Genomic DNA, 144179 nt, shown 5'->3' with positions numbered 1-144179 from the left:
AAATGTTATTACACATATAATTAGCACTAGAAGCGTGGCAACTGAAGGTTGACACGTGTAGTGTGAAAACTGAAAGTTTGTCATAAGTAATAAATTTCGCTACACTCTGACTTAATTTAGCAAAAGAATTAATAAAATCGGAAAACTGTAAGTTAATTTAGTGACTGAAATTAATAGTGAATTTTGTTTCTGAAGTACTACGAAATTCAATAATAAGGTTAGTCTTGGGCTACCTCAACAATCATTTCAATAGCTACTTGAACCTACGCAATTTAGAAATAAGAGATTTAACTTCGAACTTGAATTAAATGATTCTGAACAATTAACAATAGTCAAATTTAGTACGTACCAAGCTGAGCTGCAGTCACAGGTAAGCTAAAAATGGTAACAAAACTCGCACTCTTAATTTGTGCTCATGTAATCTAAATATTGTAGCCAGCGATGAATACTTTAACTGAACTTTGAAATTAAAGCAGTGAAATCGAATTATATTATTTTAATGCAGGCGTTTGAATTTCAACGACACTCGGGTTCATTTTGGAAAAGGAAGGGACCCTGCTTGGCAATGCAATTGGGACAATGAGCAACAAAGGTTCATGCTAAGTTGCTGTAATTTTGTGATGCAACAATTTTAAAAGCTGAGGTCTGCCATACAATTCTAAAACTTTACGTGCTTCCAGTCTTCCTTGTTGGTTGATTGAAGGTTTGAAGCCGTCGATCGAGGAGGTGGCGACAGTCACTCATTGTCGGCCGTCGCTGTTGCAGAAGCTGGATGTTGGCGCGCCTTCTTCTCGACACGGTCTCCAGCCGAAACAGGCTCTTGATGTGTGCCAGCTAACGCTTCTTGTCCGCGACACCGTGTCAGAAACTATCATAGCAAGTCGAGTGCAATTACATGCTGCCAAACCCTGAAAGCGCGGCAACTCGCGGGAGCGTCACACAACACACCTGCTCAACCGCACTACTCCAGCCAGACTCTCTCTCTGCTCGCGCTCCACGCAACAGAGTTAACACTACCAAAGATCCTAAACACTTTCGTTCTCCACACGACCTATCGATGTATTCGTTCGATAGCATAGTTTTCCCTAGGCAAGACTCAGCGTAAAATACAAATAATATTTACAAAACAAACCAATTATACATCGACATAAATGCATATATATACAAATAGTAAAACAATTACAATATACAAAGACACAGAAATGTTATATCTTCAGGTAACAAAATAAGGAAAAAAAATTGCAGTGCAATAGATGGAAATTGAAGGATATGCATTTCCGGCGTTACATGCTGAGTCTCATCGCTTGCGCCATCGAATGGACGCCATCGGCTTGTGACGTAGCAAACGAAATCTTAAATGCAGCAGCGAGAAATAGCTCGCACCATAACTGCTATTGTAGTTTTCGGCATTGTCATTATCGTTGCTCGTCTTGAAGGTGAACTTCCAGAGCTGTTTATGTTTGAGTTAGACTTTTGTCTAGCAAAATAACAGCAAAAGATGGTTCTGTCCTCCTGCTCCTACTTGTATGGTTCTGTGACGACTACAACGCATTTGATCAAAATAAGGATTTTCATTGTGTACTGGACTACGATAAACATCATAAACCCTGTTCCTTTACTGCGTTTAACACTTTTTCTGCGTTGTGTAACTGATTATTAAGCTGAGACCGAAGATCCCCTCGCCACCGAGGCAGATGTTGTGTCAAGGTTTTCCGCATTCGTCCTAACTCATTAACAGCTTGTGCTGAAATGCTGTGTTCAGAGTACACATCAGGAACGATTTGTTGTACAGTCTGTTTAATTCTGTTTCTAATCTTTCTGTAATACGACATTCCTTTTATTTTAAAAATTCATCTACTCTCTTTTTGTGATTAGTGGAGAAATTCTCTGTTTGGGTTACGACCTGTTGAAGGGTGAATTTCAAAGCTCCTTGTTCTAGTTGCAGATTACTAAAGTGGGTGGGGACAATTTAAATCTAGATCACTTACTTGTTAGCATAACCCCTATCAAAAAGATTAAAGGAATATAGTTGCACAGAGACATTAAGAAATGCTTTCACCATGTACAGAAGTAGAAAGTGAACAACGGGCTGAGAAATTACAATTCTTGTATAGGCTCATATTGATTACTTGTTCATTTAGACAAAGCTGAATGCTTTCAAATTATGGCTGAACTAAGGCCGGGAGATACATGACGATTTCAGTAAGATTGCATCGTGGTGAGGCAGACACTCCGGATTCAGATACTGGATTGTAAGGCGTACCCAAGAGCAGATATAGACTCATATCACAACTTGGTAATGGTGAGGAACAGGGTGAAGTTTAACGGCTCCTGTATACTTTAAGTGTAGCATTGTCGGTCTTAGACTTTCAGTATTCCCTAATAGCTTTCTAATGTGAAGTTTAATCCTGTCGCTAGTTGTGATGATACACAGTTCTTCATGTCTCTTATTCTTGTCCAATGTGGCACTCTCAATATTAGTCTTAAAACAGCTGTTTTGAATCATTTGTAGAGTTTTAATATTCGACTGACATGCTGTGACCCAAGACGAATTGCCATATGTCATTGCAGGTTGCAGTAGTCCCTTACGAAGTTTAAGATTGGTGTTGAAGTTATTGTGCGTGCTACATGGTAGTGGATATACACCTAAGACGCGCAGTAATCGACTCATCTCCTCCTTTTATATCTGGATACGGATCTTAGAGATGAGTTTGCTGTCTAGTGGCTCCCAGGAATCTGACCTGGTTGGTCCACTGGATCTCTGTGTCGTTGATTGACAACCGGTCTCGCACATAAGGACTTGTTCGGGTGGACAATATGGCGCGAGTTTTGTCTGCATTTGACTTAATCATATTGTTTTTTGCCTACTGTTTCTCTGGTGTCAACCGTCTCCTTAGGTGGATGATTGCCCCATTTACTCGACAGCTGCTGGCAAGTAGAGCTGTATCATCCGCAAATTTGTTGCCCAGGAACGTGTTACACTCTGCATTTTCTTGATCGTTCGCTCATGAGGCGGCTGATCCTTACGTTACGCGTCTCAGACAGAGCTATAATTGTTTCTCTTTTCGAGCCACCGTTAGCGCCGTAGCGCACAACACGCTCTAAGTGTGGCAACAACCAGTCAAAACTCGACGGAGTGACGCAACGACGTGAAGACTCGTGAAACGAAGCGGCGGCTGCGTATCAACAGATAACAACAGTCGGCATCATTCGGCACGCAGATCGGGTATTAATTGAGAAAGAAACAACCTAATGGATATATTCCTCAGCATACGTTTAAACAATCTGGCAAGAGCTCGATATTAAACCCGCTTGTTTATTGATTAATGTGTATCTCAAGGCCCAATGCTAGGTGTAGCCATGCATAAACGAAAAAGCTCTGTTGGATAATGGTAGTTGATCATCTTTGTACTTTCGTGTCTCAGGGAACACTGACATGAAGCCTCGTTCACCGCAGCTGTTCTTACGTTAAATGGGTGTGAGACGTATCATTCTGGTGCCACGTATTCTCAGTGATGTAAAGAGCGACAGGGATTTGCGACGAGGAACGCATAAGATCCAATTTAAATTAAATTCCGTACCAAAACCAAGATAATCTGTCTGAGACTGACGTTGCCAAAACTACGTTCCCGTAGATATAAAGAAGAAAAAAACTATATTTGCAGAGTAAAGGAATGTGAAGACACTGAGTTACCTAAAATACCATTAGTTGGAAAAGTTCTGGCAGGTTTTCCAGTGATATTTCTGTGCTCTCGAAAGCGTCAGGAGTAGCTCCACTTTTACGTCTATGAAATAGAGATACAGAGATATGTATCTCATAGATACTCAGCATAGCGAGAAAGTAGATGATCGTCAGATATAACGAGGACATGTTGTGGAATCGATGAAAGCAATATAGACTGTTGCTAATGCATATCGTCATTTTCTTTCATAGAGATTAACGCTTCACCAGAATTTTTTTATCTTCAAGTTCTGTATATGTATGTACTGTGCCGTAGATTTGGTAGTTCTATTGCTGCGCCGTCTTCGCATTCTAAATCATGATTAAAAGTATTCAGTTGCTTATGAGTCTTGCGGGCTGTATGGCTGTAATCGAAGAAACTTTTTTGTTTCTGACGTTTCGTCCAGAACTGCGCTGGACTTCTTCGGAGGTGCTTATGTCGACGTCGTCTCTTGGAGCTTCGCTAGGAGCACCTCCGGAGATGTCCAGCGCAGCTCCGGACGAAACGTCAGAAACAAAAAAGTTTCTTCGATCAGGGCCATACAGCTCGGAAGACGCATCAGAAACTACAAAGGCCGGTCGTGAAAGCCTTCATTGTATGACCAAAAGTATTCGGTTTTGGCCTGTGTTAACCGTGTGTGCATGCAATCGAAGTCCATGAAAACAGAGTCGGACTTAAACACGCGAACAGGAACCCACATAGTACAAAATATTGGGCGATTTGTAAAGGTTATGTTTTCATCAACGGAAGTATGTCATCTAACCGCAAGTAAAAAATATTGGGCGATTTGAAAAGGTTATGTTTTCATCAACGGAAGTATGTTATCTAACCACTTTATTTGTGAGCTTATTGTCAATATTGTATGCGATCAAATACGCCATCTAGCGGGACTCGTCAACGTTGTCTTTGCTGCCTTTGGAGAATTGAATAATTAGCGGATTATTGATCAGTTGTAGTTGGTGTGTGCCTGTACATGCGAGAAGAGACAGTTTTTTTTGTAGATTTGACCAGTGCTACTAAGATAATTTGAACGTCTGACGTTATCTGAAAATGGCTCACACAGTTTCCCGACGAAGACAATATCTATCGTCTAGGAGAACGACTCGTTGAGGCTCAAGTGAAAGAGAAAGATAAGGTGTTCCAGAAAGTTTCCTTTCAATGGATAGCGCTACATTCTGTTCCGTAAATAAACATATAATTTAGAATTACTTTATAGTTGACAGTACCGAAGTGGATTTGTTATAAATAATATAATCGGTAGATCGTTTCAGTAAAAAGAATTACTGGATAAGGAAAGGTGCAACTAGCGATATTTTAGATATTTTCTCACTGCTTTTCATTAATTTTGACTATCATTACATTTTCTGAATTCAGTTTTTCTCACGTGAAAGTGGGGGTAAACGAATGAGAAACAAGTGTGTGCAACGAATGACGACCCTGACTATAGTTCCGTAACGATAATAAGGCAGCACCTTCATGAAAGTGGATAGGTGAAGGGTGGGGGGGGGGGGGGGAGGAGAAGAGGGGGAAAAGAGGGGAGAAAACAGTGGGCAGAAGAGGGGGGGGGGGACGAAGTGAAGTATGGCCAGTAGCACGCACATTAGCACTGAATTGCTCTAATCTCTCCTAACGTAGCTAATGTTAAGTGCACACATGTGGTGCGTGTTTCTTTCGTTAATACATAACCACTGAGTGTCCAATAAGAGCATCCAGAAGCTACGATGACCGTCTTCTTAACATAGCACAGACGAAATAAATTTTGTAACCATTGAACATGTAATTATCACTGGCTTTTTTCCTAAACAGTAAGGTGGACTTACGCTGATGTGTCTTTATTGCGGAATTTATGTACAGTAAAGCGAACTCACTATTCTCAGTGATTCATATCAGTTCAAAATTTCGGTTTTGCACTGATAGGAATATAAACGTCACGTGAACGTCCTAGAGGGCGAAACATTACGTCCGACGGCGGTAGCAGGCCATCATTCAGTTTCATATACCTTTTGCAAACGAATGTGAGCCATACCGTCTGGCTGTTGGTGGAATCTGAGCATAACCAGTTTAAAACCACTAACGATACATTTTAGCTTGTATGGTTATCAGAAAAATAGTTTTATTAAGGTCTCCTTCCTACTATGTGCCGCTTACTCTGTGTTAAGAAGTTGTTGGAAATGAAATATCGAATATCGGTGCAATATTAGCACCACATTCGTAAGCTCCACAAGTCAGTATTGTAATAGTAGAAGTAGTGATTAGGAGTTATTGGACGGTTACATAAGGCTGTGTTTACATGAGCACTTACCATATACATGAACTTAAAGAGAAAAGTCTTAAATTTTTTAAAACAGCCACGGTCGGTTTCCGTGCGATATCCATGGCGGGCTACATCTACATCCCATTCCAATTTATTTCTTAACGAAATGCGGTAGCAGAAAAAAGTACAAAGCCCAACTGGCGGTATCGTCATTTATTTATCTATTTATATTGCTATTTGGTTATATTGGCCATACAGCCACTTATGATTTCTTAAACAAATATACTACAATATGTATTTTCATGCTTATACTAAAGTTTTGTTTACATATGTATAAACATTCACCCAAAAATTTTGTTAATATTTTATACACTCTCATATCATTCGTGGATAACAAACAGTCAACAGCAGTCGGCATCTATGGTCCGGACTGTACTAAATGGATCAGTAAATTTTTTTGGCATCCATCGCACCCACTGGAGGATAAAAAAAAAGATATGATTCAGATATTCACGTGATGTTTCACGATAGTCATAGCAAGGAGACTCAGTTTATTCGATTCAAATGACTATCAGATGAATCGTGCTTGAATCCCTTCCTTTAAGCGGAGTAAACTAAGGCTTTCGGGGAATATCTGCGAGAACTCCTAAATAAGTTTTGCCTCTTATAATTTTACATTGATCGATAATTTTAAATTGATTGCACCTGCTTTCTCATTCTTGAGAGGTTCGTTTTTAAACGACACGGGATGGTCATATTAGCAAGGTCTCGTCTGTAGCCGACCTATGACCACTAGGTGATCCTGGCTGGTGACTACAGTAAGGACTCTCTGTCAATGCTGATGTTGCAACGTCGCGGTAGGAAAATGTTTTTCTGTTCCTCCTCCTCCACAGTGAGTTGCAGCATTAATTCTTGTCACAAGCAATCCTTTAGCGAAGAAAAATAGGCCAAATAATAACTCCTTTAGGTGCAACGAAAAACACATTACCGTCTGGTTTGTCACTTTCAATTCATTAGCGAAGACATTTATCGTGGCGATGCAGTGAAAATGCCCAAGTCCTTGAAGAGGTACCTACATGAAGATTGTGAGTGAACACTACAAATGACTGCTAGGTGATCATTTAGCCCAGAAAATTATTCCATAAGACATTATAGAGTGGAAATATGCAAAATATCTGAGGATGTTGATTCGTTGATTTCCAAGACTATTAACTGTACGGAGAGCAAAAGTAGCTGAACTTAATTGTTGGAGAAGTTCAGTAATATGCTTCTTCCATTTCACATTTTCTTCAAATTGCACAGCCAATATTTCGAGAAGTCTACTCTATTTACTGGCTCTTGTTCATATGCTACGTCAATTGCTGGTATGACCCTATTTGTTGTGCAGAACTGAATATAGCGTGTTTCTTCAAAATTTAGAAAGAGTTCATTTTCAGAGAATTACTTACCTGAAAAAGTTCATTAACAATCTCTTCTGTTTTCTGCCTAATTGGATTTATTATGTGCAAGGACATTGGCATATATGGGGAATAGGAGTGGATCCAAAACTGAACCCTTTGCTATCCCCTTTGCATTTTCTCCTCAATTACAAAAATTTTCTACTTTTCCAACAGTGTTTGAATTATTCAGCACGATGTCTAACTTTCTGTTTGATAAGTGTCGTTCGTAACAGACCACAAGAGGCATACAGATCTCTCATTGCAGCATTTCCTTCCAAGATGCAAAACCCCACGATATGTACTTCTTTGCGAGTATTAACGAAAAACTCCATCTATGTGTCTCCCTTTCCAACACCTCTGGGTAACTGCGACACCACTGAATGCGGTAGTACGAACTGAGCTCACGGTGTACTGAATAGGTGTTTCCCTGTTGTAGATGGTATAAGGTCATCAACTCAACTATGTCCCTTGCTCCTTAACTTTATTACGGGCTTAAAAACCCGTACCAAGATCTGTCGTATAATAATCAGACAAAGGAAATGCCACTGTAGTGTAGTGTGCTTTGAACAAAACGCAAACCTCATATTTTACAGCAGGATTCAGAACGGCACATTCATCGTGTGGAAAATGTAGTGCTGTGCTGGCGAATTGTGACTAATACAAACAAGGGGTACCTACAGCTGGCAAACGCGTCAAGTATGCACAAATCTCAACGTCCATATAAACTAAACGCCGTCCGAAAAGGCTTCGGGAGCCCCAGCGGTACCGGTACCAACCGACCGCCATTCCAATCTCAGCTGCCAGGTGTGTCACTGGATGCGGATATAGAGGACATGTGGTCAGCACACAGTTCTCCTAGCCGTTCTCAGTTTTCGTGAGACATGCCGCTACTGCTCAGTAAAGTAGCTCCTCGACTGGCCGCACGTGAGCTGAGAGCAACCCGCTTGCCAACAGCGCTCGGCAGAGCCGGATGGTGACAAATCCAAGTGCTGGCCAAATCCGACAGCGCTTAAGTTCGGTGATCTGACGGGAACCGGTGCCAGCACACGTGTCCATACTTTGCCGTCGTAATTCTGTTTCGTCACACAGTCCTCTCGTGCGTAACATCTGAAGCTGATTCATAAATTGAAAATAACTCTACTCAGTGTTGACAAAAGACCATCGTTCCGAAGCTCTGAAAAGATACTGGCAAGTTTCATTATCGTAATTCAAATGACCTTAAACGACATTTGTGATTAAAAGAAATGCTACGCATGATGATTATGGGAGAAATTGTAGGTGCTCTGAAAGGAGCCACGTATTCTGCTACATATACCACTAATAAGCTGACAGTAGACGTACAACGTAGTGGGAAACAACAAAAATTTCAGAATTATCTTTCTCTGGCACAAACTGCATTTGAGGAACTCGATATCCACGGTTGTGAAATAACCCAACGATCGGGTGGGTCTCAATTTCTCCATACGGCAGCAAGAGCTTTGAAAAATGAACCGAGAATAGTGAAATATTTGCTCTTGGCTATTTCCTTAGAAATACAAATTAACTGTCAAACGGGTAATCCAGTATTTCTATCTCTGTGGAGTCAGAGGTTATATCTGTGTAATAAGAATTAATTGTGAGTCACATGTTCTATTACTGGCCGGCTGGTTGTGGCCGTGCGGTTCTAGGCGCTTCAGTCTGGAACCGCGTGACCGCTACGGTCGCAGGTTCGAATCCTGCCTCGGGCATGAATGTGTGTGATGTCCTTAGGTTAGTTAGGTTTGAGTAGTTCTAAGTTCTAGGGGACTGATGACCACAGATGTTAGGTCCCATAGTGCTCAGAGCCATTTGAACCATTTCTATTACTGTTTCTTCTACGTCAAGAAACGTTGTTCCGACGTATATAAAGATACCAGAATCCTGTGTTTGAGGCTGTTTGGAAGTAACTGGTTAATTTGATGAACGTAAGATTGCCACTGTCCTAAGGTTCAGATAACAACAGTCAGATATTGCGACCAAGAGGTGAGCACTTCAGTTAACAGATGGCTCGCAGTGTTGGCCGTAAACGATCTGTGGCGTAAAGAGGATCTTCTACAATAACCTAAATACGTAGTGACCTGTTATGATGTAGACCATAAACAACAGTCGCATTTTTGTATGTCTTGTAAAGAAATTGCAGGGCCAGTTTTTTACAGGCAAAAACTAATTAGAGCCTAAAGAGGACAAGCTTCACCATATTTATGTAAACAACTTGCTAATGTGAATAAACCGAGAATTATCAGTAAATGGTCGTGGTTTGTCAAGAGTAAACCCATTGTAAATCCTCATTACAATGGTCACGACTTGCAGTTGGGCGAAAGAGCAGCGGTCGGGAGTTTCCAAGAAGTGTGTGGCCGGGCGAGTTACTCTAGCACCACTATTACACTCAAGTTCGTGGAGCATTTCTCAAAACATTCTAATGCAGTAAGAATGTGGTTCATTAGTCTCTCCGAAGGTCCTGGCATCTGAGAAACTAAAGCAGGCCGTTAGTATGTAGGATACAAGCAGTAACTGGATACTGGTATGTCTAGTTACACTACTGGCCATTAAAATTGCTACACCACGAAGATGACGTGCTACAGACGCGAAATTTAACCGACAGGAAGAAGATGCTGCGATACGCAAATGATTAGCGTTTCAGACCATTCACACAAGGTTGGCGCCGGTGGCGACACCTACAACGTGCTGACAAGAGGAAAGTTTCCAACCGATTTCTCATACACAAACAGCAGTTGACAGGCGTTGCCTGGTGAAAAGTTATTGTGATGCCTCGTGTAAGGAGGAGAAACGCGTCCCATCAAGTCTCCGACTTTGATAAAGGTCGGATTGTAGCCTATCGCGATTGCGGTTTATCTTATTGCGACATTGCTGCTCGCGTTGGTCGAGATCCAATGACTGTTAGCAGAATATGGAATCGGTGGGTTCAGGAGGGTAATACGGAAGGCCGTGCTGGATCCCAACGGCCTCGTATCACTAGCAGTCGAGATGACAGGCATCTTATCCGCGTGGCTGTAACGAATCGTGCAGCCAGTCTCGATCCCTGAGTCAGCAGATGGGGACACTTCCAAGACAACAACCATCTGCACGAACAGTTCGACGACGTTTGCAGCAGCACGGACTATCAGCTCGGAGACCATGGCTGCGGTTACCCTTGACGCTGCTTCACAAACAGGAGCGCCCGCGATGGTGTCCTCAACGACGAACCTGGGTGCACGAATGGCAAAACGTCATTTTTTCGGATGAATCTAGGTTCTGTTTACAGCATCATGATGGTCGCATCCGTGTTTGGCGACATCGCGGTGAACGCACATTGGAAGCGTGTATTCGTCATCGCATACCGGCATGATGGTATGGGGTGCCATCGGTTACACGTCTCGGTCACCTCTTGTGCGCATTGACGGCACTTTGAAGAGTGGACGTTACATTTCAGATGTGTTACGACCCGTGGCTCTACCCTTGATTCGATCCCTGCAAAACCCTACATTTGAGCAGGATAATGCACGACCGCATGTTGCAGGTCCTGTACGGGCCTTTCTGGATACGGAAAATGTTCGACTGCTGCCTTGGCCAGCACATTCTCCAGATCTCTCACCAATTGAAAACGTCTGGTCAATGGTGGTCGAGCAACTGGCTCGTCACAATACGCCAGTCACTACTCTTGATGAACTGTGGTATCGTGTTGAAACAGCATGGGCAGCTGTACATGTACACGCCATCCAAGCTCTGTTTGACTCAATGCCCAGGCGTATCAAGGCCGTTATTACGGCCAGAGGTGGTTGTTCTGGGTACTGATTTCTCAGGATCTATGCACCCAAATTGCGTGAAAATGTAATCACATGTCAGTTCTAGTATAATATATTTGTCCAATGAATACCCGTTTATCATCTGCAATTCTTCTTGGTGTAGCAATTTTAATGGCCAGTAGTGTACAATATGAATTAGTAAACAAGCGGAATAAAACTTTCTCGCAAGTTGAGAGAGACGGAGAGAGAAACAAAGAAAGTGTAACTTTTCGGATAACCTTCACCAAAATTTCGACAAGATGTAGGTGTGAAGGTCATATAGCTGCAATAACACGTAAGCCGATTCCAGAAATCTCATGTTTTTGTGATAAAATAAATAAAATTCTCGTATAACAGCCACACATCTAAAACCACGGAAGCAGGACTGGTGCGTCAGAAGCCACGACAAGTAACTGGTAGAGTCATCTGAAGCCGAATTGTAACAGAAAGTGCTGATACATGTTTGAGTAAAGCAAAACTAAGAAGCAGACGGTGTCTTGCGTAAGGCGGAACTACTTCCTCTTCAGTGTATTAACCTCCGCGCCCTTCCACTAGCTGAAGTACCAGTGCATGTTACACCAGAAACGTACACCGTTCGGCCAGGGATATTGGTGCCATAATTGCAAGGGTCAAGTGTACGTACACAATAGACAGTTAAGCAGTTGACACATGATCCACAGGTGTAACACAAAATCAGCTCAAGTGGCGTCCTGTCGAACACGTTCACATCCACTAAATGATTCACTCGACAATGTGGTTCAAATGGCTCTGAGCACTATGGGACTCAACTGCTGTGGTTATCAGTCCCCTAGAACTTAGAACTACTTAAACCTAACTAACCTAAGGACATCACACACATCCATGCCCGAGGCAGGATTCGAACCTGCGACCGTAGCAGTCGCACGGTTCCGGACTGCGCGCCTAGAACCGCGAGACCACCGCGGCCGGCACTCGACAATGTGACTGTCACCAATATTTTACTATTCGTATATAATACTTCAGGAAATCAAGGCACTATAAGTCAGGAGATATCAAATGAAGAACAGAAACTGCCTGTCCTTGAATTTGTTACCACCGCAGTGCCGTGATCGACATGCAGTTTCTTTCATGCCACTGTGTTCTATGGACTTTATGTATATGGCACTGAAGTATACAGAGTGGCCCATTGATCGTGGCCGGGCCAGATATCTCACGAAATAAGCGTCAAACGAAGAAACTACAAAGAACGAAACTCGTCTAGCTTGAAGGGGGAAACTACATGGGTCTATGGTTGGCCCGCTAGATGGCGTTGCCATAGGTCAAACGGATATCAACAGCGTTTTTTTAAAAATAGGAACATCCCATTTTTTATTTCATATTCGTGTAGTACGTAAAGAAATATGAATGTTTTAGGTGGACCACTTTATTCGATTTGTGATAGATGGCGCTGTAGTAGTCACAAGTTTAGACGAACAGTTGGTAACAGGTAGGTTTTTAAATTAAAATACAAAAAATGGTTCAAATGGCTCTGAGCACTATGGGACTCAACTGCTGAGGTCATTAGTCCCCTAGAACTTAGAACTAGTTAAACCTAACTAACCTAAGGACATCACACACATCCATGCCCGAGGCAGGATTCGAACCTGCGACCGTAGCGGTCTCGCGGTTCCAGACTGCAGCGCCTTTAACCGCACGGCCACTTCGGCCGGCTAATTAAAATACAGAACGTAGGTACGTTTGAACATTTTATTTCGGTTGTTCCAATGTGATACAAGTACCTTTGTGAACTTATCATTTCTGAGAACGCATGCTGTTACATTAATGCAATAAATTCTCAAAATGATGTCCGTCAACCTCAATGCATTTGGCAATACGTGTAACGACATTCCTCTCAACAGCGAGTAGTTCGCCTTCCGTAATGTTCGCACATCCATTGACAATGCGCTGACACATGTTGTCAGACGTTGTCGGTGGATCACGATAGCAAATATCCTTCAACTTTCCCCACAGAAAGAAATCCGGGGACGTCAGATCCGGTGAATGTCCTTCGACGACGACCAGTCCACCTGTCATGAAATATGCTATTCAATACCGCTTCAACCGCACGCGAGCTATGTGCCGGACATCCACCATGTTGGAAGTACATCGCCATTCTGTCATGCAGTGAAACATCTTGTAGTAACAATAGTAGAACATTACGTAGGAAATCAGCATACATTGCACCATTTAGATTGCCATCGATAAAATGGGGGCCAGTTATCCTTCCTCCCATAATGCCGCACCATACGTTAACCTGCCAAGGTCGCTGATGTTCCACTTGTCACAGCCATCGTGGATTTTCCGTTGCCCAATAGTGCATATTGTGCCTGTTTACGTTACCGCTGTTTGTGAATGACGCTTCGTCGCTAAGTAGAACACGTGAAAAAAAAATCTGTCATCGTCCCGTAATTTCTCTCGTGCCCAGTGACAGAACTGTACACGACGTTCAAAGTCGTCGCCATGCAATTCCTGGTGCATAGAAATATGATACGGGTGCAATCGATGTTGATGTAGCATTCTCAACACCGACGTTTTTGAGATTCCCGATTCTCGCTCAATTTGTCTGCTACTGACGTGCGGATTAGCCACGACAGCAGCTAAAACACCTACTCGGGCATCATTATTTGTTGCAGGTCGTGGTTGACGTTTCACATGTGGCTGAACACTTCCTGTTTCCTTAAAGGACGTAACTAACCGGCGAACGGTCCGCATACTTGGATGATGTCGTCCAGGACACCGAGCAGCCTACATAGCACACGCCCGTTGGGCATTTTGATCAAAATAGCCATACATCTACACGATATCGACCTTTTCCGCCATTGGTAAACGGTCCATTTTAACACGGGTAATGTATCACGAAGCAAATACCGTCCGCGCTGGCGGAATGATACGTGATACCACTTACTTATACGTTTGTGACTATTACAGCGCCATCTATCACAAAGCGAAAAAAGTGGTCCAACTAAAACATTCATATTTCTTTACGTACTACACAAATATGGAATACAAAATGGGGGTTCCTATGTAAAAAAAAAAACGCAGTTGATATCCGTTTGACCTATGGCAGCGCCATCTTGCGGGCCAACCATAGTGCCATCTGGTTTCCCCCTTCAAGCTAGACGAGTTTCGTTCTTTGTATTTTTTTCGTTTGACGCATATTTCGTGAGATATTTGGCCCGGTCACTATCAATGGACCACCCAGTACACTAATGCCAAAGCTAGGACTTAAGTGTAGACTGCGTAAACGCCTCGAAACATATCGATACGGGAACATATCAATACCGGTAAGCTAAGGATGAATAGACGATCTCCACCATGCGTGGCAGTCTCTTGAATACAGAGGACGAGTTCTAAGACAAAGGACGGTAACCTTGCCTTCTAAGAAAGCGGTCAGACGTCACTCGAGTCATCGGCTGCTTGCTATTCTGGACGGCACCCGCGAATTCCTAACAGGCAGCCCAAGGCGCGCGATGGGCGTGCTGCCGAGGTTAGCAGTGCGTCAGTGGTGCGCAACAAAGTTGCGGATGGAGGTCCTTATTCCATACACACGATTCCCAGTTCCGACACACCAACTACACACAGCCGTCCTTTTCTTTTTATTCGACTTGAGATTATTTCGATGATTTGTTTCTCTTTTCCTCTGGAACTGTATATGCAGGGTGTCCCATTTATCTTGACCACTCTAAATAACTGTTTTTCCAGATGCAAACTTCAAAATGTTTCAAGCAAATGTTCTTTAGCCTTCAGGGGGACATCAATCAGCATGATTGCCTTCGTTGTGGTTTCGTTTTTTAGAAAGATATGAACAGCGGTATGACTTTTTTAAATGGAACTCTGTATTTTTTATTCGGTAATTCATTTCCTCTCCTAAAGACCTAATCAAAAATGTATCACATTGCACCATTCACTGAAACACAACGTTATTAATTACATAACACAACATTAACTTTGAGCCCTGGGTTACGAACTCGTCCACTTGCTGGAGTTGTCAGGAAACAAATGAAAACCAAGTAAAAACATAACACAAAATTGACTTTGACTCTCCTGTACCAAAGGCGCTCAAAGTGGTGACCCTGGACATCCATACACGGGTGCACTCGTTGAATGAAAGAATTATTTACTGCTTCCAGAGTTGCCTACGGAAGAGAAGTTCAAAATGGCTCTGAGCACTATGGGACTTAACTTCTGAGGTCATCAGTCCCCTAGAACTTAGAACTACTTAAATCTAACTAACCTAAGGACATCACACACATCCATGCCCGAGGCAGGATTCGAACCTGCGACCGTAGCGGTCGCGCGGTTCCAGACTGAAGCGCCTAGAACCGCTCGGCCACACCGGCCGGCTGAAGAGAAGTGCAAGCAAGCACGATACGTTCCTGCATGTCCCCTGGAGCTGTTGGAATACCGCTATAGACAACGTCTTTAATGCATCCACAAAGAAAAAAGTCCAGAGGATTTAAATCAGGAGACCTAGCAGGCCAAGTAACTGTTACTCCTCGACCAGTCTATCTGGCAGGATACCTTCGGTTCAGAACACGACGTGCACGCAAGGTATTATGTGCTGCACATCTATCGTGCTGATACCACGTAAGCATTCTGGTTCTTAGCGGCACTACATCCAGAAGTAGGAGGAAGAATTCGTCTGAGGAAGTTGGCATACGACGTGCCGTTTAGACTACCATTAATGAAATAAGGGCCAATAATTCTAGCACCAAGCATCCCACACCAGACGTTAACTCTCCATTGACGCTGATGTTCCACCTGTCTAAGCCATCGTGGGTTGTCGCTGGACCAGTAATGCAAGTTCCCTGTATTTACTTGTCCTTTGTTTGAGATGGAACATTCATCGGTAAATAGAACACTGGAGAAGAAGTTCGGGTTGGAGAGGATTTGCTGCTGTGCGCACTGACAGAACTGTACACGATTCTGGAAAGCATGCCCATGCAATTCTTCATGTAGATGTACATGGTAAGGACGCAACCGGTGATGTGTAAGAATACGATGTACACTGGTTTTAGGAATGACAGCCTCGTGTTCAAGCTGTCGTGTGCTCACATATGGATTCATAGCAACGAAAGCGAGAACAATAACTTCGGCAGTTTCGTCTGTGCGAGTGCTACGACCAGTGCGTTGTCGTGCGTTGAAACTTCCCGTTTCCTGAAGCGTCGCAACAAGACGAGAAAATGTCCGTCGGGAAGGTGAGTTCTTGCCAGGATATCGCTCTCTGTACAGTTCCGCTGCCTGCGTAGCATTTCGGCTACCTTCAACAACACTAAAAGAAACGTTATCTCGATGCAGTTGGTAGGAAGGACAGCTGCGACGGATTTTTACGTGCGTGCCTGCGATGCACCTATTGCGACGGATTATACGTTGCTGCTGCTGCTGCAATGCAACTTCTTTTATAATTTTTGTTCACCTACCTCTTTATAGCCGTAGATCTTCGCACGTAAACTTCTGACTGCAGCTACTTACGAGATCACAGAAAAGCAGTGTTGAGGAAACTGCAACCTAATAGCTACACGCCGGAGGCCGCTATAAGTAAAATTTGCTGAAAATTGTCTATGTACTTTAAAGAAATGATTCGGAAAGGGGATGTCACTCGTACTTTAAACATGAAGGTCAAATTTAAACCTAGATCTTTATTGCCGTTAAGCAAGATCATCAACCCAAATTTACGAAAATTACTAAAGTTTCTGCTCACAGTTATCACCATACCTAAAACAGCCAGAACTTTTACCTTTCCAAATTCCGAAACCAATTACTTGTAACACAGTCAATGAGTGGTCAATTACTTCTGCACACGATATTCAGCGGTTGTCTTTAGTTAAAATACTCAGTAAGAATATACTCAGTACCGCCAGGCTATATAATTCAAAGTTCACTCGCGATTTTCGTCGGAACGATTTATCACAACACTCTAAAGTTTTCATAAACAGTTTCTGGTCACAACCAGATACTATTAACACTGGACCATAACGCGGAAGTCACCCCAAGACTTCATCTTACACATAATGCGAAAAGTCACATCCAGCATAACCGCCCCCAATCAAAGCTAGCTCGCGACTCCTTTCTCACTCTCCCACACTCAAAACTATATCTCCTCGCTAGGCGGCCAACCGTCTCGCTTCTCATTGGCTGTCAGCACTTACGACCAATGACAACTCACTTCTAGGGCGCTGCTCGCGCCAAAATCTAGCAAGCACCAACCACTTCTCTAGACTCATTGACGTCATCAAATTAAGTAACACAAAACTCTCTAATTAAATAAACAAAACAAAATGAACTATAAGCTTTACTCTACACCTGTAAATTTATTATGTAGTCGCGAATGTTCTGGCTGTCTTATACATAAGCATACATACTTGGACACCCGACATTCACTAGTAGGGGAACCACTAGTGGATTCGCACGTTACAGAGTTGGAACACTTGCCAGGTCCTGTAGAGAATTACATGAATGATTTTTAATAATGCCGAATGTCCCACATACTCTCACGTACGCATTCTCATTCACACGCACCCTAACACACAATACACATATTTACTTAGAATTCTTGAAATTATTATTATAGAAAAGTTACAGAGGTTTTCTGAAACTAAAAACTTTCCAAATTTATATATGAACACTGAAAGTGTTATCAGATCATCGTACATAGTCACTGAAGGTGAACTATTACATCACTGTATTTATTTAAACTCTTGACTGTCGGAAAATTACGTTTTTTTTTTTGAATTTTACTAACTTCCAAAATACATCTATTTTTGATCTCAGACTTTGACATATTGTTTGTTTTTCACAACAGAAGGATGTACATCAAATATGAAGTTCCTCAGGTTATTCCTTTATTAATTATTAATATTTTTAGTTTCGTATAATGTAAGTGGCCTGCCAGCGCTACTCCACTGCTTTCACACGTGCAGCTGCAACAGATGGTCGTGACGTCAGTCTGCAGGACACAACTCGCCCGTTACTGACCGTATAATACTCTAACGGCTTACATTGCAGCCCACATACATTCTGAAGTAAAGCTTTTAATAGACAAATGGGCGATCGCGCACTAGTTGCGACGCCACACAGCCTTTACTGTATGCCTACTCTACACAACAGTATTTAAAAGGACTAAACTACTGTACTAAATGTACCTGTACATAAGAAAACAATATTCCAATTGCTGTTCTGCTAACTTACATTCCCCATAGATGAGTAGCATTTCTACCTTCTCTTCGTTGGTGTACATTCTACGCATACAATCCTTCAACTGCCGATGGTTGACGGAATGACGGTTGTGCATTATACTTATGTTAACGTTTGTCCTCTGTGAACGTCGGCACGTGAAGGTGTTCCATTACTCCGAGTACACGAATTAAGCGCTGGGGAAGTGGTCGTGCGGTTCTAGGCGCTACAGTCTGGAGCCGAGCGACCACTACGGTCGCAGGTTCGAATCCTGCCTCGGGCATGGATGTGTATGATGTCCTTAGGTTTGTTAGGTTTAATTAGTTCTAAATTCTAGGCGACTGATGACCTCAGAAGTTAAGTCGCATAGTGCTCAGAGCCATTTGAACCATTTTTTAAGTGCTGGGAGCGTCAACATCAATGTTGTGTTATGTAATTAATAACTTTGTGTTTCAGTGAATGGTACACTGTGATACATTTTTGAATAGGTCTTTAGTAGAGGAAATGAATTACCGAATAAAAATACAGGGTGTCATTTAAAAAAGTCATACCGCTTTCTGTATCTTTGTAACAAACAAAGATACAACGAAGGCAATCATGCTGATTGATGTCCCCGTGATGGCTAAAGAACATTTTCTTGAAACATTTTGTAATTTGCAGGTGGACAAACAGCCATTTTGTAAGGTGCAATGGCCTTGCACCTTACATGAGTCCATTTAATGTGACACTTTAGGTTTTGTTGGATTAATACTCTAAATTACGGTGTAGGAAATCTGTGTGGAAACACATCGGCACGCGAGAATTCCGCGATTTTATAATGATAAGGTTTTGCGGAAAGGCAGTACGCGAGACAGATCTCGGCTACCTCCCCGCCTAGCCGCCGAAGGCCACAGCCTAACAGTATGAATGGTGAACTGGGGTTTTTTTGTAATCCGTTTAGAGAGGCCACAGCGGTCGCCAACCTCTGAAGGACGTGCAACTGCAGGTGTTCAAGTGTTTACCAAAACAGAGCAGTGGATAGCTGGACGGGCTTTCCTGTGCGTGCTCTCGCCTATGTCCCACTAATTTTACGCCTTCGAGTAACTCAAAAGTGGGGCAGGCCAGGCGTTCCCAATAACAAACTTTCAATGCAAGAATCTGTGTTCGCTACGACGGGGAATCTTGCCGGGAAAATCTCCAGTGATCTCTTGGGAGAAAACTTCCAGTAAACGTGTTATTGCCCACAGCTGTAGTTCTTCCCAGCCGGCGAGGGCGGAGTTTACTTGTGAAAGTTTGTAGGAATAAAAGAATGGGGGAAAAGAGTTTTGTTCCCAGGCCGTACATTGGTCGGCACTGGCAAACTGTGTATTTTGAGAGCTTCTAGTGATGTGATTCGCTCAGTAAAAGTTGAGGGCAGAAAACAAAGGTGAAGAGCGATCTTGCTGGACTCTCGGTAATGGTCTTCCGTTCTGGGCTCTCGTACTGAGAGGACGTTAGCCAAGTCGTCTACCGTCTTGGTCTTTCGTTCTGAGTGGACGTTAGCCGCGCCAGCTCTTTGCTGCCGGGAAGATCGTTGCAAATAGAGAAGTTTATGGACAGCGGTCTGTTGTCCGAGTAGTGTAGGAGTGTACTTTCCGAGACGCCCCACGCCACCCGCACAGCCGCACCGTCGCCGTCGGACACCGCCGCTGCAACAGGAACATTACGGTGAGATCGCTCCCGCTTCGGCCTGTGTTAGGACTAACGTTAAATAGATGGATCACGTGCAATTGCTGTTTCCACAGAGGCTTCACGGTATTTTGGGGTGTAGTGGTTCTTCGTATTTTACGTTTTGTGTCGATGTCACAGCCGGTCAGCCAAGTTATAAGAGATCGCGTTTTGGACCAATTTTAACACAGTTCACTGCCAATGCCAGTCAGGACGATAATTTTTAAATTGTTCATTGTGTTTTATTGAGCATTAATCTGAAGGTTATAATAAAATTATTGTGATTCAGTAGAGCCTTTACTTTCAGTAGTTGATCCTGAATTCACCCTTTTGCTTTATTTTATTTTGTGTATGTGTTTGATGTCATTGAAAACCCTAAGTGTTTGTGATCGTTCATGTTTGGAAGTAAAAACAGGTGTGATTTATCGTCAACGCTACCACCGCAGATTAATTAGGGGTGACAGGGCCACATTTAAATCTAGCGTTATCCATTTTTGCGTACAGTTCCACTCCCAGTTTCTCTTAAGTTGTTTGTCAGGGGTGAACACACGCAAAAAGTGGACAAGCAACGGGTGGGGTGTTACAATTTATGGTGATCAAGATAAATGGGACATCCTGTATATTTTCTGATCAAAAGAATCCGGACATCTGCTATTGGATACTTATCGCATCTGTCCGCCCTTTACCTTTATGACAGCTTGAACCCTGCTGCGGGCAGTTTGAATGGGGTGTCTAGACCTCTGTCAAGAAATGGCAGCTTATTCTTCCTCAAGAGCCGAAACCGGAGAAGGTAGTGATGTTGGACGCTGGGTTCTGGGGCGAAATTGGCGTTATAAATCATCGCAAAGGCCTTCAGTCGAGTTGTTGGGAATCTGAGCAGGTAGTCCTTTCCAAGAGCGTTTCTGTCCATAAACAATTGCCTCGCACATGCTGATGCAAACAGGCCGGCCGGTGTGGCCGAGCGGTTCTAGGTGCTTCAGTCTGGAACCGCGCGACCGCTACGGTCGCAGGTTCGAATCCTGCCTCGGGCATGGATGTGTGTGATGTCCTTAGGTTAGTTAGGTTTAAGTAGTTCTAAGTTCTAGGGGACTGATGACCTCAGAAGTTAAGTCTCATAGTGCTCAGAGCCATTTTTTGATGCAAACAGTCATCTTGTTCGAATTGTTACTCTGCTGTATGCAGCACACAATGCTGTAAAATGTGTTCTTATCCTGGCTTTTAGCTTTTTATCAAGCGTAGAAGTAGAACCGTATCTTAAGCACAGAGAACATCTCCATCCCATAACACCACCTCCATACTTCACTGTTGGCATTGCACATGATGGCAGGTAACGTTGTTGAGGCACTCGCCAAACCCAAACCCTTCCATCGGTTTGCCACATGGTACAGCGTGATGATGATGTCTGGTTTGCGGGCCGCTCAATTGCGCAGTCATCAGCGCCTGTACAAAGTCCCAATTTTTACACAGTCTAATTTTTTTTTACACAGTCCAATCTAGCCACTGTCACGAATGATTATGATGATGACGATGGTGAGGACAACGCAAACACCCAGTCCCGGGGGAGAGAAAATCCCCAACCCGACCCGGAATCAAACCTGGGACCCCGTGAATCAGAGGCAGGAACGCAGCCACTAGACCACGAGCTGTGGACGGGGTACAGCGTGAGTCATCACTCTAACTCATTCGTTTCCAGTCATCCACTGTCCAGTGTCGTCGGTCGTTACACCAGTTCAAGCGTGGCTCAGCACTGACTACAGAAGCGTGTAGCCCATGAGAAACTGCTCCATCATTATACTCCATTCTTTTTAATTCCCTAAGCGCAGTAGCTGTGTTAGCTGGACTGCTGGTAGCGCGTCGGAACTCGCGAGTGATTTCTTCCGCTGATTTCATGCGGTTTTTTACAACCACCCTCAGCAATGTTCGATAGTCGTTGTCCGTCAGTACATGATTCTTCCCTGGTCTTGGTTTGAGGAGTGGTTGTTCCTTCGCGTTTCCAGTTCACAATCACGTCACCAACAGCCGATATGGGCAGCTTTAGATGGGTTGACATGTCCCTGATGGATTTGTTACTCTGGTGGCATCCACTGACTACTCCACGCTCGAATTGGTTGAGCTCTCCTGAGTGACCCATACTAGTGTTACTGCTTCTCTAGTGACAGCACTATACTCCCTGCCTCCTTTTATACTTTACTCTTCTCTTGACATCTACAGTCAGTTCCGCATTACATAAGGGTTCCGGGTACTTTTGATCAGATAGTGTATATTGGCATACTATCTGGCCACCACTGCGCAGCAAATCTCAGGTGGCATCTAAACCGAGGGGAAAAAAAAAGAAAAAGAAAGAAACTGATTAAGTTGCAGTGACATATGTAACCATCATAAATCAGCGTGATTAAATTATATTTAACGACCGAGCGAGGGGGCGCAGTGGTTAGACACTGGACTCTCAGGTCCGGCGCACACTGCACGCAGCAGAGGCAGAGCCGCTTTTGTATATCACGTTGTCGCGAATAGTAGAAGATAGAATTAAAATCATGTAGGCTGTAGGCTGGAAAATCATTGCTACAGATCAAGCGAGGCCGACGTGACCAGACTATCTCATGTGTAATATGTAATGTGTACTCGACTAACAAGAGCGGAGTATGCAGTATCACGAGGCTCAAGCACAGTTAGTGGCAACCCTTGGACACAGCAAACAGTGGAGAATGGCTAGTTCATGACGTAGGCATCACATGCTGCCGCGTGACTAGTCTACTCAGGGCTCAAAGTTCGGGGGTGCTAGAACCTTCGCCGGCCGCGGTGGTCTAGCGGTTCTAGGCGCGCAGTCCGGAACCGCGCGACTGCTACGGTCGCAGGTTCGAATCCTGCCTCGGGCATGGCTGTGTGTGATGTCCTTAGGTTAGTTAGGTTTAAGTAGTTCTAAGTTCTAGGGGACTGATGACCACAGATGTTAAGTCCCATAGTGCTCAGTACCATTTGAACCATTTTTTGCTAGAACCTTCTAGAACAAGTGGTGCCGGGTGCACTACCCCGCTAGATCGAAGGACAGTGATGGAGTGAGGTACCTAGGACGCCGGTCCACGTTAGTCGGCGTCGGGATGCTGCAAGAGTTGCAGGAGAGTATTGAGCACAGCAACAAGTAGGGACTTAGGCTGAATCGACACAGCTGACACTTAGTCTGGTGCGCTCGCCTCTGCTGTATTAGGACTTAGGTTTGGGAAGTTAGGCATGGCAACTGCATAGCCAGATAGACAATCATTGGAGACTGTATATAGAATCTTATTTAAATCACAAGTGCCAGGGGTACTTGCAGTATAATCGTTCTATACATCGAGTGTTCATACATGAAAGCTTCCCTAAGATCCTATCCGAGTTCCGTACTCTAGCTCACCTTGCAGCCTTCTCTACCACGGATCAGTGAAGAGTTGGCGGCCCACACCACCGAGACCTCATGCCATGTAAGTTCTCTGACGCGCACCAACGCAGTCCTTCCACTCCCTCTCAGGACACGTCAGTGGGACACGACAACGCTTTCCAAGGAGGCACCGTATACTGCACTAGAGGTGGGCCAAACGGTTATTCTGGAGTAACCGCTATCACAGTTCCAGTTATTCTTTGATAACCGTTATTTTTAACGGGTATTAATAACTGTCAAGTTATTTTTCGCTAGTTACATAACGACATAGTTGGAATCCATCAGTTTAGTTATCAGTATAACTGCGAGTAGTGTGAAATGGCAGGAATGTCGTTTGAATCGTGTCATAACCTTAGCTAATTAACTCCTGGTACATTTTAGTTGATGTTAGAACGATTATTAGTGTTTCATATTGTATGTTTGTAGGTTATCGGTCGCTATTAGAAATATTAGCTTCGCAGCTGCAACAGAAAGTTCGCGGAACGTCGCTCGCCACAGCACTGTTTAAGTAAAATGTTAACAACGTGCGTTTTTAAGTATGAAGTAATATGTAAACTGAATACTGTAGGTTAAATTGGAAGCTTAATTTCTTGTGCTGCTCACTTAATAGAATAAGTGTACAGCCTTGTAATACAACAAAAAATATACGTAATGTGACAGATTCGTTTACAACTGTCCTGTAAAAGATAGTCCTATTGGGGAAAGTGTGAGTACGCTAATCCAAGTTTTATGTGAGATTTGGAAACTGCTCGATTTCTCCAGCTACAGCATGTTTATAACATATGAAGACATACAGATCGAAAAGGTTGACAGTGTTCCATTTCTGGGACTACAACTCTATAATAAATTCGGTTGGGAAGGGGATACCACAGAAATGATGAAGCGCCTAAACAAGTCTGTAGGAGACATAAAAAGAGAAAAGCTTACTTATTTTCACTCTATTATTTCATAAGGGAGCATATTCTGTGGTAACTCATCAAAAGCAGTAAAAGTTTTTCGCACGTAAAAGCGTGTAATAAAAATCGTTTGTGGTATAAATTTAAGAACATCATGTAGGAACATGTTCAAGGGATTTTGTATTCTAACCACTGCTTCCTAGTATATTTATTCCTTAATGAAATTGTTACAAGTATTTCCAACCAATAGCTCAATACATAATATCAGTACTAGAAATAGGAACAGCAATCTACATAAAGACCTAAAATCACTTACCTTGGTCCAAAAGGGGTCCAATACTCAGGAACATGCATTTTCAATAAACTGCCAGCAAGTCAGCAACCATTAAAAACTTGGTTTCAGATAAAGCACGGTTTACCGTGTGTTTGAAAGACTTTTTGATACAGAAGTGTCTGATTCCACCTGTCTGCTTTGACGTCACTACATACACATGGCAACAAACACGAAGATACATATAAATAATACAATAACATCTCCCACCAAAAATACATTCAAAACAATGGGACAGCTGCGGGAAGTTGGGGGTTTTTTTAGGGTGAGGACAAGCTAGTTAAAAAAAAAACCACACACACCCTGATCCCAAAACACAAAATGAAGAACAAAAAGAAAAAAAAATAGCATTCCGCTACACCAACAAAATCTGCACGAATCGGACACTTCCCTTTAACAATATAGGTCAACCATAGATGACCATACCAAAACACCAATACCCACAACTAAAAGTACGAAAATTGGAATCGCACTTTTCCCTTGACCTACATAGGTCAACCTCAGATGACGATACCAAAACATGAACACCTACAACTATGAAAATGGAAATCGGTCATTTCTGGTGACCTATATAGGTCCACCACAACTACTGATGCCAAAAAACCAACACCTACAACTGCGAAAAATAAAATCCACAAATCAAACATCCCTACATAAATTAAGTCACATTCAATACTCCATAAATAAACAAAACATCACAACTAGAAAAAAAAATTAATTACCACCAGCAAATTCAGGCACTGAAAAACTAGATCGGCCAGCCCCCCCTCTCCCTCCCTCCCCCCCCCCCCACACACAAACCAACTCATAAACACCGTGCCGTAATGACATTCACACACCACATCACCTTTACGTCAAAGCAGACGGGTGGAATCGGACGCTTCCATTGACCCCTCCTTCTACTCTGTAGATGAATATCGTAACAGAGACTGATAGACCAGCTTAGGTAAAAATTCTGCTGTATTTCAGTTTTGACAGCACTTGGTCGCAACAGTCAAGATCGGGTATTGTGTGTATGATAAATTTATTGAAAGTGCGTAACTGTGTTTTATTCTGACAGTGTATCAATTCTGTAAATATTAGCTGTTACTGTAATATATTCACATATTTTGACAATCTCCTCACAAATGACGAGGATAATAATTTTTATATTCAACTGTATTATGTTATTCTTTCTGGCATGTTATTTGTCATTCGCGATGGCCAGCGGCTATTTCCGAAGAAGTACGTAAATATTTGTTCGTTCCAGTAACTATCGTATCTGGAAATATCACCGGGGTCTAAGACTGGAGGAAAATACAGATCTCTGACAGTTATTTCCATAGTCGCTCGAATTCCTTATGGTAACTCTCTTTATACTACCCGTCCAAGCTAAATTGACATATAAGGCGGTGGCTCAAGGGAACGACCGTACCTGTTAATGCCTGTACTGCAGCTCCTATCAGCCACCGTTCGGACATTAACTTTATTTAATTGTTTGTGCTAAAAGTAACGAAGGCGCATGATATAGTACACAGTTCGTATCAACAGATGGCGCGCAGTCTCACAGTTATTCCCATGGCTTATAGAACGCCTTACAAATGGTCTATCCCTCTCCTTCGTACGTAGCCAGATCTCCGATGAGTTGACGGGAAAACGTAGTACGATCTTCGGTCAACAGATGGCGCGAGGCACTGTTGACACTAGACATTTATAGAAACAAATGCCTGTATCAGAGGAACGGTTATGGCAGTAACCGTTACTTCTCAGTAACCGGTTATTTCTATCAGTTACGTTACTTTTTGCCACCTCTATACTGCACGCAGCGCAGGCGCAGGGGAGGATTAGCTGGGTCAGCCCTCTGTCCCGTTGTCCGAGCCGCACAGTTTTGCTTTGCCTGCGGCCCGGAGGGGCCCGTTATCTCAGATCCCATCTCTGTCAGCAGTTCGCACCAGCACAAAGGAATTTTTGTCTGTGGCACCGCGCTGCGCTGGGCCAGTAGTGACTTTCCAGCAGCAGTGTGTGCGTCTGCGACAGTACCTCACTTTTGTTCGTGTACGAAGTCTTTTTGTTATGGAACACCTCATTCAGTTAGTTCAGTGCAACCCAGTGCTGTACGACACCCAGTCATCCAGACTACATGCGGAATAAATTGAAGGACGAAATATGGAAGAAGGTTGCAGAGGAATTACATTATAGCAATTGTAAGTATTATTTATTAATTGATTTATTTATTTTATATGCATTTTCACAGTATACATGCAATATTAATGACATAAGTTCTTCTCTTTAGTATTGGCCTCTTTTTATAGCTGCATACTGCCATTGAACAGAACCTTCTGGTGAATTAAAACACTCATTGAATTTTTCTCTCGTAAGAAAAGCTTCACTCGTGTTTCTGCATCTACTTGGAGCAGGCGATAGAAGCTTGTTGGTACTCAGTGGTTCCATGTCGTCCTCCTCGGCGAGATTATTTGACGTAATGTAATCAGTCCTCAAGTAATTATGAAGAACACATGTAGCTGCCACAATTCTATCTATAGTCTCTAGTTTACACTCAGAAGGTCGTTTAAACACACGAAATTGGAACTCATGATACCAAATGCACACTCTACAGTTTGACGGTGTGTGAGACAGTCTGTAATTATAAACTTTATTTTTGTCATTACCAGTAACTCTGCATTTAAGGTACGGTCGCACTAAGTTTTTTAATAATAGAAATGCCTCATCACCTACGAAAACGTAAGGGGCTCTATTTTATTGTCCAGAAAGCGATTTATCTCCTGAGATATTTAAAGTTCCGTCAGTCAGTTTTCTTCCTAATACTGAATTAGAAAAAAATATTTCTATCACTAAATCTGCCCTTGAATCGACGTCTATAGAGGTAAATCTGTAATGAGCATCGACAGTAGCCATTAATACTACAGAACAATGCTGTTTATAATTGAAAGATGAGGAATTTCCCACATAACTGTTGTTGGCTCAGATAGATAAATGGGTTGTAGATGCTTCCATATCGCTCCACACACATCATAAACTATCTTCGACACTGTCCATTGACCCATGTGGTAGCTTAGAGCGATGGTTTTAAACATGTCCTCCCTCATTAAATACCCAAAATGAAAAAAGACAACAATCCGTTTATGTCGAATAAGCAGAGTGGACAGAAAGTGACCAAGTGTTTTGACATTTATGGTACGAGTACACGAAATCACAGATTGTTTCTGATACTGCTGGGGGATGGGGCAAAACTATTCGAAAATATAACTGTTCACATTTCTTATGTCATTTTATACTGAAATATATGAAAAACTAAATTCAGGAATCCCTTGTTGCAGGGGAAACAGCGAAAGAAAATCGGAGAAAACTTGGGGATCGTCATCGAGATGCACTCCGTCGACAGAAAAAGAAGAGTGGGCAAGCAGCGACCTCTATCTGCCCATGTTGTTGTTGTTGTGGTCTTCAGTCCTGAGACTGGTTTGATGCAGCTCTCCATGCTACTCTATCCTGTGCAAGCTTCTTCATCTCCCAGTACCTACTGCTACCTGCCCATAGCTGTACCAAAATCAGATGGAATTTTTAGTTCCATATATGGCCAACAGAGGTACGGTAATAAATATGGTGGAAGAGGAAAAGGCTACAACGAGTGTTGCAAATGATAGGAGATGACGTAACAGACACACAGAGGAACGAAACACAAGACGACTTGGGGGCGCCGTTGTCAAGGAAGAGGAAGAAAGCAGGTGTCAGTAAAATCATTCTTGAAAGTATTAACAGCTATGAGGAGAGACCAAAGAAAAAAGACATTTTACGCGAAAGATCACTGCATCAAGAAAATGACGTCTTACACCAATTTTTCATGTTGATGTACCTATCGACAAAAGAGATACCAAAAGCCTACCAAGTGTTGATAAAAAAAGTGTTTCAGATAGTATCTGAAACGGAGGAGGAAATTTTAACTAAACCAGTGGCCCAACACCATTCATCAATATCATCATGCAGCACAGAAAATAGTTCGTCTACCACGTCAATATCTGACTCTCCTGGTATGGAGTTTGAACCTTCAGCACCACATTTACTCTAAACAGTGTTCTCATGTTCATTATTTTAACAAATTTACAGATGGAAATTGTTTCTCTGAACTTTAATAAATATTGAGAGAAAAAATACTTTATTTCAATTGCACTCCTTAAACATACAGCTAATTTTTCTTCTGTAGGTATGGGCTCCCGCATGTGACTTGGTTTTCCTCTTGTGTCTTGCGCTATCAACATATGAACCTTTTCAAACTGCAGTCTGTTTATTCGGAAGTTTTCCCTGAATACGTGATCAGGAACTTCCGTAGACAACATGTATTCGCCATGTGTTCTTTGCTTTTCCATGTACTTGCTTTTCCATAGAGATATTTCTCTGTTCTTGTATGCACAGTACAATAAAATAACACTTCTGAGTTCCGAATCAGAATCGGAATCTAACTCCATAGACAGACTCGCGGTGGACATTGCTGGGCATTGTACGTTTCGAGAGCGCTGGGACATCACTGAGCTCTGCCGTGCCTTTGCTGCGCGCAGTGTGCACTGACCGGCAGAGGCTCTGTTGCTCAGCTACGCCTCTGCTCTGTCTCTGCTGTGTGCAGTGTGTGGCGGCCCTCATTCGGGAGAACGACGGTTCAAACCCACGTCCGGCCATCCTGATTTAGGTTTTCCCTAAATCGCTTCAGACAAATGCCAGGATGGTTCCTGTGAAAGGACACGGCAGACATTCTTCCCTTATCCGATGGGATTGATGACCTCGCTGTTTGGTCGCCTTCCCCAAACCGACCAACCGGTCAACCAAGTTATATTTTAACCAAATGAAAAAATGTTGTTCCAGAGACCTTTTGAAGTCTCAAACGTCTATGATGTATGTATGCAGACCGAAGTGACAAATGAAAATTTGTACCAAGGAATTATACTCTGAGGTGCCAAAGAAACTGGTATACGCATGCGTATTCAAATACAGAGATATGTAGAAAAACCGAATACGGCGCTGTGGTCGGAAACGCCTATATACGACTAAAAGTGCCTGGAGCATTGGATAGATCGGTTGCTGTTGCTACAATGGCAGGTTATCAAGATTTTAACTGGGTTTTAACGTGGTCCTGTAGTCGGCGCACGAACGATGGGACACAGCATCTCCGAGGTAGAGATGAAGTGGCTCAAATGGTTCAAATGGCTCTGAGCACTATGGGACTTAACTACAGAGGTCATCAGTCCCCTAGAACGTAGAACTACTTGAACCTAACTAACCTAAGGACAGCACACACATCCATGCCCGAGGCAGGATTCGAACGTGCGACCGTAGCAGTCTCACGATTCCGGACTGAAGCGTCTAGAACCGCTCGGCCACAGCGGCCCGCTCACAGCTCTTTATAGAATGACAAACAGTACTACTGTGATATGGCGCGGTTGGTTTGTTCCGTCACAATACAGCATTACTTTTATTTTTAAAAGCCAACTATCTTGAGATGAGTTTACACGAAAATTTTGTGATTGTTATTTGTGCTCGTTAAATAATTTGTATCTGAACACCATTACATTTACACATAGCGGAGATCTGTCTTTTCACTGTTCGTTTCCACTTGGCAATGTAATTTATAGAACGACGGATGCTGTTAATACACAAAACAGTACTACCGATATGATTTACAGTTTTATATAAATTTATCTCCATTGACGTACAGCTAATTTTATTTCCAACAGTAGATGTGCGACACACTAAGCATGTCAAATGAAATTCTTTTCGCACTTCACACCATGCGTTCTCAAATCTCCTATTCCGCAGCCCAGAAGCTTATAAATGGGATTTTTATCGTCTTCCCGTGCAAATCTAATGTTCACACCCAGCTCATCCACCTTCACATTAAACCAATAAGGAGCTGTTCGAGGACACGACGCAATTCGAAACACTTGGCAACGTGGGCACCGAGTTGCTGCCAACTGGCTGGCTACACGTTCAAGTCACAGCGCAGTCGCGCCGTCTGCGGAGCCCTATTTAACCACACAGGAAATGACTCGCTGCCAACCCGTTACCAACTCACGTCAGCAACGAATTGCTTTTGAGTCGCTCCCTGTGCAGAGGGCCTGAATCTTTCAATCCCCGTCAGTATTCTTTATTACCTGAGTGAGGGCCTACATCTTGTTTTTGTTAGAGTAAATACACTAAAGAGCCAAAGAAACTGGCCTAATATCGTGTAGGCCGCCAACGAGCTCATAGAAGTGCCACAACGCGACGTGGATTCGATTAATGTCTGAAGTACGTATATGAAGATGGTATCTCTTCTTTCGGACATGTCCGGAAGAACAGGTACCATTGGTGATCTTGCAGCACTCGAAGAATGAAATTACAATGAAATCCAATAGTGCAAGTGCAGCACTTATCTCTGGCACGATCCCCGTGAGACACACATTTCCAACTTACTGTCCACATTTGTGGTGTCCCTGCCCACTATACTCATTACTCGCGGCAGTCAGTCTACCGATTCCCATAAGAATTCACCAATGTGAGTGGATCCGCAGTGAAGATCATTGACCAGTAAGCCTTATCTATATGAAGATGGTACCTGTTCTGTCGGACATGTCCACGTCAAAATCTGCAGCAGTTTGCGGAAGAGTTGCACCTCGGTCATGGTGAACGATTCTCTTCAGTCGTTGTTGGTCCCGTTCTTGCACGATCTTTTTCCGGCCGCAGCGATATCGGAGATTTCATGTTTTACCAGATTCCTGATATTCACGCTACACTCGTGAAATGGTCGTTCGGGAAAATCCCCACTTCATCTCCAACTCTAAGCACTATGGGACTTATCATTTGAGGTCATCAGTCTCCTAGACTTAGAACTACTTAAACCTAAAGGAGAAAGGCAATGGCAAATCACCTTCGCTAGGACCTTGCCAGTAGTGGGGCAACCTTCGCGTCAGACCACTCCGCATTGTTGCCAAATTTATTCAAGATGGCAACATCGCATGACGTCATCCAAGATGGCGGATTTTGGCGGGAAAATAGGCCAACTGTGCAATGTCCACTAACCTAACCCTCCAGAAAAATGGCGGGAAGTTCGAATTTTGGCGGGAAAATAGGCCAATTGGGCTAAGTCCACTAACCCAAGCCTCCAGAAGAAAAAATGGCAGCAAATTTGAATTCCAACAGGATAATGCATGCAAAACCGTACTTATCTTTATTATTATTCATTCTTATTGATTATCATTCATTAACATTCATTATCATTTATTATTATTTTTTTAGTATTGACCTGCCTCCACTAGAAAATTCCCTCCAAATTAAAATTCCATCACGATAATTACTGCAAAACCTTACTTTTGTATATTATTATTCATTATTATTTATTATCATTCATTATCATTTATTATTATTTATGTTCATTTATTATTATTTATTTTTATTATTGGCATACCTCCACTAATATAGAAAATCGCGCCAAGTTAAATCATTTATTATTATTTATTCAATACACCTGATTTTGGCAGCAAGAAAGCCATTTCCGTTACAATCATAACAAAAAAATCAGTCACAAATTCAAATTCCAACACGATAATCGGTCACACATACTAAATAGGACACCTCATCATTCTAAGTTTGAATTTTCTCGCAGTCACTTATTGTTTCACTCATAAGCTATCAAAATCTCGTCAAATAATAATAATATACGGCACTTCCACTAATCTAACTCAACTCCTGTGAATTCGTGGGAAATGGACTGAGGTCTTTATTTCAAACAGTACGGTCATCACTAGTTCTCCAACATCACATCTTCGGGATCGGAACAGCATCCACTGTGCTCGCTACGAGGTCTGAAGTTCAACTGTGTGTTAGTTCGTATCTCAGCCACCCGAGGACGTCGCCGTGACGTCATTTAAGATGGCGGCAAGAAAGCCAATTGGGTCACGTCCATCAAGTTTGAATTTTCGCGGTCAATTATGTTTCCACCGCTAAATTATTAAAATCGTGCCACTTGTACTAACCTATGTCACCAGGTGGGGAAATGACTCTTTATTTCAAGAATTACGGTCATGCAGGTGTGTCCCAACTGACTTCTCCACGCTCACACAGTGAACTCCAGAGCGCAGCTGACGTATGCGCGGCCGGTTAAGCCTGCTCCACTGGCAGCTCCCTGGCCGGCTGACGTCAAGCGACCAGCGGTGCCCGCACAGCCCCCGGCCAGCACGCCAGGTAGGCGGCGAGCGGTGCCTCAGGGTCCAGCCACAAACGGTCAGCCGCGCTCGCCTCAGAGTCCGGCTACGTAAACATCTTTCCGCGCCCGCAAGCACTTAACGCTGGACAGGATGGAACCTGTCGACCAGGTGCTAGACAAAGGACACGTTCCACCCCAAATTTATTTTTCTGAACAGGATCGAACCTGCCGATACCTACCTCACACAACCACCTGAGATGTCTGGAAAGTTCTATCACGTAACACGCTAAAAGCTATATCGGTCCTAAAGTTTGCAAATTCCCAGCACCGACGAACAGGCACCGACACGCTTGCTTTGTCCAGACCACCCTCACGCCACATACCGCGCCACCAGCACGTGTGATGGAGCACAAAGGACAAAGTACGCTCTCACTAAGTTAAATGATCACCTGATTCTCATTATTCAGACCACATGCTTCGATTATCTAATCCAGGATCCTGGCGAAAACGCACGTCCGTACAAATGAGCGATCACGTGCACCTAGCTTAGTACCTCCGCAAGTGAATGTAACAAAGACCGCATGACTATTTAATTAATCTGATCAATTAATTAACCTCTCTGATGCGGAAAACTCCCATGTCCACCTAGACTTAGAATCAATTTTCGCCACTGCCACTCCCACCTGGACTTGAAATGAAATAGTTAAAGTCCCTACCGACCACCATGTCCTTTTACCGACCCATGTTCGTTGGGTAACATGTACTAATGCTTGCTTCCGTTTACTAACGTGCACTAACCTACATTAACTTATATCACATTCTGTCTATACAAATAAGCCAAGCTTCAGTTCTGATGGTGTGTTTCGCTATCAAACACAAGAAAATTGTGGCAAACGAAGCCACTAACCTAAGTCACCTGTGATGACTCAAAATCGTCTGCTTTGCCTCTCTCACAAACCACGAGCGCGAGACCGCCCACATCACATTCTGGACCTTTATACTCGCATCAGACATACTCCTCTATGAATATTCTAGCTAAACTACGACCCTAATACTGTTGTTCAATCCACAAGGTCTAGTACATGGCCAGAGCACACCTCCAGTACCTAAGCCGAGAACATTGCTCGCCCCATCTTTAGTTAACCGCTCAGAGACGGAGATATGCTGCAACCACATCCCTCGCGCTCTCGTAGCTTCTTGCCTCAGCAATTCGATCTAACAAACCCTCCAAGTAGAAAAAATAACAACCAACTCGAACTCTCTCATATTATATATCGTCCCACGAATACTTAACGTACATTTTATTTACGCATCCAGTATACCTATCACTCTCATACAAAAAACACTCGCCCTGATATACCTGGTGTCATGTTGCACAGTCGGCAGACACGCAAACAGCTCCTAATTTCAGTGCACAATATCAAACTGCTCCTAAATAATGCAGTACACACAACTGTAAACACCATCAGTACTCGCAATCTGTCCAAATAACGCATAGCAAAATAACTCAACAGACGCGCGCAATCAACCTGTCCCACACTAAGTCACACATCCGACAGCTCTCAATTCGCTCAAAGGCCTCTGTTCTACCCCTCAAACATGACTTGATGACAGCTGCATTCACACCTGACACCTGAGAAATTCATATCACCTACATGCCGAACATGACTATCCAAGCCAGGCCACGCAAGTCGTGTGTCACCGTCCTCACACAGTGCGGTCCAACACACATGTTAAGGCCGCATTCTATTGCTTGCCGGCCTATATGCGACACATCTCCACCTTCACGTCTGTTGTCAGAATAGCTGAGAGCGAGTTCACACACACACCGTCTGCACACATCCCAGCGCTTCTCTCCCCTCACAATCTAAAACGATCATTTGAAAATTAAAAAATAAGCGCGAAGGTTGCCCCACTACTGGCAAGGTCCTAGCGAAGGTGATTTGCCATTGCCTTTCTCCTTTAGGTTTAAGTAGTTCTAAGTCTAGGAGACTGATGACCTCAAATGATAAGTCCCGTAGTGCTTAGAGTTAGGGATGAAGTGGGGATTTTCCCGTACGACCATTTCACGAGTGTAGCGTGAATATCAGGAATCTGGTAGAACATGAAATCTCCGATAACGCTGCGGCCGGAAAAAGATCCTGCAAGAACGGGACCAACAACGACTGAAGAGAATCTTTCACCATGTCCGAGGTGCAACTCTTCCGCAAACTGCTGCAGATTTTGACGTGGACATGTCCGACATATCCGAAAGAACAGGTACCATCTTCATATACAACCTAACCTAACCTAACCTAACCTAACCTAACCTAACCTAACCTGTAGTTGAAATGCCGCACCATCCTCCTGAGAATAATAGCACATCAGATAGAATTTGACTAGATACTGTACAGGTTGCATCTTCCAGTAACGCAAGCAATACTTTTGACACGCAGAATCTTGTTCACGAAAATTTTATTACTTTTGATGACTTCCGACAGAATCACAACGTATGTAGATGACATTCTTATGGCAGAAGCTAACTGGTCTGAACACAATCTGATTCTTGAACAACTGTTGCAAACTTTTCGTGCACGAGGACTCACAGTTAATCTCAGTAAATCGCACTTTGGTAAAACTTCTATAAAATTTCTTGGACATGTAATTTCAGCAGAGGTCAGTACGCCTGACCCGGAAAAACTTCAAGCTTTACGTGACATTACTGTTCCTACGACGAAGAAACAACTACGCAGTTTTTTGGGTTTCATTAACTTTTTTCGTAAATTTATTCATTACTCTGCTTTAGACACCCCTAGATTATGTCAATTGAGAGGTAAAAACACTATTTGGTCTTGGGATAAGCAAGCACATTCTGAATTTATGAACCTGAAACATGCTTTGTTGAATGCACCACTTTTATCACATCCAGATCTTACTAGAAATTTTTCCATTGCCACCGACAGTTCTAACACCGCTTTAGGCGTACATATTTTTCAGGAAATTGAAGAAGATGGTTGTACAGTAATTAAAAACATTGTCTTTGCGAGTCGCATTCTGTCACCTGCTGAACGTAATTATTCTGTTACAGAACTTGAAACATTATGTGTTGTTTGGGCATTTACGAGATTTCGGCATTTCCTTTATGGAAGACATACCACCGTTTATACAGACCATAGAGCGATACAGTTTTTACTTTCGGCTAAATTTACACACGACAGATTAACTTACGTAAACTTACGTATCTTATGAATTATTATGCAATTCTATCTAGTGACATATTAATTTTATTAAATTCTCTCTCCATTAAAGTCTTCAATTCTCGCCTCTATTAACTACACAACATACAAGCTGAACACAAAGAAGGTCACTTTTCTTGTCGTTATATATCAGACCGTGTACATTTTCCATTTTTCATGTATGTATGATTGTTTTCCTGTTTTGTTTGTATGCACTATGAAATATTTAAGATATAACAAACACCAGCTGACTTTGACATTTTGCCTTATGATATCTCAACATCGTGACTATTTTACACTTTTTTTTTGCTGCTACATTGCGATACACTGTGTACATTTTTGCCTCTGAACACCGTCTATGTTTTTGACATATTACGTTTTCTGTCATGCTATGCTGTATGCTCAGTTATGTTACTATAAACCAGTTTTTATTTAGTGGGTATATGATTTAAATGCAAGACATTAATCTTTGTTCATCATTTTCAGAAAGAAATAACGTGTAAAAGAAATAAATTAAACAGAAATAGGAACTTCACCTTCGGAATGAACGAAAGAAGATGCAATACCTCGTCACAAAGAGTAGATGGATCAGAATTAACAAGCATTAACAAGAATATACTATACACATCGTAGAATAGCAGTCTTAACTAATTTTTTCTTTCAGAATACGAGGCGATTGATGCAGGCTGTCAGACAGAACTACACATCTTAGTTTTAGTGATGAAATATGCTAGAAATAAGGAATAGTTGTATAATGAATAATGAAATGACTTTTTGCAGATGATAATGAATGATGATGAATAGTGATGAAGAATATAGTAATATGAATAATGAAGTTTTTCTTTACAGATGATGATAATAATGGAGTTATTGTGATATGAATTATGAAGTTTTTTCTTTGCAGGTGATGAAGTTTTTTTTCTTTGCAGATGAGGATAATGTTGAAGTTTATGTATTTATGCTATGTAGTTATTTAAGTATTTGTTGCAGTTCGTTTTTACAGTATGTCTTATGTCGCATGGTATGATGACTGAAGGTTTTGGAAAGGACAGCTGGAGAACATATATATTTTATACACATTTCACTACCTGTTAATTCGAAGTTCACTACTTTTCAACATAATATGCGTTTCTTCTTTCAGTTTAATAATCCATTTTGTATTTTTTGCAGGAGAAATTATTCATGAAATTAATGTGCTATAAGCAGTTGGTCATTAAACCTGTGTCATTTATGAATGTGATCACATATACTCTACTTGTTTCATAACCTTGCTACAGCTGACTCATGACGAATGACGTTACACATCTTCATTTGCAGCAATAACTCAAAAGCAAATATTGTTATGACCCAGTAATTAATTATCGATCTCAACGCAATGCATTGCTAGCACAAAAAAAGAGAGTTCTGAGTAATTCTGAGTAATGTTTCTAGTCACAGACGTTGAATAATAGTTACAGTATGTTACATTTTCAATATGTTCTATGTCACTGGAATGATCAGTTCTGAGTAATATCTCATTTGAATGATGAATTCTGAGTAATACTGAATACAGTATGTTACATTTTCAATATGTTCTGTGTCACTGGAATGATCAGTTCTGAGTAATATGTCATTTGAACGATGAATTCTAAAATAAATAAATAAATAAATAAAATAAATAAATAAATAAATAAATAGACGATGAATTCTTAGTAATACTGAATAATGTTTTCTAACCACAGACCTTGAATGTTACATTTTCAATATGTTCTATGTCACTGGAGTGATCAGTTCTGAGTAATACTGAATGATGCTTTGTAATAATGCATAAATGCTATGCCCATCATTTCTGTAAATAATATTTTGTTATACTCTATAAATGCCATGCCAATAATTGACTCTCATTTTGAATGATAACTTCTGAATAATACTGAATAAGGTTTTATAAAACTTTAAGAATACTTGCTATATGTTTTGTAACTGGCCAATGAGTGCCAATGATTACTATAACTAAGTGAATTATGTTAATACTATGCCATTCATTAGCTCTTGTTTTGAATGATGACATCTGATGGTTTGTAACTGGTCAATGAGTGCCAATGTTCTTTGTAAACAGATAATTTATGAACATTATTCTGTATTACTTCATACATGGTACAGAAATGTTCAGTAACTGGGCGATGAGTGCCACCAATTACTCAAATCAGTTGTTAGACTAGTGTAATTCTCAATGAAGACTAGTATGTGACTTAATGTCCTTCACCTTCTGACCTCATTACCAGAAATTACTGCAATATCCGTTTGTCCTGTCTATCCTCATGATCATGGAGCACTATATTTGGTTTTTGCACTAATTCTACGTTGGTGTACCTTACAAGAACGTGGTGTTGACACAACATGCTGTCCACCACCTTAAGCGATGGAGATGTTATTATGGTCCCACTGTTTGGTGTACCTAATGTACTACCAAAATGATAACATGGAATATTATTACGACATTTCAGTGTCTTGGCTACACTGATTAATACTTCAAGGAAAAGAACTTCGGATTGTCTCACTTGGTGTTGTGCTTCTGTAGAAAGATATGGACTTTCAGTGCAGCTGCGTGCAACCTGATGTGCTACAACCATGATGCAATCCTTCCCATTCCTTTCCTAGTTCTTGTAAAATGGTAAACACTTATACAATGCGTTTAAATTCTTGTAAAATGATGAAGACATATACAGTGCGTGTGCACTTCATTTCATTTGTTAACAAGATCAGTTGTCCTAAATATGCTAAAGACTTGTACAGTGCGTGTGCACTTTATTTCACTCCTTGATATGTTTATTTGTTGTAAAAATGCTAAAGAGTTTTACAGTGCGTGTGCACTTTATGTCATTTGTTAATATGATTTCTACTCATTCCGTATACATTTTGTGATTTGCTGATATGTTCTGAACTACAGTGCATGTGCACTTTATGTCATTTGTTAATATGATTTCTACTCATTCCGTGTACATTTTGTGATTGCTGATATGTTCTGAACTACAGTGCGTGTGCACTTTTGTCATTTCTCAATATGATTTGTACTCATTGCCTATACATTTGTGATTTCCTGATATGTTCAATACTACAGTGCGTGTGCACTTTTGCCATTTGTTTATATGTTTTGTACTCATTGTGTATACATTTTGTCATTGCCTGATATGTTCTGCACTCAGTGCATGTGCACTATATTTTATTTCATGTTCTGCACTTATATATATGTATATGTTTTGTGATTGTAATCTTAGTTAATTACGAAAAATTTGTTGCTCATGGCAAGTCCAACTGACTCACCACCGCTACCAAATTTTTGCCCCCCCCCCCCCCCCCCCCCCCAGTGGAGGGTTATGTAAGACGTATGCGTTACGCGTTGCCGGCGATGGGCGAGGCATGGCAGAGTCTCTGACCAGAGAGTAGTATGTAGTTAGTTGTTGCTTGTCGCGAGTCGGCGTCTGTCGGTTTTAGTCGGCAGTCGGCTTTAGTCTTCTGTCCGTGCTAGTCTGCAATAGTCGGCAGTAGTCGGCGCGTGCGTGCGCGTGTCGGCAGTCTGCTTGGGACTCTGGTCATGACTCTGGAGGATGAGTATTATTGTAGAAGGTAAAGAAGCAGCCTTGCGCATATCTAGTAATGTATATTAATTGTCATTTAATTTCTTTCAAAAAAATGCCCCAATAATAATTTTTATAATATAAAGTAACTTTTTTAAAGAAAAGCATTCATTTCAATTTAAAGAATATTTCCAATGCATGATCATTCCTTCCAAGAATCAAAAAAAAAAAAAAATTATACGCCAGCATTGCACGAAGCTGTGTCAAAAAATTTCTACATAAGAGCAGATATATTTGCAGTTTTTATTGAGGTAAGAATTTTTCCTTTTTTTATTCAGAATACAGGGCCGAAGGGCAGCGCTGCTGTCCTCATAAAATTTACCAGGTTATTGAATTTTTTATTATTATTTCGGTGTTTAGGAATAGCATTTTGTGGTTACATTAAATGTCAATGCATTTCTGCACACAGATTATAAATGGGAGCCAATTTTGTTCTGAGGTTGCAATATTAAGAAATTCATGTAATTATTATTTTTGTGGGGAGTTTACACTTGGTTCATGGTTCATTATTTAATTAATATATTTTTGTGGGGACGTTACACCAGGTTCGTGGTTTCGTAATTTAATATTTTTTGTGGGGAGGTTAAAACTTGCACTATTGGATTTCATTGTAATTTCATTCTTCGAGTGCTGCAAGATCACCTATGGTACCTGTTCTTCCGGACATGTCCGAAAGAAGAGATACCATCTTCATATACGTACTTCAGACATTAATCGAATCCACGTCGCGTTGTGGCACTTCTATGAGCTCGTTGGCGGCCTACACGATATTAGGCAGGCGTACCAGTTTCTTTGGCTCTTTAGTGTATTTAACAAAATCAAGATGTAGGCCCTCACTCAGGTAATAAAGAATACTGACGGAGATTGAAAGATTCAGGCCCTCTGCACAGGGAGCGACTCAAAAGCAATTCGTTGCTGACGTGAGTTGGTAACGGGTTGGCAGCGAGTAATTTCCTGTGTGGTTAAATAGGGCTCCGCAGACGGCGCGACTGCGCTGTGACTTGAACGTGTAGCCAGCCAGTTGGCAGCAACTCGGTGCCCACGTTGCCAAGTGTTTCGAATTGCGTCGTGTCCTCGAACAGCTCCGTATTGGTTTAATGTGAAGGTGGATAAGCTGGGTGTGAACATTAGATTTGAACGGGAAGACGATAAAAATCCTATTTTATACAATTATAAGCTTCCGGGCTGCGGAATAGGAGATTTGAGAACGCATGGTGTGAAGTGGGAAAAGAATTTCATTTGACATGCTTAGTGTGTCGCACATCTACTGTTTGAAATAAAATTAGCTGTACGTCAATGGAGATAAATTTATATAAAACTGTAAATCATATCGGTAGTACTGTTTTGTGTATTAACAGCATCCGTCGTTCTATAAATTACATTGCCAAGTGGAAACGAACAGTGAAAAGACACAAATATCCGCTATGTGTAAATGTAATGGTGTTCAGATACAAATTATTTAACGAGCACAAATAACAACCACAAAATTTTCGTGTAAACTCATCTCAAGATAGTTGGCTTTTAAAAATAAAAGTAACGCCGTATTGTGACGGAACAAACCAACCGCGCCATATCACAGTAGTACTGTTTGTCATTCTATAAAGAGCTGTGAGCGGGCCGCTGTGGCCGAGCGGTTCTAGACGCTTCAGACCGGAATCGCGAGACTGCTACGGTCGCACGTTCGAATCCTGCCTCGGGAATGGATGTGTGTGCTGTCCTTAGGTTAGTTAGGTTCAAGTAGTTCTAAGTTCTAGGGGACTGATGACCTCAGATGTTAAGTCTCATACTGCTCAGAGAAAGCGTAATAATAACAGAGAATCACATCTTCCTCTCATAAGTTTGAGTCTGTGCTCGACGTGCCGAGTGTAACCGAACGATGCTCGGGTGCCACGAAGAATACATACTACCTGTCCTCGACGCTCGTATCCAGTCGCTCCTTGTGCGGACTGCCTCATTCTCATACTGTTCCCTGTGGCCAGGTCGTTCATGAGACGTACTCAGTCGCTGAACTCTGGAATGACATCTGTGGTGTTTGGACAGTTAGAGGTTCTGACAGATTATATAGGATGTTTCAGATTCCTGTTATAAGCTTTTATAGGCCGTAGAAGAAACTTAGTATATAAAGTTTTGATAAGGTACTCCTTTTAAATCTCCCGCTTATAAAAAGCGCACACAGTGGATGCCCAAACCGTGCTGTCATAATATCACAATTTGCATTATAGTGAATCATTACTGTTTTGCAACATGAATAATAATAATAATAATATTGTGTGGCTGTTATATGTTTGTCAGTCTTATCTTTTGGAATGGCCCCGGGTTCCCGGGTTCGATTCCCTGCGGGGTCAGGGATTTTCTCTGCCTCGTGATGACTGGGTGTTGTGTGCTGTCCTTAGGTTAGTTAGGTTTAAGTAGTTCTAAGTTCTAGGGGACTTATGACCATAGATGTTAAGTCCCATAGTGCTCAGAGCCATTTGAACCATTTTTTGGAATGGCTGCAGTCGTCCAGGGCTAGACACAGTTTCTTCAAATGGCTCTGAGCACTATGGGACTTAACTTCTGAGATCCTCAGTCCCCTAGAACTTACAACTACTTAAGCCTAACTAACCTAAGGACATCACACACATCCATGCCCGAGGCAGGATTCGAACCTGCGATCGTAGCAGTCGCGCGGTTCCAGACTGAAGCGCCTAGAACAGCTCGGCCACATCGGCCGGCAGTTTCTTCAGGATCTGAAGCTATTTGTTTCGTCTCGAAATGGTTGAGAACGGTAATACCATTTTAACAAGACGATTTATTGCCAGATCTTTGTTTCAACGCTAGTAATATTTAACATCACTAATATTTGACATTAGTTTCAAATACAGTTGGCTGTTGATCTCACAGTCTTATGACAAGAAACAGTCATCAATTTTGGAACAATATGTGCAACTTCCTTTTCTTTTCAAAATCACTTTCTCTTTTCAAAACCAACTGCCAACTACTTGCAGTAAAGACGCGAATAACAGCTCCAAAGAGTCTACAAATCACAGTTATGTACCCGAGAATTTTCAGTAAAATAAACATTCTCTGTGTTTTACAACGTCGAAGAAGTTCTGATTTCGTGTGATAGTTTGTTACATTAAAACATATTTTTACTTCGTACAATATTATTCTTGTCATTTTCATTTAAACTGACTGTGATAAATAACAATATGTTTACCATTTTGGATCCTAAGAATCCGGCATCGAACGATTTAGCTTAGAACACTGAGGCAGCCTTGGGTTGTTAGACGCTTCATGGCACGCACGCAAGCCGAGAGGAGGGCGCCACTGTTGTTATGTCATCACATGCATTTTCGTCCGATTGTAACGACGGCTGCGAGAAACTTTGACTGTGGGGCTGCACGGGCGCACCGCACTCTCCAGTTTGAAGAGAGGTACTTCGTCCCAGAGGAGAACGGGACGATGAATACTCGAAACATTTTCCATGTCATAGACTCCTGTAGGGCAGAAGTATCAGAGTTCATAGGTACGTGTCTCCGCTGTGTGGGTATCGTGAAGCGGGAGATTTGCAGACGGTTCGATTGTTCAATCTTATTTTATATCCAAAGGCTACATTACCGGACATGGGTCCCTTATCAAAACTTTATCTGCTATTTCCTCTCCACAACCCCTATAAGCATGTAACACGAATTGTGAAACACACAATAGCTGTGAGATGTACCCGGTTCGCTCAGCTGGTAAGAACGCTATACTTGTAAAGCAAGGGTCTACGTTCGAGATCAAATCCCAGAGAAGACTTCAAACAAACTATGCAAGGCAGTCAGAGCCAACCGAACACAGAATTTTATGTCGAACGGTTGCAGACGTTTAGAGAACTAGTGAACAAAGACTCAGCCTGACCAACAGAGCCATTCTGACGTAATAGCAATCACGGCACCAGATTTTAAGTCATTCCCTGCATGCAAATCAGTCACCACTTGAATAGTCGCCTACACAGCGCACGTCACCTGCCACACATCTATAAGTTGCAAATTCTAACTTATCTACGGATCTCACATGAAAAAAAAGAAAAAAAGAGAAATTTTCAAATGAAAACGTCAGACACAGCTTTACAAACTGTGATGAGTATCACCAACCACGTCAGGCGACAGACTGTTTAACAACACCAAACGGAGTCTGCTACCCTGGAACAACCAACTTCTAGTAGGAAATTCACCAATGGGTAAGTGTAGCTGATGAACTCCGGCTGCGAAAGGATTTTGTTGGCGCCATCCTACATAGGGAGAAACGATTATCATAATAATATAAAAGAAATGAGCGCTCACACGGAAAGATTTGAGTGTTCGGTTTTCCTGCGCGCAGTGTGAGAGTGGGACGGTGGAGAAATTGCTGGAAGGTGGTTCGACGAACCCAAGGCCAGGCACTTAACTGTGAAATGCAGAGTAATTATGTAGACGCTGATGAAGATGTACAGCTTGGAAAATTCGCATAACTGAAATCGAAATTTCTTTTTTTGATTTACTAATTTGTTTCTTTCATAGTATCTATCTTATTACTTCTTTTAAGCCATTGACGTGCCAAAACATTCCTATCACTTAAGTTTAAAATGTCAAATTCACTGTGTAAAATTCGTAAAATAGCAAATTGAAGTATTACATGTTTTTCTTCTATATTGCCGTTGGTCTTTAAAGAAACATGGCAGAACCCCCACAGTTAGTCGCTAGCGAAGATGTGCAAAATTCTAAACTTTGCTTCCCAGTTATATTATTTTCCGTAATGCAGCTCATTGCGGATAAAATTCTAAGACAATGGATTAACACCTTAGGTGCACTACACGTATAACACATTCCAAAAGCATCCCATAAAAATGCATTACCAGATATATAAATTTTAAGACAATTTAACTTTCGATAGACCCTCTCTCTGTTTTCGAATTACATTGCATTTTTCCTACTACGAGAAATCTTTGCTCAGTTAAACTAGTAACTGGTAAGAACACTTTCATGTAACGATACTCACTCATTCAAACGTCGTGATCCGTAAAAGTCATAAAGAAGAGAGCGCGTTCAGGACTGAGTCACGTGACAGAGGCAACCATTGCTGGACACTTGTTAAAGCATAACAACTAACAATGGCCACGGCCAATGTACTCCCCTGAGAATTTACACAAAGTTCGCACAGCGCGCGTGCGCTGAAGCTTAGGCAGTTCTGTAGGCCACTTTGACATTGTTTTCCGGCTTGACAGACCACATGTGTCCTGCACTAAATTGTCCATCTCGACTTCCCCCACACCACTGTTTTACGATGTGAGCAGTTATCATTTACACTCTTTACATGCTACTGTGCCTCCCGTTTAAAGCTTTTCCTGTGTGACTGTTGTCCTTTGATACAAAATTTTTACTTTGTTTTTATCTGGAGAAGCTTGAATTTGTTCGTGCTGGTGAGTTCTTTGACGATTTTCGTCTTTTTGTTTGTTTTATGGATGAAGTGATACGGTTGTCCCATTATGGACTGTTTTCTTCTCCACTGTTACTGTTTTTACCTGTGTCACTTTCAAGCCCTCTCTGGGTACTTACTATTCTGTATGTAGGTCGCGTACAGTTTTCCTGTTACCTTTTACCAATAACTTCATGACAGCATAACAAAGAATGAACCCAAATGTGTAAGAAACAGCATAAAGAGAAGGAATCTAGAAGTTAAAATCCACTGGATATTTCCGTCGAGGCCTACTATTAGCAAAAAATGTCAAATGAGAAAGTTATTCTGCAACATCGTCATACGTAATAGTAAATTTTTGGAAAAGAGAGGACGAAAACGTGAACGTTTCGGGTGTTTTCGCCTTCGCGCCAGTCCCAACAACTGTTCCGACAAGACAAAGATGTTTTTTCTCCTCTTGTTTCAATTTTGTTGGAGGTGTACACAAAATTTTTAGGGCATGGTACTATCGGTTATTTTGGAAAGGGCAGTTAATAGTAACGAATGATAGGCGGATTCATGAAAAGGCTATTCCAATGTATGGTTAAAAAACCACTCTGTTTTATGGCTTGCTTTCAAATAGGAGGGATTTAACTGTACACGGTTAAAAAAACATTGATATTTCTTCACATATTGACTCTGTCTCACAGTTGGTAGCGGAGAGATGTTTTGGAAATCTATTTTCGTCACTGAAAGGACTTATTGTAAATAATTAGACACCCTGCATATGCAACTAAGTAATATCAGTAACCTTCTCTGAAATTAAGGTGTACTAAATAAGTTAGTTGGGTAGTACTGAATAATCTAAAATAAGTGACGGAGAGAAAATTTTAGTGACTTGGCAGAAATGAAGCGCAGTTATACAGAGTTCGGATTTCGGTCGGCTGCTAGTTGTACCACATGTGAATGACCTTTCACTTTACACACATGGAGAATACATGTAGGCGACACAAGCGTTGCTATTAATCGTGTAAGATGCACGACAACAGAAGAGACTTTCAATAACGTTCAAAATTTGCAAACTGTTCTCTGCAGATGGACTCCATATTGATTTCATAAAAACTTGTGTGTGCTAGACAGAATAAAACCAGCAATTCATTCATTCATTCATTCATTCATTCACGAACAGGAGGCAATGAATAGTGTAGGATTTTCCGTACATGTTGATGAAAGCTTGAAATAATCATATATGTACAGAAGCAGAGTTTTCGAAACAACTAAGTTACACAATTTTCATTCCCTGCGTAATCGTATGCCTCGGAACCAAACTAGTTTTGTGGGGTAACTCAGCCGGCCAGAGTGGCCGAGCGGTTCTAGGCGCTACAGTCCGGAATCGCGCGACCGCTACGGTCGCAGGTTCGAATCCCTAAGTTCTAGGGGACTGATGTCCTCAGAAGTTGAGTCTCATAGTGCTCAGAGCAATTTGAACCATTTTTTGGGTAACTCATCACTTGGAACGAGTGTACTGAACGAAAAAAAGGGCAGAGCCATCTTGTCAGTAATACAATCACAAAAATCTGTGATCATATGTCCTCTAGTACAAGAAGGTATTACAGGTAGCTAAGTAGATATAAATCCAATCTCAAGTGGTTTCTTCTGAGGAAACAAACTTGTCAGTTATCAGTGGCCTGTAAACTGATTCTTTCCACATAATTTCGGCAGTAATTGTGCAAGATTATGGAAGATTGAATTAACTAACAAACTAACGTTTGAGAATCACACATAAATATTTTGCAAATCAAGTAATTAAATTGCCATCACAAATTGATTGTAGCAGTATATGTATCCAAGGTCATGTGTACACCGACGTTTGACAAAACAAGTACCGTCGTCCCCCAAAATGTTTCCACCTTACACTAAATATATCTGGTGAAAAAAAAAACCTTCCGATCGCACATGCTCGAGATTGCGAAGTGTACAACTCTGCTGGCCGCAGGCATACCTTGATCTGGGCCGGCGAGGACGTTGCGGCTTCACATGCGCGCTGGCTAGGAGAGTCCTGCAAATGCATCGGTCATGCCGGCACTTGCGTGCACATTTCTAGCTAAACCAGACACTCAGAGAGACTGTCACCGTGACTGCCAAAGAGTCAACTGATCAATTTACATGGAGGGAAAGATGGTCCAGCACAAACACTCATCATACTGAATCAACACACTATGTCCGCTTCTGTCACTGTGCAACCAGTACACTGGCTAGTTCGCTATTCAGTTGTCCAGGTTGCGCCCCCACTGGGACTTGTTCCCACGGCTGCGAGCAAGAGCCGACAGGTCGAAGGATTCTTTGTAACTAAGCAGTCATCACGGACTAAGCCGCAGCTTCTGGTCGGCCACTGACCTGAGACACTGCGAGTGAAGAAATGAGTGTTGGATGTATGGCTCTAACTGCAATTTCACCCTTGACATAGACTGTCCCCAGTTTAAAAAAAATCAACTATATCCAATCCAAGACTTGGATGTTGTCCATACACCTCGAATTTGTCACCCAATACGTAGATTCGTCCCTTTTATACGAGCTATTTCCGAAGACAGAAGTAATCGGAGCATACACGCGTTTCCACATCGCTAAAGTATCGTTATTTGTTGTGAAAACCCTGTATAGCAGTACGGCATAAAGTGTATTATCTCTTTTCCTCATTAGTTAAAAAAATTACTGTTCTTATAAGCTTAATATCTCCTATGTCCTGCATCACAGGACTAGAATATTAAACTCATTTTTGGCTCATAGCGGAATGCTAAGAACGTACTCCGCCTCTGTCAGAGGATGCCTCCTCACTTTCAAACTCTCTTAAAGTAACCAAACGCTTGGGCACCTAACAAGTCTCTTAAGGTAGCAGCACAGACAAGTTGTAAATATCCGGTTTATACTACACATCACTTTGTAAATTCGGTAAGATAGCTGGTTTTATTTCCATGCTCATCTCTTCCTGCGCAGGTGGGAGACTGAAATTTTGTTAAAAGATCACACCGCAATAAAATAAAAAAAAACACCTGATTACCACTCCAACTCACGAATAATATCCATGGTTATTTTCAGCCATAATGGCTATATTTGTGAACCGTGACTGTGTGGGATAATTATTTACTTGTATTTACTGTAGCTGTGTAGATGTGGCCACACCAGCAGCTACAGTAAAAACAATGGACAAAGTGTTCTAAATTAATCTAGTTTAAAACTGTTTATTTTTAAGTAACATTTCTCTATGTATGTATGTATGTATAAACGCTTGAAGATGAACAGAACATGTTCGAAACGCGTTGCATTATGTTAGATTAAGCATAAAATAAAAACTGACTGGTAGCAGAAACTTGAAATACATAATTACATATCCATCGTGCTTTGGCCCTCGCTTCCACCCGCCCAGCGGCACGTCGCTGATATAAAACCGAATGATGAATTAATTAAATTGATCAGGGGGGCCACTTTGCATGGTGAGTAAATTTTTACCTGCCGTCGGATTATACCCGCCAGGCCTCTCAAATGGCAATTTCTGTAGGGATGGCGATGTTGTTTCTGAGGAGCACCATTGAGAATGACTGCAGAAGATTTCTACTGTCGCCAACATACATTTCGCATGAGGACCACGAAGATAAGATGGGAGAAATTAACGCTCCGAAGTGGCCGAGCGGTTCTAGGCGCTGCAGTATGGTGCCGCGCGACCGCTACTGTCGCAGGTTCGAATCCTGCTTCGGGCATGGATGTGTGTAATGTCCTTAGGTTAGTTAGATTTAAGTAGTTCTAAGTTCTAGGGGACTGATGACCACAGCAGTTAAGTCCAATAGTGCTCAGAGCCATTTGAACCATTTTTTCTTCCGGTTTTCCCCCGGGCTGTATCAGCTGTGTTGTATAACTTGCGTTTGACTCGTATACAACCGCGTGTTCCGTGTGCGACGTAGAGGGCTATCTACCTGCAATCGTTAAAAGAAATCCTCCCTATTCCATAGTCAGTAGAGGTCTTCCAACGCATGTGCGATGAGTCATTTCCACCAAACCGATGAAAAACGTATTTTGGCTCCCTCCTCTAGACAAACGAAGACGTATGTGTAGTACTCCGTTTGCCTGTCACACCTTACACATACATCGAGACTTCAATTTCATTACCGCAATGATTCTAATTCTGTGATAGGTATTTGTGAGATACTACAGTCCCTATTTACACGTTTGCTTGACAGCTGTTGTGTGTGAAACACACTGTTTTCTGTTCATAGAGCTGGTGCAGCAAGGCATGTAATTTCATATGTCATACGACGTTCTAAGCATTTCTACATTTCCTCATAAATGGGCGTTGTTTCATGCGTTTTCCGTTACTGGCGATCATTTTATGGGACTAATGCAGGCACAGCATAATTTTATGAACCATAATCGGATATGACCAGTGAGTGCTATACACATCTCGAAAGTTAAATAGTGCATGTACCACAAAGAATCTGTTCTTTTCGTTTGTTGCGAAAGGTAGTAATTCTAGCATCTTAAAATTTCTCGCCATAATGAATGAGCTACAAAACGCAGGGTGGACATATGTCAGGCGTTGAAAATATAAAGAACACATGCAGATGATAAATGGGTATTCAATGGACAAATATATTATACTAGAACTGACATGTGATTACATTTTCATGCAATTTGGGTGCATAGATCCTGAGAAATCAGTACCCAGAACAACCACCTCTGGCCGTAATAACGGCCTTCATACGCCTGGGCATTGAGTCAAACAGAGCTTGGATGGCGTGTACAGGTACAGCTGCCCATGCAGCTTCAACACGATACCACAGTTCATCAAGAGAAGTGACTGGCGTATTGTGACGAGCCAGTAGCTCGGCCAGATGTTTTCAGTTGGTGAGAGATCTGGAGAATGTGCTGGCCAGGGCAGCAGTCAAACATTTTCTGTATCCAGAAAGGCCCGTACAGGACCTGCAACATGCGGTCGTGCATTATCCTGCTGAAATGCAGGGTTTCACAGGGATCGAATGAAGGGTAGAGCCACGGGTCGTAACACATCTGAAATGTAACGTCAACTGTTCAAAGTGCCGTCAGTGCGAAGAAGAGGTGACCGAGACGTGTAACCAATGGCATCCCGTACCATCACGACGGGTGATACGCCAGTATGGCGATGACGAATACACGCTTCCAATGTGCGTTCACCGGGATGTCGCCAAACACGGATGCGACCATCATGATGCTGTAAACAGAACCTGGATTCATCGGAAAAAATGTTTTGCCATTCGTGCATCCAGGTTCGTCGTTGAGTACACCATCGCAGGCGCTCCTGTCTGTGATGCAGCTTCAGGGGTAACCGCAGCCATGGTCTCCGAGCTGATAGTCCATGCTGCTGCAAGCGTCGTCTAACTGTTCGTGCAGATGGTTGTTGTCTTGCAAACGTCCCCGTCTGTTGACTCAGGAATCGAGATGTGGCTGCACGATCCGTTACAGCCATGCGGATATGATGCCTGTCATCTCTACTGCTAGTGATACGAGGCCGTTGGGATCTAGCACGGCGTTCCATATTACCCTCCTGAACCCACTGATTCCATATTCTGTTAACATTCATTGGATCTCGACCAACGCGATCAGCAATGTCGCGATACGATAAACCGTAATCGCGATAGGCTACAATCCGACCTTTATCAAAGTCGGAAACGTTATGGTACGCGTTTCTCCTCCTTACACGAGGCATCACAACAACGTTACACCAGGAAACGCCGGTCAACTATTTGTGTACGAGAAATCGGTTGGAAACTTTACTCATGTCAGCACGTTGTAGGTGTCGCCACCGGCGCCAACCTTGTGTGAATGCTCTGAAAAGCTAATCATTTGCATATCACAGTATCTTCTTCCAGTCGGTTAAATTTCGCCTTTGTAGCACGTCATCGTCGTGGTGTAGCAATTTTAATGGCCAGTAGTGTAGTTCCTGCATTGGAGTGTTAACAGCACTGCATTACATGCTACTAACACATCACAAACACACTGCTTTGACAATATAGCATATTTAAGTGCAGAACTGTGTAGCCTTAGGAGTGTGTGTTTATGTTCCGTGCGCATTTTTCTTTTTCCAATACCTTCTTGGTATGGAATCAAGCATCACAACAGTGCTACACAATGATAACCGAAGTGATTTACATAAAATGTTTCAAACTCCTTCCTTCTTGAGCTCCTTCATGCATAAGCCATACATTCCTTCTTCTTCTTAATGATCTGTTATATTACCACAATACTCTCAAAGGTATGAGGCTTGTAATTTCTTTACACCAATAAGGAGTTCTAATCTCCTCAGCATGGATGCATCGCGGTGCGGGGTAGCCGCGCAGTATGAGGCACCTTGTCATGGTTGGCGCGGCTCCCCCCGTCGGAGGTTCGACTCCTCCCTCGGACATGGGTGTGTGTGTTGTCCTTAGCGTAAATTGGTTTAAGTTAGATTAAGTAGTGTGTAAGCCTAGTGACCGATGACCTCAGTAGTTTGGACCTTAGGAACTTTCCACAAATTTTAAATTTCTTGCATGTATCTAGAGAGATCGTGTGTAATTGGTCGGGTGAAGTGAGTCAGACTGATACGGAACAATCTTCACAGAACTCCAGTTATAGTATCGGAATAAGAATACTGGCCTATATCACTAGAGTCTGTCGGAAGTGCCAGTTTCGAACACTGTTATGCTCTTTCCGACAGAAAAATATCCAAGTGTGTTGATTATGTGAAACTCAGCTTGTTCCGTTCCAACACCAGACGTCAAATGTAGCATGCGTAGTGCCCTCCTGCTTCTGGCCCCAAATTAAATCAGAGACAATGTTGTAGGGAGGGTTGGTTAAAGTTACAAGATGGGTAGAGAGACCATCTAGAGTTTTACTCAGGATCCACGAATGGTAGAATACATTGTGACTTCCATCCACACAGGGACAGATCGGTAATCGTAATAAAATCTTATCGAATATATAAAGCGTTTTGGCTAAGGAACATAGTTTTTGTAACCACTCTCTGTTGATGGCTATTCCCTGCACTAAGAAACAATATTTTTGTCATGTGATGTAGGCTGTGTAACAGGGTCATTATGTCCCTAAGCTTATGGCTCTCACAAAGTAATGGAGGGGGGTGGTTTAGCAATAAAATATAAACTGGGAATCATATTACCATGTCATTGGCTGATAGCATCGTGAGATCGATGCAATGAGGCGTTTGTGTTGAGGCGACAAATCATCGAGATAGATAGTTTGGGACTCGAGTTAACAGATAAAATGCATTTCAATTACGAGAAACCTGGTGAAATTACGAAATTTGACGGCAAATGGGTAAAACTGAGGTAAATACGACAAAAATGTGGATGAATGAGGGTACTTACATTCTCATCTGGGTTTATGAAAATCATTCCATTCCTCCATAGTGCAACTGACAACTGATGTGCATGCTATCCATGGTCTATGAGTTTACGTCCTGCAGAATATCCCCTTGCTCCACTTGTGATTATGCATTGCAAGTCAGGTAAGGAATGAGGAGGTTCTAAGCAGGATTGGAGAGGGAAAGAACATGTGGAAAACATTGATAAGTAGAAAGGACAGGATGATAAGACATCTGTTAAGACATGAGGGAATGAAGTCCATTGTACTAGAGGGAGCTGTAGAGGGCAAAAGCTGTAAAGGAAGACAGAGATTAGAATACATCCAGTAAATAACTGAGGATGTAGGTTGCAAGTGCTACTCTGAGATGATGAGATTAGGACAGGAGAGGAATTCGTGACGGGCCGCATCAAACCAGTCAGAAGACTGATGACAAAGAATAAACCATAAAATGAAAAACGCAGTGTCCAAGGACTTGGAGGTAATGATGACCACCACCCAGGACATTGAAACAGTGTTCATATCCTGGGTGCAATGTGCACAGCCAATATGAGGTATCAGTTTTGGTCTCTTCGAAAATCGAACACCGAGACATCTATACAAAGACAGTAACTTGTTCTCGAAAGAACAGTTATTGTTGATGACCGTGCAGCTTTTCCCTGAAATAAATGATGACTAACTGACAACCTCAGCTGCTGATAGGTGTTGTTGTTATACCTCGATGTGGACAGCTGAAAATGTGTGCCCCGACCGGGACTCGAACCCGGGATCTCCTGCTTACATGGCAGACGCTCTATCCATCTGAGCCACCGAGGACACAGATGAATAGCGCGACTGCAGGGACTTATCCCTTGCACGCTTCCCGTGAGACTCACATTCCCAACTGTCCACAATTCTACATATGTATTGTACCTTATAGACATTTGCCCACCCACTCATTACTCGCGCACGTATTGGGAATGTGAGTCTCACGGGAAGCGTGCAAGGGATAAGTCCCTGCAGTCGCGCTATTCATCTGTGTCCTCAGTGGCTCAGATGGATAGAGCGTCTGACATGTAAGCAGGAGATCCCGGGTTCGAGTCCCGGTCGGGGCACACATTTTCAGCTGTCCACATCGAGGTATAACAACAACACCTATCAGCAGCTGAGGTTGTCAGTTAGTCATCATTTATTTTAACCGAGACATCTGCTATTCAGTCACTGTGAAACATGAGTTTAAATGTAGAGGTCATCACCGTTGGTGAGATGTTTGGAAACGCTCCATAGAGCTGCAGAGTCTTCAGTTTCCATATGTTGCGATGTCTTCCACATTACTGTCAATAAGAAACACTACCTCTGTCTTTTATTTCAGCCATCCTGTGTGTTAAAGGAAACAGCTTACCCTTCATCATGCAATGTCCAGCTTTCTGTGAGAGCAGATGGATTGAAACATATTAATGTCGGTTGAAACTTCAAAGTCACAACAGGGAAACAAAATGCATGGCGGTGCTCAAAGCTGTAGTCATACATCGCTTGAAAATGTTGCAAGATAAAAGCAATGTTTCAAACCATTTATGAAAGAGGAACAAAGGAACCCTCTCTTGTGATTGATATTCTGTGGATTATGGACTTCCCATAATACGGGCAAGAAAACTTTACACAGGTCTGTGGAAGCGACTTAGATCATTGGCCTCCTGCTCCAATGGACCAGTATTTGCATATTTAATGGGTTTACCACAACTGCTCGATGGCAACGCGCAGACGATATTTGTTTCCAATATATCGGAAGCAAGTGATGCAGTAAAATCTTTTTATTTCTCTACTAGGTGATGTTAGCAAAGTTTTTGTAGTTCATAGTTTACTTACATTCAGTTAACAGTCACGGGTTCCAAAATATCCGTAACGGATAAGCTTAATCTGTTGTTACCACGCCAGGTAATTAGAACAAAGCGCGAATTTCGGCAATGTAAACTTAAACTAACGAAAACCATCCTAGCAATAAGATTCAAGAAAAAGTGTCTCTCAGAAAACATGACTCCAAATTATATCAGAATAAAAATAGCGAGTGAAAGCATGTCAGGCATGATAGCAGAAGCACGATGTGAAACTATTTGATTAAAAACTGAAATCAGATCTCATTACAAAAAGAAAGATCTTCTCAATTAAAAGCTGTATAATATGCACTTAGAATTAGGCCACAAACTTTTTGCTCATGTATTTATGATCTTTCTAGACTATGCCATTTCTTATGTCAACAATGAACGTACTATCATCTCATATAGACATGAGAAAAAGATAAATTCTCTGATTTCAAAGAATACAATGAAGTCCCCCAGTATCTCTTCTCAAATAGAACATAAGTTTTTTGACAGAATGATAAATACTACAGAAATATGCTTCAGTAATAATAAATTAAAGCTGTTAAACAAAGGCCTTAAGCACAATATTACGCCCTCACTAAATAAAAGAAACATAAAAGACCTAATAGTTAGCACAAAAATTGCATGCACAGCAGCTAAACTAATACACAATGAACAAAATGCTATAGCCCATAAGGCAAACAACATCATTATGAGAAATATTCACCAGAACAAAAGATACAATAAGATGAATAATGTACATAGGACATTATGTGACATAAACGAGAAAATTTCAACTGAGAATGCCCTCGTTGGCAGAGCAGACAAGGGCAGCACAGCTCTTGTCATATATGAATCTGGTGATATTAACAAAACTTGTGAATTCTTCAGGAAGAATAACATAAAAGAAATAGCATATGACCCTACCCCCAAATTCCAAGACAAAGTTATAAAGTTGCTTAAAAACTGCAACTTCTTGTTGACACCAACGGAAGCAAAGCACTGTATAGTGATGAACCCATCAGCACCAAAATTGAGGTCACAGCCCAAGATCCATAATGTCCAATACATCCCATTGTTAACCCCATATATAGTCCAAGCTGTATAATCACCAGGAAACTTAATGATGTTGTCCACATGGCATATGTATTTGAAAATAAGTCCTACTTCAAAAACAGTCATGAGCTCATCAGTATAAAAGATATCCCCATTCCAGCCCCAGCTAGATTTGCATCTCTTGATATAGTCAACCTATATACAAACATACCTGTCAAGGAATCACTAAGTATAATAAGAAATAACTTAGTCAAACATGGAACAATGGGTAGAGCTGAAATCTATGAACTCATAGAGATCGTGGAGCTAATATCACACAATTACTTTCTGTTCAATAAAAAGTTTTACATTCAGGAAGGTGGCTTGGCAATGGGTAGGATCTTACAGGCTTGCTAGCAGAAATATATATTAATAATCTTGAAAACAACTTTCTTAGATCCCAAGCCCAACTAAAAGATAAGCTGCTTTACTACTAACGCTATGTTGATCACACTCTCATTCTGTTCAATGGAACAACAGAAGAAATGGAAAATCTAGCCAAAGAATTTAATAAATTACACAACGAAATTCAATCCATAGTAGAACATGAAATATCAGAAGGCATTAACTATCTTGATTTAACAATTTCAAATAAAAATCAAAAGCATAAATTTCAATTTTTCAGAAAGCCAACAACCACCATTATTACCATACACAAGTCCTCTTTCCATCGAGGCCAACATAAAAAAGCCTTCTTCAGAACAAAGGTTAATTGCATGCTTAAAATCCCAATGGACACAAGTGAAAGACAAAAAGAAACATAAATTATTAAATCAGTTGCCTGCAGCAATGGATACAATCCTGCAATAATAGATAAACTAATCCATACAGCAAAATTAAACCAACCAACTGCTGAAAAACCACACACAAACAAAAAAACCACATTTATAATCCTGCCTTTCTTAAGGAGGATTTCTCACCAAATTGCCAACCTGTTCAAGACATACAACATAAAAATAAGCATCTTCACCAACAACAAAATACAAAATGAAGTCACACACAGTACCAAAAGTACTATACAACAGTATCAAAAGCCAGGTGCATACAAGCTCAGTTGCAACCCATGTCCAAGCTTCTACATTGGACAAACTGGTAGAAGCTTCACAACATGCTTTAAAGAAATGTAGATGCACTCCGTCTTAACAACCTGAATAAATCCAGCTTTGCCTCCCATCTTGCCCAACTAAATTATTCTGCAAACAACATAGAACAAAATCTCCATATACTCCATTTTGCCAACAAAGGCACAACATCTAACCTTCTTGAAGAAATTGAAATATTTATCTACACAAATACAACATTGACTACTTACTCAATGACCAAATTGAACTGAGAAACAAATTTTTCCTTCAGAACTTTGAAGATTAACCAGGTCAAAAGAAGTAACTACTCAAATCAACCCTTCACTGCCTCCCTGTCCTCCTCCCCCCCCCCAAATCGCTCTCCTTAGATCCTAACTACACTGGTTCATTGTAAACATGCTACCACAGAATAAAACTTGAACTATATCTCTAAATGGTCGAGCCCTCTACTGTTAAAATAAACCAGTACTTTTATTCATATATTGCTTCTAGCTGGAACAAACAGAATATGCCTTTACCAATATTCCAGATCACGTTAATGTAAGAACAAAAATAAGTTAACAGTTCACTTGAACTTTTAGGCTTTTATTTTTAAATATAAAGTGCACAGTTATACAAACAGCTTTAGTCAATTACAAACACTGTAACTTTTGTACATATTACCATAGCTAAAATAAACAGAATCTACTCTTACTAATATTCCAGATCATATTAATGTAAGGACAGAAATAAGTCAACATTTCATTTGAAGGTCTGTTATTATTTAAAATTTAAACTTAAATATGAAGGTCATAATCATACAAACGGCTGTACCCCGTTGCAAATACGATAACTCTGTATTATTGACTCCTGGGCATTCATGTTAATGCCAGTCTTGTTTAAAATATATGCTATAAACTGACTGTATTATACGTTAATATACGAATAGAAATAAGACATCAGATCACTTGAAGTTTATTCCTGTAGTAATCATTCATTTATTTTGCGCTCTCACGTTATCGCCAGTCTGATTAAAATATTGGCCCTTATATCGACTTTAATACATGTAAAAAATAAGAAATTACATCTCTGTGAAAAGTAGACCTTTGCCATCTCTTTTTGTCCCGATCTTTGTTACAAGCAACAGTTATACAGCACATGCTGGATGCTGGCAAAGTTTCGCTGTCATAGTGTAAATTAATACATATTGTGTTAAAGTGTGCGAAGTGATACACCAACTGACTATCAAAATGGAGGCAGACATATGGATACTAACGAAGAAAGCCGCCCATACTGTCGCAGATAAACACGTCATGGCGATACATTAAAGCGTGTTCCACAGAGCCAGCACCCAGCAATGTGCTAAAAATAATGATGTAACCTCCAGAAACCATCTCAACCAGTTCATCGAATAAAACATAATCATTCAAAAAAGTGACTGGTCGCAATTTTATGTAGCTTACTTACGTTCGTAGTTTTACGCCACTGAATTTTACAAAAATAATGAGGAGGTGGAGGGAGAGAGAGAGAGAGAGAGAGAGAGAGAGAGAGAGAGAGAGAGAGAGACTGTGCTTTCAACGAAGACTCTGACGCCCTCACGCTGTCGTATTTCTAGTGTAGTAATCACAGGAATAGATAAATGAGATTAGGTCATGCACAGGGACATATTTATAGACAGTCATTCGATCTCAATGATTGTAGGTGTTGTTCTTGTTGTTGTGGTCTTCAGTCCAGAGACTGGTTTGATGCAGCTCTCCATGCTACTCTATCCTGTGCAAGATTCTTCATCTACCAGTAGCTACTGCAACCTACATCCTTCTGAATCTGTTTAGTGTATTCATCTCTTGGTCTCCCTGTACGATTTTTTTTACCCTCCACGCTGCCCTCCAATACTAAATTGGTGATCCCTTGATGCCTCAGAATATGCCCTACCAACCGATCCCTTCTTCTAGTCAAGTTGTGCCACAAATTTCTCTTCAATTCTATTTAATACCTGCTCACTGGTTATGTGATCGTCCGCCTCTGGTAGCTAAGTGGTCAGCGCGACGGAATGTCATACCTAACGTCCCGGGTTCGATTCCCAGCTGGGTCGGAGATTTTCTCCTCTCAGGGACTGGTTGTTGTGTTGTCCTTATCATCATCATTTCATCCCCATCGACACGCAAGTCGCCGAAGTGGCGTCAACTCGAAGACTTGCACCAGGCGAACGGTCTACCCGACGGGAGGACCTAGCCACACGGCATTTCATTTTTTTAGTAATGTGATCTACCCATCTAATCTTCAGCATGTTATACTTCCGAATTTCTTTGTGCAGTCTGTGTATACTCTGCGTGACTGTGAATTTCCTCCTGGACATTAGTGTGCTAATTTTCTCATTGTGATAGATCTGATTTTAGCCAGTGATGGGAGGAGGATTAGGCAGTCTTCTCACTAATAGAACATTTCTCTCAGAACTTGATGGGATTTCTTGAGAATTAGCAGGGATTTGTGAGTTGGCAGGGGACGTCTCTCACTTGTCGAAATCAAATGGTTCAAATGGCTCTGAGCACTATGGGACTCAACTGCTGAGGTCATTAGTCCCCTAGAACTTAGAACTAGTTAAACCTAACTAACCTAAGGACATCACAAACATCCATGCCCGAGGCAGGATTCGAACCTGCGACCGTAGCGGTCTTGCGGTTCCAGACTGCAGCGCCTTTAACCGCACGGCCACTTCGGCCGGCTTGTCGAAATCGGGTGATTCAAATACTATATATCGAAGAGAGGAAGATTCGTGAGAACATGGCAGGCAAACATATTAAAACCTCTCACTTATGTCTCGTGAAGTGACTGCAGTGAGAAAATTAGGTACTAATGTGAAGATGAAGAGGAAACATTCCTCTGTGAGGTTTGTGTGTCTGTAAATTGATGCATTGACTCCACAACAGGTTAATTCTTCACAAGCCATTGTACGGTGTGTGGCAGAAGGTATCATGTGCTACTACTAATGATTTCCTTTCCTTTTCCACTCACGCATAGAGCGAGCGAAAAAGACTACGTATATATATCTCCAAATAAGCGCTAATTAATTCTCTCTTATCTTCGTGATCCTTACGTAAAACGTAAGTTGATAGCATTAGAAACAGCTTCAAATGTTGGTTCTCTAAATTTTCTCAATAGTGTTCTTCGAAAAGAACGTAGTCTTCCCTCCAAGGGGGTGGGGGAGGGGTATAGCTTCATCAATAAGATTCGTGAGTTGGAGTAGTTTTTTCGTTGCGACCTTACCTTTCAACGAAACTTCAATCTTCCGCCGACAGAGGAAGAGATGATCATCGTAAAACAAAAAAATTGCCATATTTTCGAATTTATAAAGTGATACATACTATGAACCTAATATTTGCAACTCCTCCGTGCTGCTGCCTTAGGAGACTTTGTATGTGTTGCGACATCTGACTACTTAAGAGAGTTTGAAAATGAGATGGCATTCTCTGACAGAGGTAGAGAGAGCATGCTCTTAGCACTCCATCGTGAGGCAAAAATGAATTTGATATTCTAGCCCTACAATGCAGGATGTAGGACATATTAAGTTGATAAGAACAGATCGCAAAGTAAATAGATTAGTTGACTGTTTGGCAGTAGAATTACAGTTACTCTCTGGACTCTGAGCATGTGGCATGGTGGGAGATGTGCACGCAAGTGCTGGTGTGATTGATGCATTTGCGGGCCTCTCCTGAGTGTGAGCTTGCAAAGACACGGTATTCTGGCTGGCACAATTTGTAGCTGGCACATACTTCGCAATTGTGAGTGTGTGCAATTGGAATGTTCCTTTCACCAGACATGTTTAGTGTAAGGTGGAAACATTGTGGTGGAGGAGCTTGCTTGTGTTGTCAAATATTGGTACATAGAAGATCTTGTATATATTTAGCGCTACGATCTATTTGTGGCGGAAATTTAATTCCTTGATTTTTCCAATTTTTTTGTGATTCTCAGATGTATAAAATATGTTTAATTATGAAGGAAAATCATTGTAAGGAGTTGGTGAGTGTTTAAAGTGTTCTATTTGATTCCTGTAAGTTGTTAAACAATTCATTTGACTGGGCAGGGGAAATGGACGATTTTCCACTATTTTTGATACTGCAGTTCCACCAGCACTCCCTATTCCCGCCGCATTAGCCAACAGGAACACAGCATTCTGAGGATGAGTGGAAACCTCTGTCAATGTCCGTCAATGTACTTGGAGATGTTGGTTCGCACGCAAGCTGGATGTAGCCACTTGAGGGAGACAGACAGAGGAAGCGAGTCTGAAGCTTCCAAATCAACAGTGCAGCTATCTGATGCTTAGTTTGAGGCCTAAAGATCGAAAGAGACCAACATCCAGTCAGTGGTCAGAGTATTTAATATCATGATCAGTAATTAGAATATAGGGCAGATTTTGACCTCCATGGTGACACCTAGATAACAGACATAATCATGGGCGATCACTCTTCATTCCATTCCTCAGTGCTTATGTCATGGGAAGTGGGTGTGGGCAGTGCAGATGTGAGCTGTTCACAAGTGGTGGAGCCCTATCTCTCACAAACAGTTTAAATAAAGAATACCGTATGCAAACTGAATTGAACAATGACTTGAGCTGAATTTTGTGTCTTGAGATTGGTCCTCTCCATCACAGATATTTTTCCCAATTTTTTTTCTCGGAGGGGTGGGGAGGGAGTGGGTGAGGGGTAAGTGCATGAGACATTCGCTGGTGGTGGCACTGTACACTAACTCAGTCGATCCTGGCATTTCAATGAGAGCACTCTCATGAAAATTTTCCAACAGGACAATACCTCTAATTTTCAGCAGTGTATTTATGTAACTGGGACACATAGTTGCTGGAGAGGGTAATAATGGCACCTTCCACAGCAACAGCTCTTCAGAGATGGAGTGATTTTCTAGCCTTTTTCTGAAGGGAAGGAAGAGGGAGGGAGGCTGGGGGATTTCCCAGGAGGATGACAAGTGGCTTAGAACTGAACAAGTGTCCCTTTTTCTGGAGAGGTAAGGGGAGGATTGGGGGGGTATCTCAGAAGGAAGGGTTAACTACAGGAAGTGGTCATAAATCAACCCCCCAGGGAGTTATAAATCAGTTAGCATAACAATAGGTTAAGGGACACCTGAGATGGGAATGAGTGGGTGTTACATGAAAGACCTCTTAGCAGAACAATAATTTAAGGTCATAAAACAATCAGCTGTCACAATTTAATTAATTTGCATGACAGTTTGATATCAAAAATCTGCCAGGACTATCTTTACCTTACTACTATTATTGTTTACCATGTTTCTACAATCATTATTATTCTGATGCATGCAGTTCTGCATATATTTCACTTTATATTCGTCAAAAATGTACGTACAATAGTGTAAATAAGATGATTATATTTATTGACTGGAAGTTTTTCTGTATCCGTTTTTTATTTCCAGACTCCTTACGAAAATAGTTTGTTCTTCTTTTTTAGGGTAAGTACTGGTAAATAATGAAGGAATTATTTATTATTGATAATTTGGAAAGTGATAATAAAGTCGTGGTTAGAATTATGTGGGAATGAGAAAAAGTGTCAGAAGGGAGATATGATACAGGGACCTTAGGCCTCTGAAACTGACCGACTACTCTCTCAGCTGTGGACTCCTTCGGCGCTAGTGTCCATGCAAAGTATGTAAGCATGCCTTAAATTTTCAAACTCTGTTTTCTCGGGAGCGGTTGAGAGTTGTGTTTTCCTGTATAGGCCTACCTGTGGTGAAATACCCTAGACACCCAGTTAACACGAATCAAATCAATGGGAGGAAGTTCGTACGTTCCACTTTTAAACAATTCGATGAAGAAGCAGGATGTACGCGATGACACTACTTGCGACAGAGAGAAAACAGTTCATCCACTGACCACTAGATAGCAGCATGTGTCAGGAAGGTTCGTCCTTCATGCAATTGCTCGTAGCTGTTTCGGCCAACAACGACTGTGCCTACTTACTGTTGTAACTACGAATATGTTCTGCAGCACGTTTCCGTAAACTTTTTAGAAGAGATTTTATATTATGTGCTCTTTCCTTACTTACATGAACCACTTTCAGAAGACGTTCTCAGAATTATAGATCGTTCTATAACGTTACGTTGTTTTTCATTACGTTGGAAAAAACAGACTGAGAACTGTTGAAATATTGTATTTATTAAAAACGTTCTAATGCTACCGTTTAATACTGGTAAGGCCCTACTTAATACCTACAGTCTACTTAAAAGAGAGAGTTTTATCTGTAAGAGGTTTGTAAGCCTTATTTCGCTGTCAAGCAGGTAAGTTCACACAAATGTATCACACATTTCATAACTTTTAACACTGACCGGTGACACGAGATAAAATGTTGCGGCGGTAAGGGAAGGTTTTGTAAGTCAGAGTCACATGGCATTTTCAGTTGCAAGGACGAAAACGACGAACTGGGAAGTAGTTTTGAGATATCACTAATTTGTAATTTCTGGGTAAATTTGTCATTAGTCAGTAGCTATTACATGTTCTGGTTTTCTTCAGACTAATGCTAAATTGACCTGTCTTTAAGTGGCGGTATAGTACATGAGTTCCGTTAGTGAAGTTCATATTTTTTTCCTTTACGTCTTATGATGAAAGAAGGCCCTGAACGCTGGTAGCGCTCTTGACACCTTTTAATTAAGAAGCACAAAGCCTTACTGGCGATATCGAAGCTACATGACTGAGAGCAATATTCCTGTATGAGCTGCTGCAACACTGAGACGTTGCCGTAGAGAAGTATACAAAATCGTGTTCCGTCGTTGGCTGTGATAGACGCGTGAAGCGTGCAGCGCCAAGTCAATGTGTTCGCCAAGCCCACGTTTCATCAGGTTTCTTCTCTCACCGTATGGATTATAAGGCTGATTCCGTGATGATGTAACAAACTTTGAGGGATGATGGAAGAGGGTAAATGTGTCAACTGAGTTACAGGACCCTGATCTGGAAGCGACCGAGTCGTAAACGGTAAGTGATACTCTCAAACTGACAGTGGAACACATGTACCGCTACTGTTGTTGCTAAGGTTGTAGGGCAGGCAACTTTCTGAAGTGGTAGTAGGACCAAGCAAGAAAAAATGTCTAGTAAACAAGGGTTTTAAAATGCATGCCTTAAGAGCTGTGAGCACATTTCTTCTTTGATACTGCGAAACACATCTCTTCTACTGAACATGTGCTGACTGCTCCTAAGGTACGAATTTTAGAGGCCATGTTTACTGGGCGCTTTTTACTGCCAGCCCTGAAAGTTGCCTACCCTGCATTTTAGCTACAGGTTTACATGAATGCTACTGTCAGAGATATCAGAGCGATTTTCACTAGTAACTTTCGAACATCTTGTTTAACAGCAAGTACAAATAAAAGAAAATGCGTAACACTGTGCTGTCTGTAATAGTGTTGTTTTATTTTACTATCGTTTTTGGTTCTGAATCATCATCAATGACAGCTGTACAACATACAGAAGTGGCCAATGAGATAATGTCAAAAGAAATAAGAATAACAGAAAAATTTAACATAGATCAAAATACTCATGAAAACTATCACAGGTGTATCATATGTCATACATGCTTTAAAATGAGTTATCACAGGAAAGCATAATTGCCAAGATAATATGAAACCGAAAATTGTAACACAATAAAAATATTATGGCACACTAACACAAATACAGCAAGTGATGTACAGCAATACAAGTCAAAGAACTTCGAGGACAACGATGACAAGCTTGAATACAAAGAAGTTACCATTAAATAATTGTGTGACAATCAAATTATAAAGCTGGAACATTAACAGTTTTACACTTGGATGAGATTACATAGAAACATCAATAAAAACGTGAAGTAACAGATAAACAAGACTGATAATGTAAGAATATAAAATACGAGGGATATTCAATAAAGAATGATCATAATTTGTTTTTGACAACGTACGTTTACTCATCCTGATAATTTTGATGGTTCTTCTCAAATGCATGGACCTTCGCAGCGTTTTTCGCAGTCTTCAAATACATGCCGGAAACCATTTTTTGAGAGGTCCTTCAAAATCGCCTCTGCAATTTTCACCTTCCACAAAGGCGTTTCTTCGTGTTAGGGAATAGAAAAAAGTCACATGGGGCTAAATTCGGACTACAGGGAGGATGAGGGATTCACTACACGTTGATTTTTGTGAGACATTCAGCAACGACATTGGCAATATGCGGCTGGTGAAGCAGCATCCAGCCTGCTTCACAGAAATGTGGCCTTTTGCGGCTGATATGGAATAGCAATGTTTCCAATACATCCCTGTAGTATTGTCCAGCTACTGATGTGTGTGCAGGTACAACATACACACAGAATGAAGTGACCATAACTTTACCAGCAGACGCAATCACTTTTGCTTTTTTGGGGGTTGGTGATGAAGGAGGTTTCCACACTGAGCTTTACTGTTTGCTCTCAGGATCAAAATGATGTAGCCAAGTTTCATCAGCAGTGATTACATCTGAAAGAAAGTCCGGATCTTGCTCTAACATCAACTTTAACTGCATGCAGATCTGCACACGAATGTCCTTTTGTTTGGGAATCAACAGTCTTGGAACCAATTGCGAGCAAACATGTGTCATGTGTAATTATTCTGTAACCAACGTGTGGGTTGCACCCAATGAAATGTTCAGTATTTCAGAATGTGATCTTAAGGTAATTCGTCTGTCCTCTCTCACAAGGACAGCAGCAGTGTTGATGTTTTCTTCTGTAGGAGCAGTAACTGGAGCACTGGGTCCACCTTCCTTTGAAACTGATTGTCTCCCCTCTTTATACATTTTAAACCACCTTCGAGCTGTGCTGTAGGAAACAACAGACTTTCCATAGGCCTCCTCTAACATTGTATAGACTTCAGCTGAAGATTTGTTGAGACGAAAGCGGCATATTTCTCCTCGCATACCTCCATTGCAGCAGTAGGCGACACTGAACATGTCTTACCATGCCTACCTCTCACAGGTGGGCACCATGAGTCCCAATAATGAAACTACTGTAGTGTGGCTGTTGCACATTAAGCTAACAGAATATCATAAGATCAAATTTTAGGGCGAGAAATTATGATCATTGTTTATTGAACAGCCCTCGTATTTTGCAGCCCATTTAAATAACATAAGTATATGAAATACAAGCTGTAGATCAATACATGAAATGTAAGCCATGTAAGATAATAATACACATTAAATTAAAGTAATAAGAAGAAAATACAATTTCTGGGAATGAGGACAAATATGAAATGAATGTAGAATATATAGATGCAAAACATCTAAAATTTTATACATATGACATAATGTAACAAAAAACTTTGTGAGGAAATGCAGTATGCATGTAAACTTTAACACATTGGTTAGAAATCATTTCATCTGAATGGTTACACAATCATACTGAGTGAGGTGCTGGACTCACATTTGGGAGGGTGATGGTTCAAACCCACATCTGGCCATCCTGATTTAGGTTTTCTGTGATTCCTCTAAATCGCTTCAGGCGATACATATGCAAAGCCTTGATATTCATAGTTCTATGTTATTAACATACAAGAAAGTGTAAATGGGTGCCATCATTGTTAGGTGGTCACTGAGCAATATTTTGTAAGAATTAGTAGGCATAAAGCATTACTTAAGATGTCTAAGTAGAAATCAATATGCATTTCAGCATGTACAAGGATTTTGCTATGGCAGTTAGTGTTGTGTGTCGAGTGAAGCAATTTTTTTCCTTTTAGGTTGACATTTGGATGAATATGAGGATCATGTGATCTTGCAACATTTTGTAGAATCTCTCTCTGGTCAAAGGACCCAAAGCACTATTAGATGCTATAGAAACTTAATTGGGTGTACAGTCAGAGCATAAACATTATTGTACAAACACATATAGAATATGGATAAAAATATGAAAAATATGGGGAATATGCGAAAAAATACAGAAAATATAGGAAAAATTGTAAAAATTTGTAAAAGTATGGATATAAAATGGGTAACAGAATATTCTACATTTTTAAAGAGGGTGTAATTAAAATTTTTGGCACAAGCTGCAGATTTATACAAGATGAATGACACCACACATACACTTAGAAGAAAAGCATTGTACAGTGTATGTGGAATATGTGGTAGGACCACTAGACAGATTTAGAGACAGGATGATATCACATATAGGTGTTTTAATAGCGAAAAGATGGGACACTCTAGAGGCATAATATCATGACAAAATTGACATATTCCCCTACACATGGATTATACTGCACCAGAAATGGCCATAATGGAAAAAAGTTACCAGGGAAGAGCTGGAAACCATTTCGACTAAATATAAAAGAGATTCTACAGCTTTGTCATAGGCTGAAGTTAAAAGCATATTCTAGTGGGTAAAGTGTCTGGAGATGATCATCACCAGATGCATTTGTATATAAAGCAAGACTGCTGGAATTTTAAAAAATCCAGATGTACAATGTGAATACAGATTATTCTCTATAGTTTGCATTAGAGATCCTATCGTGGTGTTAGAAAATAATGTTGTATAATTACATATATGCCCAAAGGATGTTACTGTTTTTGTTAGGGTATGACACCACACCCATCGACCTTCTACAGTATATAGGTAGATAGGTCACCTCTTAATATGAATAATAGTTATCTTTACAATAACTTCAAAAAACTGATCAAGATTAAAGAAATATGATTTTAGTACTAAAACTTAGAACTGTCAACATGGATGTTGTTCTGCAGGGTCCAAATGACATCATGTTATTCTTCATGGAGGCTGTTGGCAAGACGTATGAGTTTGCATCATCTGTTAACATGTGCTTGATGATGTTTATGTAGCTTGCCAGAAGTTAGTAGCAACTTGATACTAACGTTTGGTTCTCTCTTCTTTTCGATTTTCTGCCTGTTATTGAGTAATTTCAGCCATTTTTTCTGTATTCTACCTGCATGTTAATTTACATGGTACTTTGGATGGGGGTGACCTAGAAATTACCTTTTTTATATTCTGTGTAGGTATACACGTTCACAGTTAATCAGGTGACATATATCTCAGATAACATTGCCATTCTAACGGAAGTGCGTAAACAGCCAGTGAGCGTTTGTCAATGTCCTAGGGCTTAACTGTATAACAATTAGTGCAATAAAAAATTTCTTTCTACAAAGCGGAACTGACCAAGGATTAGCTCATTTTGAGTATAAAAACATATATGTAGTGCTACTGTCATTCTGTCATTCTGCACATGAAAGTTGTAGCAGGGGCTGTGCCACACACAGCATTAGTCTACAAAAATATAGAAGTGAGAAGTATATTGTAAGCAATCTATAGGTAGCTATCATTTTTACAAATCTTATTCCATTGCTCTACTGGATGAGTGGCCATTCATCATTAGCAAATTTTCTTCCACCATCATGATGAGATATATATATATGCCATAGAGGTTGGTCTTTTAATAGAACATTTGCTAAAGCCAGCTGGTAGTACCACACACAGCATCGCTGTACTTAAAAATAGGAGCGACATATATATTGTCAATTAAGTGGAAATCCATGTTAGACATTAGATACCATTGCTCTGCTGGAGGACAGGCTGTTCATTATAAGCTATTCGCATTTCAAAATCACTATGGGATGTGTACACAATTGTAGTTTTTTAATTGAACGCTTGCTAATGGCAGTCGGCAGTACCACACAATCAGCACTATCCCCTTAAAAAAAAAGGAGACTGATAGTCATATTTTATACGATTTTCATCAACATAATCTCCAACACAGATGACATATGAAATCTGGGGAAACATATTTCATTGTAAACCATGTGGAAATCTTTGTTAAGCATGCAGTTCCACTGATATGATGGAGTTATGTCTATTCATTGTAAGCAACTTACATTTCAAAAATTGGAGGGGATGTATTTGTTGTACAAGACTGCATATTTTCAATGAAACATTTGTTAATGATGGGAGGCGGTAGGCAGCAGCAGACTGACATGTGTGTTATAGTCTGTCTTGGTTAATGCATTCTCCAGCACTGATATTCAGTCAGCTTACTGAGTTCAGGTCCTTGCTGGGTTGCTGACTGCACTAGGACTGGGTAAACTGATATTAATTGGAGAGATGTTTATTTTTAGTTATGCACTAGCCACTACTGTTGGCAAGAAGTTGGCCTTACCAGAGGTTTTTGGTACTGGTATGGACGATTATCATTAACAGGAAAAACATTTGCTTCAGGTAGACATTAAAGTGATAAATATTTTCCAAGTCAGAGAAGATTTATGGGTGAAAGGTGAACTAGCTAAAACAGCTTTATTTGCGAATGGAATTCTTCGCCAATTAGTTAACAATTCCTGTGTCGAATCACAATCACAGAAAAAAAAGAAAACTGTTGCAGACACATTTGGGTTCATACACTGTGTAAAGCTTTATTGCACAAGAATGATATATATATATATATATATATATATATATATATATATATATATATATATATATATATATATATATATATATATACCAAGCCAGTGAAAGTGGTAGCAACCCTAAAATATATAAACTAGGATTATGTATGTCCTGCGTGACACATTTTGTTTTTCAAGTACGTTTAACGTTGTATTTTGGCTGTTTCTACACCATATGCCACAATCCTTTGTAATATTTTATATACCATTCAAGTGTTTTGGGTAAAAATTAATTTATCTGATTATGCAGGGATATTAAAAATTCACTTGGCTGTTATTAAAACCATACAAAACTAACAAAAAGCAATAGTTGTTGCCTCTGTATAATTATATACGCAGAAATTAAAAAAGATATTTATACAAGAATATTTGTTTTTCTTATTGGCTAGCCTGCCAACAATTGCAAGAAGTTTCCTATTTACGATGCTCTGTGTGTACGTTTCTTGTATTTTTCTAGGAGGAGAGTAGTTGTTAGTTGGGTAATGAATCACGTACCATAATATTAAAGGCCAATTTCTCTTGAAGAAATGCGGTATTTTTTGTGGGATTTGATCGAATATTCCAGCTTCAGAGCCTATAGTTTCATGAAGTTCCGATAGGTGGCGGCGCTATGCGTAGCCTTCAAAATGGCGTCTGTATTGAAGATGTGTTGCCGGCCGCTGGTGGCCGAGCGGTTCTGGCGCTACAGTCTGGAACCGCGCGACCGCCACGGTCGCAGGTTCGAATCCTGCCTCGGGCATGGATGTGTGTGTTGTCCTTAGGTTAGTTAGGTTTAAGTAGTTCTAAGTTCTAGGGGACTTATGACCTCAGCAGTTGAGTCCCATAGTGCTCAGAGCCATGTGTTTCAAGCACAGTCATTGAGTTTAACTGGAAACAAAACATCAACCATGGAGTGGCACCACACCAGCTCCCTGTGGAGAAAAGATTCAAAACCACATCTTCAGCTGGTGAAGTCACAGTGAGTGTTTTCTGGGACTCTGAAGGAGATTCTCTTTAATGTCCTCCTGTGCAGTACAATGTTCAAATCTGTTCAAATCTGAAGTGAGTTGTGCTACCCTCAGGAAATTGAAGAAACAACCTCAGTGTTTTCATCGCCACGAAAATGCAAACGAACTTCTCCTTCTCCATGGCAACAGAAGGCCTCACACAAGTTTACACACCCGAGAGGAGCTAGTAAAACTTCACTGGAATGTACTTCCACATCCATTCTACAGCTCGGATCTTGCGCCTTCCGACTGACATGTGTTTGGCCCAACGAAAGGTACACCCCACAGGAATCACTACGTGGATGATGGGGAGGTTATTGGCGCAGCAAGACGTTGGCTGTGACGTCGACCTGTAGACTGGTAGCATGCGGACAAACAGACCCTCCCAGGAGGCGACCGCATTGGACATAGGTTACGCTGAAAAATAGGATTTTGTAGGCAAAAGAGTGGGGAATAATACGGTGTATTGTAATCTTGAATAAATCTAACCTAATGTCAGAGAAAAATGTGTTGCATTACTTATTGAAAACTCGTTGTATACGGACATCAAAGCATTTCCTACAGTACACCTCCTTACTCGCCAAGAATTTTCGGTAATGAAAGAGTTATGCTGCATGTGTACACGTGGCATACGCACGAAGTGTATCTAAATGTGTCTGATTGGATGTTGTTCACCCTGCAACAGAAGAGGCGGTTTCAGAGCTAGAAACTGATGGAATAATTACATCTAACAGGCAGTCGTTTCTAAAACTTGAAAATGTCAGGTTCTGTATGAAACTGCAGCATGAGTGTGTGGTGGGAGAGCCACCGGTGTACAAACATGAAGATGTGGAATGTCTTAGCAGCAGTGTTATGCAGGAAATAAGATGTAAAATTCAAATCCCCAGATGTTCTCGGCTAGAAGAATTGCAGAAAGGAGCGGAACTAATTGTTAAAGCCATAAAAGAGTGATTCCAGAGCAAAAAATTAGATAAATGTTGGAATTAGTGAACATACTGTCTTTGTACTTAATTACTAATTGGAAAATAATTAAATGGCTCAAATATTTATATTAAACATTAAAATGAAATTTTATGTTACTAAAATTACGTCAAGCAAACATAAAGAATGCGTATAGAGAAATGTGCATAAATTAATAAAGATTTTATGCGAAAATATTTATTTTTCCTACTCACCAGAATGTTAAAAATCCTAAGAAGTTTGCTATTTATGTTGATCTACTTGCATGTCTTTAATTGGGGGGGGGGGGGGCAGAGTTGGTGGTTGAGTTACAAAATAAACATCAAGGTACTGGTGTATATGCACATTGGAATGTTTTCGTTAACATACTCACTGAGAATACGAAAGACGGTAGGGGAGTATCATGATATGAAAAAAGGTTACAGATGGATGCCAGCAACAATATCTCGACACATACAAACCACAATGTGTGTATTTGAGAAGATGCCTAATGAAAGACAACAGAGACAAGAATTGGAGACATCGGGAAGAAAACTTGATGCCAGGCTAAAAGCGAAGTCTTACACTGGAAGACAGTATGGGCAAAGTCATCTGCTCACTCAATGATATACATGATGTAATACCAGCAGCATTATGCCACCACCAAATAAAAACTAAAGAGTCAGCCATACTACCAAGACTGTATTACTACTGACACAGTGATGTACCAAAATGTAGGTTGCCACAAAGTTACATGTCTGTGGAGATGGGTATAATTCGAATTTGTTAACCAAATCAGCGCAGAGTAATTAATATATGAGGACATCAAACTATTTCCAGCCTAAGAGATAGTACAGTGAGGATACTTTGTCACTTATGAAGTAATGATTTTAATAAACACTCATTACTGCAAATATTCTTAGAATTTAGGGAGAGACATGTACTAAAAAAGTTTTAGATCTTTTTAAGACAGCCTGCTGGCTGATTCTGACGGCTTGCACACTGGTCCAGTTCGAGTTATGTGGATGCTGTTGGTGAGAGGACATCTTTGAGAAGATAGGCGACGGTTGTCTAGGTGTGTCTTTCACACTGGAGAGTGGATTGAGTTACCATTACTGGGAGTAACACAGGACAGGGGAATCTTCATTTATCAGTTATGTAACTGACTTTTCTGGCAACTACTGGCGACCAGTGCATGTGTGTGTGTTATCTGCAACTTGCAGATATAGGTGTTACAGTACTTATCGACATTAGATGGTATGTATAAACACGAGATAGAGCGACATTGACTGTCTCAAGTGGACAGAACCAGCCCTGCAGAGCATTTGGTCGTGCTAGCACTTCCCCTACTGCCATCGTACATCGCTGTTCTACAGTTAGACTCGCATGGACTGCTGAGATTATTAAATGCGGGACTTCAAATCACATTTTTTAGTTCGTTTGTGTATTTGTGTGTATGTGTGTTTCTGCGTGTATGTATGTGTGTGTGTGTTTTGGAAATCATCTATGATCAGTCTTACTTAGTGACATTACTGTTTTAACACATTATGATGTCACATTTCTTGATATCAGTGTACATTTAGCGATGTGTTGTGGGCATACATACTTGAAGTTTTCTGTACATAGTCAGATAGCTGAGCCGGCACAGTAGCTCAGCGTGTTCGGTCAGAGGGCAGCTCGCCCTCTGTAATAAAAAAAAAAAAAATTGAGTAAAGGAACCAACGACCAACTTGAACGGATGTCTTGTGACGTCCGCCCAGACCAAACGCAACGAACAATACCTAACAAAAAAATAAATATATAAAATAAATAAATAAAAGTGGTCAGCGTGACGGATTGCCGTCCTACGGGCCGGGTTCGATTCCCGACTGTGTCGGTAATTTTCTCCGTTCAGGGACTGGGTGTTGTGTTGTCTTCATTTCATCCCCATCCGGCGCTCAGGTCGCCCAATGTGGCGCCGAATGTAATAAGACCAGCCTCAGCCTCAAACCCATTGCCGATGATATGCATTGTATCCACCGGAGGCACATTTGTAAAAAGCGAAAAATCGAAACTGACCAAAAAGTCTTTGTTTTCCAACCAACGCGGCGCAGAGTAAAGACTTGCAAATAGCTCATGCGCAAAGCCAACTGGACACACCATGTGCCGGCAGGATCTTAAATACGTGAACTCAGTGCCTTTCCTGTCAGAAGACTCTGCGCCGAAGTAAAGGGTCAGCGAGTTGCAGACATCCGGCAGTTCTCCCAAAATTCTACAACTACATCTACATCCACATGAATACTCAGCAAATCACACTTAAGTGCCTCACAGAGGGTTCATCGAACCACATTCAAAACAGTTCTCTACTATTCCACTCTCGAACAGGACGCGGAAAAGGCAAACACCTATATCTTTCCGTGCGAGCTCTGATTTACCTTCTTTTACTACGATGATCGTTTGTCCGTATGTATGTCGGCATCAACAAAATATTTTAGCGTTCGGAGTAGAAAGTATGCGACTTAAATTTCGTCAGAAGATCCAGCGGCAACGACAAACGCCTTTGTTTGAATGATCATATCCGTGACACTCTCGCCTCTATTTCTCGATAGTGCAAAACGTGCTACTACTCTGTGAACTTTCTCGATATACTCCGTTAATCCTATCTGGTAAGGATCCCACACTGCACAGCAATAATCCAGAAGAGGACGGACAAGCGTAGTGTAGGCAGTCACTTTAGCAGATCTGTCGCCTCTTCTAAATGATCTGTCAATAAATCGCACGCTTTGGTGATCTTGCGTTCGTTTAAATTTGGCGCGCTATTTACGTTGTTTCTGCAACTGTGTTCTGACGCGTTTTGTGTGCCAAGGAAGATCAGTTGCGTCGTTTGTTAAATTTCATGGAACAACCTGTACGCCGGGAAGGATTTGAATCTCACAAGAATGTGCTTGTTCGAATATTGTGTCGTGTTATTTGTTTATCACTTTAAGTTGGAACAAGGGCGTATTTGTTATCAATAATGCATTGCAAAATTACTTGACATGGTACATCGACAAAATTTGTTTAAATATTGCAAGCAAGCAAGCAAGAAAAGTGACACAAGTCCAAACACGGGTGTTTTTACTTTGTTACTGAAAAATACGTGATGTGCATTAGGGTGATCGAAAAATATGTAGGAATTTATTTGACAACTTGAAATTTAAAGGAAGCTTATATTGTTTCAGTATAAGTTTTATGGAATTAATTCTTGAAATCGAGTTGCGCCACTGTTCTTGCCGGGCTACGATATATCTTAGGATGGAAATGGAGATAAATGAAAAATCGGTAAAATTACAAGACTTTCAGAAAATGCCCAATATTTTGCTCTTAACTGTGTTAATTAAGATGTGAAATATGAAGGAGGCCATTTTGGACCTTTAATTATGTTAATGTTGGCTACCATTTTTAGGTAAAGGAGAATGAAGACTAATGTTTTCTGTCATTTTGTAGAATACGCCATGACATTAGTCAGTTAATTAGTTTCGTGTCCCTTGGATCATTTTCTGTGATTAATCGTAGTGGTGTGGAATGAGTCATTTTAAATTCACATTGCAAATTATTTCTAAGCATTTAACAGCCACTTTTTGCAGAGTATGCCATGATATCATTAATTTGTGCTGATTCAGCCACACACTCTAACGTGAAAGTGTCTTTCCTAGTAAATTATGATGGTATTCGCTACCGTTTTTAAGCAGGAGAAATCTGCTGCTGGTGATCGTTTCACTACAGATTATGGACCTTCAATATTGGGGTCCACGCAATTATTCTGTTAATAAAAGTATGAGGGGAGGAAGGTGCAGGGGGTGGGGGAGGGGAGCTTGAGTCTTATTGGCTTAGAGAGAAGGGGTGGAGGGGAAGCCATAGGGGGAGCTGGACATTGAATGTGGCACATAAAATTGTTGTAGGTTCGTTGGCAAGGCTACAAGGGCCCCAGGTGTATGGGGGGTGGGGGGGTGGGGGGAGGGGGGTGACCATGGAAACAGCAAACACAAATGCCTTCTAACATGACACTGGAAGTGTCCTTGAGTTAAGATCATTATCTGTTCTCGTAGCGGCACAGATACCCCTATTGACAATATTCTAATTAATACTAATTAATTAAAACATTGAAATAAATGCATCCATAACTTAAGGGATACTTTGCTACGGAAAAACACAAATCGAAATTTGTGATTAATGATTGAAATCTAATCTTTTGATGAATTTTTTGTGGGGTTTTGATTTTGATACGTGTGTAGTGACTTTCGTTTTTCTATGTTTTTGGCCCCTCTATCCACGTGTGAAATTCGTTTGGTCAATGTATGCCGAATGTGATTCCTATGCAAACAAAGGTGGCAGTCTGTAAGAGTCGCTGAATACTATTTTAATCCATTGAACGATATGGAAAATTGACCTTCGGTGTCACTACATATTGTAAAAATATTCACTTGATTCGTAAGCCACTTGGCAATTCTGACGTATGACATGTCAGACATCACGAGAATGACGTAACGAGGCACAGTAATAATAGGAACAGTGTCAACTGAAGGTAAGCAGTTGTGAACAGTTTTGGAGAGTGTTTAGCTAGTAAGGCCAGTTACTGAGTCTGATGTTTTAATTCTATTAACAGTGTGATGGCTACACTGAATATATAAGGTGGAAGTGGAGTAATATTTCTTCGTTTTGTTCTGAACGGTAATAAAAAAACATTATGGAATATTTTTCTTTGTTACTTCTAAATTTAAAATCACCATAACATAAACCCGCAGTGATAGCCGTGCATGTTAAAGCTGCACTTCTGGGACAGGGAGGTGCGCTGACCCAGAATGGAATCCGCCCAGAGGATGAACGACCAGTGTTGTGGGCTGGCCATCCTGGATGAGGTTTTTAGGAGGTTTCTGATATCCCATTCAGTGAATAACATTTAGAAACACATAAATAACACAGTATGCAGATAGTAGGTGTGCACATACTCCATCGTGGAATGAGGGACGGGGGAGGAGAGGGGGGGGGGGAGGGTTGGAACGATATGTAGAGCATCCACCCAATCCTTAAATTAATCATTTCTAATCCTTTTTAATAATGATGCCAACCATTCGCCCACGTAGGACAGGCACATGAAAAAGTAGAAGAAGAAAAGCAGCTTAACACGAAATGTATTCATGGACCTGCGATCTTGGACAAATTAACGTGCATAAGTGTATTCACAGGAGTTGATGATTTGAAAATTTGCTGAAGAGAGCATGCTTTTTGTATACACAACCACAAAGCATGTAGCATAGTCAGTTCTCAGCCGTTCCTGCACTGCCCTCCCCTTTTTTCTTTTTTAAAAGAGAAATAACAGAGATGATGGAACTGGCCTTGCAAGACAATGGAACCAAGTTTCTTCAGTACTGATGCATGATCCCCTTAAACATTACGCTGCTCCAGCACTTATCATAAGTGATGTGTGTGGTGGTGCTGATTGGATATTTGTATCTACCTATGGGGAGGTTACCTTGCTGCTGCCAGCACATACTGTAGAATATACAGAGGAGCGGTAAATATGGTAGCGTGCACATATTCCATCTCGGGTGATGCGACCAACAAGTAATAACTGATAAGATTATTGTGAGTGCAAGATACTTTTACGTATCTCTACCGAGAAATTCTGTTACGCAATGGAACGTGGAAAGCAAGTGAGGTACTGACATGTATACAGATCGCACTCAGTTCGACATCTAGGAAATGTTACAGAACACTGAGTGCTAGAGATATGGAACTTTTCCCTCGTTCAGTCTATGGCTAGCATCTGTATGTTGGCTGATGTAGAAGCTATAGTGTCTTCAACATGACTGACTGTATAAGGGGCGTTCAAAAAGAAACGACCCGGAGGCTTAATTTACAGAAACCAGTACCAGTATGTTAGAAGTATTGAACTTGGCTGTTGAGACACTTGTCCCAATGTGACACAAGGCGGTGAATGGCTCATAAAATTTCTGGGGCTGCGATGTTAACCAGTTCCGCACGTACAGCTGGACGTCGTCGCCCGAAGTGAATAGTTTGCCCCTCAGAACCTTTTCAAGGGGACCAAAAATGGCGTCATCACAGGGAGAGAGGTACGGACTGTATGGAGAGTAGCTGAGACCCACCCATTTGAACTTCTGCAGGAATGTCGCGACTGTGTTGGCCGTTTGGGGCTTTGCATTGTCGTGGAGCAGAATGACCCCACGGGTGAGATTGCCTGGTCTTTTTGATTTGATCGCCTGGCGAAGGGTGGTCAGGGCTTACGAGTAACGCTGGGCATTCATTGTTGTCCCGCGCTGCAGGATGTGAATCAGAAGGAGGCCATCTTGGCCAAAGAAGAACGTTAGCATAGGGGCAAACGATTCACTTCGGACGACGACATCCAGCTGTACGTGCGGAATTGGTTAACATCACAGCCCCGGGAATTTTATGAGACAGCCATTCACCGCCTTGTGTCACAGTGAGACAAGTGTCTCAACAGCCAGGGTCATTACTTCTAACATAGAGATACTGGTTTCTGTAATTTTGCCTTCGGCTCGTTTCTTTTTGAACGCCCCTTATATTTACGTCTAGCTAATAGTGCCAGAGATAAGAAACTAGTTTAAGGAAGTGGGGCGGCTCAGAGAACATTGTAACGGGAAAAAGAGGACAGAAATGCTGCTCTTTTTAGTAATAACAATACAAAGCATTATTTTGGTACTGTTGTGTTGTTGTGGTCTTCAGTCCTGAGACTGGTTTGATGCAGCTCTCCATGCTACCCTATCCTGTGCAAGTTTCTTCATCTCCCAGTACCTACTGCAACCTACATCCTTCTGAATCTACTTAGTGTATTCATCTCTTGGTCTCCCTCTACGATTTTTACCCTCCACGCTGCCCTCCAATGCTAAATTTGTGATCCCTACCAACCGGTCCCTTCTTCTCGTCAAGTTGTGCCACAAACTCCTCTTCTCCCCAATTCTATTCAATACCTCATCATTAGTTATGTGATCTACCCATCTAATCTTCAGCATTCTTCTGTAGCACCACATTTCGAAAGCTCAAAGTTTTTATTTCTTTTCCATGGATTTTAATACCTAATCCGAATTTTTCTTTTGTTTCCTTTACTGCTTGCTCAATATACAGATTGAATCACATTGGGGAGAGGCTACAACCCTGTTTCACTCCCTTCCCAACCACTGCTTCCCTTTTATGTCCCTCGACTCTTATAACTGCCATCTGGGTTCTGTACAAATTGAAAATAGCCTTTCGCTCCCTGTATTTTACCCCTGCCACCTTTAGAATTTGGAAGAGAGTATTCCAGTCAACATTGTCAAAAGCTTTCTCTAAGTCTACAAATGCTAGAAAAGTAGGTTTGCCTTTCCTTAATCTTTCTTCTAATCTAAGTCGTAAGGTCAGTATTGCCTCACGTGTTCCAATATTTCTACGGAATCCAAACTGATCTTCCCCGATGTCGGCTTCTACCAGTTTTTCCATTCGTCTGTAAAGAATTCGCGTTAGTATTTTGCAGCTGTGACTTATTAAACTGATAGTTCGGTAATTTTCACATCTGTCAACACCTGCTTTCTTTGGGATTGGAATTATTATATTCTTCTTGAAGTCAGAGGGTACTTCACCTGTCTCATACATCTTCCTCACCAGATGGTAGAGTGTTGTCAGGACTGGCTCTCCCAAGGCCGTCAGTAGTTCTGATGGAATGTTGTCTACTCCCGAGGCCTTGTTTCGGCTCAGGTCTTTCAGTGTTCTGTCAAACTCTTCACGCAGTATCGTATCTCCCATTTCATCTTCATCTACATTCTCTTCCATTTCTATAATATTGTCCTCGAGTACATCGCCCTTGTATAGACCCTCTATATACTCCTTCCATCTTTCTGCTTTCCCTTCTTTGCTTAGAACTGGGTTTCCATCTGAGCTCTTGATATTCATACAAGTGGTTCTCTTTTCTCCAAAAGTCTCTTTAATTTTCCTGTAGGCGGTATCTATCTTACCCCTAGTGAGATAAGCCTCTATATCCTTACATTTGTCCTCTAGCCATCCCTGCTTAGCCATTTTGCACTTCCTGTCGATCTCATTTTTGAGACGTTTGTATTCCTTTTTGCCTGCTTCATTCACTGCATTTTTATATTTTCTCCTTTCATCAATTAAATTCAATATTTCTTCTGTTACCCAAGGATTTCTACTAGCCCTCGTCTTTTTACCTACTTGATCCTCTCCTGTCTTCACTACTTCGTCCCTCAGAGCTACCCATTCTTCTTCTACTGTATTTCTTTCCCCCATTCCTGTCAATTGTTCCCTTATGCTCTCCCTGAAACTCTGTACAGCCTCTGGTTCTTTCAGTTTATCCAGGTCCCATCTCCTTAAATTCTCACCTTTTTGCAGTTTCTTCAATTTTAATCTGCAGTTCATAACCAATAGATTGTGGTCAGAGTCCACATCTGCCCCTGGAAATGTCTTACAATTTAAAACCTGCTTCCTAAATCTCTGTCTTACCATTATATAATCTATCTGATACCTTTTAGTATCTCCGGGATTCTTCCATGTATACAACCTTCTTTTATGATTCTTGAACCAAGTGTTAGCTATGATTAAGTTGTGTCCTGTGCAAAATTCTACCAGACTTCCTCTTTCATTTCTTAGCCGCAATCCATATTCACCGACTATGTTTCCTTCTCTCCCTTTTCCTACAGTCGAATTCCACTCACCCATGACTATTAAATTTTCGTCTCCCTTCACTGTCTGAATAATTTCTTTTATCTCATCATACATTTCATCAATTTCTTCATCATCTGCAGAGCTAGTTGGCATATAAACTTGTACTACAGTAGTAGGCGTGGGCTTCGTGTCTATCTTGGCCACAATAATGCGTTCACTATGCTGTTTGTAGTAGCTTACCCGCACGCCTATTTTTTATTCATTATTAAACCTACTCCTCCATTACCTCTATTTGCTTTTGTATTTATAACCCTGTATTCACCTGACCAAAAGTCTTGTTCCTCCTGCCACCGAACTTCACTAATTCCCACTATATCTAACTTTAACCTATCCATTTCCCTTTTAAATTTTCTAACCTACCTGCTCGATTAAGGGATCTGACATTCCACGCTCCGATCCGTAGAACGCCAGTTTTCTTTCTCCTGATAACAACGTCCTGTGGTGCTCTTAATATAGAGATTCATAACCTCTATATGTGATTACTATCTTGAATGACGTTGGGTATACAAAAGATTTCGACCAGTGCTGCAGAAAAATTTAGTGCAATTTTTCGTAAATCGCTGTAAGGTATTTTTATTGACGTTGGGGAAATTATACTCAAAAGATGGTTTTTTTCTAAAACAAACAAACAAATAAATAAATAAATAAATAAATAAAACGGAGATGAATAAAATGTAGTTTGGGGCGCTTAGCTATTGCCATAGAAAATGTTGTTTGCCAACATGATAACTTAAATCGCCCTCTTCAACATGCAGCTCTGTGATGATGGAATAAAATATATATGTACATTTTTGTTAGAGGACAAACAACACCGCTCCGGCTGCAGAAAGTTCCTTCATTAAAACTACGACCGGTTCTACGCGAATTTAGGCTCATCCTCAGCTGATCTAAACTGGGATTAGATAGGAATTATTTTACATTTTTTTCCCTTTATTCTGGTTTAGCAAGTATTGTTATATGTAGTAGAATAGATACGTACATAAATCGCTCAGTAGCTCGGTACGGGCTTTTGTTAAAGTTTCGCGAACATACCTTCACCGAAGAGTCAAGCAGTATATTGCTCCCTCCTACGTATATCTCGCGAAGAGACCATGAGGATAAAATCAGAGAGATTACAGCCCACACAGAAGCATACCGACAATCCTTCTTTCCACGAACGATACGAGACTGGAATAGAAGGGAGAACCGATAGAGGTACTCAGGGTACCCTCCGCCACACACCGTCAGGTGACTTGCGGAGTATGGATGTAGATGTAGATGAGATGTGGTGCTACAGACGAATGTTGAAAATTAGGTGGACTGATAAGGTAAAGGAATGAGGAGATTCTGCGTAGAATCGGAGTGGAAAACACTGATAAGGAGAAGAGACAGAATGATAGGACATCTGTTAAGACATGAGGGAATGACTTTCATGGTACTAGAGGGAGCTGTAGATGGCAAAAACTGTAGAGGAAGACAGAGATTGGAATACATCCAGCAATTAATTGAGGACGTAGGCTGCAAGTGCTACTCTGAGATAAAGAGATTAGCACAGGAGAAGAATTCGTGACGGGCCGCATGAAACTAGTCAGAAGACTGATGGCCCCCCCCCCCAAAAAAAAATCATTTATTGTAAAGAGCATATCACCACCATTCTCTCTAACGAATCTCCGCACCAAAACCACCACCATCACGAGATGGGGGTTTTTTTCATCAACAGCTTTTGATTGGGAAGGAAAGAAAAGATGGTTGTGTCAAGGATGAGAAGAAGAACGTGAAGTAACAGTACTAAGTATCCTTTGTCTTCCACTATAGAGTGATTTGACGAACACTTATATGCATATGTTAAATTCATGCAAATATTGCATGGGGTATGTGCAAATCTACTGTCTTATAATACTATATCTATTTTATGTAGAATTATTGAACATAGTTTTGTTTACATGTGATGACTTGGTTGAACACAGAGCAATGCTGATCGCGACATTAACAAGACGTCCTTATAAAGCAGGACATTCAAAGAGAACTGTGCAATGGAGCCGGGTTTGTTTGTTTGTTTGTTCTGTGCGAGTTCATTACCAAAACGATAAACCAACTCTAGTGGCACATGTTTCCTTCATACATTGCAGGTGCTTCTCTTGCGAAGCACGTCAAACATGGCACCTGTCCCAGGGACTACACGCTCTGAAACACCTGCTAACACACACTGATTTTCGACCGCTGCTGTCTCCAACTGCAGCTGTCAGCTGTACCTGGTGCATTAATCAAACGGTTTCTTTGCGGAAATGGACGCTCGTGAAATATTTTCGTTAACACTATTAGTGATCGTCGAAGAAGGGCGGAGAAAATCGCGAAGTGATTCTGGATTCATCGATGGCTCGAACAGCGGGTTGCTGGTACAGGAACAGTACCTATGCTGCACAACGATCTTAGATATGTACTACTGAAAGTTGAATTTCCATCACATTTACGAATTTTTAATTGAATATATTTAAAGTTAGTGCCTAATGTCAGTTTGCGCGTCATAATATCCATATTCTCGACGTTACGTTGACTACCAACACTCCGAAGTAACGCACTTCGTCACACGTGTTTCAAGATCGAGGTTCATTTCGTAATGGAAGAGGAGATTTTTTCGAAGCTAATCACCTTCATTGTACATCGACGGAAAAAATTCGCAACACCGAAATATAATTAATGTACAGTAATGAAATTTCGGGAATACGTTTGTCTACATAACAAATTTAAGTGATTAACATTACAAGATCAAAGGTTAAGTTAAGCTGGAGATAAGCTACTGCAAATGTGAAATGTTGGCAGATTAATAACCGGTGCAACCGAGCGAGGTGGCGCAGTGGTTAGCACACTGGACTCGCATTCGGAAGGACGACAGTTCAATCCCGCGTTCGGCCATCCTGATTTAGGTTTTCCGTGATTTCCCTAAATCTCTTCAGGCAAATGCCAGGATGGTTCCTTTGAAAAGGGCACGGCCGACTTCCTTCCCTAATCCGATGAGACCGATGACCTCGCAGTTTGGTCTCCTCCCGCAGCACAACCCAACCCTAACCGGTGCAACCGCCAGAATGTTGAACGTAAGCGTGCAAACGTGCATGCATTGTGTTATACAGGCGCCGGATATTAGTTTGTAGGATGGTGTTCCATTCCTGTTGCACTTGGTCAGTCAATAGAAGAACGATTAATGTTGGTTGTTGATGACGCTGGAGTTGTTGTGCGATGATGTCCTATATGCGCTCAGTTGAAGGCAGATCTGGTGATCGAGCAGACCAAGGCAACACTTCGGCGCTCTGTAGAGCCTGATAGGTTACAACAGCCGTAAGTGGGCGAGCGTTATCCTGTTGGAAATCACTCCTGGAAAGCTGTTCACGAATGGCGGCAGAACACATCGAATCACTAGACAGACGTAGAAATTTTCCGTCAGGGTGCGTGGGATAACCACGAGCGCTCTCCTGCTGCCATACGAAATCGTACCCTAGATCATAACTCCAGATGTAGGTCCCTTGTGTCGAGCACACAGAGGTTGGGAGCAGGTCTTCAGTTGGCCTCCTGCTAACCAACACAAGCCCTTCACTGGCACCGAGGCACAACCAGCTCTCATCATAAAAGACAACGGACCTCCAACGAGCTCTTGCTTGACACCTCTGAAGACGCAATTGGCAGTGGTTTGGGGTCAGTGGAATGCACGCTACAGAGCGTCTGGCTTGGAGCTGCACTTGAAGTAACAGATTTGTAACAGCTCGTTCTGTCACTGTGGTGCCAACTGCTAGTCAAATTGCTGCTGCAGATGCTCTAGAGTGATCCGCCGACCTCTCGGCAGTGCCACGTGACCTTCTGCAGCCCCTTCTTGTTGCGACCGTACATTCACGTGACCACCGCTGCCAGCATTCATGCTACATTCCTGCCAAGTCTTGCTGCTTCTCGTAATCCTGTTACACGACCTCGTTCAAACTCAGTGAGGTGTTGATAATGGCGTCTTTATCACTCTAAAGCCATTCTTGACTAACATCATCTCAGCACGTACAATCTCAAAGGCTAGTTGCTACGACGTGTACTTAGAGGTAACGTGATTTGCATTATTGTAGTGGCGTTATTAGCGCCACTATTATGCGACTGGTGTGAAATTTGAACAGACATCATTTTTAGACAAAGAACACGCCTTCCAACTTTCGTTTACGTCGTACAACTCCTTCCTGTGTTGCGTTTTTTTCCGTCAGTGTTTTCAAAGGGTGACAATTATTGAACTATATGAAAAAACCGTAACTTAGTTACAAACTACGGCGTGAACACACTCTATTCAACATGTAAACTTCGCTGCAATTATTTGGATGTAGGTTATGACGTGTTCGATAGGCCAGCCATGATTGGCGATGATGTGGCGCAGACGAATAGCAAAGTTCTGTATGACCCGCAGAAATTTCGAAACATCGATGCTGTCGGTGACCTCCTGAATGACTGTTTCCAGCTCAGCAATCGATTTGGGGTTATTTCTGTACATCTTGTCTTTAATAAAGCCTCCATAAAAAGGGAGTCGCATGTGTTGCGATCCTGAGAAGCCAGCCGGGGTGGGCAAGAGGTTCTAGGCGGTACAGCCTGGAACCGCGCGACCACTACGGTCGCAGGTTCGAATCCTGCCTCGGTCATGGATGTGTGTGATGTCCTTAGGTTAGTTTGGTTTAAGTAGTTCTAAGTTCTAGCGGACTGATGACCTCAGAAGTTAAGTCCCATAGTGCTTAGAGCCATTTGATCCTGAGAATGTGGCGGCTAATCGAGACTCATGCGAGTGGCCTCTGAGTACCCCAGAGCCAGAATGCGGTCCCCAAAGTGCTCTCCTGCTTCTTTGGGGTCGAGCTCCGTCTTGCACGAACCACCTCTTGTCGAAATCAGAGTCATTCTGGATAATGGGGATGAAATCATCTTCCAAAACCTTCACATACCGTTTGGTAGTCACCGTGTCATCAAGGAATACCGCATCGATTATTACGTGACTGGACACTGCATACCACACAGTCACCTGTTGAAAGTGAAGAGACTTCTCGATAGCAAAATGCTGATACTCAGCGCCCTAGATGCGCTAGTCTAGCTTATTGATGAACCATCCAAATGAAACAGGGATTCGTCGGTAAACCAAACCACAGAGAGCCTACTAATTCCCGTCCTGCTCCTCGGCATCTGTGCTGTCTGAAAGTCCTAACGCAAATCATTTGGAAGTTAGTATTCTATATAGGTCAATAATTGTCAGCCTGTACCAGAAGACACGAACACGGCCGGCCGAAGTGGCCGAGCGGTTCTAGGCGCTACAGTCTGGAACCGCGCGACCACTACGGTCGCAGGTTCGAATCCTGCCTCGGGCATGGATGTGTGTGATGTCCTTAGGTTAGTTAGGTTTAAGTAGTTCTAAGTTCTAGGGGACTGATGACCTCAGAAGTTAAGTCCCATAGTGCTCAGAGCCATTTGAACCATTTTGAACACGAACACGAGGGCGTCTATAAAACAAAGACATAGGTGTATATCTCTCAGACTGAGTTTCGCAACAGCAACAACTTTCTGTGTGTACCTAGTGTTTACTCTTTGACATAGACCGGCAGGTTCAGAAATCGAGCCTGGTGGCTTTGCCTTTTGTGGACACAATTTTAATCTGCAAGGGTCTTTAAAAATCAACGCACACTCCGGAAAACAGTCAAAATTCATTCGGTGGATGTCGTAATCTGCTCGCGATTCCACGGTCCTTCAGCCACTTTCCAGAGAGGCTCGCGACAGCAGACCGCGAACAGCGGACCAGCTTCGCCGTTTCCGAGATGCTCGTTCGCAGGCGCCGTACCATAACAATCTGTTGTGCCTTAAAGTCGCTTACGTCAGTGGATTTCCCCATGTGCGCACCTGTATCGTGGCTAGCGTGATTCCTCAATTATGGAAAAACGTTTGCGTTTGACTGTGGAACCACGATTGTACCCAGGCGTGCACCTTTTCTTCCGAAGCAAATCGACGGCCACTAAAGTCTTTCTACAGGGCACAAAAATTATGGAATTAGGAATTTCAATGAGTTACAAACATCAGCTGTGTACGGGGCATTGACAGAAATCAACGGGGAGGCTTGCAAATGTGTGGCCGGCCGGAATCTCCTGCCCACTAGGCAGCCGCTCTAACCCCCAAGCCACCGTGAACACTGGAATTAGCGTGGCGTCGCGGACTTATCCCAAGCACGCCCCCCCCTCCCCCCCGAGCACTCCCAATTAACTTACTCCACACACTACGAAAGCAGTGCTCCCTGCCCATTAATCTCAATCCTCATGGCAAGGCCTATTCCCGCGGCAGAAGCTTGTAATTCATTGAAATCCCATCCTTCACGGCTGTCACGATCCACCTTGGAGTCTGTTCTTTCGGACATGTCCGGAAGAACAGACACCATACATATATAATCATGGAATTAGATTGAGGAGTGATCGGGGCTGCATGGAGGATACGTAAGGGCTTCCCAGAGAAACTTCAGCAGCGTAGTCCAAACAACAGGTACGCCACTTCCACACATGGTGCCCTATCTTTTTGACTGCAAGGGTCCGCTGCTCATTGACTTTTTGGAACACGGCGCCACAATTAACGCACAGCGTTACGTCGATACTATGCAAAAATTGAAGCTAACTATCATGTTAAAACGCCCAAGAATGGAATGTTGACACGGACGGCATCATTCTGTTCCAGGATAATCCCCCCCTCACCCCCCCCCCCCCCCCCAAGCTCGACTTGACTACGCTCCATAAGTTGCCCTCGGAAGCCCTTACGCATCCTCCATACAATCTCAATCTCTTTCCAGGCCGTTGCATATTTTTGGAGCGCTTGGGTACTGTCAAGGTTCCGTAGACAATCGCAAAGATTTTTCCTTGGAGGCACTGACCGTCTTGTCTCACAATGGGATAAGTTTATTCACTGATGAGACGATTAATTGTGAAATAATAAGCAGTTTTTTTGAGCCGCCTCGTTTTCATTTGAAAGCTCCATATACTTTCCTTAGCGAACAACACCTCCAGGCGGCCTTCAGTGGTAAAACCCATCAAAAAAAGAATAAGAAGGCCCAATAAAAATGGAAGTGGAAACGCATACTTTTTGAGATCTGTACATTTATTCACAGTGACTGGAAACAAAATGTCCATAATTGGCAGATGCGCTAGTATACATCATATCGCGAAAAAAAGACATTACACATGGGTCCGAAAACACATTCTTTCTGTGATCTGTACATTTGTTCATAGTAGGGGTTCAACCTGACGGCCAGTCATGACACTTGTTGTAGGAGGTGTTCGACGAGACATCCGTTCCCGGCGATGATCCCTCTGCCCTTCAGCGTCAGGAATCACTCACTCTTGGAAATACACTCGATTGTTTTAAGTGCTGGCTTGTACTGAAGACGCGATCCTGTAGTGTCTGGATGTCGTTGAGTGGGGTGGCGCAGACTAAGTGAAGTGTCCTCATAGCCAAAAAACTAGAAGACTGAGGCCTGTGGAACGGTGAGGCCAAGGTGTGGGACTTTGCTGACCAATTCGACGGTCCTGAAATGTCAGTGTCAGGTTTTCACGCATATTACGGAGGAAATGTAATGGTGTGGCATCATGTATGAGCTACATCTGCAGTCTTTGTTGACGTGGCACATCCTTGAACAAGGTAGGCAACACGTTAACAATAAAGTGATGAGAATAACCTTCATTTGGTCTTTATGCTAGGCTGTATGGCACTAATATTTTATCACCAAAAGCGCCTGTCCATACATTGATGGAGAAAGGCAGCTGATGCGCTTCTTATACAATACCGCAGGGACTATCATCAGCTCAGACATGCTGGTTATGAAAGTTCACACCGCCATTTCTTGTGAATACTCATCGATAAAGAAATCTTCAACGAACACAGTGGATGTATAGCACACGTCTGTAAGAGCCACTGACAGAACTGCAGTCTGCTACGGTGGCCTTCTGGTCTCAGTGTCTGGACACGCTGAAGGTGATATGGATACAGCAACTGTTCATGTTGTACCACCCAGACAAGAGAACGATTCATGCCTTATGCTACTGCCAGTCGCCACACACTGGTTCCAGGTCTTGCGTCCAGTAAATGTAGAACGTGGTCCTCCATCTGAGATGTGCAGACTGACCCAGTTCACATTGTTGGGAGCTAGGTAACCTGTGTCGATAAGACGCTGAAAAAGTTGGTTGAACAGATTATCAAATGGTACAGTGCGATATGGATATTTTTCCGCGTAGTGGGCGTGGGCTTGCAGGCATTTTAACACCATACATACAGGGTGAAGAAAAAATGTCGCACTTGGCAGTCGGCATGCGCTTCTTCATCCCAGTTCAAGGCAAAAGTGTATCTATCAAAACCTGGTCCCGCCATAGGGTTTAATAGAAATGCGATTTAAAAAAACGAAGCTCTGACAAGGCTGTAACTGCGTGCAGCGTGGCCAAGAACAGGTAGTACGAACTCCACAACTGTGCTGGAGCTGTCCCATCATCTCAGTGAGGCGAGGCAATGGGGAACGGATTTGCAGATTCGCCGATGTTAGAGCAGTGTTCGCGCCAAACAGTTTTTTTAGTTACATTGTATGCAATTTACATCACTACACTGCGGTATCTGATGTAATTCTTTATGTCACTATTGCCTTTATTTAAACATTAAAATGTAACATGAATTTCCTACAGATATAAACGACCACTTTGTATCGTCCATGGCACAAATAAATCCAATAGAAAATAATAGTGGATACGGTAACATCGTCTGCATCCAAAGAGGTACAAAAACCACAATAAGAGGCTACAAGAGATTGCACATTATGCTCTTCATAATAATTCCATTCTGTACGTTTGACGTCCAGACTTATCTTCATAGAGCGGTATCTATACACACGAGCAACGTTCAGTTTAGAGAAGATCTTCAAAGTGACCATCTCGCATTTGCAAACACTTCGTCATTCCCTGGAACATATTTTTCTGCACCCTACGCAACACACCTGCATCCACCAATGCCGAAGTGGCATGCACTTGAGCTATTAGGTCGAGTATGTCAATGGGTGGAGTACTATACACTGTGCCTTTAAGAGTCCCCACAAATAAAAGTCTAGTGGATTAAGGTCCGAGGAATGCGGAGGACAGAACATTGATACTTCAGGACCAATCCATTTCTCAGGAAACCCTTCATTTAAGTTGTTTCGCACATTCATTCCGAAGTGTGGCGATGCACCATCATGCTGAAACCATAGCTGTCGCCAAACACCAAGTGGAGCGCTTTCTAATGCGTCAGACAAATTGTTGTAAAGAAACGTACAATACAGGGATGTATTGAACTTGTCCAGAAATAGGTAAGGGCTCAAAAGCACTCCCCTCGTGATTACAACCTACAGGTTTATGCCACAGCGTTCCTGAAAGCCACGTTCACAGGTGAAATGTGGATTGTGCTCTGACCAATAATTGCTGACGGGGAGATTGAAAACACCTTCACGACTGAAGCTAGATTCGGCTCTCCAGATCACGTTATTTATAAAATACTCATTATCTCCCACTTGCGCAAAAGCAATTGACAAAACTTGTTTAATATCCGTTGATAACCTGCACTGTACCTTTGATTCTGAAGTTGTAAGCTATATTACAGAAACTGTGTTTAATATGTAATCAATGTACTAGTGCATTTAATTTTGACTGTATGTAATTGATTGTAATTATGATGCAAATGTTGTAAATTGCTAGGTAACAGCCAAGGGAACTTTATTGAAATGTATCGATAGCAACGACGAAATCGTAGTAGCTGTGCCGTTGTTTACCTTTGCGCATGGAGAGTCTCTGTCGCGTTGCTAGCAGAGGAAGCAGGGCAGTCTGAGTTATGAAACAGTGCGGGTGTGTTTGTTGGGCGCTCTGTTGGGCGCTCATGCCGACGCCATGTGCAGCCATGCTCACGCCAATGTAGACGCTCGTGATTCGTTAAGCTGCGAGTATTGAGAGCAAGGTAGGGATGGAAAGGCGGAGGAAGCTGCAATTCCAACTACTGCCTGTCCCACAATTATCCGTGGCTCTGGAAATGACTCGGGGTTCTTCTTATCGAGCAGCAGCAGCAACAACAACAACAACAACAAGGGCAGCTCAGCATTGTCGTCGGCTACATTCTTCGTCGTCCGCACAGCTACAACGTTGTAAAACTGTTAACTGACAAACATAGTAATGTAGAGGCTTTGCTCAACGACGTTTCTTTCACAAAGTATGAATAACTTGAATAATAACTTGCAACAGTTAAAACTTGTAGGGCACCTGTGTTGTCATTGTCCTCAGACATTATTACCGAGCAGTGTCCCTTTTCTTTCCATGCAATCACCGAGTGTCGAAAGAACATAAAAACTGATTTAATTTTACTGCCAGTTTTGTGTATTTAGTACTGATTAGTTTCAGCTTAAATTTTCTGCCTCAGTAACTATTCATTCTTGAATTGCATGACAGAGTTTACTTAAAGTAAAGTAAAATGTCACTGGCAAAACTAATAACTAAAGATATGTGATAACTTAAGAGAGGGCAAATTCATTTATTCTGTATTTAGCTTTTCGAGTGACTTTTGTTAACTTGGTTTGTGTTTTACTGCTGTTAATTTAAATGCAAAAGCAATTGCTCATTTGCTTAAAGTAAATTCACTTCAGTCTTTCAATAATCAAAAAGTAAATTGCTTGCCTTTTTCTAAATTTTGCATTGCGTTATACTGAGGTTACTGAAAATATATATATATTTTTTTTACATAACAAAGTTTAATTTAAGCCAGTCGTTTATTTAACCAGTAACTCCATTTAATTTTACTTTTAAAATTTAGTATTCCAGAATGAGTAACTGCAAACTCAGTGCTTTCTGATTCATTTATTTTCTCGTGAACTGTTGTGGAAAAGCGTGAAACCTTCTGTTGCCGCGCCAGTGATTATTTGCTTAAAATTCTTTGCCATTACCTTTCTCAAGATTCTGAAGATGCATTGCCCCAGCGGGCTGGAGACCGTTTATCTCATTTTTAGCTAATCAGTGTTTTCTTTGCGTTATCAGTGATTTCTGTAGTAAATATTACGTAGTACCCTTTTTCTCCCCTGTGCGGTTCGTGAGCGATTGCACTATACTTCACCCATCTCAAAACTATCATCAGTGTTTAGCTTAAGTGTAGAATAGATTCTTCCTTCAGAAGAGTCTGTTGTACACTTTCCTCCAACTAGCGGTAACAATACCCTTACAAACTGCAAAATTTTGTTGGCATATGCGATCACGGTCAGTTATACCGCAGTCCAGTAGGCCGGTTAGGAAGGGTTAGGTTACTGGCGTTGAAATAACGCGTAATGATATAGATGCAATTTTTCGCATCGCAACACTTCAACAACCAGTCTTTGAGATATATGGATCTGCCTTGTTGTATCACTGGTAATTCCCCGTACGTCTAGTCCTTGGATGACCTCTTTCCATTATTTGTGAACGAAGGTTACCGGTTTCCCGAAGGTGGGGCTCCAGGCGACGAAAACCATTGTTATCGGGATGGCGCCTTTGAGGGTACCCTGTGTAGTGTTAGCAGTTAGCCAACACTACGCACACTACTTGGTTGAGGAGGCCGATATGCACGCGTTAACTCACGCAGGCTGGCGTGAGGTCTGAAACAGGATACGTAATGAATGCTATAAAGAAAAGTACGTAGCTGCTGGAATACTTAACTTTAATCCATCATTGTTGTACATCGCTCTTGACGATACAAGTGAGACTCTGTAGATACATGCAATGTAATACTAATGGCGCCTTGCTAGTTCGTAGCCATTGACTTAGCTGAAGGCTATTCTAACTATCTGCTCTGCAAATGAGCGAGGCTTCGTCAGTGTGCATCGCTAGCTACGTCGTCCGTACAACTGGGGCGAGTGCTCGTAAGTCTCTCGAGACCTGCCGTGTGGTGGCGCTCGGTCTGCGATCACTGACAGTGGCGACACCCGGGTCCGACATGTACTAATGGACCGCGGCCGATTTAAAGCTACCACCTAGCAAGTGTGGTGTCTGGCGGTGACACCACATTCCTCCCCCGCAAATCGGCGAACGGTCGTGTTATAAGGCTTCCGCCCGCCGTGGGGAGGACCCCATGTTGACGTATGCGACGAGGTGGGGAGCCTAACAACAGGCGAGGCTGTGCCACCCGCACCCTGCCATTCGGTCCGAGGGGAGCTAGGGAACGCCTGAAAACCTAGTCCAGGGTGCACGTCAACATGCGGTGTATGCGCCCTTAGAGATACAGGAGGGGCTGAAGGGTCGACCTCCATGTGGTCGGGGCACCCGACGGGCGAAGACGACATATGGTCCGGAGCGGGCAAGAGTTCCATGGCGGAGGACAGCTGGTCACGGGAAGCGATCGGCGGCGCGTGACCCAGGGACGCGCCAGGCGGTTGCAGCGACGCGTCCACTGCGGGCGGCGCCGGCGGGAGAACAGGCGGCGGCGGCGGCGCGTCGCCATGGGGCAAAACGGAAGGCAGCGTCGGTAACACCTGGGGATGAGGCGAGCCAGTAGATGGGTCCCCAGGGCGCTGACCGGACGGCACCATCGCTGAAAGCAGACGGGGAGCGGCAGATCCTGTGCGACGACAGAGGCGCAGCTGATTGAGATGCCAACGCACCTCACCAGAGGCCCCCAAAACCAAGTACATCGCAAGTACATCGCGCGGCCGAGGCAGCGAAAAATGCGCCCTGGGAGCCAACGCCGTGAACCTCGATAGTTGCGATAGAATACAACGTCGCCTGGAGCAAAAACAGGAGTCTGCCGCTGCACAGGAACCTGATGTGGCGGATGCAGCAAAGACATCAAGGTTCTATGAGGACGACCGTGCAACAACTCAGCCGGCGAGCGACCATCTCGTGGCTGAGAGCGATACGAGGACAAAAAGAGCAATAACGCGTCCTCCCCAGAATGCGACGCTTTCAACTGCAACATCTGTGACTTGAAAGTCCGGACCAATCGTTCAGCGGCACCGTTTGACTGAGGCGAAAACGGCGCGGATGTCAGATGTTGAATACCATTGGCCTTGCAGAATGACTGAAATTCTGCGGACATGAATTGTGGGCCATTGTCGGAAACAATAGTCTGTGGAAGACCTTCAATGCAAAAAATAGCGGATAACGCTTGGATGGTGGCAGATGACGTCGTGGAAGACGTCCGGACAACAGAAGGAAAATTACTGAAGGAATCGACCAGAACCAACCATCGAGCATTCCAGAATGGACCAGCAAAATCGATGTGTAAGCGTTGCCAAGGGGAAGTGGCTTTTGGCCATGCAAAGAATTTCCGCGGCGGTGCGGATTGTTGTTCGGCACACGCCATGCAAGAAGAGAACATATGCGTAATCGCAGCATCGATTTCGAACCAAGTACAGTGCTGACGAGCAAGTTGTTTCGTTCGCACTATACCCCAATGTCCTTGGTGAAGAAGCCGTAAGACAGAGGACTGTATCGAACGTGGGACCACGACTCTGGACTGATCATTATCAGAACGCAACAACAAAACACCACGTCGTACAAAAAGTCTCTCCTTGTGAGCAAAAAATCGACGAACCAACGGATCCTCGATCCGTGACTTTGACAAGGGCCATTGCGTAGCAACAAAACGCAAAACGGTAGCAAGGACAGGGTCAGCAGCTGTGGCTGTAGCTACACGACGAAAATCAATCGGAAACGACGCGACCACGTTATCGGTTTCCGTATCAATGAACATGCAAGCAAGTTCGGAAGAATCGAATGCTCGATCCTCAGCAACAGGCAAACGGGACAACGCATCGGCGTTTCCGTGCTTAGCAGTGGACTGATACAAGATATCGTAGCGGTACTGCGAGATGAATAGAGACCAACGAATGAATTTTTGCGCTGTACGTGGAGGTACAGGCTTGTTCGGATGAAAAAGCGATGTCAAAGGTTGGTGGCCTGTGATGATGGTAAAGGGACGACCATACAAGAAATCATGGAACTTAGTAACACCAAATACAAGAGCCAAAGCTTCTTTCTCGATCTGTGAATAATTTCTTTGCGCAGACGAGAGCAATTTGGACGCAAAGGCAATAGGGCGATCATGCGATCCATCTTTGTGCGCAAGCACAGCACCGATCCCGAAATCCGATGCATCTACCATCAACAGAAGGGGTTTCTGGGGATCGAATGGCGTAAGGCAAGTATTTGAAAGCAATGCCGATTTCAACTGGCGAAAAGCGCGTTCGCATTCCGTCGTCCAGACGAACGGAACACCTTTACGGCGTAAGCGATGAAGCGGAGCTGAAATGGAAGAGGCATGTGGGAGAAAGTTATGATAATAGTTAATTTTTCCCAACACACTCTGTAGCTGCTTCAAATTCTGCGGCGAAGGCAAGTCTTGTATGGCACGGAGGTGCTCTGGACTTGGATGTATGCCTTGTGCATTTATGACATGTCCCAGATACGGTAAGTCACGAGCAAAAAACACACATTTGTCCTTCCGCAAGCGAAGACCATTTTGTCGCAATACCTGAAATAATGTTCGGAGATTTGCTAAATGTTCTGCTGTCTTTCCGGAGATCACAATATCGTCCAGATAGTTCGCAGCAGTAGGGACCGACGCACAAACAGTTTTTAAATATTGCTGAAACAATGCAGGGGCGGATGCACACCCGAATGGCAGTCTTTTGAATTGGTACAAACCAAGATGCGTGTTAACCACCAAGACGCGCTGGGATTCTTCGTCCACTGGTATTTGCAGGTACGCATCCGCTAGGTCCAATTTCGAAACGTATTTACCCGGGCACAGTTTATCAAAAAGATCTTCCGGTGGTTTCACTGTTGTCTTGAAGTCCACACAAAGTCTCAGTGTTCCGGAAGGTTTTGGCAAAATTACTAATGGTGAGGCCCAGAGAGAAGCTTGCACACGTTCAATTACACCTTGTGATTCGAAATCGTGTAATGTTCTTGCGACCTCATCACGCAATGCGTGGGGAACATTGCGCGCTCTGAAAAATTTCGGTTGCGCGTTTACTTTCAGTTCCAAATGTGCTTCATAATTCTTAGCGCAACCAAGGCCCGGTGCAAAAATGTCTGCAAATTCTTCACATAGACGAGAAACACTGGCGGAAGGCACAGTCTGATTCACTGATAGGACCTGATTGACTATAGACAAGTTAAACAACTGAAATAAATCTAAACCAAACAAGTTCACTGCAGAAGAAGAACGAAGAACGTAAAATGACACAAGTTTTGTTTGTCCCTTGTATGTTGCAAGAAGAGTGCACTGTCCTAACACAGGGACATCCTGACCTGAATAGCTAGTTAATGAACCTGTGCGGCATGCAACGGAGATTTGCCCAGTTGTTTATACGTGTCGTGATTGATCAAGGAAACTGCAGCTCCGGTATCGAGCTGGAATGGGATCACTTTGCCTTCAAGGTCCAAGTATACAAAAAATTTATTGTCCTGCCGACGACAAGAGCGACTGTCTCGTGCAATTTGAACTGATACTGGTACAGAAGCACTTGCGACCGGACAAGATTTCCGTCGACGTCGACGCACACTATTTGTGGGACGAACACAGTCACTGTTAGAGAAAGTGGCACTGGACGGAGTGGAATTAACTACATGAATGTCAATGGGCGAAGGTTCACGAGCCTGATTATTCTTGGTTCGATTCCGGCGCGAAGCAAAGGGCCTGGAATGGTTGTGATTGTCTGATCTGAGCTTTTTCTGGCAAACACTTTGAACATGTCCTTTCTTATTACAGTAAAAGCAAATAGCGTGGCGTGACAGGCAATTGTCACGCGAATGTCTACTTGCACACCGCGGGCATGATTTCACTGCATTTGCATGCTTGCGCGGCACACTTGGTGGGGAGCGCGGCTGCAGCTGCGCGGACGGGCGCGAGGGCTGTTTTTCGTTCCGTGCAGCGCGCCCGGCGGGCCAGTTAATGTGACACACGGCTGGCAAATGTTCAAATGATTCCTGAGCAAAGTCAAGTGTGTCTTGCCTATCCAATATGTCTATCACTTGTTGAAGGGAGGGATTAACTAGTTTCAAAATCTGTTCCCGTATACGAACATCAGAAACGTTCTGTGCAATTGCATCACGTACCATTGTATCTGAATAAGGGAGGCCAGATTCACACTCAAAAGCACAATACCTAGTAAGGCCTTGCAAAGTTGCAACCCACTCCCTATTAGTCTGACTGGCCATACGTTTTGTATGAAAGAACGTATACCTTTTTGCAGCGACATTGACTGTTTCTTTGAAATATGCATTTAATGCCGACAAAATTTCTTCGTAGGATAGAGTTGCTACGTCGCATCGGGGAAACAATTTCACTATCACACGGTAGGTGGACACACCTACACAGGCCAATAAAAAAGGCTGCCGCTCGTTACCTTGAATTCTGTAGGCGGCGAGATGGAATCCAAATTGGCGTGACCACTCCGTCCAGCTTTCCATTGCCGGGTCAAATGGCCGGAACGGGGGTGCAACAGCATGTTGTGGCTGCGGTAGTGGTGAAGTGGCGGCTGCCACATCGTTTTGCATTGCACGTTGACCCTGGACTAGCTGTCCAAGGGTATCCAATAACGCCTGCGTCTGCTGATTCTGCAAGCGATAAAATTCGGACAGTACATCTGGAGATTGTGGCGAAGCCATGACATAAGCAAATTAATACAAACTCTAATGGCTCGTCGCCAAAATATGTAGTGTTAGCAGTTAGCCAACACTACGCACACTACTTGGTTGACGAGGCCGATATGCACGCGTTAACTCACGCAGGCTGGCGTGAGGTCTGAAACAGGATACGTAATGAATGCTATAAAGAAAAGTACATAGCTGCTGGAATACTTAACTTTAATCCATCATTGTTGTACATCGCTCTTGACGATACAAGTGAGACTCTGTAGATACATGCAATGTAATACTAATGGCGCCTTGCTAGGTCGTAGCCATTGACTTAGCTGAAGGCTATTCTATCGCTAGCTAAGTCGTCCGTACAACTGGGGCGAGTGCTCGTAAGTCTCTCAAGACCTGCCGTGTGGTGGCGCTCGGTCTGCGATCACTGACAGTGGCGACACGCGGGTCCGACATGTACTAATGGACCGCGGCCGATTTAAAGCTACCACCTAGCAAGTGTGGTGTCTGGCGGTGACACCACACCCTGCAGCATACGCACAAGTAACAGCAGCAGCTTGGTTCTCGGATGCACCCGGCACCATAAGCATATCGAGGTATTCATTGTTTGGGCAGGTTTAGAATGGTTATATTTCCATAAAGTATATGGACAGTTACGGAGTCCCCGCTTTCGGGAATCGTCCATCTACACTACTGGCTACAAAAATTGCTACACCACGAAGATGACGTGTTACAGATGCGATATTTAACCGACAGGAAGAAGATGCTGTCATATGCAAATGATTAGCTTTTCAGAGCATTCACACAAGGTTGGCGCCGGTGACGACACCTACAACGTGCTGACATGAGGAAAGTATCCAACCGATTTGTCATACACAAACAGCAGTTGACCGGCGTTGCCTGGTGAAACGTTGTTGTGATGCCTCGTGTAAGGAGGAGAAATGCGTACCATCACGTTTCCCACTTTGATAAAGGTCGGATTGTAGCCTATCGCGATTGCGGTCTATCGTATGGCGACATTGCTGCGCGCGATGGTCGAGATCCAATGACTATTAGCAGAATATGGAATCGGTGGGTTCAGGAGAGTAATACGGAACGCCGTGATGGATCCCTACGGCCTCGTATCACCAGCAGTCGAGATGACAGGAATCTTACCAGCATGGCTGTAACGGATCGTGCAGCCACGTCTCGATCCCTGAGTCAACAGATGGGGACCTTAGCAAGACAATCTGCACGAACAGTTCGACGACGTTTGCAGCAACATGGACTATCAGCTCGGAGACCATGGCTGTGGTTACCCTTGAAGCTGCATCATAGACAGGAGCGCCTGCGATGGAGTACTCAACGACGAACCTGGATGCACAAATGGCAAAACATTTTTTCAGATGAATCCTGGTTCTGTTTACAGCATCATGATGGTCGCATCCGTGTTCGGCAACATCGCGGTGAACTCACATTGGAAGCGTATATTCATCATCGCCATACTGGCGTATCACCCGGCGTGATGGTATGGGGAGCCATTGGTTACACGTCTCGGTCACCTCTTATTCACATTGACGGCACTTTGAACAGTGGACGTTACATTTCAGATTGTTACGATCCGTAGCTCTAACTTTCATTCGATCCCTGCGAAGCCCTACATTTCAGCAGGATAATGCACGACCGCATGTTGCAGGTCCTGTACGAGCATTTATGGATACAGAAAATGTTCGACTGCTGGCCTGGTCAGCACATTCTCCAGATCTTTCACCAATTGAAAATGTCTGGTCAATGGTGGCCGAGCAACTGGCTCGTCACAATACGCCAGTCACTACCCTTGATGAACTGTGGCATCGTGTTGAAACAGCATGGGCAGCTGTACTTGTACACGCCATTCAAGCTTTGTTTAACTCAATGCCCAGGCGTATCAAGGCCGTTATAACGGCCAAAGTTGGTTGTTCTGGGTACTGATTTCTCAGGATCTATGCATCCAAATTGCGTGAAAATGTAATGACATGTCAGTTCTAGTGTATTTGTCCAACGAATACCCGTTTATCATCTGCATTTCTTCTTGGCATAGAAATTTTTAATGGCCAGTAGTGTGTATCTCCCGAAATTGCCGTGAACGTTAGATGACAATAGTACACGGAGTACCTTCTTTCACAGAGAAAAAGCGACTTGTGGAATATAGAGAGTGATGGAGGTGTATACCGGGCTGAAACTATGTGCAGGACTATTACCGGTATGCGAATCATAATCGTTGTTGAGACCTTAAGCTCTTGCAGCGAATTAACTGTTTTTTTTTTTTTCCACTGGGATGCTCAGGCACGTGGCTGAGCTCTTTTTCCCATGCCTTACTGAGAGTGAAGCCACTGTCCCTGTTGATCAGACTGTCGGTCGCCCTTTTATCAATAGCCTCCTTTACAACAAAATCCTGAAACAACGAACAGAAAAAGTTTGACTGTTCTGCCAGTGGACGGCTGCAGACAACTGATTTCTAAGGATCTATGCACCCAAATAGCGTGAAAATGTAATCACATGTCAGTTCTAGTATAATATATTTGTCCAATGAATACTCGTTTATCATCTGCATTTGTTCTTGGTGTAGCAATTTTAATGGCCAGTAGTGTACATTACGGCAATATAACCATTACAAACCAGAAGATGCGTCTATACTGATGTGAGACCGATAGTTGAGAATAAAGTACCTTCATACAGCTGTGTGGCTTTTGGAAATACCTCATCATTCTTGACTTTTTAATTGTTGTAGTTCTTAAGATAATTTGAATGGCTATCGAGTGTTGAGTTTTATTATTGTTAATCATAATGTCTCTGAGCTGTGTTTGCCCTCACCAGAAAGTTGCTTGCGTGTATTGTATTTTCTGATGAAAGCTGGTTCTGCCTCCGTGCCACTGATGGCCGTTTGTTGGTTAGAAGGAGGCCAGCTGACGGCCTGTAGCTAACCTGTCTGCGTGCTAGACACACTGGAACTACACCTGGAGTTGTGGTCTGGGATGTGATTTCGTATGACAGCAGGAGCGCGTTCGATGTTATCAGACGCATCATGCCTGCAAATGTATACGTTGATTGGTGATTTGTTCTGTTGTGGTGCTGTTCATGAACAACATTCCAGGAGGTGTTTTCCAAGAGGATAACGCTCGCGCACATGCAGCTGTTGGCAGCCAACATGCTCTACAGAGTGTCAGAGTGTCGACATGTTGGCTTGGCCTTTTCCATTATCAGATCTGTCTCCCGTCGAACTCAGATGGGACATCATCGGACAACAGTTCCAGCACAAACAGTATTAATCCTCCCTGTACTGACCGACCAAGGGAAACATGCATTCAAGCCCATCCCTCAAACTAACATCTGGCACCTACACAAGACAATGCATATACGTCTGCACGCTGTCAACATTGTGGCACTTATGCCGATTATTAACGTACCTTTGAGATTTGCAGTGGCTTATCTCGCTGTTAAGCTGTGGTCTTGCAGCACTTAAATATGTTGCCTACACAAATGTATTCCTGGTACTTCATGAATTATTTTCTGTTGTTGCGACTTTTTTGTTAAAAAAAAGTGCAAATGTGTGTGAATTCTTATGAGACTTAACTGCTAAGGTCATCAGTCCCTAAGCTTACACACTACTTAACCTAAATTATCCTAAGGACAAACACACACACCCATGCCCGAGGGAGGACTCGAACCTCCGCCGGCACCAGCCGCCCAGTCCATGACAGCAGCGCCTTACACCGCTCGGCTAATCCCGCTCAACGCGACTTTTTTCGGTCAGCGCATGATACGGAGTAATCGAGTGATCTCACGAACAGTGTGAGGTGGAGCTCCATCTTGCATCAAACAGATGGATGCAGAGTACCTCTCTCCTGCAGAGCAGGGATCATAAGATGAATCAGATCACAGAAACGTGTGTCATTCACTCGTCCTTGTGGTCTGAGACAAAGAAAAAAAAAAGAAAAAGAAAAAAAAAACATGGACTGTACCGTGAAGCCACACCACACAGTGATGCGTTCAATGTGCAGGGGTACTCATGAACGTTCGGTGGCGGTGCTGATTCCGAAATGCAGCGATTGAAAGTGTTCACTGTGTTGACTGCTTCAGTGAACGAGTGACCGTAAAGGGTGATCCATCACTCCACAAAATGTTGCGAGGCCACAACCAGCACTTGTGAGAAACATAAGAGCAAAACCTACTCAAATGTTTCCGTCATGTGGCAAGAGCCGGTGTGTAAAGTGAAGTTTGTTAGGATATCATTTCACAATTGTTCGCAGCCCTTTCAGAACGGTCGACCGTGGAATGCTCAGTGTCGCGAGACAGCTGGTGCACTGTACATTGCGCCCTGCGTTCTTAGCCGTGGCAACAGTACCTTCTTCTACAAGTTGTGTATGGCGTTGGCACCTCAGGAGCGGTTCCCAAATCGCCAGTTAATTCGAACTTTCCACAAAATCGGTGCAAAAAAATTACTCCTCAGCATTTCTCTAATGCATCGATGTTCGCGAAGAGCAGCGGCACTGTTGCTGTTTTGGTAAAACAGCTTTAGGAGCAAAGCACTGCTCACCTTGTCTGGATCCGTCCGTGTTGACTGCAACAGCTACGAACCAGGGGCGTAGCCTAACGGCCAGTCATTACACATACACTACTAACAATGCAAGTCCTGCAGAACACTCTCTGAACAACATTCCTATGAAATCAAACACATGTACGGTAAATAATTTTCCGTCTACTATGGTAGCTGAAGTGTATTTTTAACGACGCGGTACATCTACGAGAAACCGCCTTTCTATCGCAATCGCGTATCGTTAGCAAAATCTCGAGTGCTTGAATGACTGTGTGTGAGCGAAAGCTTATCTGTTTTCACGTCGTTACACATTGCACAATGTCCTTGTGGGCGGTAACAAAATGTTCATCGACTCCTCTCTGAACACCGTTTCTCGGAATTATCCGAGTTATCTTTCCCGTGTCATCATTTTTCACGGGAAGTTTTCGAGCTTATGTGTTACACATACTCTAATAGAACTTGTAATGAAACGCGCGCAGGCAGAGGCATGGCAATTACTACTATGTCACATAACAATTTAAAAGCGGTATCAACACTGTATCTGCTTCCTAACCTAATGAAGCGGCATAGCGGTCAAGAAACTGGCCTCACATTCGGCGGGACGATTTCAAATAACTGTTCGGCTATCACGTTTTGAAGCGAATATCGGGGCAGATACTTCCGACCATAATGGAATATGTTGCATATCTTGAGTTTGTGTTCTGTATCTAATGATTTAGATCTGGACGCAACGTAAAACTCTGCGATTTTTAGGATCTGAGACATGTTGTTGTGTTTCCTTAAATCTTCGCCGATTGTAAGGGCCTAAGTACATAACTACTATGTCTGACGAAGGATCACAATATTGTGTACTCAATCAAACATATTTGTATTTTCTATCTCAGCTGGGCCGTGGCGGGCTCGCAATCGATTTCACGTGCCTGGATCTCGAGCATTTTTCAGTGGCGCCACTATCGGCAGTGCGAATCGATTGTAGCTTGTCGCTGACTGTCTCTGGCAGAGCGAGTCCTAACGTACGCCTTGAGCAGCGTTGGGAAGACAATACGAACGAGCCAGCGAGTCACAGCGGGAAAGAGGGCGTCACGTACCGAATTTCGGACACTGTGGGTCAGTTGCCAATTAGCTCTGTACATGTTAAGACTTGATGAAATTTGTGAAGTCGGAGTTAAGACATCGAACTGGATGCGGCGTCCTTTTGTCCATGGTTGCTGATTTGTCCGGCTTTGATATTCCATGCCGTGCGGTACTGAATGCTGTAATCCGCACTAGATATTTACAGGATAATCAAGGGCTCGAAAGGGAAGCAGTGGCTGGGGAGGGAGTGAGACAGGGTTGTAGCCTCTCCCCGATGTTATTCAATCTATATATTGAGAAAGCAGTAAAGGAACAAAAGAAAAACTCGGAGTAGGTATTAAAATCCATGGAGAAGAAATAAAAACTTTGAGGTTCGCCGATGACATTGTAATTTTGTCAGTGACAGCAAAGGTCTTGGAGGAGCAGTTGAACGGAATGGACAGTGTCTTTAAAGGAAGATATAAGATGAACATCGACAAAAACAAAACGAGGATAATGGAATGTAGTCGAATTAAGTCTGGTGATGCTGAGGGAATTAGATTAGGAAATGAGACACTTAAAGTAGTAAAGGAGTTTTGCTATTTGGGGAGCAAAATAACTGATGATGGTCGAATTAGAAAGGATATCAAATGTAGACTGGCAACGGCAAGGAAAGCGTTTCTGAAGAAGAGGAATTTGTTTACATCGAGTATAGATTTTAGTGTCAGGAAGTCGTTTCTGAAAGTGTTTGTATGGAGTATAGCCATGTATGGAAGTGAAACGTGGACGATAAATAGTTTGGACAAGAAGAGAATAGAAGCTTTCGAAATGTGGTGCTACAGAAGAATGCTGAAGATTAGATGGGTAGATCACATAACTAATGAGGGGGTATTGAATAGGATTGGGGAGAAGAGGAGATTGTGGCACAGCTTGACTAGAAGAAGGGATTGGTTGGTAGGACATGTTCTGAGGCATCAAAGGATCACCAATTTAGTATTGGAGGGCAGCGTGGAGGGTAAAAATCGTAGAGGGAGGCCAAGAGATGAATACATTAAGCAGATTCAGAAGGACGTAGGTTGCAGTAGGTACTGGGAGATGAAGAAGCTTCCACAGGATAGAGTAGCATGGAGAGCTGCATCAAACCAGTCTCAGGACTGAACACCACAACAACAACAATCAAATATCTGCCACCTCGTGCGTTTTTGGTCAGTATTTCTCATATTACGATGCGTCCACATGTTTTGCTTGCACTTAGTGGCTTGCTGAAGTATTTGAGTGTAATTGCTCAAGTCAAGGCTCTGTTGTTTCAGATTATTCGTATTTATGATTAGTGGAATTTGGCTGTGTATGTAATTGTACCTGTATTTTCAGTGTTTTTAAGCATTTTGCGTTTAGTCTTTCATTTTAACAAAAATTTTCCCGTATTTAATACATGTATTAAAATTGTGTTGCAGGTTTACATACCTCAGTACCAGAAAGGAGGCATTGTTTGCCTCGTAGGGGTAAGCTTGTCATGTTTCTTACATAACTTCTTGCTTCCCGCAAGGTTCTCTGCCGTGTGGTTTGCCTAAATTTGTCAGATCTTATTCTGAGCATTCATTAAGTTCCTCTGTATCAAATTTTAATCTGATAAATGCTTCAAGAGACATTACCTTCGCCACTCTTCCGCTTTTTGATAGTATGAAATTTGATTAAGGATAAATTTTTGAAGTTCTGTGGCGGATTAAAAGCCCTTATGCTGAGAATTTCTCGAGATGGTGGACATTAATATTTCCCTAACCTGTTTGTTTGGCCTATGTTTCGCCTAAGGTGCGTTTAACCGAGGCCTGCCAGAAAGACAGGCCGCGGCGCGTACGTCAGGGAGGTAGTCCTGCGCTCGCTCGCTCGCTCAACTCAGCAGACAAACTGAATTTCTACACCTCTTAACCTGTAACTAGGTGTGTGCTTACAAAACGAGAATTGCATCTATTACTGGAACCCGCTATTATGGAGTCTTACTGTTATTAGTCCTACAATGATGGAAAGTCCATAGGTACGCTTATAATTTGTTACGGCTGCACTGGGGTATAATAAAATTAAAATAATGCCAACATGATTATCAGTTGCATAAAGCGCCACTTCTTGTACGAAATGAGGACTGTTAAGCAGAAGAGACTAAATGATATAAGCAAGCCGTTATACCATTTATATCGAGTATTAAATTAAATTTTGTTGTAGTAAGGCTTGATAATAGCAGATTCCAGTAAAATACGCAATTCTTAGTACGCAGGCGCCCAGCTGCGAGTTAACAGGTTTAGAAACGCGTTTTGTCTGCTGAGGTGAGCGAGCGAGTTCAGGCCTACCTTCGTGGCGTTTAACAGTCCTACGCAGTCTTCTGAGCCTCGCGGCCGGGTTTCCAAGGGCTGGTGGCCGCGTGGGCTTGTTGCTGGTGATAATAACTTTGTGCAAATTCTGGAACTCACTCTTTACACGTAAATATAAGGTAGTTGGTGAAATCCCTAAACGCGGGGTGGGATAGGACAAGAAAAGGATGGAAGGGCTTCCGTGTTTATCGGCTGCCTTTGAGGCGTGTCGCCTTGGCCCGCTGGTTCGCGCTCCCTGCTAACAGATTTTATCTAGTGGCTGTATTACCAATTGATGGAGCCTTATTTAAATTTTTATATTTCATTTGGAATATGCTTGTATGGGATATTTTGTGAATTCCGGGTAGCTAAGTTTTTCTTAAACAAAACACTGTCTTGATTTTTATGTTCCCCGAATGTTTCCAAATCATTTAATCACGATTACTGTTTGAGCCTAACTTGATACTGCACTTGTCTCACGAGTGGACAACCCGAATCCATTTTGCTATTTTGGTACTCGATAAAATTTCCAGTAGATGTTATCCTGATCCTTAGCACTGTATTTGCTGTCCTGTGTGCCAAGGGCCTCTTGATTAAAAAAGTCAACCAGTTTCCCGAAAATCCTTCGAAGGTTTAATCACCTTTTCCTAAATTATTATAAGAGACTGTTGCTGCTGCACTTTCACTGGTTCCATTTTTATAAGAAAACAAGTTTTAAACATTTTTTCCTCTTTTGTATTTAGTCTGCCACTGAGTTTTGGGCCTTGTTAAGCTAAAATCGTTTGTTAAAGCAGATTATTGATGTAACCAACAAATTAGCTTTACCCTGTCACTCATAATTATTTGTGGTTGTTGTATCAATGTATTCATGCTATAATGTGGTGGTTAGATGTAAACAAACCTCAAATGACGCTGCTATTCTGGGTTCGCCCTTCTATACTTTCCTGGTCCTGCCCCACCCTGTGTCTAGGGATTTCACCAACGAGATTAGATTTACGTGTAAAGAGTGAGTTTCCAAAATCTGCACCAAGTTATCATCACCGGCAGGTATTACGGCGTTTAGAAATAGTTCCCATCTTTCTGTAAGTATGTGTCATTAAGGGACTATCTGACAGGTAGCTAACGGCCAAATGTGCCACGTAATTTATATTTATCTCGTTAAAAATGACGGTACTGTTACATTCCTGGAGCCGCACAATAAACAAAATTTTCTTCTACCGCTATTCACAACTGCTCTGCCCAGGATTGTCACTTATCAAACCGTGTACTTACCAGTGCAAAGCTTCCAAGAAAGATGAGGCAATTAATAATCAGTAATGTGTCCATATAATTACATTCGGGATCCTCTCCCCATGACCAACACACGGTGAATTTGTTTTGGAGCTATTAATTTTATTTCTAGCTTCTTAATATTTTTGTTGCATATTACACCTTAGTGAAAATTCCAGGTGGAGAGAGACCAGAATTAAGAATCCAGGGGTACTGAGGAACTGAATGACTACAACTGAAATTCGATATAGAATGAAGTTGGTAATTTGCGCGAGATGGCAGCAACCGTTAAAACGTACGTAAAATTTCAAACACTTTCTTCTCTAGCTAGTGTAAATGCGGAGATGTAAGCAACAATTTTCGATTGTTGGAGCTGAGGCAAGGTCATAAATCTCTAGCTGTAAAAGTCGCAGTCAGTTCCCCATACCACAGGAGGTAGCCCTTAGTCTCCACGCCTCACCGTGGTTGTCAACGGCGCTTTTTTTTTTTTTTTTTTTTTTTTTTTTAAGGATATGGAGGGTACTGAAGTTCGTCTCAGTATGTCGAAGTCTGGAGTGCTGCTGTTAAGTCTCACTCTCTCAACCACTAACTTGTATCCAGATCGTCCAACGTGAACACGAATTGCTCCTAGCATTTAACGACCTTGTAGCAACACTGTATCTTGGAGCAGAACGTCATCATCCCATTCACACTCTACCGCTGTTTTCACTCGGCAAGTACGACTAAAAAAAAGCACTACGGGACGTAACACCTGAGGTCATCAGTCCCCTAGACATAGAACTACGTAAACCTAACTAACCTAAGGACAACACACACATCCATGCCCGGGGCAGGATTCTAACCTGCGACCGTAGTAGCAACGCTGTTCCGGACTGAAGTGCCTAGAACCGCTCGGCCACAGCGGCTGGCATTTACGACTAAGTCGCGCCTCAGCCGAAATCTGACAGCGCCAGCTTTCTGGTAAGAAATTACCGGAGCCACTCCCTTTGTCACTTTGATCACGAAATCAGTGGTTCAGTAGTCTCAGTCATAGTGGCAACTGTTCGCTCTCTCTCTCTCTCTCTCTCTCTCTCTCTCTCTCTATCTATCTATCTATCGGACAGTAATAGTATACGTTTCGTTTAGGAAATCTCAGTAATATTTTGATGTATAGACTATCTTTGGTCCAGGTCCTCATTAAAGTAACTTGGGTTAAATGATATTCCCTGGGTTGAATGGTATTATGCTGAGGCTGCTCTTGCCTCAGTGGCTGTAGCTGTATTCTCAAAATACATCACATTGTTAACCATTAATCGCTTTTTTTTATCCGAGTTGGACGGAAATCGGTAATGTGAACGATATACAGAAACAAACAAATGACTACAATTTCAGAAAAACTGGATGATACATTTAAGAGAAAGATGTTCACAAATTGAGCAAGCAGTTATTCGGCTTGGCATTGTGGGAATTTTGACGATATAACACGCCAACTGGACAGCATTTGGCGAGATAACTGTTAGGACATCCATCAACTCTCAGTGGCATGCCAAATAACTCCTAGGAAAAGTGCCAGAGGTGAACCAGCGCGTTATTGACTTGCTCATTTTGTGAAGCACTTTCTGTGGTGTCACCGCCAGACACCACACTTGCTAGGTGGTAGCTTAAATCGGCCGCGGTCCATTAGTACATGTCGGACCCGCGTGTCGCCACTGGCAGTGATCGCAGACCGAGCGCCACCACACGGCAGGTCTCGAGAGACGGACTAGCACTCGGCCCAGTTGTACGACGACTTTGCTAGCGACTACACCGACGAAGCCTTTCTCGCATTTGCCTAGAGACAGTTAGAATAGCCTTCAGCTAAGTCCATGGCTACGACCTAGCAAGGCGCCATTAGTTACTTCATGAATCTAAAGAGTCTCACTTGTATCATCAAGAATGCTGTATACCAAAGGACGATATAAAAGTTAAGTGTTCTAGTAGCTACGTTCTTTTCTTTATCACATCCATCATGTATCCTGTTCCAGACTTCGTGCCAGTCGGCGTGTGTGTACGTGTGCCCTTTCGGCTACCCGTCTCTGTGGACTGGCTGCCTTGTCAGTCCACTACACTTTCTCTTGAATAGATCGTAGAATTCTTTGGAAACTGTCATCTTCCTTTGTCTGTAAATGTACATCACATCTACCGATTTCAGTCCTATTCGGATACATTTTTGCACTGCGTTTTCTTTTTGTTCTTAAAGTGTAATTTAAATCCCAGTGGAGTGTCAATGTTAGCTGCCCCGTTGGCCTGGGAAAGTTATTTAAAAATTGTGGTAAGGGCATGGCCGGTAACAGGTGGACGGTAAACTACGTGAGCCTATTGACTCAACAAGGACGAAGTTTCTTTAATGAGTGATAGCGAGGAAATGTAACATACTTGATTCATTAAACGACTGTGTTAAACGGTACCCAAGGCTTTCTGGAAGAACAATGATACAACTTGAACTCAACCAGCACTTCGTATCCCTCAACCTGTTACTGCACGTAACATACAGAAGAAGCGGGGTACAAGTCTCTGTCCAGTAATCATGCTGCACTCCTTCTTGACACAGCCAGGTGGTTGTGGGAATGGTTTCTTCTATAAAGATACAGCATATTTCTGGACTGTTCATTAAATAATGCAACACATTTTTTCTGAATGCGGTTTGCTTTTATCCTGGATTTCAATTCACCTTATTCTTCTCCACTCTTGGCTACCAAACCCTATGTTTCAACATAGTCTTCATTCAATTCGATGGCCTTGTGCCATCTTGCTGAGAGGGTCTATTTGCTCCTATGGTACCACTCTAGTGGTAGACATTGGAGCCAACATCTTGCTGCATCCATAACCTCCCCATCATCTATGTATTGCTTCCCACGGAGTGCATTCTTCATTAGGCCAAAGAGATAGAAATTGGAAGGTGCAAGGTAAGGGCTGTAGGATGGATGAGGATGAACAGTCCAATGTTTTGTTAGCTCCTCTCAGGTGCACACACTTGTGTGAGGTAGTGGAGAAAAGCTGTTTCTGGTGCATTCTGTTTGTGTGGGCTACATACATTCAAGGGCAAGCATGCATTCAGCAGCAAATTATCGCTTCCAGCACTCCCCTTAACCTGTTGTTATGCTAATTGATTTATGATCTCCTGAGGGTTAATTCACAACCTCCCCTCCTTCTGAGAAACCACCCACCCCTCTCTCTCCCTGTCCCCCTCCTCCTTCCCTGGGAAAAGGGCATTTGGCCCTTACATAGCTTGCATTTACTGTGAATCTCCTACCCAGCACAAAGTCCCAAGCAACTGGAAGAAAGCATAGGTGACTATGGTGTATAAGAAGGATAAGACAATGGACCATAGAATTACAGACCAATATCCCTAACTTGTGTTTGCTGCAGAATCCTTGAACATATTCGCAGTTTGATTATAATAAACTTCTTTGAGATTGAGAAGCTTACATCAGTGAACCAGGATGGTTTTAGAAAGCATCACTAGTGCAAAACTCAGCTCACTCTTATCTCACTTGATAGATTGAGAACTGCAAATGAAGGGCGACAGGCAGATTCCATATTTCTAGATTTCCAGAAAGCACCTCTCACTGTGTCCCACCACAGGCTGTGTTACTAGTGTTCTACTCGACACATTAAAGTCAGTTAAATACCTGGGCATAACATTGCAAAGCGATATGATTTGGAATGAGCATGCAAGAACTGTGGTAGGGAAGGAAAATGGTCGACTTTAATTTATTGGAAGACTTTTAGGAAAGAGGGTTTCACCTTTAAAGCAGACCACATATTGGATGCTGGTGCGACCTATTCTTGACTACTGCTAGTGTGTTTGGAACCTGTACCACGTCAGACTGAAGGAAGGCATCTAAACAATTCAAAGGCAGGCTGCAAGATTTGTTACTGGTAGGTTTAAACAACACATAAATGTTAGAGATACTTTGGGAAATCAAATGGGAATCCTTGGAGGGAAGGCAACATTGTTTTCGAGAAGAAATATTGAGAAAATTTAGAAAACCGGCATCTGAATCTGACTGCTGAAGGATTCTACTGCCGCCAGCATACACTGCACTTAAAAACCACAAAGGTAAGATACGAGAAATTATGGCTCACACAGAGGCATATAGACAGTCGTTTTTCCCTTGCTGTATTTGTGAGTGGAACAGGGAAAGGGGTGACTAGTAATGTTACAGGGTAAACTCTGCCACACACCACATGGGGGTTTGTGAAGTACTTATGTAGATGTAGATGGGACACTTTCTTGCCACCCATCCCCAGTTCAGTACAGAGACGCCTTTCCCTCTTGTGGGAGAGACCCCAGTCCTCCCATCCCCTCCTCCACTTCCCAGTGGCGTTATTGAGTAAGAAAGTGCAGCACCAGACCAAATCTTAGCTGAGTCACAATATTCAACGAGATATTTGTTGTTGTGGAGATGCTGAAGGCTACAGTAGAGTTCATGAATCCAGTCTATGTGGGGACATGCATACTAGACATCCTAAATTCCACATGTACCACTTGCATTATGAATTTGCCCATTTAGCTGATCCTAGGTTACTTTATATGGGTGTAGATAGCTTCATCTATTGCAGTCCATATGAAGTAGTGGGGTGTCATCATGAAGAATTTGACACATCTTCATACATGGCCAATAACCCTTATGATATTGTTCCACAGAACACGAAGGTCATCATCCTAATGAAACACTAGTCAAATGTGTCACCAATTGTAGAGTTTTTAGATCTGCGAACAAAAATGTATGTGTATCACACATTGGAAGACGTCACTCAGAGGTGGGCTAAGGGCATGCCGCATCGAGAGCCCTCTTGATTGAAGCTATTTGCAGTGTCTTTACAGTGTTCCACCACAGACACAGCGTAGGGTGTGGCAAACTAGTACTTGATCTAGAGGGCATTAAGTGTATGCTGTGCTGCAATTTAAAGATGACCTGGCACCTTATGATGATAAAGGGTCATTTGTGATGAGGGGATGAAACACTCCTGTATTCACACTATTCACTTGTTGAGAGAGAGAGAGAGAGAGAGAGAGAGAGAGAGAGAGAGAGAGAGTCAGAGAAGGGGGAGTGGTGGGACTCTGAGAGGGGTAAATTTTGCAGAATAGTAAGACGCTTTTATCATCATGTAAGTCTTCTCTCTCTCTCTCTCTCTCTCTCTCTCTGTGTGTGTGTGTGTGTGTGTGTGTGTTTATGTGTGTGTGTGTGATGTAAATATTTGTTTATGCACCTCATGTGGGTGAGAAATATGTACTACATACGCCTGTAAACACATATATCTGGTGAAAAATCTATACACCATGTTCGTCGACAAAAACTTGGACTTGTAAAATATCTGTGTACCATATGTGTCAAGAAAGAAACTGTACACCAAAAATATATATACCGACCTTGCAGGTCATGTAAATACAGTAGTTTAAGTTTCACCCGCCACTAGCCATCCACATCTGACTATTTTTTATGTGTATGTCTATATACATAGTTAACAGTCTTTCAGAATTGTTGTATTACAACCATATAACTACTAGTACTAGAACTGCTGTAGTGCAAGAACAGAAGTATCTCATTAATTTAGATTTATATATATGAAAACTAAATATTTCAATCAGAGAATTATTTTGTTCTTGTGTAAACAAAAGTGTCTCTGCACTGAATAGCACAACCAAATTGGACCTCAAAAGCCAAATTGTATCTCAAGAATCAAACTGTATCTGCAGGAATTGAATAAATGAAAAAAAACTCGTTACCCTACATCTTTGGTATTCACAAAAAACCAATCCTGGTTGTATATATAAAGGATGTTCAAGACACAAATGACATTTGTTTCGAACATGAAGGTGAAGTTTAACATAGAAGATAACCAAATACACAGAAATATTGCACGGGATTATACTTATGGGATCAGAAGGTAAGTGACTGTGTGTGCTTCCAAAGATGTATAGCAAACATTTTTAAAATTATATCACCGGTACTTGAAGAAAACCACAGATGTAGTATCTGGACAAAGTTGCACACTATTAAGGTGAGTGCAAGGCAAAAAGAAACCATACAGAGATTATGAGGTAAAAATTCATTTATTTCTCATCCAACTTAAAAGTAATTTCACATTTTCATAGGCAGACGTAACACTATTTTCACACGTCTTTCTCATCTCGACTCGGTGTAGAGCAGGACACATGTAGAATTCCATGTCTTGAATAGCAGCAAGCTTGAAGATTCGACACATCCCTGTGATCTTCTCCTCGCCTTTTACGTAGATGATGGTATCAGTGTGGTTGAATAACCGAAGCGACATCACCATATATTTATAGTTTGTACTAGGACCATCCCATTGAGTTCCATGGTAGAAACGTATTAACCAATTCGCACTCCATATTTAGCATAGTTCACATCTTTTCAAGACCTCAGTGATGCAATGTTTGTCATCTCCCGCAACATCTTTCAATATGAACTCAAAAAATGGTTCAAATGGCTCTGAGCACTATGGGACTCAACTGCTGAGGTCATTAGTCCCCTAGAACTTAGAACTAGTTAAACCTAACTAACCTAAGGACATCACAAACATCCATGCCCGAGGCAGGATTCGAACCTGCGACCGTAGCGGTCTTGCGGTTCCAGACTGCAGCGCCTTTAACGGCACGGCCACTTCGGCCGGCTCAATATGAACTGCCTGTGCTCATAATCATAGAAACACAAAGTGCCTGCAATGATGTTCACATCCTGAGATGCCATGCTCTGGGTATGGGTCTTCACTTGTTCAGCTCATTGCACAACACCAGTGAGTAGGCAGTAATTAATCATATGGTCATACAGAGCAAGAGCTTACGGTACAGTATGTTCTGGGAAATTTGCCAAGGATTCAGATTCAATTCATATATCTATAGGTACAGATTTGATTATCTCGTTCAGTTTCGAGTGAGCTATTACAATGATTGACGTCACCTCCTTGCATTTCTGTGTGCTGAGTAGGCATCATTCCTCTTCATTTTATGAAGCACGGAGCTTCACATACATGTCATATGCCAGACTATATACATTTTCATGCCACTGCAGATGTAAATTATCACAGGCAGAATTCGGAGTTCATGTACATTCTGGCATTCATGAACCTGCAGCTGCCAAATCTGGTAGAATCATTTGCTAGATTACCTCTTCTATTGGTCTGAATGCAGATATAATGAACATGGCCGTCTCCAATTGAGCAGAAGTTTCAATAGACCATGTCTGTCGGCCTGCAGTCGCTAGCAGTGGATTCTCGAAAACTCCCATGAACGAAAAGATAGCGTTAGAAATCACTGGCAATCAGAACTTTCAAAAGCTTCAAACGCCAGTCAACAGATGCAGTGATGTGTGGCATTTTACATATTTTATTGATGGTGATCTCGTTCTCCTCTTGAGTTCATTGAATGTACTAGTTATCATTTGCACTTCGTACCAGAATAAGTTCCTATTTAGCATTTACAACATTCAGTGCATGTCCTCAAAGCATCTCATAAGCAGTTTGAGGTATACATGCAGTAAATCTCTTGTACTCTTCCACTGTTCTATCCACTGGGTCATCTATGAACCATCCAGAATTTTCGAAATCGCTCAAATCCGAGGAAGAAGCAGACATACGTTTTAAGAGTTGATTTTAAGCCTACATTGTACGTACACTCAGTCTTTACCTTGTTAAGTTCAAATAATATCTCATGAAACAGGAACGCTGAAGCATTACATGTAAGGTTTGATGGCATTGTGGCAGTACCATCCCTTCTCGTAAATGATCCCTCAAGATACATGAAACTCGTGTGGGAGGGTTAAAGCGTCTTGGTGTTGGATGACAATCCTAATTTCATTGCTATTGTTAAATGTGGTTGATGCATAAAGTTTCTGCGAGAACTGTTCCTGGTGTATAATACGCTCATCAAATTCCATTGGGTTAGTTATATCGAATGACGACATTGTGTGATTTCAGATCTATTGATTTAAGGGGCTCCAGAACGCCCTATACTTGCAATGTTAAAATAACGCTTATAAATTACATCTTTCCTCACAAAGTATTTGAGGTAGGAAGTTGAACTTTTTACAGATTATTTATTGGAATATGGGCTACAACTTAACACAGGGATTTTACAAAATTTTTGTTCAGTTATTAAAGATGATTTTTTTTTCAATTATAATGAAAATTCACAACATTTTTTTTGCAATTTTTTATTTATATATTCAAAAATATACAGTTTTTTGGAAAAGGGCTGTGTTAAATTATGCAGAAGGTACTGTGTAACATTTACTGAAAGTTTGAAACAAATATGTTTGGAAGATCCTTAGAAAACATGTAATTAGTATGAGAAAATAAAAGTTTTGGGAATCGAGCGACAAAGATTGGATTAACTTTTTAGTGCATTCCAGGTCCATAGGATGGATTATCTTCATCCTCTGCAAACTCCTCCTCCAGCTTCCTCTTGTTCCTCCTCCTGTTTACTCTTGCTTGTATTTCTAGACTCTTTACAGCCCTGTCTGCAGCTCGAAGGCATTCCTTGTCTAAAGCAAGCATCGCTCGTACCATGTTAGAACCTATCTTCATTCCCATATTTCTAAATACCTTGCACCTTACAATGTTGCCATCATTGAAAGTCGCAACAGCATCATACACACCAAAGTGAAGTGTTTCTATTCCAACAAATACAGTCTTGGGGATTCTCGACCATATAACACTATTTACACTTTCATTGAGGTTTTGAGTTTTTCCGTGAATACACTTTTTCAACAGTTCAGGTGCTGCTAAGTCTCTGAAAATAGGTTTTATCGCCTCCATTATTGCATGAGGCAGACTATGCTTATGAGTGTACACTTCACCAGTTAGCAATCCTTTATTATATTTACACCAACTGTCTTCTTCTTTGGGACACAAGCTATGTTGGGGATTTTCATCGTCTTTATTGTTTACAGTAATAACACATACCTTTGGCTTTCCAACATTTCTCCTTTTCTTAAGAGCCTTCAGAGGATTTCTAATAACTTTACTTTTACTCATTATTCTACTTCAACAAAACAGAGACTCAAGAAACAGAATTAATTACGAATATTTTCGAGATAACGACAGAGTAAATAAACATGAAACAATCGACAATCACACCAGCGATATATATTGAACCATCACAGGTTAGCCACAACACATACTTTATCTCACATCACTAAAATATACCTGATGAACACGGACGTTAATAATAACACCATTTGACAGCAGTTTAACAGCGCCACAGTGGGTCACGCCCATGTAGAACACATTTCAAAAAAAAAATTTAAAAATAGTTGTAGTCTTCGGAATTGAATAAATTATATATCTATTAAAAGGTAATAGTCTGCAGATTCAGAAAACGCAAAAAAGTAAAAATTGAACTTTTCATGATTTTGAGCCTTTCCGGAGCCCCTTAAGAAACTCAGTTTCTGCATGCTATACCTTGTTCTGCCGTAAAGTGCTGTGCCATGTGTTGTAATGTGTGTGATTTCAGCAATCTACGCATATCTTTACAGAGTCATTGAATGACACAGTTTCTAAAGGGCGTGGTAAAAGTGTAAAATTCAAATTGTCTTGACATCTCGCTGAATCGGGTGTACTACCGGTGGTCTGCGTTTTTCTAACACAATATTTCGACGTCGTAACTCGGCGTCTTCATCAGGTGCCTCCCGTGACTGAACGACAGGCTGCTGCTGCTCTCATCTGTTACTGTACCCTCTTTGTGGAAGTGTGAGGGGGAATTTGTAGCCTTTCGGCTTTTACTCCCCTGTGTACGTATGTGTGTGATTATTTCTGTAGTTTTTTGGTGCCTGTGAAATGTGATGATTGTTCTGTTTGTGTCTGGTACTTGCCTGAGGTTGGCGGGATGACTGGTGTTATATGGGAAGGAGCAGGACTAGGGATTGGGTATTGGTATTTTCTCTTCGACTTAATCGTCGAAGATCGTCATGGGGCGCTTGTGCTTGTCGCGGGACATGTCATACCGACCTAGGGAGTGGATGAGGGCGTTTTCTGATCTGGAAGAACCTTCATAGAAGGCTCTTGCCAGATCTTGGAAACGCTCTCTCAGGAGTGGGATTTCAGCTGCGGCGTGCAGATCATCTATGGGGAATCGTAAATGCAATGCCCTCCCGAGGGAGCGGTTCCGCAGCCTCTGGAGTTTGTCCAGGTGCTGCTTCGCCGCATATCCCCAGATAGGGCACGCATATTCCATTACTGGCCGGATTAGTGCCTGGTACACATTTACTGCTACTGGGCAGGAAAGAGAGCTGGCTGAGTTCAGGATTGGGTATAGGATGGACATTCTGGCGCAGACCTTCCTGTGGACCTCGTCTATGTGGGTTCCCACGTAAGACGAGAGTCCAAGGTTACGTCAAGGTACGTGGCGGTTCTGCGACAGGGGAGTTGGGTTCCATTTAGGTGAGGATGGAGGGGGGGGGGCGTTGAGGAGGTTTTTGCCTTCTGAGCCTTCGGGTAATCAGCATAGCCTGTGTCTTTTCAGAGTTGATGGTGATACGCCAGTGACGGGCCCAAGTTTCTGTGTCATCTAGAGCCCTTTGTAGCCTACGGTAATCAGGTCCTTGTTTGCATTTATCGTATAGAAGGCTGTGTTGTCTGCGTACTGTGCAGTGTGCACCAGGGGGGCCGTTGGTGTGTCCGCAGTGTACAGACTGTACAAAACGGGCCCCAGGACTGATCCCTGTGGCACCCCAGCACGAATACGCCTTTTGGTAGAGGTGGCAGTTTCTACTTTGATGGAGAAAGTTCTATTCGTGAGATAGCTTTTGATCGGCTTAACTATGCTCTCGGGAAACCCTTGTGTGTACATCGTGTAGAGTAGCCCTCTATGCCAAACTGAGTGAAAGGCTTTGGCTACATCTAGTAGCACTATCCCGCAGTAGCCTCTGTGGTTGAAGCCCTCTGTGGCTGCTTCAACCACTATCATGACCTGTTGTGGGGCAGAGTGGTTCTGCTGGAACCCGAATTGGAAATCTGGCAGAAGTTGCTCTCTGGTAATATGTGCCTGTATGGGTCTTAGCAGGAGGCGCTCATAGATCTTGCTGAGAGTTGGCAAGAGGTTAATCGGCCTGTAGTGCTGCGGGAATAGAGAGTCTTTCCCTGGTGTGTGTATTGCGACCACTTCCTCATGTTTCCAACAAGTTGGGAACTCGCGGGATCGAGTAATCTCGTTGAGGACGTTCGCGAAGTGTGTGATCGCCGTGGGTGGGAGATTTTTGACTAACTGATTGGTGACACTGTCGTGTCCTGGCGGGGAGGGACCTAATTACTTTTGCCGCGTTCTCGGGACATTGAGGAAGACAGCCAGTTGACGATTGACTACCTCTTCATGCTCTTCATCCTGGGGTTCTGCCGCTAGAAACTGCTTCTCGAAGGAGTCGGCGAGGGCATTGGCCTTCTCAGCCTGGCTGTAGACCAGACCCTGCTCGCCATGCAGTTGTTGCATCCTAGCGCGTCTTTTTGTGAACTGTTTGGTTGATTGCCATAGTGTATGATCGTCTACTTTGAGAGCTGTGAGGCGGTTTTGCCATTGCTGGTTTCTGTGCTCATTTAGCGCTACCTTCAGTTCTCTCCGTAGACGATTGAGCAGCCTCCTGGTGGCCTGATTTCTGGTGATCTTCCACTCTTTTGTCACTCTGTTCTTATGTCGAATTTGAGCTAGCAAGTGTTCTAGGAGTTGTTTTTGCTGCGGTGGGCCATCCCTTTGTGCAGAGGTGGTCTCTTCCGCTGCCTGCAAAATGTTGCCTGTTAAGTCTTGTAGCGCTTGTTCTACTGTTTCGGCAGTAGGTGGCGGAGCGCGACCGATATCAGAGGTGACAGTTTCTCGGTACCGCTCCCAGTCTGTAAGTTTGTAAGACGTCTGGTACCGTGGGAGTGCTACCCATTCTCCCACATCGACCTCTAGAATCACTGGGTTGTGGTCGGAGGACATTGTGTTGATTGTCCTTGCGGCCACGAACTCTGCGATCCTCCTAGTGAGAGCTATATCTAACACGTCGGGCCTGCCTCCATTTTTTGGAAAATGTGTGGGCTCGACCGGATCCCATGTTTCGAAGTGGTGGATGGGCACTAGTTGTTGCAATTTGGCGCCTGCTCTGGAGGTTACTCTTGAATTCCAATCAGGGTGTTTGGCATTGAAGTCGCCCCCTATTGTGAGTTTGCCTTCAATTTGCCCTAGAGCAGCTATGTCTCCCTCATCTATCTGGTCTTGTGGGGGTCGGTAAATTGCAACAATTGTTAGGGGTCTGGTGGCAGTGGTTACTTCCACCGCCACTGCTTCGATTTTGTTGGTAGCTGGTAAGAATACCTGGTGGTGGAGGATCCCTCTTTTTATGTATATGGCCACTCCTCCACCTTGGGTTGGCCTGTCTTTACGGTAGCTAACGTATTTGGGAGCTGTCGCTTTTATTCCCAGTTTTAGGTGGGTTTCCCCCATCATGCATATGTCGATGGAGAACTCCTTCATGAGTTCTCTGAACTCGACCTCTTGATTGACAATGCCATCTGCGTTAAAGACGCACATTGTCAGGCCTTGGATATTTGGTCATCTATTCATGATGGGGTTTCGAAACTACTGAGGAAGTCGCTGTGGGGAGCGACTGCTGGGCTGCTGCCTGAAGGGCAATGAGGATCTGTGTGTTCTGCTTCTGGGGTTCCTTGAATTCTTTCATCATTTCCATGATGAGGTTCATGATCTGCACCATAACGCCAGCAACTGATCCACAGGGGGGGGGGAGGGGAGACTGTGTGTGGGGTTCCCTAGAGCTATCTCTGTCATGGTGGACCTGGTCGTTGTTGCTGTGTGTTTCCTGGTGTTGTTCTTGTGATGGTGTCTGGTGTTGTGGTGATAGGGCCAGGCTTTTATGGCTTCTCGGAGGAGAAACCACTTCCGCGTAAGTTGCCCTTGGTGTGTCTGGTCTTGGTTTTACCCAGGCCTCATCTCTGTGTGTTGTCATGTTTTGTTTTCTTGTGTGGCTGGATGGGTTAGCGGCGTTTTGTTTGCGTGTGTGTGGGGTGGCCTTTGCGCCCTTTGTCTGCTGTGTGTGTCGTTTATGGACCTCACAACCTTGGTAACCCGCTATGTGGTTTTTGCCATATAGCGCGCACCTTATTTGTGGGTCCATGTGTTTCAGGGTACATGTCCCTGTGTCGTGGGCCTCGGCGCACTTTCTGCATCTTACTGGCATGGTGCAGTGTGTGGCGATGTGGTTTAGACCCTGACACCTGAAGCACTGCACCATCTTGTTTTTACGACGCAGTGGTTAAGTGGTGACAGGCACAGCCAGGACCGTTTTTATCTCCCTTTTGTTTTGGGGGATGTCAGGGAGTGTGACCTGGTATGGTGGCCACTTGCTGTTTATGTTGCCCATCTGCTGGACCACCTTGACGACGTACCCCTGGGCAGCCAAGTCTGTTTTGATTGCCTGGGGGGACAGTCGTCTCGGGAGGTCTCTTATTACTATGTTTTTGTTGCGTGTTTTTGCTGTGGGGAACGTGCAGTGGGGTATGGTTATGTTGTTAAAAAGTGTCTTTACTGTGTTGTAGTTTTCTAGTGTGTGTACTGTAATTTTTATTTTGTCTCCACCGGCAGGTTTAGACTGGAAGCTGCCTCCCCCGATTTCTGTTTTCAGCAACTCGAAGAACTCTTCGTAATTCTGAGAAAACTCAGCGACAATCGGGGGGAGGTGGTGGGTGACTTGTTCCTATGTTTGTGCTTCTGTTGTGTTGTTTTGTATTGTCTCTGGCTCATCAGCCACCATCTGAAATCTGTTCGGGGTGGGTTCTACTCCCCGGGCCGCCGGAGGTCTCGGCTGGCGTAAGGTTCTCCTCGCCAGCACGAAACCCTCCGAGTCCTGCCCGGTTACACAGTTCCCGTCCAGGGCGATGGTTTCCTGGTTCCCTCCCAGGGCGACAACAGGTGCTGTCGGGGGCGCAGGCTCCTCAGAGGGTGTGGGAGTGGTTGGGGTAGGGTTCAAATGGTTCAAATGGCTCTGAGTACTATGGGACTCAACTGCTGTGGTCATCAGTCCCCTAGAACTTAGAACTACTTAAACCTAACTAACCTAAGGCCATCACACACATCCATGCCCGAGGCAGGATTCGAACCTGCGACCGTAGCAGTCGCACGGTTCCGGACTGCGCGCCTAGAACCGCGAGACCACCGCGGCCGGCTGGGGTAGGGGTGGTGGACGTTTTCTTACTTCTTGGAGTGCCTATCTTTCCGGTCTTTCCTTGCACGCCGCTGTTTAGAGGAAGTGGATTTGTGTGTGTGTGTGTGGGGGGGGGGGGGAATTTTAGGAATTTGGATCGGGCAGAGGGCTGGGTTGAGGCGGTGGGTTTTGGGAGGATTTCGATCGGCAGACGGGACTTCTGCTTGCCTTTACCGAGGGACGCTATGAAATCTGGGAGTTTGTTTTGGGCGTTGGTAAGCAGGAGCGGACTTAGGACGAGGGGAGGAAGGGTGGGATCGCAAGTACTGACGATGTATTTTGTTGTCGGCGTATTGTGTATTACTGCATTCGGTGTATTTCTCGTCATGTCGGGAGCGGAAAGGGGGGCTGCTGCCAAGCGGGTGTCAGTTACAGCCATCGTTGACTCCGTTAGGTGGCCCGGCTGCATTGCTGACCCTATTTTCCTGGTCGACGCGGAGGTCTGAACGGCGGCGGCGGAAACCTTCCTTGCGGTTCCGCGGTCGGCTTCCAGGTCCAGGTCCTGCTCGAAACGGCCGGAGACGCGGCACGCGGCAACAAAAAGACGCGCCTCTTGTCGACAGCGGTGGACCGCTTCGACCCCAAGGGACCACTGCAGCTCGACATCCCGCAATTCGAAGAAGAAACACGACAATTCTGCTGTCGGGCGTTGCCAAAAAATATCCTGCCGCCGTAATTCCTTACTGCAGACCTCAACTGAGTTTCCGCCTATGCTTTGATAAAAGCAAAGCCGAAGATACTCCTAGTGTGTCACCCGTACAAGCGGGGGCCTATGGCTGACGGTGCGCTAGTAAGAGGAGCGATGCTCTACCCTTCACTGCCACTCTCGGCTCTTCACTGCCACTTATGTCTGGACGGTGTCTGGCGTCCCCTACGCCGGCCGTTCCCTCTGCGACCACGTCGGTTGGTCTCCAGGCGTTCCGTCTTCCGTGCGCACCCGCTTCCGCTGTTTTCCTCGGTGGCGGCCGTTTCATGGCCTTCCCTACTAGGTCCGCGCCCGCCATGCGCGTCCCTCGCACTGTCGATAGGCTGAGTTTGCTGTTGGTAAGCGTTCCGACTTTCTCCAGAGCCCCTGTCATTCTCCAGGTCTCGTGTTTTCTTCCGTTGTTTTTGTAATAGGTCCAAAGCCGGGTTCCACGCTGTGCTGAGTTTGTTTCCAGCTTCCCGGTTTATCAAGTTCTCTGTCATCTTGATTTCGATCGATTCAGTGATGACGCTATCCCAAAATTTGGGGGGGTCTGAGATAAGAACCTGGTTTTATTATAATTCATGGTGTGCTCAAGTTCCACGCAATGTTCTGCTATTGCCGATTTAGTGGATTGTCATAGCCTGGTATGCCTTCGGTGCTCTTTACATCTTATGTCAACGGTGCTGGTGGTCTGGTCAAGGTAAGGCATACCGCATTCACATGGTATATGGTAGATACCATGTTCTCTCAATCCCAGATCATCCTTAACCGTTCCAAGAAGCGCCCTAACCTTGTTTGGTGGGCAGAACACACTGTTGATATTGTGTTTTTTCAGTATTCTGTTGATCTTAGCAGATATAGGTCGTCTGGAGGGATGTAGCGCCTTGCGGATGTCCCTTGTTATCCGCTGTCTGCGAACACTTGCTGTAGGTGTTCTACATCTACATCTACATCCATACCCCGCAAGCCACCTGACGGTGTGTGGCGGAGGGTACCTTGAGTAACTCTCCTGCCAAGCTGTCTGAGTCGGACAGTGTTTTGGCTCGGTGAACAAGTGTTCTGGTTCAAATGGTTCAAATGACTCTGAGCACTATGGGACTTAACATCTGTGGTCATCAGTCCCCTAGAACTTAGAACTACTTAAACCTAACTAACCTAAAGACATCACACACATCCATGCCCGAGGCAGGATTCGAACCTGCGACCGTAGCAGTCGCGAGGTTCCGGACTGAGCGCCTTAACCGCGAGACCACCGCGGCCGGCTAAAGTGTTCTCAGCACCACATTCTTCTGTGCTGATTGCAGCTGTCAGCCTGTAGGTATAAGTTGGTGTGTATAGGTTTTCTATACACACTATGACCTAATGTGCCGTCGTCTTCCTTTTCACCAGGACATCCAGGAAAGAAAGTTGTTCATTATTTTCTTGTTCCATTGTGAACTTAATGCTGGGGTGTTCCGAGTTCAGATGGTCAGGAAACCCGTGCAGTTTTTCCCGACCATGTGGCCAGGTGACAAACGTGTCATTAACGTATCCAAAGAAACAGGTCGGCTTGTAGGCAGCGGTCGTAAGTGACTCATCCTCGAATCTCTCCATAAATAGATTTGCCACTACCAGAGATAAGGGACTAACCATCGCCACTACTTCAGTCTATTCATAAAATTGGCCTCCATATAGGAAATAGGTCGATGTTAAGATATGCTTGAAAAGGTCCAACACAGCTCCACCAAATTCTTCACTGATTAAATCGAATATGTCCTGAAGTGGTATCCTAGTGAACAGAGACACAACATCGAAGCTGACCATGATGTCTTTGTTATAGATTCGTAGGTTTTTGAGACGTTCCTTGAGTCTGCCCGCATCTCGTGGTCGTGCGGTAGCGTTCTCGCTTCCCACGCCCGGGTTCCCGGGTTCGATTCCCGGCGGGGTCAGGGATTTTCTCTGCCTCGTGATGGCTGGGTGTTGTGTGCTGTCCTTAGGTTAGTTAGGTTTAAGTAGTTCTAAGTTCTAGGGGACTGATGACCATAGATGTTAAGTCCCATAGTGCTCAGAGCCATTTGAACCATTTTGAACCTTGAAGTCTGATTTGCGGATGTGGTGGACGCACTTTCTCACATACTGTGCTAATATCCTCTTAAAGTGGGTGGCTGTAGGATATGTGGCTGCACCAATATTGCTTATGATAGGACTTTGGACAATCCATATAATCTAGGTGGTACTGGTGCCTTAGCTTTCAGTTGCTTGACAACCTTCTCAGGCCATCCTGTTTCCTCGAGCAGAGCTCTGGTTTTCCTGTCCACTCTATCGGTGGGGTCGTTCTCTAGTGGACTACAGCAGTGTCCTCTAAAAGCTGACTGATCTTCTGGTCGTAGTCGGTCTTCAACAGTACGAAAGTAGAGTTCCCCTTGCCTGCCGGTAACACCACTACGCGACCGATAGACCACGAGCTGCGGACGAATGAAAAAGAAAATTTAGGGTCTGTTAGACGACGATCAGTTTGACTTTCGGAAAGCTAAAGACATCAGAGAGGCAGTTCGGACGTTTTGTGTGCAACTGTAGCAAGACTCACGTGAATCATATGCAGAGGGAAAACCACAAGACAAGCGAATCGAAGCGTTTCAGATGAAGTGCTACAGAATGACGTTGAAGATTGGGTGGTTGATAAGAAATGAAGAGATTTTCCTCAGAATGGATGAGGAAAGGGCCGCGCATAGTGGCCACGCGATTTGAGCCTCCATGTCACGAATTGCGCGGCTCATCCCGCCGGAGGTTCGAGTCCTCTCTCGGGCATGGGTGATTGTGTTGTTCTTAGCATAAGTTAGCTTAAGTAGTGAGTAGGTCTAGGCACCGATGACCTCAGCAGTTTGGTCCCTTAGGAATTCACACACATTTCAAGATTTTTTGATGAGTAAAAGAATACATTGAAAACTCTGACATGAAAACATGCAGGATGAATGGACATATGTTAAGACAGCAGGGACCAACTTCCATGGGTGTAGAGGGAGCTGTAGGAACTATGCGGAAAGACAGAAAACGTTACAGCGCGTTACATCGCGATTTGGAAAAGGTAGGGGATTGGTGTGCAGTTCCTATTTGACCTATGAACATGGGGTGATAAAGTCTTGGTTTAGCCCGGACCAGGGGCCATTTGTAAAGCCATTCGAACACCTGTGTTACTGTAGTTATGTTACAGTACATTAAGAATGGTTTGAGCCGGCCGGTGTGGCCGTGTGGTTCTAAGCGCTTCAGTTTGGAACCGCGTGACCGCTACGGTCGCAGGTTCGAATCCTGCCTCGGGCATGGATGTGTGTGATGTCCTTAGGTTAGTTAGGTTTAAGTAGTTCTAAGTTCTAGGGGACTGATGACCTCAGTAGTTAAGTCCCATAGTGCTCAGAGCCATTTGAACCAAGAATGGTTTGAACGTTGAACCGGAACTGGCGTCCATGCAGATTGTGCGAATCGATTAATTCCTTTTACAATAGATTTTAATTGGGCTGAAATTACTGGTCAGCTAAGAGTACTATTTGCGTGAACAACATTCGGACTTCACGCACAGAAATACTCACCCTTAAATAACTCGGACTGGAGCGAGACTGATGGTTCAAATTCGGTCAATCGGTGTGTCGAGCCTTGATCTAAGATAACTTTTAACCGTATGAAAAAAAAATTTCTTCATTTGAACTGTTCTTGAAAAAAAGAAAGGAAAAGTTTCGCGCCACTTCTACTCTTCAAGCGCGCCACTTCTACACTTCAAACTTGTAGGAATCGGTCAGTTTTTGTTATCAAATAATTTTTATCTGTTGTTGACATACGATGTTTTAACCTTTTTCTGGAAGATTTTTGACGCGCACCATTTCCATACTTTAAACTTATACGAATCGGTTCAAACTTCGTGCAAAGGTAGATAAATGCATAAAGTCAAAATGAATTTTTTTAATCTAATAATCTTCATCCTTTACGGAGATACGATGGTTTAAATTCGAGTTAAATGTAGCTCTTAAAATTCGTTCGTACGTGAAATGAATGCGTGGAAACGGTTTAAAGTGAAGAAAAAAGTATTCTTACGATAAAAGTGAAAACTCGCTCAAAAATTTAGCTAAACCTAATTTTAAACGCAAAAAACAAGTTTTTGTGAGTCTTTTTACGTGCGCCAATTCTATGTTTTAAGATTGTGCGAATAGGTTCAAATTTTGTAAGAAGGTAGACAAATACATTTGATTAATGGTCATCCTGTGTTTTGTGAAAGCTTTATCCATCGTCACGATATAAGCATCGTGGTTAGAAAGACAAAAAAACCTTTACCGGATCAGTAGTCGCCCGTGCCAACAAAAATCTATATCGGTTGCCAAGTTTTGGCGGTCTAAAGTCAAAATTATGGTAGAGTGAAAGTTGGGAAACAGAATGAAACATGTTCCTATTGTAGCACGAAAAAAGTTAGTGATGTAAAAGAAGAAAACGGTCTTTCCGACTCTTCTAGCAGCTTCAAAGATCTTTAAATCAAAACCTCTAGACATATTCGCGCTGTTTTACTATTTAACCCTACTTCCACAGCTCAATGAGTTCTCTCAGACCCATCCCATGTACGGTAGGAGGTGTAAGAACAAACAGACAAATTTATGCGTTTCTAGAAAGTGGGACGCGTCTGCAGTAGAAAGTATTCAAGAGTGGGGGTGCACCTGTAGTAATAAGTATACCAGAGTGTGGATGCATATATCCTAAACTTTAATATATACTTGGAAGGAGAAACAGCATTGGTCTCAGTTTATGTGATCGCTCTAATCTTATTTATACCAGTGCCTACCAATTTAAATTGTATATTACAGCACTGAGGATGGTCACTAAGGGACCGAAAATCGTTTTTGCGGATAATAAAACAAAAAAATACGACCAATGCTGTTCTCCTTCCAAGTATATCCATTACCTGGTCGTGGTGCACAGAACACTCCATGGAGTCGCCAATCAACTAAACTTTAATGACACTTTATGTCATATTGCACGACATAACAAATGCCATATTGGATGACATGATGGCATGTGTCATTATATACAACGTGACACTGCGTGTCTTGTTACTTTAGATGAGATGATGCATTATGTTACATGACATAGGTACTAATACTAACAAGTAGAAAAGTGGGATGTCAGTATGTTTTGATGTAAATGTCTTTGAAGCTGTCAGATAAGTCGAAAAGCTACTTCCCTTCTGTTTCATCCCTAGTTCTGTCACCGAGCGAGGTGGCGCAGTGGTTAGCACACTGGACTCGCATTCGGGAGGACGACGGTTCAATCCCGTCTCCGGCCATCCTGATTTAGGTTTTCCGTGATTTCCCTAAATCGTTTCAGGCAAATGCCGGGATGGTTCCTTTGAAAGGGCACGGCCGATTTCCTTCCCAATCCTTCCCTAACCCGAGCTTGCGCTCCGTCTCTAATGACCTCGTTGTCGACGGGACGTTAAACACTAACCACCACACCACCTAGTTCTGTCCAGAACATATTCGCCTCTTTTGTGTTGTAAGATAGGAGCATTCTTTACTCTGATTGGAATATATCCAAATAATTATTGAGAACTTCGGGTCGACGTGCTACTCTGAGATGAAGAGGTTCGCACGGGAAATGAAGACGTGGCAGGTTGTACTGTTTCTCCTGGGTGGTCTTGGGTTTAAAAAAATGTAAACTACATAATACGATAAATTTTATAAAGAACCGACAAGTTACGCCAAGCAAGAAGAGACAGAAGTACAATGGACATGTTATTCCATGGACTCTTGCGCTTCTATGCATGAACTATCTTTCCTTCGTCATTCGCTTATCTTATCTGCTTGGATTCGGACCTAAGAGGACGTTCTTGTGTAAAGCTCATCTTGCTGTACCAGCTAATAATGTAAGTTGTACTTAAAACTAGAAAACTGTAATGGTTAGTTTGTCAAAAGAATTTGTGTATGCGGTCAATCAATTTGTAATATTGATACCTGGGTTGTCCTAAGTAGATATGGTCCTTAACAAAGAATTTTCAATGTTAGGCGCCATCTTAGAAAATCTTTAACATTTTTCTTTTAGCTCATCTGCGAGACGTGCCGTAGGTTAGGACAATTAACTTTCTTGCAGATCCTTCAAGCCCGGCGGCCGCTGATAATAATTTAACAATTTTTACTTACAGCTTTTCTTTATACAATGAGATAACATCCCTGGCAGAAAAGGCCTGGTCACAGGATTCCAGTTCCATTGTAGGATTTCATTTGTAGATGCTACTCTTGTTATCTTATATTGGGGAATCGAGACGTAACCACGGTAAGTTACGTATTGCAGTAGTTTAGATCTCTGGTGCAATAAGCACACGACTTCTCACGAGCCTGGAATAATATCTGTGGTGTTGGGTAAAGAAGGAAAGGACAATTAACTATCGACGATTACGTAACTACCCCGAGAACTGAGCTAGTTTATTAATTACTGGTCTGTGTCGGGCTAACTTAAGATATTGCACTATTAAGAACATTCTTGTGAGTCATTTTCAGAAAAGTTGTTTCAGACGCTACTATTGTGTCATTAAGAATAAGATTACATGGTTTTTATATTTTTACATTACAAGGTTGCATCAAATCAGTTAGAAGAAGAGAAAAAAGGCCTTACTCCAGATGTACGATGGGAGCGTTATAACTCCGTCACAGCCTGTTTCACGTTTTCGTTTTTTCAGTTTTGACATCAGCGTTTTACGAAAATGAACTGTATTTATTGCAGTGGATTCTGTATATTGATCACTACAATCGCAACATTGGAATTCGGGTATAAATCTAATAGCGCATTTATTAATTACGTCGATCTCCAATTTTAGACACTCGCCTGTTAGGACAGCCAGTGAATTATTTCCTTACCAGATTATGTGTAAAAAAAAGCCCTGTATTTAGAGATAGTTCCTAATGTACTTCAGCTAATAAAACCGCAACATCTGCCAGAGCTCAGTTTATTAATCGTCCAGTCACAACTACATTCGTGACCATAAAGGCACAACATTGTGAAAAACAGGTGAACTTACTTTGTGATTAGTTTTTCACCTGAAGATAAGACTTCATGTTCAAGAAACCAGTAGTGGCTGAATGATTAATAAATCAATATTTGGCACCTGTTGCGGTTTTATTAGTTGAAATGGGTTACTACAGCTGTGGTTGCCCCACATAACAATTGATGTGTAGTTTATAATGTCTTTCCGTCCAAATTCCGATCGTTTGCCCTTAAAATTCTGTTTTTCTGGTTATCGAAACGGTTTTGAGTACATGCTGCTGAAATCAACCAGTTGCCCTGTATTCGAACATTTTATGATGGACTGTACAATAAAACAGTTTCTGGAATAAATCTTCGTACGCATATTAATAATAGTAATAACAATATTAATAATAATGTTTATCCTTCCTGTGATATTTTTGTACAATGATATCGACAAGTCACGTAGAAAGAAGCAAGAGGCAATTATCTAAAGACGGTACGTGCGTAACAGGCCACCTACAACTATACAGAAAAGTTTGACAAACTCAGCTGCAAAATACTCCAGGCGGCGTCGACTGGCTGCTGAATCAGGTCTCCGAATGACGTATATTAGAATGTCTCAAACGGCAGATGGCCATTGCTTCCGTATAGCTATCCTCATGGAGATTGATGGTTAAAAGATTTCTTGTTTCTTTTGTCCATGAGTGTCTTGATACAACCATTGATTCTCCGATCGAATTGCAACTGGTACTGTGACTGAGCTGAATTATTCTCGCAGAGTGTTAAACTCTTACCGCGACATCGCTTCCACTGAGCTCTAATTAAATTAACCTTTTAGTATTTTCCTCTGGCTATGTAATAGTGAACATCCTACCAACTCCATAGGACTTTAATCCCCGCCCACTATGTTCTTCCAGTCTTGTTCTTTCGTGAGTGTTCAGCTTTCTTAATCATACAGCAATAAAAGAGCTGCTCCTACATTAGAGGGTTTGAGCGTTATCTCTGCTTGCCCTTTCTGAGACTGCTCATGAGTCATGCAGATGCTGGAATTTTGATTTCAACGTTACAGGTGTAGGTAACGCAAGATTATTTATCGATCTGTTTTCTTTTGTTTGAATGTTGACCGCCCTATCCCGGCCTAGCTCGCCCTCCTTGAACGCCATAATTTTTATGTTTGTTCTAGAGATATTCAGATTCTACGCACGATCAGCTGCTTTGGAAAATCAATTATTTGACAATACCTACGGGGAAACAGTGAAGAGTTTGTGTAAGCGAGACATATTACATGGTTATAAACGATACCTCAAGTGAAAATCTCGCAGACTGAAATTGTGATACGGATTGGGTTTCCAACGCAGATGTTTACCTTACACGGTAACACTCTGACCAACAGAGAAATCAGAGCATACATACGTGGTAGTCAAGTTTCCTAGTTTCAACTTCGTACTGTCTAATCATTCGTTACTGATCTCCAACACTCCGCTATGACCGAGCGGTTCTAGGCGCTTCAGTCCAGAATCACGCAGCTGCTACGGTCGCAGGTTCGAATCGTGCCTCGGGCATGGATGTGTGTGATGTCCTTAGCTTAGTTACGTTTAAGTAGTTCTAAGTCTAGGGGACTGTTGACCTCAGATGTTAAGTCCCATAGTGATTAGAGCCATTTTTTTGAACTCGAAAACTAATTGCTTCTAGAGAATTCTGTTGAGACGTCGTTTTTATCCTATGTGCACTATCAGTTATCGGGTTCACATAATCCTGAGCTAACAACGATTATCAAAACGGATTCGGGGATCAGTGAACACAGCGTTGTCGTGGCGAGACTGAATATTGTAACCTCCAAATCTTCCAAAAATAAACAAAAAATATACCTAATCAGAAATGCAGATAAAAATTCACCTGACGCCTTCCTGAGAGACAATCTCCATTTCTTCCAAATTAAAAATGTAAGTGTAGACCAGATAGGGCTTGAATTCAAAGAAACAGTATCGACAGCAATTGAGAGATCTGTACCAAGTAAATTAACAAACGATGGAGGTCAGAACACCGTTGCAGAAACAACCAAAAAGCAAGCCAAGTTTAAGCGAACGCAAAATCACCAAGACTGCCAATCTCTTACAGAAGCTCGAAATTTAGCGCAGACATCAATGCGAGATGCTTATAATAGATCGCACAACGAAACTATATCTTTGAACCTGGCAGAAAATCTAAAGAGATTCTGGTCGTGTGCAAAGTATGCTAACTGCAAGACGGTCAATGCCTTCTCTGCGCGATAGAAACGGAAATACTATCGGCGACACTGCTGCGCAAGCAGAGTTACTAGATACAGCCTTTCGAAATTCTTTACCCAAAGAAGACGAAGTATTCCAGAATTCAAATAAAAAGCACGTGCCAACATGAGTAACTTAGAAGAAGATATCCTCAGAGTAGTGGAGCAACTTAAATCACTTAATAAAAGCAAATCTTCTGATCCAGACTGTGTACCAATTACGTTCCTTTTAGAGTATGCTGATGAAATACACTCCTGGAAATGGAAAAAAGAACACATTGACACCGGTGTGTCAGACCCACCATACTTGCTCCGGACACTGCGAGAGGGCTGTACAAGCAATGATCACACGCACGGCACAGCGGACACACCAGGAACCGCGGTGTTGGCCGTCGAATGGCGCTAGCTGCGCAGCATTTGTGCACCGCCGCCGTCAGTGTCAGCCAGTTTGCCGTGGCATACGGAGCTCCATCGCAGTCTTTAACACTGGTAGCATGCCGCGACAGCGTGGACGTGAACCGTATGTGCAGTTGACGGACTTTGAGCGAGGGCGTATAGTGGGCATGCGGGAGGCCGGGTGGACGTACCGCCGAATTGCTCAACACGTGGGGCGTGAGGTCTCCACAGTACATCGATGTTGTCGCCAGTGGTCGGCGGAAGGTGCACGTGCCCGTCGACCTGGGACCGGACCGCAGCGACGCACGGATGCACGCCAAGACCGTAGGATCCTACGCAGTGCCGTAGGGGACCGCACCGCCACTTCCCAGCAAATTAGGGACACTGTTGCTCCTGGGGTATCGGCGAGGACCATTCGCAACCGTCTCCATGAAGCTGGGCTACGGTCCCGCACACCGTTAGGCCGTCTTCCGCTCACGCCCCAACATCGTGCAGCCCGCCTCCAGTGGTGTCGCGACAGGCGTGAATGGAGGGACGAATGGAGACGTGTCGTCTTCAGCGATGAGAGTCGCTTCTGCCTTGGTGCCAATGATGGTCGTATGCGTGTTTGGCGCCGCGCAGGTGAGCGCCACAATCAGGACTGCATACGACCGAGGCACACAGGGCCAACACCCGGCATCATGGTGTGGGGAGCGATCTCCTACACTGGCCGTACACCACTGGTGATCGTCGAGGGGACACTGAATAGTGCACGGTACATCCAAACCGTCATCGAACCCATCGTTCTACCATTCCTAGACCGGCAAGGGAACTTGCTGTTCCAACAGGACAATGCACGTCCGCATGTATCCCGTGCCACCCAACGTGCTCTAGAAGGTGTAAGTCAACTACCCTGGCCAGCAAGATCTCCGGATCTGTCCCCCATTGAGCATGTTTGGGACTGGATGAAGCGTCGTCTCACGCGGTCTGCACGTCCAGCACGAACGCTGGTCCAACTGAGGCGCCAGGTGGAAATGGCATGGCAAGCCGTTCCACAGGACTACATCCAGCATCTCTACGATCGTCTCCATGGGAGAATAGCAGCCTGCATTGCTGCGAAAGGTGGATATACACTGTACTAGTGCCGAAATTGTGCATGCTCTGTTGCCTGTGTCTATGTGCCTGTGGTTCTGTCGGTGTGATCATGTGATGTATCTGACCCCAGGAATGTGTCAATAAAGTTTCCCCTTCCTGGGACAATGAATTCACGGTGTTCTTATTTCAATTTCCAGGAGTGTAGCTCCATACTTAACAATCGTAACAAGAGCTCGCTCGACGTTCGGTCCGTAGCTAAAGACTGGAAAGTTACATAAGTCACACCAATATTCAAGAGAGGTAGTAGGAGTAATCCACTAAATTACACGCCCATATCATTAACGTCGATTGTGGAACATTACCTCTACGAGAACGGTCTATTGACATACATTTAACACGGATTTAGAAAACATCGTTCTTGTGAAACGTGTTAGCTTGTACACACACGAAGTGTTGAGTGCTAATGACAAGGGATTTCAAGTTGAGTCCGTATTTCGAGATTTTCAAAAGGCTTTTGACACTGTACCACACAAGTGGCCTGTAGTGCAACCGCGTGCTTGTGGTATATCGTCTCAGTTGTGTGACTGGATTCTTAATTTCCTGTCAGAGAAGTCACAGTTCATAGTAACTGATGAAAAGTCATCGAGTAAAACAAAAGTGATATCTGGCGTTCCCCAAGGATTAGCGGAGTACATCAAGAAAGTTCAAAATTGTATTATGCGAAATAGAGAGTCTCACGGACATGGACATCACTGAAACAAAGGTGTTTTTCGTTGCGGCGGAATATTCTTACGAAACATCAATCAACAACTTTTTCCTCCGAATGCGAAAATATTTTGCTGTCGCCGACCTACATATGGAGAAACGATCATAACAATAAGGGAAATCAAAGCTCGTGCGGAAAGATATATCTGTTCATTTTTTTTTCCGCGCTGTTAGAGGGTGGAATAATATAGAATTATTGTGAAGGTAATTCGATGAACCCTCTGCCAGGCACTTATGTGTGATTTGCAGAGTATCCATGTAGATGTAGATGTAGATGCAGTCACTGTTATGAGTTTCATAATAGCATCAAGGTCCGATTTCGAACTGACTCGTCGGTGGAAATGAAACATGTAGGAATTTTGAGGCAATGTGGAAGCATGGCCATAAATGTTCATTTAAGTTACTAAAAGAATTCAAGAGCGTGGACTGGTTGCCCGTCTTACTGAACTCTGAATATTCCAGTAATTGTAATCTTCCAGGAGCTCACTTTGTTGTTGATATGAGGGTTGCAGTCGCCAACGACTGTTCCACTTGATCCCGTATAAATATTTATCACACCAGGGTAGCAGGATTGTCTCCACTGTCCCCTGCAGGCAAACGGAATCCTTCGTCTCAAGTCATTGCCTGCAGTTTTTAGGAGACTTAAATATTTCCTTTTCAGATATCTCTGTAAGTTGCAGATACTCTTGGCCAAAGAGGAAAAGAGAGAGCTCTAGAGAGTTAATACGAGGATCTTTATCTCCTTTTATCTTATGTGCAAGATAAACATTACGCGATCGCTTGGAAATTACGGGAGGTTTCCTTGAAAACGATACGACGCTGGGCAGTGAAATTATATCGGCTGGAGATAGTAGATACTGAGAAAGGTACAAGGAAACAGTAACTGCGTAATTTATTTTCCGTACCTTATACGTAAGAATATTTGTCTAGCTTATGTTTGGATGCAGCTCAATAAGAATCCACACGTAGATGTTTCCAAGTTTAAGACCCAAGATAAAGAAAAATGTTATTGTTTACATACATTTTACTACGCTGTTTATATTCGTATGATACTTTTGGCTTGCCGGCCAGTGTGGCCGAGCGGTTCTAGGCGCTTCAGTCTGGAACCGCGCGACCACTACGGTCGCAGGTTCGAATCCTGCCTCGGGCATGGGTGTGTGTGATGTCCTTAGGTTAGTTAGGTTTAAGTAGTTCTAAGTTCTAGGGGACTTATGACCTAAGATGTTGAGTCCCATAGTGCTCAGAGCCATTTGAACCATACTTTTGGCTTCATACTACATAACATTTGACATGCTAATGTACCACTTGCTTTTGATGTTTCTGTTGACCCGTATGACGCTGCCCTCTGAAATCCAATTTTGGAAAGAGGGAGCAGAAAGGAAGGAAAAGCGTGACGCTCCGTAGACTTCGAGGTCATTGAAGCTGGAGCGTACTCCCTTCTGGACAAGGGTGGAGAAGGGACCATTAAGACATTCGATCGTACTGTTGCGGGGAAATTGCGCTGCATTGGCAGACGCCTGAAGCCAGAAACCACCTATCCTGAGAAAGCCTACTTTCAAGAGCCAGTATCGAGTGAGGAGTTTAGGAGCGCACTACTGCCCACAGAGATCGGGAAGACGATATTAGAGTAACTACAGCGCATATAGAGGATTGTGCAGTAAGCAGTCTTTTCTTTACGCCGCTCCTTACACGAATGGAACCGCAACACGTAGTACAAAATAAAGTACCCACGGCCTCATCCTTCACAGTCGTTTGCAGAGTAGTGCACACGAATAACATATGATAATAGGTGAATGGTTAACTCCGGGAGAAGAAACTGTGAGGAGAGTGATGGAGGGGTCACAGAAGGGAAGGGAAGTCTGAGGCTATGTTGGCAAGTTCGGTCTTGGACCATTAGTTTTGGTACATATGAAAAGGTATGCACTTACTTACGATAAAAATACGCGTCGTAGTAGCTGCCGGTATTGCTGCAACATTCCGAATAAGATCTTATTTATTTTAACACGTCAACGCATGAGTCTACAAAGCAAGGGCAACTGCGTCGTGGTGTCGATAAAATTGGATGTATTTTCCGAACGGCGTTGCTCAACCCCATTGTAAGTCTTCCGGATGAACTAGAGCGTTGGTTGTGCGACAGACTAATGTGTACCAAATAACACGGGTCATCCCAGATGTATCCAGATTGAATCATATATCAAGGTTGCCGTTTTCGCCAAGTTATACGGACAATATGGCAAATTTAGTGATATTCGCAAGTAATTTTTATCATTTATAATAGCCGAATTACGACACTGACGGTTTTTACTAAAGGAACTATACAGGGTGTCCCAGCTATCTTGTCCACCCAAAATATCTCTGGAACAATAATAGCTATTGGAAAACGACTTTCACCGGTATCAATGTAGGACTGGGGCCCATGAATGTACACATTTGGAAACATTCTAAAACGAAAGCATAACCGTTTTTTAACACAAACTATTGTTTTTTTAAATGGACCTCCTATATTTTTTCTTCAGTAATCCATAGCATGACAAAGCACATACACAATGGCATTGATTGCATCGCAATATTCCCATTACATTCCGAGATATTAAGACGCGAAGTTGACGCTTGAAACACCCGACATGCGCTGCTAGCGCACGTCCTGAGGCTCAGGCGTGAACCCCATGCTGCCCGTAATCGCGATGTGATTGACATGCGTAATCACACTTCCATACTTATCAAGAGGTCCGAAACGAATAATACGGTCTGCTGCCATCCTGCATTAACGTCGTACATTCCAGCAGGTATTTATCCCATAGGCTAGGGGTAATGCGGTTCTGTAACATATATGTGTACCGCAACGTTAGTCACAAAGTTAACTTCGCTTATCGTTAATCCGTTACTAAAAAGGTAATGCCGTTCAACGTTAAAACTTGACTTTACTGTAGATCTAGCGCAAGTGACAGTTGATCATTCACTCGTAATAGTAAAATTCATGTTGATGGTTTTAGTGAAACGAGCAAGTGGACTAAAAGTTTTACCGTTGTTTAGGTAAAAATGTTTTGATTTGAGAAGTTCAGGTAGGACATAGAAGATGAATGTAAATATGTTTAACCAATTAGTTTTATTATCACATAATTATCACTGTTATGTTTATCTAATGCGTGAAATGACAAATTGTTGCAAACAAATGTTTCTTAACATCACTGGGTAAAATGGCCCTTTGTAGAAACTTCCACTGTGATACCAGCACTACATACTAAACATAGCGTTCACATCTCATGCCAAAGTGATGCCCATTGACTTGCATACATAGGGTCACTCTGCAGATGAAGGATGCCCTACTTCGTGCTACTGTTTTCTCTTTGATGGCTGTACAAGCATCAATAATGCGTTGCTTCATGTCCTCTGATGTTGTTGGTTCATGTTGGTAAACAGCATCCTTCACTGCTCCCCAAAGAAAATAATCCAGCGGTGTAAGGTCCGGAGATCGGGCAGGCCACCTAACTAGGCCACCTCGTCCAATCCACCTACCAGGGAACTTACGGTTCAGAAGTCGTCGTGCTAGTAAGGCGTTATGTGCAGGGCATCCGTCATGCTGATACCACATGACCATTCTCCGGTTCAGAGGTACGGTGTCCAAGAGAACAGAGGGATTGTGTCGTATAATTCTGGAGTATTGTCTGCCATTTTGGATGCCATTTATAAAGAAAGGTCTGATAATGGTATCTCCAATAATCCCACACCAAACATTAACTTTCCACGGACGTTGATGCTCTACCTGACGGAGCTGTTTTAGATTGTCTGCGGACAAATAATGCATATTCCTCATATTGGCAATTCCTTTTTTGGAGAATGATGCCTCGTCGGTAAAGAGAACATCTGCAAAAAAATTTGGATTAGTCAGAAGTTTTTGCTGAGCCCACCAACAAAATGTTACCCTATTGCGGAAGTCATTTCGATGAAGATCCTGGTGTAAATGAACATGGTAAGGATGAAATTTATGACGTTTAAGAATACGCTGTGCACTGGATTTCGACACACCAACTTCACGTTCAATTTGACGTGTGCTGATTTGAGGATTCACAGCTATGGTAGCGAGCACAGCAACTTCAGCACGTTCATCTGTGCGTGTTCTAGGACGATGTCGAGGTCTTGGATTTAAGCTTCCCGTTTCACGTAGACGAGATGTGAGATGACCAAACATCCGGCGCGATAGCGATGGCTTGCCAGGGAATCGTCTTCTGTACTGTCGTTCTGCCTGAACAGCATTTCGTCCACCTACAACAGGGTACAGTACAAGTATGTAGAGTAGGGTAGAAAACAGACATATTAACTTATTAATCACAATGTTCGCTAACAGTACTATCAACAAACAAGCAATCTCATAACGTATTTCCCGTCAACGTACATTCTCCATAGATCAGCAGCATTTCTACCATATCCTCATGTGTGTACATTATACTGTACAGTATAAGTTCCACAACACAACGTTTATTCACAATGTGTACTACCTCCGTGCCGTCACTAGATTACTCTGATGCACGACTACACTGACAAGCGGTGTACTGCACGCCAAAGCAACAACAAATGGGATGCTCGGAGGGTGGTGGAGTACAGGAGTTTGCATGGGTCGCAAATCATAAACGAGGCGAAGTGGTAAGTGTGGCAGTAGTGGGAACTACGTTGGACTCTTGACTAGGTAGAGCCAGGCCCTGCGCGACAGGCACAATGGGTCATATAACGCATTAGATAAACCTTATTTTGGGTGTGCAGGATAAATAAGACAACCTGACGGGTGTACACCGATCGGTACTGGTTCATATTGTGTACGTAGATACGTAAAACGTGCAAGAGGGAAACCATTATGTGCTTATGAGAGTTGATGGCAGCAGACCGTATTATTCGTTTCGGACCTCTTGATAAGTATGGAGGTGTGATTACACATGTCAATCACATCGCGATTACAGGCAGCATGGGGTTCACGCCTGAGCCTCAGGACGTGCGCTAGCAGCGCATGTCGGGTGTTTCAAGCGTCAACTTCACGTCTCAATATCTCGGGATGTAATGGGAATATTGCGATGCAATCAACGCCATTGTGTATGTGCTTTGTCATGCTATCGATTGCTGAAGAAAAAAATATAGGAGGTCAATTTAAAAAAAATATAAGTTTGTGTTAAAAAACACATATGCTTTCGTTTTAGAATGTTTCCAAATATGTAAATTCATGGGCCCCAGCTCTTCATTGATACCGGTGAAAGCCGTTTTCCAATAGCTATTATTGTTCCAGAGATATTTTGGGTGGAGAAGATAGCTGGGACACCATGTATATATTTTGTGTGTCAGTTGAAACTGGCTTCTAAGAGAACTTCAACGACATAACGTGTGTGCGATTTGATTAAATAATATCAAAACAACAGCGCCGCAAACCAGTGTCCCGTCGTCAGCAGATAAGGTTCCACAAACGCCTGCTCTGTTATACCACATGTATTATCATGGCTGTCATACCGAATGCTCAAAATGTTCACTTTTGGCATTATTACATACTATAAAGTGACTCTGGAGAAACAATAGCGCACGTTGAATTTTAAGATGATACAGATCTTGAAAAACATGCACAAAACGTTGATGGAACAAGATCGATGTTTTTATCCACTTCTCTGTACTCATTGTGAATTTTCGGCTGATGATCAGTGTATAGTGCGACGATTAAACAAAGTTTTGCTTAGATATACCGCATTACTGTGCTCTGTTCGTAGATTACGTTCGAAGAACAGTAACCAACTCTGGAAGTCATGTCCATCAAGCTGCAGATACAGCGATATGTGAAGAAGACGAAATGCTATCTAGTGTAGTGTTCGCAGAACACTCGTTTGGTTGAACCATCTCGTAGTTTAGAGATGCTCTTAGTGACATTTGCATCGTGTGTTATTGCTGCTAAAATATTGGTTTCATTTCTTTCATCAGTTGCTCTCCTTTTTCTTGGCGTATTTTATTCTCCACACTTTCAGTTTCTGAAACCTTCTTCTTATAATGTTTGCAAAGACGGATCGTGAGCGCTTGGCTCACTCTGGACACTCTTCAGCTTACAGATCGCGTAGCTACTCTAATAGTAAGCGATATTCACTTTTTCGACTATCGGATAATTTGTGAATCTCTCAATAGGTTTACGAGCAAATCATCTGATTGGTACAAGAGCAGAACACAGTCTCATGAGCTTCAAGCGCACAGCTAAGTACGAGAACCATTCCAGAGTTACGTGTTCGCTTGATTTTTATTTAATAGAGCAGACGTATACTATGTGATCAAAAGTATCCCGTCATCTGGCTGGAAATGACTTACAAGTTCGTGGCGCCCTCTATGGGTAATGCTGGAATTCAATATAGAGTTGGCCCACCCTTAGCCTTAATGACAGCTTCCACTCTAGCAGGCATACGTTCAATTAGATGCTGGGAGGTTTCTTGGGGAATGGCAGCCCATTCTTCACGGAGGGCTGCACTGAGGAGAAGTATCGATGTCGGTCGGTGAGGCCTGGCACGAAGTCAGCGTTCCAAAACATCCCAAACATATATAGGATTCAGATCAGGACTCTGTGCGGGCCAGTCCATTACAGGGATGTTGCTGTGTGTAACCACTCCGCCACAGGCCGTGCATTATGAACAGGTGCCCGATCGTGTTCAAAGATGCAGTCGCCATCCCCGAACTGCTCTTCAACAGTGGGAAGCAAGAAGATGCTTAGAACATCTATGTATGCCTGTGCTGTGATAGTGCTATGCAAAACAATAAGGGGTGCAAGCCCCCTCCATAAAAAACACGACCACACCTTAATACCACTGCCTCCAAATTTTACTGTTGGTACTACACACGCTGGCAGATGACGTTCACCGGGCATTCACCATACTCACACCATGCCATCGGATCGCCACACTGTGTACCGCGATTCTTCACTCCACGTTTTTCCACTGTTCAATCGTCCAATGATTGCGCTCCTTACACCAAGCGAGGCGTCTTTTGGCATTTACCGGCGTGATGTGTGGCTTATGAGCATCCGCTCGACCATGAAGTCAAGTTTTCTCACCTCCCACCTTACTGTCATAGTACTTTCAGTGGATGCTGATGCAGTTTGGAATTCCTGTGTGATGGTCTGGGTAGATGTCTGCCTATTACACATTACGACCCTCTTCAACTGTCGGCGGTCTGTGTCAGTTAATAGACGAGGTCGGCCTATACGGTTTTGTGCTGTACGTGTCCCTTCACGTTTCCGCTTCACTATCACATCGGAAACAGCGGACCTTTGGATGTTTAGGAGTGTGGAAATCTCAGGTGCAGACTTATGACACAAGTGACACCCAATCACCTGACCACGTTCGAAGTCCGTGAGTTACCCGGTGCGCCTCATTCTACTCTCTCACGATGTCTAATGACTACTGAGGTCACTGATATGGAACACCTGACGGTAGGTGGCAACACACTGCACCTAATATGAAAAACGTATGATTTTGAGGGTGTCCGGATACTTTTCATCATATATTGTATGTGTAACCTTTTCTACTGTCAGGGGGATAGTGGTCTGCGGCGTTGTTATCCTGATACTATTTGATCAAGTCCCATATATGTTACGTCATTGAAGCTATCTTAGGAGCTTCTTTCAAATGACAGTTCCGTTAGAAAGAAACAAAGTCGGTGTCGTTATTCTGTGAATTTAAACGATAAAAACAAGTTGCGCACGTCAGGAAATCCGCCATATTGTCTGCTATAACTTGGAGAAAACCGCACCTTCATATATTTGTTCATTATGGGTGTATTGGGATTGTCTTTCTCAAGGACGCAACCAGATTTTTGTCAAAGGGTGGGTCCCATTTATAAAGGATGACCTTTTTCATTTATTCTGAAAGTTTCCATAACGGACAGTAAACAATTTTTCTCGGTGATGATCTCGAAGTTCTCACCAAACATAGTTACGCTGAGGTGACAAAGTCATGCGACAGCAGTATGCGCATATACAGATGGCGATAGTATCACGTACACAAGGTATAAAGGGGCAGTGCATTGGGCGAGCTGTCATGGCCGCACGACGGCAGTTAACAGACTTTTAGCGTGAATAGTAATTGGAGCTAGACATTCCATTTCGGAAATCGTTAGGGAGTTCAGTATTCAGAGATCAATAGAGTAAAGAGTTAGCCGACGCGGTGCCGACGGCCTTCACTTAACGACGAGAGCAGCAACGTTTGAGGTGAGTTGTCAATGCTAACAGACAAGCAACACTGCGTGAAGGTACCGCAGAAATTAATGTGGAACGTACGACGAACGTATTTGTTAGGATAGTGCAACGAAAATTGGATTTAATGGCCTGTGGCAGCAGACGACCGACGGGGATGCCTTTGGTAACACAACGACATCGTGTGAAGCGTGTTTTCTGGACTTGTGCTCATGTCGGCTGGGCCCTAGACGACCTGATCAGATGTGTCCAGATTTCAGTTGGTAAGAGCTGATGGTAGCGTACGATTGTGGCGCAGACCGCACGAAGCCTTGGACCCAACTTGTCAACCACGCGCTGTGCAAGATGGTGGTAGGTACATAATGGTGTGCGATGTGTTGACATGGGATGGGCTGGGTCCTCTGGTCCAGCTGACTATCATTGACTGTAAATGGTTAAGTTGGGCTGTTCTGAGACTTCAAGCCATCCTGTTGGGGGAACATCCGCAACGGAGCATTATACCAGAGGTTGAAAGTACTGCTTCAGTTGTAAAGTTCTTTTATTATCACACGACCGGTTTCGGGCTCTTATAAGGTGATCTTCAGGTGTCGAACTTGGTGCTGTGGCTCCCCGTTCTGCGCTCACAGATAGCACACAGCGCCTGGTAGACGTCCACCTCGGCCTTGGATGGCCACAGCACCAACTTCGACACCTGATGAGCTTATGAGAGCCCGAAACCGGTCGTGTGATAAAGGAACTTTACAACTGAAGCGGTATTTTCAACCTCTGTTATTCTGAGACTATTTGCAGCCATTCATGGACTTCATGTTCCCAAACAACGATGGAATTTTTATGGATGACAATAGGCCCTGACACTGGGCCGCAAATTGTTCAGTCGGTTTGAAGAACTTTCCAGCGAATGATTTGGCCAACCAAATCGCCCAGCATGAATCCCATCGAACATTTTCGGAACATAATTTAGAGGCCATACAAAATCCTGGACCAAGAACACTTTCGCAGTTATGGACAGCTGTAGAGGCAGCATGACTCAGTACTTCTGCAGGGAATTTCCAACAACTTGTTGAGTCCATACCACGTCGAGTTGCTGTACTACGGCGGGAAAAAGGTCAGACAGGATGTTGATATCCTTTGACTTTTGTCACCTGATTTGATTAGGAGGGCTGTATTTTGGGAAACCTAGTTTACGTTCAACCTGCACGTCATTTTACATGCTTCTTCTTTCAGTCTTGATTTGAGCTGAGGAAGTGATCAAGAATGAACGAGTGCAGACTGTTTGGGACACTATGATCACTAGAGACAGGGGTTTTGTGTAAAGAGATCTCGATTCGACGGAGAAGCTAGAATAATTTTTGGTGCGAAAATGCATAGGATCCGATGTTGTTCAACCTTACACACACCCATTTCCTCATTTAAGTATGCATCTGCCACTTCTTGCATTATAAGAAAGATCATTTTCTGTATCGAAGAACGTCCCACCAGTCGAATGCATGAGCCTAAATCGGGAGAATTCGTATTATTATTTATTTATCATATAGCTTATCATATAACTTAGTCTCTGAAGAAGTGCCCGGCTCACCTTCGATAAAGCTCTTTTACATTTAAGTAGAGGAGCTGCATCTATAAGGGAACTGTAATCTGTCAGGAAAGAAAGGTATTCGGAAAGAATTGCCTAAGGCCCACAGAGAGGGACAAACCCCGGCATCAGAAACCACAGAAAACCATTTTAAAGATTGCCACCAGATGAACTCAATCCACATAGCCTCCCAAATCCAGAGGCTGCTACTTTAGCAGCTCAGTACGCAGAGATACCCGAGTAGGTGGAGAATTTGGAAAAACTGGTTGTTGTACATTGTTTTAAAATAAAATGAATCACAACGAAAGTCTGAATTCTGAAAGTGTATGTTTTTCCTTTAATCGTGCATGCTTTGTTATTTGATAGTGCATTAGTGCATCCATATTTTAAGATTTAATTGTGCTTGCTTCAGTTATTATAGTACTGCAAGAGCGTAAATAGATTTTGGACGAGAGAGGGACGAATTCAAGCAGTCCGCTGAAAAAATCTTTTACACGAACGAACTGTAGGATGTGCTATCAGCAAACACACCTTCCGCCCTCCACAAACCCCTCCCCATCGTTCCGTTCCGTATCGGAACTAAACTAAACGAAACTGAACGCTGTCCGAACAGGCCTTGAAGTCCCAACAGTACCGACCGACCGTCGTGTCATCCTTAGATCACTGGCGTCACTGGATGAGCATACGGAGGGGAATGTAGTCAGCAGACCGCTCTCCTGGCCGTTATCAGTTTTCGTGAGTAGTTGCTCCCTAATCAAGGAGCTCCTAAGTTTGCCTCACAAGGGCTGAGTGTACGCCGCTTGCGCTCGGTAGACCGAATGTTCACCTATCCAAGTGCTAGCCAAGCCCGACAGCGCTTAACTTCGGTAATCTGACGGGAACCGGTGTTAGCACTGCGGCAAGACCGTTGGCTTCCTTATCGGTACTGATTTTTATAAACGAACACCACTCAGGGGACCAGACTGGGCGATATTTTGCCATTTGGCCTATTAATTACAGAATATTGAGCAAATTAAAAAAAATGCAACCATCACCTTTCGGCCGTCATTTTTGTCGAACAACGCGGTTTCGGGGCCACATATATTCAAGTGTATTTTTATGCACTGATTTTAATTTAGTGTTTTGTAATGATATTTACCACTCCCTTGCCGTGTGAAATACTGAAATATTGCAACCACAAAGTTCTTCTAGCCTCCAAATAACAAATCCAGTGCTAACATTAAACTGCTGTAGACAGATACTTAGGAAATTATAGCAGTGCGTACATATTTTCAATTTACACGAATCAAAATCGGTTTTCCTCTTCTTTCTTGTTACAAACTTATCCATAATTAGAAACTATCGCAACTGCACACAGCACAGAAAGAATAAACGGTAGCACGTACATTAAATTCAGGTAAGAACTGACTTAATTAACAAAGAACTGAGCTCTCGGTCTAGGTTAAAATAGGTATGGGCGATAGCTGGTAGGCCGGCCGCGGTGGTCTCGCGGTTCTAGGCGCGCAGTCCGGAACCGTGCGACTGCTACGGTCGCAGGTTCGAATCCTGCCTCGGGCATGGATATGTGTGTTGTCCTTAGGTTAGTTAGGTTTAAGTAGTTCTAAGTTCTAGGGGACTGATGACCACAGCAGTTGAGTCCCATAGTGCTCAGAGCCATTTGAACCATTTTTGATAGCTGGTAGAGTGCTATGGATGTATAGATGGTTTAAATTTATCGTTGGCTTTGCTGACTATAGACTGTTTATAACCCTTTTTCGTTGTATTTCATTTAGGTGATAGGAGCAGGGAAGAGGTTGGCGGGGGGGGGGGGGGTCCGAACCTCCTGGACCCCACTTTGGCTACGTCCTTGCCTGTCTCAGCTGTTTCACCCTGTGTGTATCGAACACGTTTCCCGAAGTATACACACACTTTTTGAAATGAGAAGACATGATAGTGAAGAAGCTGCAGTATCAATAATACTGTCCTATGGTCGGCGTAATCAAACTATTTGCCAGGAACTTTCAGATTCAGATTCGGAGGTAGAATTCATTCTGGAAACAAGCTATGAGGGCGAGTCGTGAGTCCTGCTGGGGTAGGTCAGTTGGTAGAGAACATTCCAGCGAAAATCAAAGGTCCTGGGTTCGAGGGCCAGTCCGGCACATAGTTTTAATCTTCCAGGAAGATGCGTATCAGCTCACAATCCGCTGGAGAGTGAGAATTACTTGTAGAAAGTCACAATGCCTTGCTCGAGGGAGCCATTGTCATCGCGTTCGTTACTGAACCGTGTCGTAGTATAAGATGGTTTACTAAGACACAGTAAAAAAATTATGACAATGAAAGGAAGTACGGTACACTTTAGTTCATTGGCGTTGGAAAGAACATCAATGGGTTTTCGAAACGTATGCACCGAACTGGCACAGAAATCATTGATCCTGTGTTCACAGTGTGCGATGACACCGAATAGATTATCAGCAGACTGCCGGAGGAAGCGATGTTAAACACCACAGGTGATGGCTTCATTTTTTGTGTCTTACCTACGTTTGCTTTTCAACAATTTTCTGACCAATCCGTTTCCCGTATGAGCCGAGGAAAGCTT

General features: G+C 42.8%; 1 pseudogene; it reads left to right on the top strand.

Moving 5' to 3' along the window:
* The first annotated feature begins 47809 nt into the window (after positions 1-47809).
* On the top strand, positions 47810-47974 carry LOC126205067 (U2 spliceosomal RNA; annotated as a pseudogene).
* The last annotated feature ends 96205 nt before the right edge of the window (positions 47975-144179 follow it).

The sequence above is a fragment of the Schistocerca nitens genome, chromosome 1 (genome assembly GCF_023898315.1).
Source record: "Schistocerca nitens isolate TAMUIC-IGC-003100 chromosome 1, iqSchNite1.1, whole genome shotgun sequence".
NCBI classification, from domain to species: Eukaryota; Metazoa; Arthropoda; class Insecta; order Orthoptera; family Acrididae; genus Schistocerca; species Schistocerca nitens.
The sequence above is the reverse complement of the archived record's forward strand: the minus strand, read 5'-3'. Positions and strand labels throughout refer to the sequence as shown.